Consider the following 144,179-nt stretch of genomic DNA (forward strand, 5'->3'; position numbering starts at 1 on the left):
TGTGGGCACAAGCAACACATCATCTCTCAATTATAGCTGTGTCCCAGAGTCCTCTAAGCCCTGAGTTTACAATCCGTATTGCAACACAGTGTCAGTGGGGGGAGCAGGAAGGAGAGAGCAGACTGTACACATCACGTCTCAGGGACACCTTTCAGCTGAGTCACTCTGTGTGTGTGTGTGTGTGTGTGTGGGGGGGGGGGTGATTTTTGTGTGTGTGCATGCGTAATCACTTAAAAGGGAGAGATAAAGAGCTGGGCTCAGTTTCCTCTCTCCCTCTTTAACAGCATGCAAGACTCAAATCTCTGTCATGGTCATGGATGATTAAAAAGTTATTGATTTTTACTTCACTTCCAGTGTTTTGCTAATATTTACTAAATATCTTTCCGGTCACTATTTTTTTCGATGTTTTTTAAAATCTGAATTTAAGTGAGAAGGAGAGGGGGATAGGGAGAGGGGGAGAGAGGCAGACTTGCTAATAAAGACTGACGCAGAAAGAGACAAAACCCCATTAGATGCCACGCCAATGGAGGGGAGACAGTCAACCCACCAATCAAAAAGGAGAGGAGATGTCCTTTAGAGGAGACCGGGCTAGTGCCACGTGTTTGTGAGAGGTGAAACACCTGCTGGCACAGAGGATGTGTCACAGAGTATGTGTCACAGAGTGGGGACAGGGAGGGTAGGAGGGCGAGAGAAGAGAGAGAATAAAGAAAACTGAGTTGAGAAAAAGAGTCATTGGGAGGCAGAGATAGATAGAAAATAAAAAGAGAGCAAAGGAGAGAGAGATTTAGAAATAGAGACAGAGTGAAGCAGAGCAATAAAACTACAGAGAGAGAAAGAGACCCCGTTTCAGTCTGTTAGCCCTGCTCATACAGAAGCCAGCAGCACCCCCTCCCTCCCTCCCCCCCCTCCCCCTCCCCCTCCCTCCCTCCCTCACAGAAGCACCATCACAACAAACTCTGTCTGCATACCAGAGTACAGGAAACCCCTGGTGGCAATGTTACTGGTACTCTAACGCTTTGCCTCGAGACTCACACCTTATCGTTCTCACTCAATGTCTCACTGCAGTTCTTCTTCGGAGCCTTAGAACCACGGACCATCACCTTATTACCTCATTTCTCTTCTGCGACACACCGACAAACAACCACCGTCACGTCTCTCCGACCCAACATGAGGAAGGGGCTCCAGGGAAGCCAGGCTGCTCACACAGGGCAGTGGGAAGAAAAGGAGAGGAAAGAGGAGAGGCATCACGAGCAGCAGCAGCTGGGGGGGGCAGAGAAAAAGTTAGTAGCGTTCTGGTTGTCCTTGTCCCAGAGGACGTGGACATTTTTCAGGCCCCGCAGTGGCGAACGCACTGGCTGCTTCCAGCGGAGCCCCTCCGCAGCTCGCCTGCTGAAGAGCGAGGCGTGAGGAGTGCGAGAGGCCAAAGGCAGTCCGTGCCATTCTTTAGCTTCATCCACCATTAGCAAAAAAAATAATGTTTTTGTTATATTAGTAACGTTGGCTAAAGACAGAAGCACAAGAGAGAGCGACAGGTGAAGGACAAGAGGAGGGAGGGAGGTTCGTCAAATGCCCTCTTCTTCTTTTCTGGGCTTCCTCCGGATTCTTTACCTTGGGGAAAAGCGTTAGGCAGCAGCTGAACTGTTACTTTTTGAACATTACGACAACAGACTGTCATTACATTTACTTCACGTTCAGAACATTAAGGCAAGAAACTGTGACTCAAAAGGCATCGTGCTGCTGTCGACTGGAAGAACTTCCTGCCCTCCTCTTGTTGTCGTCAAAGCCAGGCCTCCCTCCTTTGAAGAAACTTCCACTCGCAAAACTAAACTATAAAGTTACCATAGAGGAGATATTAGTGGTGGAGATTGCTGGAGGTTAGTGTGACAAGGGGCAGGTGTCGCTCCCTAAACCCCTACTCGTCTTCACAGGAAGAGATGGGGTAACTGGGACCTGCTGAGACCATGGTGGTCACCCATCTGGAGCTGGAACTGTGCTACCAAGGGAAGAAGCTGAGAGGCTTCACCTGTAAGCTGACCCGCTCCCCCTATGGCTACCTGCCTGAGAGTGCCTGGCTCATCGCAGCCCAGATCCTACTGCCCTTCCTGGTGGCCGGCCTGGGCATGGTGGCAGCGGGCATAGTCATGGACGTGGTGCAAGTATGGGCTAACTTTGTGTTTGTGTGTCTTGTAAAGTACATTTGTGTGCATGTGTGTGTATGTAATATCTATGAACAATATCCATGTATGCATGTCTTTTCTTGACCTATTGTTAGGCTTTGAAACAGTATATTTGTGTGTATCAGGGCATGACGTAATGTGTTGTAAATCCCCTTGCATTTAAGCAAAACAACAGGTGAGAGAGGTGCAGCCCCACAGATGTTTGGGCACCTACATTGTTACATTGCTTTGTATCAGCAATAGCCCACCAGTGGTGGGAACTGGTGGGGTTAGAAAAGGGACACACTGGCTACATCCCAAATGGCACACTGATCCCTTTAAATCTCAGACACACCAGTTTGTCTGCCACAGTACTTAGCACTTCTGAACAGTGTCGGCAGTCAATCTCTTATGTTTACACAGCAAAGACCTTGAAGTCGTCAGCCACCCAGCCTTGTTAAGATACCCCAAACCAGAAGGTGGCAGTAGTGTTGTTTGGCAATGCACGTGTATGTGTGTTGCTATATGGTCTAGTCAATGTTAGTTAGCTACCTAGCTAGCTGCACACAGTTTGCCGTTGTTGATAATAGCCAGATGGCAAGATCACAAATAAACAATTGAATTCACTCTCCATAATCACATATAGGCCTCAGATAAATGTTTAGCTATCTGGCTAATGTTAGCATGATACGCTAACTAGCTGTTGTGCTAGCTAGGTAAAGTAAAGATACTGCATTGACTCTCGGCAGCCAGCTACAAGTAGCTGCTACATCGAAACTAATCCATTGTGATTTAATTACAATGTTGCTAGCTACAGTGGCCAGATAGCTAGCTTGGTAAAGCATTAAGTGCTGTGTGCATTGTTCTTCACTTAACACCCCATTTGTTTAATATGAAGTGTGTGCGACTGCATTGCTCAGTTAGCTAGCAAGCTAACTAATAAGCTAGTGCACATTATCAAACCTTACAAAAAAAATCCTTCTTCAAGCACGAAACTCCTTAGACCTAGATGTAATTTAAGTAAAGACTTCCTCTAGAAAGAAAATATATTATGCAGGTTTATTGTTTTAGTTAGAACAATTCTCATGAAAAGGGGGTGCATTAGACCTAAAAAAGTGACATCTTTTTTTCCCCTTTTTCTTGTCACTCATATCGGTTCCTCACGTGGAGGTTCAAATCAAATCAAACTTTATTTGTCACATGCGCCAAATACAAAAAGTGTAGACCTTACCGTGAAATACTTACTTACAAGCCCTTAACCAACAGTGCAGTTCAATAAAAAAACAACATATAAACTAAAGTAAAAAAATACAAATAAAAGTAACACAATAACATAACAATAGCGAGGCTATATACAGGGGGTACCGGTACCGCGTCAGTGTGCGGGGGTACAGGTTAGTTGAGGTAATTTGTTCATGTAGGTAGGGGTGAAGTGTCTCTGCATAGATTTTTTTAAACAGTGAGTATCAGCAGTGTACAAAACAAATGGCCTCCCCCCAGGTGGTAAGGGTAGGTAACAACACATCCACCATGCTGATCCTCAACACAGGCGCTCCTCAGGGGTGCGTGCTCAGTCCCCTCCTGTACTCCCTGTTCACCCACAACTGCATGGCCAGGCACGACTCCAACCCCATCATTAAGTTTGCAGACGACACAACAGTGGTAGGCCTGATCAACGACGAGACAGCCTATACGGAGGAAGTCAGAGTCCTGGCCTGGTGGTGGCAGAATAACAAGCTATCCCTCAACGTAACCAAGACTAAGGAGATTATTGTGGACTAAAGGAAAAGGAGGACCAAGCACACCCCCATTCTCATCGACGGGGCTGTAGTGGAGCAGGTTGAGAGCTTCAAGTTCCTTCGTGTCCACATCACCAACAAACTAGAATGGTCCAAACACACCAAGACAGTCGTGAAGAGGGCACGACAAAGCCTATTCACCCTCAGGAAACTAAAGATTTGGCATGGTTCCTGAGATCCTCAAAAGGTTCTACAGCTGCAACTGGTTGATTCATTGCCTAGTACGGCAACTGCTCGGCCTCTGACTGCAAGGCACTACAGAGGGTAGTGCGTACGGCCCAGTACATCACTGGGGCTAAGCTGCCTGCCATCCAGGACCTCTACACCAGGCGGTGCCCTAAAAATTGTCAAAGACCCCAGCCATAGACTGTTCTCTCAACTACCGCATGGCAAGCGGTACCTGAGTGCCAAGTCTAGGACAAAAAGGCTTCACAACAATTTTTACCCCCAAGCCATAAGACTCCTGAACAGGTAATCAAATGGCTACCCGGACTATTTGCATTGTGTGCCACCCCCCACCCCAACCCCTCTTTTTACACTGCTGCTACTCTCTGTTTATCATATATGCATAGTCACTTTAACTATACATTCATGTACATACTACCTCAAATAGCCCAACCAACCAGTGCTCCCGCACAGTGGCTAACCGGGCTATCTGCATTGTGTCCCACCCACCACCCGCCAGCCCCTCTTTTACGCTACTGCTACTCTCTGTTCCTCATATATGCATAGTCACTTTAACAACATCTACATGTACATACTACCTCAATCAGCCTGACTAACCGGTGTCTGTATGTAGCCTCGCTACTGTATATAGCCTGTCTTTTTACTGTTGGTTTATTTCTTTACCTAACTATTGTTCACCTAATACCTTTTTTCACTATTAGTTAGAGCCTGTAAGTAAGCATTTCACTGTTAGGTCTACACCTGTTGTATTCAGCGCATGTGACAAATAAACTTTGATTTGATGTCAGTTAGCCTATCAGAAGCGTCTAAAGGCATGACATCATTTTCTTGAATTTCCCAAGCTGTTTAAAGGCACAGACAATTTATTGTATGTAAAACTTCTGACCCACTGGAATTGTGATACAGTGAATTATAAGTGAAATAATCTGTCTGTAAACAATAGTTGGAAAGATTGGTTTCATCTGGTCTGATGAAACCAAGATTGAACTCTTTGACCTCCAGAATGCGTCTGGAGGAAAGCTGGCACCATCTCTACGGTGAAGCATGGTGGTGGCAGCACCATGCTGTGGGGATGCTTTTCAACAGCAGGGATTGGGAGACTAGTCAGGATCGAGGGAATGATGAACAGAGCAAAGTACAAAGAGATCCTTGATGAAAACCTGCTCCAGAGCACTCAGGACCTCAGACGAGGGTGAAGGTTCACCTTCCAACAGGACAACGACCCTAAGCACACAGCCAAGACAATGCAGGAGTGGCTTCGGGACAAGTCTCTAAATGTTCTTGAGTGGCTCAGCCAAAGCCCAGACTTGAACCCAATCAAACATTTCTGGAGAGACCTGAAAATAGCTGTGCAGTGACGCGCCCCATTCAACCTGACAGAGCTTGAGAGGATCTGCAGAGAAGAATGGGAGAAACTCCCCAAATACAGTACAGGTGTGCCAAGCTTGTAGCATCATACCCAAGAAGACTCAAGGCTGTAATCGCTGCCAATGGTGCTTCAACAAAGTACTGAGTAAAGGGTCTGAAAACGTATGTAAATGTCATATTTCAGTTTTTAATTTGTAATAAATTTAAAAGAAAAATAATAATAAAAATAAAAATAAACGTTTTTGCTTTATTACTATGGAGTATTGTGTGCAGATTGATGAGGGAAAAATATTTAATAGATTTTAGAATATGGCTGTAACGTAACAACATTTGGAAAAAGTCAAGGGGTCTGAATACTTTTAGAATGCACTGTATTGTCCTTTTGCTTGTTTGATGGCTCTGCGGACGTCGTAGCTCGACTCCTTGTACTATAAACAAAGGACGCCTATTTAAATATAGGTGTTTCAAGATGGATCGTATAATAAAAAATGCTGTCTTGCCAATTCACATGTTATTTTCAATAAGAGTTGGCAAGACAGCACAATAAGATCTGGGACTCAGGGTACTTGTGGCTATACCTCATGGAACATTTTGGAGAGGACAACACTTTTTTGTATTTTTTTTCCTAAGTATACTCTGTAAGACATGTAGATAGGCATAGTGCGTGTAGCTAGTAGTATAGCAAAAGGACATAGAGGCAGCACAATAGCTCTTTCCCTGGTTAACCTTTTGGAAAGATCCCAGCAGTTGCATGGCATGACTAACTCCCTGAATAATGGAATAGGTTGGTGGGTTGGGAGTCACTTTGACTGAAGTTAGCCTTGAAAGCTACCCCCCCCCCCCATTTTAATTGGAAATGACAAAAATATGTGTGTGTGGAGGGGGAAAATACATTCATTCAAACATTCACCTGTAACTCATAATAGTTACTTTATATCAAGGCAAAATAGCAAAACATACTGAGTATTTTAGTTTCATTTTAACCTTAATCTTCAGATTATAGTTATTAGATTATTATGAAATGACAACAGTGTCGTGAGGTGACTTGCATTAATCTGATCACTGTATTTATTTTATAAACTAACTATGTTTAATTGTTACCCAATTAAATTAATAATGTAACAATGAACTCATTAGGAATTTGGGGCAACACGGAATAAGTTTTTCATAAGTTACCATCTCCTAAAGATATATATACAGTGGGGCAAAAAGTATTTAGTCAGCCACCAATTGTGCAAGTTCTCCCACTTAAAAAGATGAGAGAGGCCTGTAATTTTCATCATAGGTACACTTCAACTATGACAGACAAAATGAGAAAAAAAATCCAGAAAAATCACTGTAGGATTTTTTATGAATTTATTTGCAAATTATGGTGAAAAATAAGTATTTGGTCAATAATAAAAGTTTATCTCAATACTTTGTTATATACCCTTTGTTGGCAATAAGGTCAAACGTTTTCTGTAAGTCTTCACAAGGTATTCACACACTGTTGCTGGTATTTTGGCCCATTCCTCCATGCAGATCTCCTCGAGAGCAGTGATGTTTTGGGGCTGTTGCTGGGCAACACGGACTTTCAACTCCCTCCAAAGATTTTCTATGGGGTTGAGATCTGGAGACTGGCTCGGCCACTCCAGGACCTTGAAATGCTTCTTATGAAGCCACTCCTTCGTTGCCTGGGCGGTGTGTTTGGGATCATTGTCATGCTGAAAGACCCAGCCATGTTTCATCTTTAATGCCCTTGCTGATGGAAGGAGGTCTTGCGTGGAGCCCCAGATCGAGGGAGAATATCAGTGGTCTTGTACTGTATGTCTTCCATTTCCTAATAATTGCTCCCACAGTTGATTTCTTCAAACCAAGCTGCTTACCTATTGCAGATTCAGTCTTCCCAGCCTGGTGCAGGTCTACAATTTTGTTTCTGGTGTCCTTTGACAGCCCTTTGGTCTTGGCCATAGTGGAGTGTGACTGTTTGAGGCTGTGGACAGGTGTCTTTTATACTGATAACAAGTTCAAACAGGTGCCATTAATACAGGTAACGAGTGGAGGACAGAGTAACCTCTTAAAGAAGAAGTTACAGGTCTGTGAGAGCCAGAAATCTTGCTTGTTTGTAGGTGACCAAATATTTATTTTTCACCATAATTTGCAAATAAATTCATTAAAAATCCTACAATGTGATTTTATGGATTTTTTTTCTTCTCATTTTGTCTGTCATAGTCGAAGTGTACCTATGATGAAAATTACAGGCCTCTCTCATCTTTTTAAGTGGGAGAACTTGCAGAATTGGTGGCTGACTAAATACTTTTTTGCCCCACTGTATGTATCGATAACAGTCACTTATTAACCATAACCTCATATCATTCTCATTCTGAATGTTGCAGACTAATTGAATCTGCAAGAATAACAGTATTTTCTGATTATTCAATACTACACAAATTAATTGTATTATTTATTTACTAACTAACTAAATAATAACACAGAATACACATACACTATCATGAGACAAAAGTCCCTAGTGGACTGACAAGATATATGGAGAGGGGGTGGGGGAATATGGAGAGGGGGAGGGGGAAGAGAGAGATAGAGAAATAGACATTTATTGTGGATACATTCTGTAATTCTCCTCAAAGTAATATTAATACTTTGCTCATAAACCACTGCCCATTCGGATAAGAAATGTAATGTATATATTTACGCATAGATGTCTTTGTTCGTTGTCTATCTCTGGTGAACCAATCAACCCTTCTATGGGGACTGGTGTTGTTCACAGTTCGGCGATCGTCTCGGCGTCGGTGTAAGGCTCGGCTTGTCCACCAGAGGTTACAATGTCCTTCTTAGTTGTAGAGCTTCTCTGGTAGTGGTGTTTAAATAGAACCGCTGCTCAGATGCAACAGTGATTGTCTGAGATGGGATTTCTTCCTTTCCACCTTGTGTCTTTAGTCATTTCTAGGACCACTTTTACATGCACAGCTGCAGACTGTGAATGTTTTTAGTCTCGTCGTGGAGGTTATCTTCTCATCTCGTGTTGGTTTTCAGAGTTTCCAAACATTTCAATGTGTGGACCATGGTTTCACATCTTCTGTCATGGTATGTTAATTCTTGACGAGTCCATTTAAGCACTCTGGTCGGAAAGGCGGTTCCATCACACTGACACACTATTCTGACTTCATTAGGGGCATGGCTTAGTATTAATGTGCCAGGAACACGAAAAACCATTTACGACAGGGTGTGAAGGTGTCATAAAACTGGCCCAGCCCCCTACCTCTGAGGCCTTGGATCCTTGACCAGGAGAGTCATGACAACAGCAACAGAGAATGATTTTAATCTGAATAAAGAAATTATATAATACCAATATTAATCATGTCCTGTTACAGTGAATTATTCTGCTTGCCAGATCTGTTTGTGCTTGAGCCAACTCCTTTCTGTTTTGGCATGACAACGACCAAACAGTTGGCTAAAGCAGTACTGTACATCTGACAATCAGTCTAGCAGAAAATATGTTGGGAGGGATTGGGATGTTTCATCATTGAGAGGTGTTTAAGGAGATCATTGTGAATGTTTCAGCACTGGCAAGTTCTTATGGATATTATTCAGAGTGGTATGTTTCAGTACTAGCTAGTGTTTAATTGTGTATTATTCAGCACTGGGAGGTGTTTAAGGAGATCACAGAGGTGTTTATCTTGGTGCCAGCCCTGGTGGGACTGAAAGGCAACATAGAGATGACACTGGCATCCAGACTGTCTACAGCAGTGAGTGGACACACATTGCCACACACACACTCATAGGCACGCATGCACACACACAGTCACTGACGCACACACACTCAATGCTGGCACGACATGTTTAACGCTCAAACTAAAACATGTGATTTTACACACACACACAACCATTTAGAGGCTGTTGCCATATATACAAAGACTTGGAATCACTGGCCACTTTAATAATGGAACACTAGTCCCTTTAATAAAATTTAAATCATGTTTACGTGCTGCTTTACTCCTCTCATATATACTGTATGCTATTCTACTGTAATCTACTGTATGCCGACATAGCTCTATCTAATATTTATATCTTAATTCCATTCTTTTTGTTTCAGATGTGTGTATCGTTGTGAATCGTTTTTAGATAATACTACACTGCTAGATACTACTGCACTGTTGGAGCTAGGAACACAAGCATTTCGCTACACTCACAATGACATCTGCTAAATATGTGTGTGTGACCAATAAAATTGTATTTAATTTAATTGAAATGTTATATCTCACCACTTTTCCTCTCCAACTCTCCCTCCCTCCTCCCTATCAGGCAAACACTGGGCAGATGGATGACCCGAAGCAGCAGTGGAGGATGGTGTGTAGCAACTTGGCTCTTATTCAGGTGACACCGACGTCTCCGTCCAGCAAACACAGCCAATGAGATTTTATCAAACCAGTGCTGTCACTTTGGCTAGCATGTACAGTCAACCACACAAGCTATTATGGAGTGAGTTTATCTGTGAATCCAACAGAGGGCACAAGAGGGTGTCATTGTATCAAGGCAATGACATGTCTCAGTACCATGCTTCAATCTCTCTCTCTCTCTCTCTCTCCTCTTCCCTCCCTTACTCTAACCTTTCCCCCTCGATCTCCCTCCTTCCTTTCCTGCCTCCCATACCCTTCCCTTGCTGACTCACCTGTTCCCTCGCTCTCCCTTTCCCTCTCCCTCTCCCTGCCTATCTCTCTCTCTCCCCCTTCTCTCACTGCCAGTTTCTTATTCCCCCTCTCTCTTCCTCCATAGGTCCAGGCAACAGTGGTGGGTTTCCTGGCTGCGGTAGCCGCAGTGGGGTTGGGTGCGTTGACCAGGGGTCGTGTAGACTTTCTACAGGCTGCTGTCCTATGTGGCAGTAGTGTCACGACAGCCTTTGTAGCTGCCCTGTCCTTGGGTAGGTCAACGTAACAAAAGCACAACAGTATACTTGCCACTAGCTGATGTACAAGCTCAGACTGACACCAGTAATTCTAGGTAGAATTGTAGGGAATGGAAAAGTGAACCCAGGTTGCTAGCGTGAAAGGCAAGCACCTTACCCATTGCACCAGCGTAATCCTACATACCACCCATGGTTAAGCCACTTTGTGAGAATTGTATCAGGGCTCATTAGTGAAGATTGCTACACCATGTCATCACTTCGATTGTTCCGATGTTTAGCAGCTGTATATTTACTAGGTATACCGGAAATTGAGAGTGATCTTTTCTATCTTTTGGCAATAGATGATAGTCAGGAACCCTACAAACCTTAAGAGTTGTCCTGCTGAAATGGTTGAATAAATAAATTAAACTAAATATGCACTTTGATATGGATGATTCCATTTTAGATTGACAGTAGGCCATAGTATGTGTGTCCACTCTCTGTATCGGTAGGACTAGTGATGGTGGGAGTGATCATCGGCTCCAGGAAGGTGGGCATCAACCCTGACAATGTGGCAACACCCATCGCCGCCAGCCTGGGTGACCTCATCACCCTCTCTCTGCTGGCCGGGGTCAGCAGCTTCCTCTTCAGGTTCAAAGGTCAGATCAATCGCCATAGAATAACTGGAATATGCTGGAATCTGGTCGAGCTGTAACTCTCTCAACAGCCGGACCACTTATGCTTATGTTCCAGCCTCGGCTCGGTCGCTGTCTGTGTCCTTCCTACCTGTCATTCCTCCTTCATTGTCTGTCCCCCTCACTTCATACTGTCCTGTCGGGAAAAAAACCCTGTTAAAGTACAAAAGGACGTTTTAATCTCTGATTTCCTTTAAAAAAAATAAGCCCACATTTTATCTGAACCTTCACACCTACCACTGACTAGACCCATCTTGAAGATTGCCAGGACTGGATGCAATATTAAGCTAAGCCTAGGTAGAGCCAGAGCCAATATTATATTAAATATATGGCTTTGGGTAGAGCTATTTTCATATGCCTAGGTTCCGATTCCCTACACTTCTTCCCAAAACGGGCACTTGTTCCCCCCTCATGGATTTAAAAGTATTGGATTAATGTATGCATGGACTAGACCATAGCCACGGGAAGTAGGGGTGTTTTTAAATGTCCCTACTAAATTAGAACTTTTATTACCTTTATTACTCCTGTATGAAAAGAGAAAAATACTTGTCAGCAGAGCGGAGAAAAATACTCCTCAGCAACCCCCTCTGTGGACTGCCCCTCCGTCAACAGCACCCCACGGGCATGGGCTAGACTAGATGGAGTTTCCACAATATGCTTTACACCAGTCCACAAAGGGGAATTAATGACTGCACACTTTGAGGAGAAGGGTAAAGAATCAGACAGAAGCCCAGTTCTTTCAGATTTTCTAGGAAAGTGCTTGGTAGAAAAGAGTTGATTCAAAACTGATCTCTCATTGTTTCCAGCTGGAATAGACTATGATCATAAAGTAGATATTTTACATTACTTCATTGCTATTTCAGTTTACATTTAATTTCCTTACCAGGCAATAAAAAATCTTGTTAACCTTTGCAGTGAATAAAAAATCTTACGCCTGACAAGGCCAATAAAATCTGCATCTCGCTGGAAGCCCCGCCTTCCACAGGTGACAAGCCCAAGGCTCGGATTCATTCCTTTAATTCTTCTGCTCTTCACTTCGACGTGAGCAGCAACGATTCACACGACTAAAAACAAACACTTTTGGAACACTTTGTGGTAGTGCGTGCTCACCCCCTGGGCTTTGTGGGCTGGAGTTTTTGTATTTGTTCTCCTAGTTTCCTAACCACAAACCAATAACTTTTTCTTCGTACTGTTTGGCCTGGCTGTAGCAAAGAGTAAGATCGCTGACGTGACCGAAAAGACAGGATAACAAGCCAGGTTTGGGTTCACGACCATGCCCAAATGAATATAAAGATACTCACATTTGTTGCCTTGTATGTCTCAATGCATGCTCTGGCTGCCCTCGCTTGAATCCGTTTGTGTGCGGGACTAGGGGATGAGGTCAGTAACAGTGGCTTGCCCATGGCTGGAACTATTCCTTTAGTTCAAGGCGCAGGTTCTCCTGACAATCGTGTAGCATTCTTGAGGTGGCTTGGTGTTTCCGATAGTGACTTCCTCTTCCTGGTGCCCGTACCTCGGCTGAGTCTGAGTTGCGGGACGCAGAGATGGATTGGGTCTGGTTGGAGCAAATACCTTGTCTGCCTGGGCGTGGTGTACGCGGTTGTTGTCGCCAGTTACGGGAGGCTACTCGAAGAGAGAGGGTGGCAAGGTTCGGTGGGTACCCCTTGCTGCCTGTGTCTGCCTCGGTCAAGCGATGCTTGCCTCTCTTCCCAGACTTGTCAATGATGGGTCCGGTCCTACCTCAGTGATCCGGTCCTATGCAGAGAACAGCCTAGCTAATCAAGTGCTGCATAGCATGCTAGCCAGGTTAGCTAACTCGCCAAGCTATTCCTGCCACCCCACGTGGAGTTGATAGGATAGCTCTCTTGTTTTAATATATGTAGCATTAAGTCGTTTGGTTATTCTAAACAGACCGTGTTGCAGTCAAAGAGGCTAACTAGCCTAGCTTAGACTAAAACATCTCCTGGCTAAAGTCAGCTAGCATGCATAACTTCTAGTGAATGAAACTTCCTAGCTTTCCCCCAGGATTATGGCAACTCGTTCCTATTTCCTGGAGTGGAGGAAGCGGGGCTTGCATGCACCTCCGATAAGGAAGAAGCCCCCGAGCACTTGGCTTGGTTAACCCACGGAGCAGGGGGCCTTAGCACGGGTCTGAGGGACCAGTGCTCCCCTCCACAAAAACATGACCGCGACAACAGTACCTCCACATTTGGTTACAGCCCAAACGGGGTACTTTATTTATTTATCCGTTATTTTACCAGGTAACTTGACTGAGAACACGTTCTCATTTGCAGCAACGACCCTGGGGAATAGTTACAGGGGAGAGGGATGAATGAGCCAATTGTAAACTGGGGATTATTAGGTGACCGTGATAATTTGAGGGCCAGATTGGGAATTTAGCCAGGACACCAGGGTTAACACCCCTACTCTTATGATAAGTGCCATGGGATCTTTAATGACCTCTGAGAGTCAGGACACCCGTTTAACGTCCCATCCGAAAGACGACACCCTACACAGGACAGTGTCCCCAATCACTGCCATTGGGACATTTTTTTAGACCAGAGGAAAGAGTGCCTCCTACTGGCCCTCCAGCAGCATCTGGTCTCCCATCCGGGGACTGACCAGGACCAACCCTGCTTAGCTTCAGAAGCAAGCAGTGGTATACAGGGTGGTATGCTGCTGGCTTGGTCCTATTGACTTAACTACAAATTTCCGTAGGATCTTCATTTGATCACTCTTTTGTTGTTGAGAATTAGTGTAGTGTATTGAGGTTTAAAAAGGCATCTGCAGCTTATAATTTCTACTTTAAAATGTCCAACTTGATTTGCCTTGACAAAATTAGTATCAACCCCTACAAAAAAAATCCATTAATTATAATCCACATAATAATTCATTTTTTGTTGCTGACTGAACAGGACCAACCCTGCTTAGCTTCAGAAGCAAGCCAGCAGTGGTATGCAGGGTGGTATGCTGCTGGCATCAGCCATCGCCAGAGCCCGGGCTTTGTGCAGGCTATACAGTCTCAAGGAAGCACAACATATTTATTTATTTAAATAGGCAAGTCAGTTAATTAAGAACAAATTCGTATTCACAATGACGGCCTAGGAACAGTGGGTTAACTGCCTTGTTCAGGGGCAGAACGACAGATGTTTGTCTTGCCAGCTCGGGATTTAATCCAGCAACCTTTCGGTTACTGGCCCAATGCTCTAACCACTAGGCTACCTGCCGCCCCTAGGCTACCTGCCTAGGGGCGGAAGGTACCCAGGGTGAGAGTAATAGGTTTGCTCTTTGTCCACAAGGAGGCACCCCTCCCCATAGGTGGCTCATTTCTGGGATTCATTGCTGATTCCTGCCTGTAGCTCACTAGTCCCTATGAGGCATAGCCGCCGGAAGTAGGGGTGCTGAAAGGCAGCAGCACACCCTGGAAAATCCACAATAAATGAATAATAAGAATTTTTGCACAAAAGTAGTGCACTGGGCCTTTAATAGCGCTGTATAAATGTCATGGGCCATTTAACTTGGTGCCATTGGGGCCGGCTTCTGCGGGATTTCCTTTCCCGATAGTTGTGTTGTACCATAAGTACCGACTGAAAAGGAATGTAAAGTTATGACTATAACTACTGTTTCCTGAAGGAGGGAAACGAGGTACAACACAACTATGGGGAAATTAATTAAAGGAGCGAATCCGAGCCTCGGCTTATCACCTGTGGAAGGCTGGGCACCCAGCCAGGCGCGGATTTCATTACCCTTGTCAGGTGTAAGTACGACTCCCCATAGTTGTGTTGTACCTAGTTTCCCTGCTTCAGGGAACAGTAGTTATAGTCATAACATTCCGTTTTGCTGTCTATTGCAGGTCTGCTTGATAAATGTCTAACACAGTGCATTGGGTGTGTTCCAGATACACATTTTCTTATTTTATACCTGTGTATGTGGAATGTGCTCACTTTCTCACACACACTCGCTACCTGTCCTGTCTTCCAGAGATGTGGTACCTGCCTGTGCTGGTGTGTGGCTTCTTCCTGGTTCTCATCCCGCTGTGGGTGGTCATTGCCCGGCGCTCTCCTCCAATTAGAGAGGTCCTGAGGTCTGGGTGGCAGCCCGTCATCGTAGCCATGTTCATCAGCAGGTAAAGGCCTGGGGCTTTCAACAATCTATTTTTATTCAATCAACATTCTATCAATATTCAATCAATGTTCTATTAATGATCTACAAAAGACTCAGGAGTTTCCAACTAGTTTCCTTCAAGGAGACAACCGTGCAGTATACACACTTAAAGTGCATCTTGAAGGACTTAATCGCTTCCTCTTCCCTCACCTTTATCTAAACTGATTTGATATAACTGGACAAGTAAAATATACTTCTCAGTAGGCTTCCATGCACCGTATCGCTTTCATCTATCCTCTCCTTTCAGATCAGTGCAGATAATTAAAAAAATACTTTATCATGACACCTTTCGGCTTTAGACATGTTAAGTGACGTTTGTGTCCCATTGTGTCCTTTTAAACCACAGTATCGGAGGCCTTATTCTGGACAAGACCGTGAGCGACCCGAACTTTGAGGGCATGGCAGTGTTCACCCCAGTAATCAACGGTGAGTGGACCGAACCTTAATCCTCAAACAAATGAAAGGGCGCGACCTGTGTGTAATTCACTGTTGAATAGTTCCTACTTCCTCCTAACTAACAAATATCCTCAAGAAACTACCCGAGAAACAGCTGTCCCACTGGGAAAATACTGGTTGAATCAACATGGAAAACTGATTGGATTTGCAAAAAGTCATCAACATAAGGGCATTTAGTCTTTTTTTTAACACAACTTTTAACCTAAATCCAACGATATGGTGACATTGTTGTTGATTTCACAATGAATTCATGTTTGTTGACTCCTGCTCCACCAAATGTAAATCAAAACTAGAAGTTGAACTTACGTCTGTGCCCAGTGGGGTATGGGAAAAACTAGAAACAGGTTTAACCTTTTTGCAATGCTGTTTACCATTACTAAATATGTCTCTCGTAAAGCCACCATTAAATCTCATTTGTGCTCATGTTGGGAAATGGGTTCGAGTCGAGAAGCCATAGCTTAATTGGTCTCAAATTGTTATAAACACAGCATTACTTTACATATGTTTGTTATCCTTAGTCTGTCCACTACTGTAAGATATTATGTAAGCTTAAATGTAAAATCTGGTAGTCTTTTCCCTCAAAGACAACATCTGGTTTTCTTGGTAGAGAGATATATGACGTATGACAAAATAGATGGGCGTGGGATCTTGTCCTATTTAAACAGTCTTTGAAGTATGACAGTAAATTACTATAATTTGTGTGATAGTTTACAAAAGCACAACGGCTTAATGCAAAGCATCTAAATGGCATCAACATTTATTTCATTAGTCATAAGTTGGTCTCACACAAGTTGCAGAGTGCCATGTCACTAAAGGCCTAGTCTGTGATATTTACAGACATTTTTGACCATTTAAATTAGTGATATATGCCCATTAATTGTGAAGAATATCACTTATAAATGCATTATGAGTCTTGAAAGCCATGACTACGAGGCCTCCCGAGATGTTCATTACTTATACGGAATAAAAGGACTCTAATTTAAACCACTCAGCAGCCTAGTCAGAACATCAGAGGGGAAGGAGGAAAGTATTGAAGTTCCCACATCTTCTGTAAATAAGACTCTTAGTATGGCGATGTTTGTTACCCATGGCTAGCCACCATCGCTGGAGAGGAATAACAATAGGGTTTACATAAACCTCAGCCTGTTTAGAATGACAACTATGCAATATCTGCTTCGGATTTCCTCTATACTGCATATTTTCCAACCTCAGCTAGCGATACCAAAGGTTTTCGCTTTTATCTGCATTTCAAGACAGGAAGTACATTTGCATTGCCATTCAGTGATTCTTTCTCTCTCTCTCTCTCTCTCTCCCTCCATCACTGTTTATGTCTCTCTCACCGCTCTCCCTCTGCCTCCCTCACAATCTCTCTCTTCCTCTCTTTCTCCTGCCTCTCCAATCACTCTCTCCCTCTCCTCCTCTCTCCCTCTCCTCCTCTTTCCTCCTCTCTCCCTCTCCTCCTCTCTGCCTCTCCAACTGTCATGTCTTGTTATGTCTGTTCCTGTCCTTTCTCTTCACTCTGTCTCTCTCTGCTGGTCTTTTTAGGTTACCTTCTCTGTCTCTCATTCTTCAGCTGTTCTACATCTCCCCTAACTAGCTCATTCACTCTTTCCCACCTGTTCTCCCTTCCCCTCTGATTAGGTCTCTATTTCTCTCTCTGTTCCTGCTACTTTCAGTGTCTGATTCTTGTTTGTGTTTTTGATGCCAGAAGCAAGCTGTCGTCGCGTTTGCTTCCACCTTGTCCTATCCTGTCGGAGTCTGCCTGGCAATCCTGCATTATACTAACGTTCTTTTTGTTCCATTGACTACGTTGGAAGAGGATTTATGCCATTCCTGTTTTTCATTAAAGAACTCTGTTTTCTGTTAAAACCGCTTTTGGGTCTTCACTCAAGTACATAACAGAAGAATCAGACCAAGAATGGACCCAGCGGCTCCGGACCCTTTTCACTCCGCCGTCGAGATCCAGGGAGCGATGCTAGGCAGACACGAGGAGGAATTGTCTGCTGCTCGACATGCAGTTGAAACCCTGGCCGTCCAAGTCTCCGACCTCACAACACAGGTTCACCAACTCCACCTCGATCCACCGCCCACTTCCAGGGTTTCCGAGTCTCCGGAGCCCAGGATCAACAACCCGCCGTGTTACTCTGGGGAGCCCACTGAGTGCCGCTCATTCCTCACTCAGTGTGATGTGGTGTTCTCTCTCCAGCCCAACACTTACTCCAGGAGCGCAGCCCGCACGCCTACGTCATTTCTCTCCTTACCGGACGGGCGCGTGAGTGGGGCACGGCAATCTGGGAGGCGAGGGCGGAGTGTTATCAGGACTTTAAGGAGGAGATGATACGGGTTTTTGACCGTTCTGTTTTTGGGGAGGAGGCTTCCAGGGCCCTGTCTTCCCTATGTCAGGGGAATCGATCCATAACGGATTATTCTATTGAGTTTCGCACTCTCGCTGCCTCTAGTGACTGGAACGATTTGCTCGCTCGTTTTCTGGAGGGTCTCCTCGTTTTAAGGATGAGATCCTCTCCCGGGAGGTTCCTTCCAGTCTGGACTCCTTAATAGCTCTCGCTATTCGCATAGAGCGACGGTTTGATCTTCGTCGCCGAGCTCGTGGAAAGGAGCTCGCGTTCTCCGTTGCTCCCTCTCCACATCACTGCCACCTGCCGCATCACTGCCACCCTCCTCCGCCGGCTCGGATGCTGAGCCTATGCAGCTGGGGGTATCCGCATCTCGGCCAAGGAGAAGGAACGGAGAATCACCAATCGCCTCTGTCTCTACTGCGGCTCCGCTGGTCATTTTGTCACCTCATGTCCAGTAAAAGCCAGAGCTCATCAGTAAGAGGAGGGCTACTGGTGAGCGCAACTACTCAGGCCTCTCCTTCTGGATCACGCACTACCTTTCCGGTCCATCTCCGCTGGCCCGGTTCATCTGCTTCCTGCAGTGCCTTGATAGACTCTGGGGCGGAGGGCTGTTTTAACGAGACCTGGGCTCGGGAACATGACATTCCTCTCAGACAGTTAGGGAGCCCACGGCCTTGTTCGCTTTAGATGGTAGTTCTCTCCCAAGATTCAGCGTGAGACGCTGCCTTTAACCCTCACTGTCTCTGGTAATCATAGCGAAACCATTTCTTTTCTAATTTTTCGTTCACCTTTTACACCTGTTGTTTTGGGTCATCCCTGGCTAGTGCGCCATAACCCTTCTATTAATTGGTCTAGTAATACTATCCTATCCTGGAATGTTTCTTGTCATGTGACCTGTTTAATGTCTGCTATCCCTCCTGTTTCCTCTGTCTCTTCTTCACAGGAGGAGCCTGGCGATTTGACAGGGGTGCCGGAGGAGTATCACGATCTGCGCACGGTGTTCAGTCGTTCCAAGGCCACTTCTCCCTCCACACCGGTCGTATGACTGTAGTATTGATCTCCTTCCGGGAACTACTCCCCCGGGGTAGATTATACTCTCTGTCGGCTCCCGAACGTAAGGCTCTCGAGGATTATTTGTCGGTTTCGCTCGACGCCGGTACCATAGTCTCCTCCTCCTCTCCCGCCGGAGCGGGGTTTTTTTTTGTTCAGAAGAAGGACGGGTCCCTGCGCCCATGCGTGGATTATCGAGGGCTGAATGACATAACAGTTAAGAATCGTTATCCGCTTCCTCTTATGTCTTCAGCCTTCGAGATCCTGCAGGGAGCCAGGTTTTTCACCAAATTGGACCTTCGTAACGCCTACCATCTCGTGCGCATCAGGGAGGGGGACGAGTGGAAGACGGCGTTTAACACTCCGTTAGGGCACTTTGAATACCGGGTTCTTCCTTTCGGCCTCGTTAACGCTCCAGCTGTCTTTCAGGCACTTTAACGACGTCCTGAGAGACATGCTGAACATTTTTGTTTTCGTTTACATGGACGATATCCTGATTTTTTCACCGTCTCTCTCGATTCATGTTCAGCACGTGCGACGCGTCCTCCAGCGCCTTTTGGAGAACTGTCTTTATGTGAAGGCTGAGAAGTGCACTTTTCATGCCGCCTCTGTCCCTTTTCTCGGTTCCGTTATTTCCGCTGAGGGCATTAAGATGGATCCCGCTAAGGTCCAGGCTGTCATTGATTGGCCCGTTCCTAAGTCACGCGTCGAGCTGCAGCGCTTTCTGGGCTTCGCTAATTTCTATCGTCGTTTCATCCGTAATTTCGGTCAGGTGGCAGCTCCCCTCACAGCCCTTACTTCTGTTAAGACGTGCTTTAAGTGGTCCGTTTCCGCCCAGGGAGCTTTTGATCTTCTTAAGAATCGTTTTACATCCGCACCTATTCTTGTTACACCTGACATCTCTAGTCAGTTTGTTGTTGAGGTTGACGCGTCAGAGGTGGGCGTGGGAGCCATTCTTTCTCAGCGCTCTCTCTCTGACGGCAAGGTCCATCCTTGCGCGTTTTCTCTCATCGCTTATCGCCGTCAGAACGTAACTATGATGTTGGTAATCGCGGAACTGCTCGCCATCCGCTTAGCCCTAGGCGAATCGACAGTGGTTGGAGGGGGCGACTTCCTTTTGTCGTTTGGACTGACCATAGGAACCTTGAGTACATCCGTTCAGCCAAACGACTTAATGCGCGTCAGGCTCGTTGGGCTCTGTTTTTCGCTCGTTTCGAGTTTGTTATTTCTTATCGTCCGGGCTCAAAAACACCAAGCCTGATGCTTTATCTCGTCTCTTCAGTTCTTCTGAGGTCTCCACCGACCCCGAGGGGATTCTCCCTGAGGGGCGTGTTGTCGGGTTGACTGTCTGGGGAATTGAGAGGCAGGTAAAGCAAGCACTCGCTCACACTCCGTCGCCGCGAGCTTGTCCTAGGAACCTTCTGAGTGGGCCCACTCTGCCAAGTTAGCCGGCCACCCCGGCGTTCGGGGTACGCTCGCTTCCATTCGCCAGCGTTTCTGGTGGCCCACTCGAACGTGACGCGCGTCGATTTGTCGCCGCTTGTTCGGTCTGCGCAGACTAAATCTGGGAACTCTCCTCCTGCCGGCCGTCTCAGACCGCTTCCCATTCCCTCTCGACCGTGGTCTCACATCGCTTTAGATTTTATCACCGGACTGCCTTCATCAGCGGGGAAGACAGTTATTCTTACGGTTGTCGATAGATTCTCTAAGGCGGCTCATTTCATTCCTCTCGATAAGCTCCCTTCTGCTAAGGAGACGGCTCAGATCATTATCGAGAATGTTTTCCGAATTCATGGCCTTCCGTCTGACGTCGTTTCCGACAGAGGCCCGCAGTTCACGTCTCAATTTTGGAGGGAGTTTTGCCGTTTGATTGGGGCTTCCGTCAGTCTCTCGTCCGCTTTCATCCCCAGTCTAACGGTCAAGCCGAACGGGCCAATCAGACTGTTGGTCATTTACGCAGTCTTTCTTTTCGTAACCCTGCGTCTTGGTCAGAACAGCTCCCCTGGGCAGAGTACGCCCACAACTCGCTTCCCTCGTCTGCTACCGGTCTATCCCCTTTTCAGAGTAGCCTTACCAGCCTCCGCTGTTCTCATCTCAGCTCGCCGAGTCCTGCGTCCCCTCCGCTCAGGCTTTTGTCCAGCGTTGCGAGCGCACCTGGAAGGGGGTCAGGTCGGCACTTTGCCGTAATAGGGCGCAGACTGTGAGGGCCGCTACTCGTAGGACCAAGAGTCCTAGATATTGTTGCGGTCAGAGAGTATGGCTCTCCACTCAGAACCTTCCCCTTAAGACAGCTTCTCGCAAGTTGGCCCCGCGGTTCATTGGTCCGTTCCGTATTTCTCAGGTCATTAATCCTGTCGCAGTGCGACTTCTTCTCCCGCGCTATCTTCGTCGCGTTCACCCGGTCTTCCATGTCTCCTGTGTTAAGCCCGTTCTTCGCGCCCCCGCTCGTCCCTCCCCCCCCATCCTTGTCGAGGGCGCACCCATCTACAGGGTTCGTAAGATTTTGGACATGCGCCCTTGGGTCATCAGTACCTAGTGGATTGGGAGGGGTGGTCCTGAGGAGAGGAGTTGGGTTCCCTCTCGGGACGTGCTGGACCGTTCGCTGATCGATGATTTCCTCCGTTGCCGCCAGGTTTCCTCCTCGAGTGCGCCAGGAGGCGCTCGGTGAGTGGGGGGGTACTGTCATGTCTTGTTATGTCTGTTCCTGTCCTTTCTCTTCACTCTGTCTCTCTCTGCTGGTCTTTTTAGGTTACCTTCTCTGTCTCTCATTCTTCAGCTGTTCTACATCTCCCCTAACTAGCTCATTCACTCTTTCCCACCTGTTCTCCCTTCCCCCTCTGATTAGGTCTCTATTTCTCTCTCTGTTCCTGCTACTTTCAGTGTCTGATTCTTGTTTGTGTTTTTGATGCCAGAAGCAAGCTGTCGTCGCGTTTGCTTCCACCTTGTCCTATCCTGTCGGAGTCTGCCTGGCAGGTGCATCCTGCATTATACTAACGTTCTTTTTGTTCCATTGACTACGTTGGAAGAGGATTTATGCCATTCCTGTTTTTCATTAAAGAACTCTGTTTTCTGTTAAAACCGCTTTTGGGTCTTCACTCAAGTACATAACACCAACTCTCTCCGTTCCTCTCAACCCCATCCAATAATATGCAAGACTTAGCTGTTGGCTGTGGAAGCATGGCTGTTGAGAATGTAATTTTAAGAGCTATTGCAGGGAACTACAGCGAGACACGCTCAAAGCTATTAGACATGTTTGTATACCTCTCGGAGAGATGCGCCCAAGGCAATAAGATATGCATTCATCATCCCATCACATGTTTCTGAGTGAGGATGTTGTTAATATTATAAAGGACCATATTGAGTTTTTCATGACTGGATGATACAGTCTTCAACAACACCTGTAGCGTTGTGCTTGCTACCACGCTTTTAATACTTCTCTGATTTGAAAAGATGCAGTATAATCTCATGGATACAAGATCATGCTCTCTCTTTGCACAAACTCACTTTAAAGATATGCCAATACAGTTACAGCCGAACAAACCCTACTTGAGGAACTATAAAAAGTTGCAGAAAACCAAAACTACCTACAATTACCATAAAGATGCTTCATAACCTTGAAAATACCTATAATTTATTAAACCCAGAGCTCAAGCCTAAATATGTAACAGACCATTTCGACAAATGATCCTTGAAAAAAAACTCTAATTCCAATGATTGTTCTGTTCCATCCCTTCACGCAGGTGTGGGAGGTAACTTGGTGGCCATCCAGGCCAGCCGCATCTCCACCTACCTCCACTACTGGAGCATGCTTGGGACCCTGCCCTCCAAGATGGCACAACACTGGCCTGGCCCCTGCCTGACCTTCTGCTCCTCAGGTCAGCAGTCAAAACACACTTCAACTTCAAACACACACATACAGTTGAAATCGGAAGTTTACATACACTTAGGTTGGAGTCATTAAAACTTGTTTCAAACTTGTCCAGGTGCACTTTTGAAAACTTTACACGTGCAGCACATTTTTTTTGGACAGCAGTGGCTTCTTCTGTGGTGTCCTCCCATGAACACCATTCTTGTTTAGTGTTTTACGTATCGTGTATCGTAGACTCGTCAACAGAGATGTTAGTATGCTCCAGAGATTTCTGTAAGTCTTTAGCTGACACTCTAGGAATCTTCTTAACCTCATTGAGCATTCTGCACTGTGCTCTTGCAGTCATCTTTGCAGGACGGCCACTCCTAGGGAGAGTAGCAACAGTGCTGAACTTTCTCCATTTATAGACAATTTGTCTTATCGTGGACTGATGAACATCAAGACTTTTAGAGATACTTCTGTAACCCTTTCCAGCTTTATGCAAGTCAACAATTCTTAATCTTAGGTCTTCTGATATCTATTTTGTTCAAGGCATGGTTCACATCAGGCAATGCTTCTTGTGAATAGCAACCTCAAATTTTGTGCGTGTTTTTTTATAGGGCAAGGACGATCTAACCAACATCTCCAATTTGGTCTCATTGGCATCAACTTATTTTTGCTTGTGCAAGTATTCATCCCCATTTTCAAAGGGCCTCTCTTGTCGGACATCTACAGTTGAAGTTGGAAGTTTACATACACTTGGGTTGGAGTCATTAAAACTTGTTTTTTCAACCACTCCACAAACTTCTTGTTAACAAACTATAGTTTTGGCAAGTCAGTTAGGACATCCACTTTGTGCATGACACAAGTAATTTTTTCAACAATTGTTTACAGACAGATCACTTCACTTATACGACCCAGTGGGTCAGACGTTTACATACACTAAGTTGACTGTGCCTTTAAACAGCTTGGAAAATTCAAGAAAATGATGTCATGGCTTTAGAATCTTCTGATAGGCTAATTGACCTCATTTGAGTCAATTTGAGGTGTACCTGTGGATGTATTTCAAGGCCTACCTTCAAACTCAGCCTCTTTGCTTGACATCATGGGAAAATTAAAAGAAATCAGCCAAGACCTCAGAAAAAAATAGTAGACCTCCACAAGTATGGTTCATCCTTGGGAGCAATTTCCAAACGTCTGAAGGTACCACGTTCATCTGTACAAACAATAGTATGCAAGTATAAACACCCTGGGACCACGCAGCTGTCATACCGCTCAGGAAGGAAGCAGACCACTGCTCCAAAACCACCATAAAAAAGCCAGACTATGGTTTGCAACTGCACATGGGGACAAAGATCGTACTTTTTGGAGAAATGTCCTCTGGTCTGATGAAACAAACAAAAAACTGTTTGGCCATAATGACCATCTTTATGTTTGGAGGCAAAGCCCTGACCTCATTCCTATAGAAAATGTGTGGGCAGAACTGAAAATGTGTGTGCGAGCAAGGAGGCCTACAAACCTGACTCAGTTACACAAGATCTGTCAGGAGGAATGGGCCAAAATTCACCCAACTTACGGTGGGAAGCTTGTGGAAGGCAACCCAAAACATTTGACCCAAGTTAAACAATTTAAATGCAATGCTACCAAATACCAATTGAGTGTATGTAAACTTCGGACCCACTGGGAATGTGATGAAAGAAATAAAAGCTGAAATAAATAATTCTCTCTACTATTATTCTGACATTTCATATTCTTAAAATAAAGTGGTGATCCTACCTGACCTAAGACCGGTAATGTTTACTAGGATTAAATGTCAGGAATTGTGAAAAACTGAGTTTAAATGTATTTGGCTAAGGTGTATGTAAACTTCCGACTTCAACTGTAAATAGAGATTGTTAAATACCCACACGAACACACAACATGACACAACACTGCCCTGACCCTTGCCTGACCTTCAGCTCCTCAGCTAACCAGTCAAAACAAACTTCAAACGTAGCACAAACAGTACAAAATCCCAATTTGACGACTGTACACATCCACACACAATCTATAGCAGTTGTCTTGCACACTTCCTCTGACCTAGACAGTAATAAGATAGTTAACTTTCTAAAGTTTTAGATGACTTTTTATTAATTTACCAAGAGTGCTGTCATTTAATCCAAACCGTTTTTAAGTCCTCAAATTTTCCTGTTTACATCCACAGGGGTCAACTCCAAGTCAGCCAGAGTTCTGGTCTTCCTGGTGGTTCCGGGTCACCTGCTCTTCCTCTACACCATCCACTTACTGAAGGGCGGCCACGGCGCCCTCACGTCTGTCTTCGTCTGCCTATACCTGTGTGCAGCCCTGCTACAGGTCAGATGTCAAATATATATGTACCACAGACATTAAACTAGCTAAACCATAGACTGTATACAACTCTTACTGTAACAGCTGACATACTGTACATTGAAAAATCTATAGCTGACATATGGACATAATAATAATTAATTAGAGTGCAATTATTTATTTAGGTTTTTGGGGTTTATAAACTTCAATGATAGAAACCAAATAGGAATTGTTTAGAAATGATAATGGTGCATTTTCAGTGCGGCCTCTGGGGAAAAATGAGTTTCACACCCGTGTTAGTTATAGTATTTTATTCTATGTAATTTCATTGAACCTAGTTATTCCATAGTGATACGCTGCAAAAAGAAAGTAGGACACCTTTATTGCCATAAACCTGTGAACTTTGTGAAAAAGTTAGGTCAGTTTCATGGAGGAATGCTTATTTTCTCGACACCTCTTTTTTTGTTCGGATCTCACACATTAAGGAGGGTTTGAGTCCAGGGAATCATAGGTGTACACTAAGAAAATCATTTGGATGACTTTATCACGTCAAGACAAACAATGGCCTTAGTAGAAATGTTTCATAAAAAAGATTTACAGTTTTTCAGCCCTCTTGCTTGGCCAAACTCCAGCGCTGCAATTCAAACCACATGTTGCTGAAACAGGTCGACCAACAGACTGACACGTCTGTATAGAACACAACAGTGTTTTAGTCCTGCTGTTTATCACATCAAATGGTCTTTTTCAGTACAGTTGAAATGACCAGTGTTGTCATTTGCAACTTTTCAGTGTAAACCTGATAGCCACTTATCAGTAGGGGAATATAAATATAATTATACACTGTACACAGAAACAGACAGATGTGGCTTACAAAAACCATATGTGATATAAATGTGCAGACTTGTACAAGAGCATATGTGTAATAGTAACTATCTAAACCTAGACCGTATAAAAACAAGATCTTAACCAAGAGGCAATGGAATGGTTACTGCTCAATAAAGATTGGGTTTGACTAAAGTCCGGAATACACAGTGGGTTGTCAGGCCCAGTGTTGCCAAATTACTGTATCAGTTCTTCTTCTCAGCATTTCTCCATGAACATAACCAAAGTTTAATCGTTCAGTTCCAACCAGTATGAACATAACAGTGGCATAAAATGGAACAGAGGAGCGCTTGTTTGGTAATACAGTTGAAGTCGGAAGTTTACATACACCTTAGCCAAATACATTTCAAATCCATTTTTTTCACAATTAATGACATTTAATCCTAGTAAACATTACCGGTCTTAGGTCAGGCAGGATCACCACTTTATTTGAAGAATGTGAAATGTCAGAATAATAGTAGAGAGAATGATTTACTTCAGCTTTTATTTATTTCATCACATTCCCAGTGGGTCAGAAGTTTACATAAACTCAATTAGTATTTGGTAGCACTGCCTTTAAATTGTTTAACTTGGGTCAAACGTTTTGGGTAGCCTTCCACAAGCTTTCCACAATAAGTTGGGTGAATTTTGGCCCATTCCTCCTGACAGAGCTGGTGTAACTGAGTCAGGTTTGTAGGCATCCTTGCTTGCATATGCTTTTTCAGTTCTGCCCACACACTTTCTATAGGATTGAGGTCAGGGCTTTGTGATGGCCACTCCAATACCTTTACTTTGTTGTCCTTAAGCCATTTTGCCACAACTTTGGAAGTATGCTTGGGGTCAACGTCTATTTGGGAGATCCATTTGCGACCGAGCTTTAACTTCCTGACAGATGTCTTGAGATGTTGCTTCAATATATCCACATAATTTTCCAACCTCATGATGCCATCTATTTTGTGAAGTGCCCCAGTCCCTCCTGCAGCAAAGCACCTCCACAACATGATGCTGCCACCCCAGTGCTTCACGGTTGGGATGATGTTCTTCGGCTTGCAAGCCTCCCCCTTTTTCCTCCAAATATAACGATGGTCAATATGGCCAAACAGTTCTCTGGTCTGATGAAACAGAAATAGGACATTTCTCCAAAAAGTACAATCTTTGTCCCCATGTTGTCACACCCTGACCATAGTTTGCTTTGTATGTTTCTATGTTTTGTTTGGTCAGGGTGTGATATGAGTGGGCATTCTATGTTGGATGTCTTGTTTGTCTATTTCTATGTCTGGCCTGATATGGTTCTTAATCAGAGGCAGGTGTTAGTCATTGTCTCTGATTGGGAACAATATTTAGGTAGCCTGTTTGGTGTTGGGTTTTGTGGGTGATTGTTCCTGTTCCTTTGTTAGTTTGCACCAGTTTAGGCTGTTTCGGTTTTAACATTACGTTTAATGTTTTTTTTATTGATCGTGGTTCATCTTCATTAAAGATGTATCTAAATAACCACGCCACATTTTGGTCCGACTCTCCTTCGACTAAAGAAAGTCATTACACATGTGCAGTTGCAAACCGTAGTCTGGCTTTTTTATGGTTGTTTTGCAGCAGTGGCTTCTTCCTTGCTGAGCGGCCTTTCAGGTTATGTCAATATAGGACTCATTTTACTGTGGATGTAGATACTTTTGTACCTGTTTCCTCCAGCATCTTCACAAGGTCCTTTGATGTTGTTCTGGGATTGATTTACACTTTTTGCACCAAAGTATGTTCATCTCTAGGAGACAGAACATGTCTCCTTCCTGAGTGGTATGACAGCTGTGAGTTCACATGGTGTTTATACTTGCGTACTATTGTTTGTACTGATGAACGTGGTATTTTCAGGCATTTGGAAATTGCTCCCAAGGATGAACCATACTTGTGGAGGTCTACAATTTTTTTCTGAGGTCTTGGCTGATTTCTTTTGATTTTCCCATAATGTCAAGCAAAGAGGCACTGAGTTTGAAGGTAGGCCTTGAAATACATCCACAGGTACACCTCCAATTGACTCAAATTATTTATAATTAGCCTATCAGAAGCTTCTAAAGCCATTGACATCTTTTTCTTGAATTTTCCGAGCTGTTTAAAGGCACACTCAACTTAGTGTATGTAAACTTCTGACCCATTGAAATTAAGATACAGTGTATTATAAGGGAAATAATCTGTAAACAATTGTTGGAAAAATTACTTGTGTCATGAACAAACTAGATGTCCTAACTGACTTGCCAAAACTATAGTTTGTTAAAAAGAAATTTGTGGAGTGGTTGAAAAAACAAGTTTTAATGACTACAACCTAAGTGTATGTAAACTCCCGACTTCAACTGTAGATGTCCGACAAGAGAGGCCCTTTGAAAATGGGGATGAATACTTGCACAAGCAAAAATAAGTTGATGCTGGTAGTGTGAAGAATACATATGTTTTTGTACGTGAACCCTTTGGAATTCCTGAATTTATGGAAAAATTGGTCATCAAATTTGATCTTATCTACTCCACAACAATAGACACACATTATTGTATTTTCTTGTCTATATTGAATACATCATTTAAACATTCACAGTGTAGGTTGGAAAAAGTATGTGAACCCCTAGGCTAAAGATATTTGGAGTCAGGAGTCAGCTAACCTGGAGTCCAATCAATGAGACAAAATTGGAGATGTTGGTTAGATCGGCCTTGCCCTATAAAAAACACGCACAAATGTTGAGGTTGCTTTTCACAAGCATTGCCTGATGTGAACCATGCCTTGAACAAAATAGATCTCAGAAGACCTAAGATTAAGAATTGTTGACTTGCATAAAGCTGGAAAGGGTTACAGAAGTATCTCTAAAAGCCTTGATGTTCATCAGTCCACGATAAGACAAATTGTCTATAAATGGAGAAACTTCAGCACTGTTGCTACTCTCCCTAGGAGTGGCCGTCCTGCAAAGATGACTGCAAGCGCAGAATGCTCAATGAGGTTAAGAAGATTCCTAGAGTGTCAGCTAAAGACTTACAGAAATCTCTGGAGCATACTAACATCTCTGTTGACGAGTTTACGATACACGATATGTAAAACACTAAACAAGAATGGTGTTCATGGGAGGACACCACGGAAGAAGCCACTGCTGTCCAAAAAAACATTGCTGCACATCTAATGTTTTCAAAAGTGCACCTGGATGTTCCACAGCGCTACTGGCAAAATATTCTGTGGACAGATGAAACTACAGTTGAGTTGTTTGGAAGGGACACACAACAATATGTATGGAGAAAAAAAAGGCACAGCATACCAACATGAAAAGCTCATCCCAACTGTAAAGTATGGTGGAGGGAGCATCATGGTTTGGGGCTGCTTTGCTGACTCAGGGCCTTGAGAGCTTGCCATCATCGACGGGAAAATGAATTCCTAAGTTTATCAAGACATTTTTCAGGAGAATGTTAGGCTATCTGTCCGCCAAAAAGTTGGGTGATGCAACAGGACAACGACCCAAAACACAGAAGTAAATCAACAACAGAATGGCTTCAACAGAAGATAATATGCCTTCTGGAATGGCTCAGTCAGAGTCCTGACCTCAACCCATTAGAGATGCTGTGGCTCGGCCTCAAGAGAGCAGTTCACACCAGACATCAAAAGAATATTGCTGAACTGAAACAGTTTTGTCAAGAGGAATGGTCCATAATTTCTCCTGCCCGCTGGGCAGGTCTGATCCGCTACAGAAAATGTTTGGTTGAGGTTATTGCTGCCAAAGGAGGGTCAACGAGTTATTAAATCCAAGGGTTCACATCATTTTTACACCCTACACTGTGAATGTTTACATGGTGTGTTCAATAAAGACATGAAAACGTATAATTGTTTGTGTGCTATTAGTGTAAGCAGACTGTGTTTGTCTATTGTTGTGACCTAGATGATCAGATCAAATTTTATGAGAAATCCAGGTATTTATGCAGAAATCCAGGTATTTCCAAAGAGTTCACATACTTTGTCTTGCCACTGTAATATGTTTATTGTTATTCACAGGTGGTGATTCTGCTGTACACGGCTGACCTGATGATGCGCTGGATGTGGCGGCGGGGGCTGGACCCGGACAACTACTCTATCCCGTACCTCACGGCTCTGGGGGACCTGTTGGGGACCGGCTTCCTGGCCCTGACATTCAGAGCCGTTCTATTGGGCATTTCCTCTGGGATGAAGGGGGTTTGAGAGAAGGGGCTAATCCATCAGCCTATTTCTGTCCAACATGGTCTTATTGAATATATTCAAATAGAGACATTTAGCCATTGTAGTTATATGTCAGTTATGCTGACATATTATATGTTGTTCTGTTCATCCATAAGCAACTCTGTTCAGGTCATATTTAATTGATAATGCCCGAGAAGCCAATGTTCAGAGGCTATATTGGCAGGGTTGTTGTTAGGCCCGAGACGAAATGCCAATATATCCTCCATCGGTTCGATTGCCAGAGACGCGACCCAGTCGTTCGTTCTAAATGTTCCACTGCCATACTGACTGGCAACGTTCTTATTCCTTGCTTGCTAGCTAGCCAATTAGTGCTAACTTACAGTCAAGTCAAAAGGTGCAGCCAGAATAACAGCAAAGTATTTGCATTTGTTTAAGCTGTTTTCAAAAGACATTTATTTGGATACATCCATAACAATGAGCTAATGAGGTACGATTTCACCTGGCGTAGAAATGTGGTCACTCGTCAGGCCACTGTTGTTCAGAAGAGCTAGTCAACAACACAGCTAACACAATCACTTCAAACTGAAGCTGGAAAGCCTGAAAACTAGCTGCACTTGGTTTCGTTTGACCTTGTTTCAATTTACATTTATTTGTGTATAACCATAAAAATGATGCCAGCTGATTCATTATTTCGACTGGCTAAGACACGCTTCCCGTCTCGTCCCGTTCATTACTAAATCAAATCAAATTGTATTGGTCAGATACACATGGTTAGTAGATGTTAATGTGAGTATAGCGAAATGCTTGTGCTTCTAGTTCCGACAATGCAGTAATAACCAACGAGTAATCTAACCTAACAATTACAAAACTACTACCTTATACACACAAGTGTAAAGGGATAAAGAATATGTACATAAAGATATATGAATGAGTGATGGTACAGAACGGCATAGGCAAGATGCAGTAGATGGTATCGAGTACAGTATATACATATGAGATGAGTAATGTAGGGTATGTAAACAAAGTGGCATAGTTTAAAGTGGCTAGTGATACATGTATTACATAAAGATGCAGTAGATGATATAGAGTACCGTATATAGATATACATGAGTAATGTAGGGTATGTAAACATTATATTAAGTAGCTTTGTTTAAAGTGCCTAGTGATATTTTTCCATCAAATTCCATTATTAAAGTGGCTGGACTCAATGTTAGTGGTGGCTGTTTAACAGTCTGATGGGCTTGAGATTAGAAGCTGTTTTTCAGTCTCTCGGTCCCTGCTTTGATGGACCTGTACTGACCTCGCCTTCTGGATGATAGCGGGGTGAACAGGCAGTGGCTCGGGTGGTTGTTGTCCTTGATGATCTTTATGGCCTTCCTGTGACATCGGGTGGTGTAGGTGTCCTGGAGGGCAGGTAGTTTGTCCCCGGTGATGCGTTGTGCAGACCTCACTACCCTCTGGAGAGCCTTACGGTTGTGGGTGGAGCAGTTGCCGTATCAGGTGGTGATGCAGCCCGACAGGATGCTCTCGATTGTGCATCTGTAGAAGTTTGAGTGTTTTTGGTGACAAGCCGGATTTCTTCAGCCTCCTGAAGTTGAAGAGGCACTGCTGCGCCTTCTTCACGACGCTGTCTGTGTGGGTGGATAAATTCAGTTTGTCCGTGATGTGTACGCCGAGGAACTTAAAACTTACTACCCTCTCCACTACTGTCCAGTCGATGTGGATAGGGGGGTGCTCCATCTGATGTTTCCTGAAGTCCACAATCATCTCCTTTGTTTTGTTGAGGTTATTTCCCTGACACCACACTCCGAGGGCCCTCACCTCCTCCCTGTAGGCCGTCTCGTCGTTGTTGGTAATCAAGCCTACCACTGTAGTGTCATCCGCAAACTTGATGATTGAGTTGGAGGTGTGCATGGCCATGCAGTCGTGGGTGAACCGGGATTACAGGAGAGGGCTCAGAACGCACCCTTGTGGGGCCACAGTGTTGAGGATCAGCGGGGTGGAGATGTTGTTATCTACCCTCACCACCTGGGGGTGGGCCGTCAGGAAGTCCAATACCCAGTTGCACAGGGCGGGGTCGAGACCCAGGGTCTCGAGCTTGATGACGAGTTTGGAGGGTACTATGGTGTTAAATGCTGAGCGGTAGTTGATGAACAGCATTCTCACATAGGTATTCCTCTTGTCCAGATGGGTTAGGGCAGGGTGCAGTGTGGTTGCGATTGCGTCGTCTGTGGACCTATTTGGGCAGTAAGCAAATTGGAGTGGGTCTAGGGTATCAGGTAGGGTGGAGGTGATATGGTCCTTGACTAGTCTTTCAAAGCACTTCATGATAACGGAAGTGAGTGCTACGTTCATTACTATGGGACAGCTGAAGATCAAATTTGAATATTGAAACAATGTTGCAAATGTCGAAGAGACAGACAGGAAGGTTTATACAAATCTCCGCTGTTGAAAACGAAATGTTAGTCTAAAAGAAACATGAGAATGTCTAGATGCTTTTTATAGTGGAGATCAAGTTTATAAATTGCTTGGCAGGGGTTGATGAGACAATGGATTGCGCAGTCAGATGGAACAGAGTAAATAGACATTTGAACTTTTTATAGATTTAGCCGGTGGTAACTTGTGGAATAGACACCGGCTGGAATGCTGTTTTAACCAATCAGCATTCAGAATTAGACCCACCCGTTGTATAAACAACTGTATGCAAGTGGCTGGATTTAAGTGAGGGAGAAAAGATTCAACAACATAGCTTACCGACAACCACCAAGCTTGACTTCACATAGTCTTTAGTCTCCGATAACGAATGAATGCTGCTGAACCTCCCAAGTGTCTAGCGATCTAAGACAGTGCATCACTACAGATCCTGGTTCAATCCCAGGCTGTGTCACAGCCGGCCACGACCGGGTTAGGGGATGGTTTGGCCGGCCGAGTTGTCCTTGTCCCATTACGCTCTAGCTCTGGCGCAATGCATGCTGACACGTTCTCCAGGTGTTTCCTCCGACACATTGGTGTGGTTGGCTTCTGGGTTAAGCAAGCATTGTGTCAAGAAGCAGTGCGGCTTGGAGGGTTCGTGTTTCGGAGGACGCACGGATCTCGACCTTCACCTCTCCCGAGTCTGTACGGCAGTTGCAGCAATGGGAAAAGACGATGGAGAAAAATGGGTAAAAAAAAGACGTGTATGCTGCTAAGGGAGTACCTGTATACTGTAGCTAAAATGTGCTTTGAGCACCCAATAACCATATAGAACTGTTGAGAAGTGCTCTAATGTCTGTAAATGCTTCATAGTAAACTGGCAAATGCACTGTACTGAAGCAATAATGTTGTCTGTACTTGTTTTGTTGACTGTCTATACATTTATACTCATGCTCAAAAATGGTCACATCTGCACTCTCTGGATGTGCACAATATTAATCAATAGATGGCATAGGGTGTATCCAGTGTCACAATTTCAATGATCAAGCACTGCTATTTTCATGTGTGCCTTCAACCCATTACTGTACAAGCTAGAGGAGTCATGTATTTTTTATGATATCAGCAATGTTGCTTATTAGTCAGTTAGTCTGCCACATTTAATTGGTTTAAAAGTTCATGTTTGTATCAATGTATATAATACCACTGCTTGACATTGTTCACATTTCCCAATGATAATTTCTTTTGTGCATAAAAGTGTTATGATTTCTCTTCAAATAAATCATCCCTTTTAAATAAATGAATACGCACTTTTAAAAACAGGCTTAAATCATATTAGCTGCTCTGCATTGAACATGACAATATGACTTCTATAAATTGTATAGAATCGTATTTTAAATTGTACAGGACCCATGTTGACTTAGTATGTCTGCTAATGACTCATCTGACTCGATCATACCTAGAGCAGGTTATTTTAGTTACACAATTACTTTGTTTCAATGTGTTCCTTTGTTGGAATAAAACCATTCACATACAATGCTTGTCTTCCATTTTATGACCCCACTTATATTACAGGACAATCAATACGTCATGTGATTTTACAAAACAGATTTTAGAAAACATGACATCACCACTAACACTCAAATGCGCGTCTTTGTGGCAGCCCTGTATTTCAACACCACGGCACACAGTGCATGTTGGGAAATAACTACTAACTATCTCCATGTTTGAGTGGTGCGCAAAATCACTGATCTTCAAATCACCTTGCGTTCCAAACAATTACATCCTAAGTGATGTAGATGAGCAAATCGGTGCAAAAAGAGCATTGCTCAGGCCCATCCTCTGCAACACGGGGCGGAGCTCGTCAGTCTCCACCTCCAGCCCAGACTCTACCCAGGGGATATACTGTAAATACCTGTGCTGAACACAGTTATCCCAATAGTTATTTCACACCATACGGTAAAATGCCAGTTACAACGGTGCAGATTTCCTAAAGCAATGCCTGTGCCTTTGCTGTAGGTATAGAACCGTGTCGGGATCAAGGTTCGTGGCTCTCAGCTGTGTGTGGAGCACATACAGTACACATACCGTAGAAGAATACACAAACAGCACTCTTAAAAACAATTGTTATTCAGCTGTCCCCATATGAGAAACCCTTTGGGTTCCATGGAATTGATTCTACATGGAACAACAAAAGTGTTCTACCTGGAACTAAAAAGGGTTATTCAAAGGTTCTCCTATGGGGACAACTGAAGAACCCTTTTAGGTTGTAGATAGCACCTTTTTTTCTGGGAGTGTAGAGGAGCCTTGTTGACCTTGTGTCAGAGAACATGACATGTATCCAGATTGAGTGAAGCCTTTGACAAATGGCGAGACCTTTGCTTAAAGTATAACTGACAGCATTTTAGCAACATGAAATCTCATTCAAATCTGTTCATACACACCCCCAGGAAGAATATGACCCTTTAAAAAATATATATATAATCTGACAAGCGAGCACTTAGATATGGTTTTCATAAGTTCTTAGAATGGAATTACATATACATATATACATACATATGAGCTCAAATTTAAAGAATGAACACTAGATAAACCCTCAAACTTGTTTAGCTAGTTGCCTGTCAAAATTGCACTAATAAATAATGGGGAATTGTAGCCTACTTGTCCTTCTGCAGCAGCTTGCCTACCAATGCATTAATTATTGTCCCAACCAAGCACCCAAGCTAACTGGCTAAAGTTGGCTCGCTTGCTAGCTAACTACTTCCAGACACAAATGAATGCCTCACTCTGACCATTTTACTCGCCGTAGCACAGCTGGTTAAGCTGTTAACATGTTATCTAGCGTGTTCATGACTGACAATTATATGTTTTGCTTAAGTTTACTGACACCTGTCATATCGAGCGAGTGTTGAGCATTCGTAAATTCAGCAGTTATTCTGCACTCTGGCACACAGACGAGAGTGCTCTGAAATCGGAGTAGATAGCCAGAGTGAATTTGCGAATGCATGAGGTATGCTAACTGGATAACAGTATTTCAAGTTCTTGCTAGCTAACCAAATGACACTTGCATCCCTAACTGTATATAGCCACCGAAAAACGACATGAGGGGAAAAGGTCAGTCACTCACCTACTCCTTCAATTACATTACGTAACATCCTCCTAGCAGCTATATAGCTTATGTTAGGCTCCGTGTTTTTAGCTTGGTACATAAATAGAAATCAGTCAATTTAAATAAATTCATTAGGTCCTAATCTATGGATTTCACATGACTGGGAATACAGATACATCTATTGGTCACAGATACCTCAAAAAAAGGTAGGTCTGTGGATCAGAAAACCAGTCAGTATCTGGTGTGACCAACATTTGCCACAGGCAGCGCGACATATCTCCTTCACATAGAGTTGATCAGGATGTTGATTGTGGCATATGGAATGTTGTCCCACTCCTCTTCAATGGCTGTGCAAAGTTGCTGGATGTTGGCGGGAACTGGAACACGCTGTCGTACACGTCGATCCAGAGCATGCCAAACCTGCTCAATGGGTGACATGTCTGGTGAGTATGCAGACCATGGAAGAACTGGGACATTTTCAGCTTCCAAGAATTGTGTATAGATCCTTGTGACATGGGGCCATGCATTACCATACTGAAACATGAGGTGATGGCGGCGGCTGAATGGCACGACAATGGTCCTCAGTATCTCGTCACGGTATTTTGGAGGATTCAAATTTCCATAGATGAAATGCAATTGTGTTCGTTGTCCGTAGCTTATGCCTACCCATCCCATAACCCCACCACCACCATGGGGCAGGCACTATGTTCACAACGTTGACATTAGCAAACTGCTCGCCCACACGATGACCGGGATTCATCCGTGAAGAGCACACTCCTCCAGCATGCCAGTGGCCATCGAAGGTGACCATTTGCCGACTGAAGTCAGTTGCGACGTTGAACTACAGTCAGGTCAAGACCCTGGTGAGGATGACGAGCAAGCCGATGAGCTTCCCCGAGTTTGTGCAGAAATTCTTTGGTTGTGCAAACCCACAGTTTCATCAGCTGTCTGGGTGGCTGGTCTCAGACGATCCTGCAGGTGAAGAAGCCGGATGTGGAGGTCCTGGGCTGGCGTGGTTACACGTGGTCTGCAGTTGTGAGGCCGATTGGACATACTGCCAAATTCTCTAAAACGACGTTAGAGGCGGCTTATGGTAGAGAAATGAATATTCAATTATCTGGCAACAGCTCTGGTGGACATTCCTGCAGTCAGCATGTCAATTGCACACTCCCTCAAAACTTGAGACATCTGTGGCATTGTGTTGTGTGACAAAACTGCACAGTTTAGTGGCCTTTTATTGTCCCCATCACAAGGTGCAGCTGTGTAATGATCATGCTATTTAATCAGCTTCTTGATATGCCACACCTGTCAGATGGATGGCTTATCTTGGCAAAGAAGAAATGCTCACTTACAGGGATGTAAACAAATGTGTGTGCACAAAATTTGAGAGAAATAATATTTTTGTGTTTCTAAAACTTCTGGGATCTTTTATTTCAGCTCATGAAACATGGGACCAACACTTTACAAGTTGCGTTGATATTTTTGTTCAATGGACATGAAACAATTCAACAACTTAAAGTCTATTGCTATCAAATTGACTGGGGCTGTTGTTGGACTGACAAGAGATTTGCTGAACCCAGTCAATTTGACAACAAAAGCCAGTCTGTCTTTTGTTGACCAATAAGAGGGCTGCACCATTAGAATGCAATTTTATGTGGGCCGAATAAAACATTTGGTGGAAAAAAATATTGTGAAACACTATCATTCCACTATTACTGTTGTAGATACAGTATATAAAGGCCATTTTCTGAAATTACAATGCAAAAATATTACATATATCGCCTTTAAAATGACATATTTATTACATATTTATATATATGTTTCTTTACCTTGAAAGCAGTTTATAGACAAGGAGTCCACACCTTGGGTTTGTTAAACTACCCACTGCCAACAAATGTAATTTCTATGTACTATCCCTTGTCTTAAGGCCTTCCCACACCGTACTTTGGATTCAGTCTTTTACGATTATTACATGTCACACTGTGCGATGTGACCAAATTAAAATATTGATACCAACCTGGCCAGATTATAGATTTGCTTCAGTACTGTCATCACATTTTGTGACTGCCTTGCGAGGCTACGTCAACTGCGATGTAGGCTACATCAACTGGGCGTGTCAAGCATGGTGTCTAAAGAACAACAACAAGCTGTTGCTGTGATGTTGGCTGTATTTTGTCTCGAGAAACCCAAGAAAAGAAAAGAAAAAAGGGTATGGACCCGTTTATGGCTGGGAACGAGGGCAGTATGGGCACGCCAGCATGGCGTCATTGGCCGTGTTCCTATTGGTCAGTCACCGAGATCGGCTCGTAACACCAGCCACACTATACGATGAAGGCATAACAAAAATTGGACACTGACAGAACTTGACAAAGCCTACAACCGCACGTAGTGGTACTTAATTGGCAGACCTAGGCCTTGTCATACTGAACGAGCCAAGACCTCCGACAATCATCTACGACCTAAGAATTTGCCTACGACGTGGACATTTTGTCTGGGACGGCAAATTCATGGCATAAGATGGCTAAAATCGTACAGTCGGGGCGGGCCTTTAGGTATACTTTTTCAGACAGGGCTCCAAGCCTCCAGGGGAGTCACTGTTGATGCTAGCACAATGTTAAGAGTGTAGACATGAAGACTGGTAATAATAATGACTATCGTGACAGCTCATCTTTCAGAACATTGGACACAAATCGGCTTTCCATACATTCTTTCAAAACAACTACAAAACAGCTTGATTTTACCTCAATATTTCAAACATTCACACAGTAAATTCCACATATTGCACAGCTGGATTCTTATCCTTGATGTTGACCGGTCCACCAGCATTCCAGAGAGGGACACACAAAAATAGCAGTGTTTATGTGTTCATTTGAATATGTCTGAAGTTATGGTAGATATTCCAAATGTCTCCGTGTGATCTAACCTCAGTATATCACAATGATAGTCAATGCCATGCTCTGTACACACCAGAGACACTCTCTACAGTACAAAGAAGACGCTGACGTCAGTCACATTCCCAGAGGATGTCATACACTTTTGAGTCACAAGGCCGACACTCAAAGGCACTAATATGAAGACTTTCAGCACCCCTGTGAGATAAATATTACTTTCAGACAGCTTGTGTTCCTCTTAGTCTGACTGTAGAATGGAACATTGTTGGTGACGATAGAAACTTTGAAAGAAAAAAACAAGGTTTGTTGGTGGTGTCATAGAGTTTGGTCATTTTGAGATAATGTGCACGATACTGTAGGTGCATTTTACACATACAAAGGCAGCAGTTCAATCTCCAGTGGCTCATTGTTCCAGTACAACATAATTTGCCTAGTTTAGTCAACTTCTCCATCTTGAGAAAGTGTCCATTGCCGGTTGTGAGGACATCTCATCTTAAAGCCACTCTTAACTTTGATATGAAAGATATCTTTAGTTAGTTGCTTAGAGTTCACCAGGTTAGGTCTCTCAGTAACAAGTGTTATTGTGCTTTGGAGAGTCCCGGGATCCATGTTAAAATTGTCTGTCACAATTATCCTGAGCCCTCTGTCATAGGTTATACAAATGCTGTTTATAAAGCAACAGCTGCTAAAAGTCATACAAACAGCTGATATCAGCCGTCTGATATTTGACTACTTCAAGCTGCCACGACACAATCAATAAGCTCGTGGGGACTGGGCACGACTTCATGCTTACAACTGCATTACCTCATCCTTATGACAGACGGTTCAAACAAAGCCTACTCCTAAGAAAAGTTACTTCATCGAAACTTCAGGTACTCCGGCGTGGAGTAGTTGAACAGCAGGAAGTCCATGTGGTATAGGTTGTACAGCTTCTTCTGGTAGAAGGGGCTGATGCTGTGGAAGAACTGGGCGGCCATGTCTCCCGTAGTCCTGGTGCTCTTGGCTGAGGTGGGGAAGGTCACCTGGCCCTTCACCCCGGCCAGCTGCAGCACGTAGCGAGAGTCCTGCTCCAGCGTCTCATACTTGCCCACCACATCATAGTGGATGAGGCAGGGGTGGCACAGCGTGTGCACCCGCTCCCAGTGCTCGTTGAAGGGCTCCTCACGCTGCGTGGCTGGATCCACCAGGTAGTACACAAATTCCTCAAAGGAGACGTCGTCGCCCCGCTCCAGCGCCTCGGCCTGCGGGTCAGGCCGATGCTGGCGGATGATCTTGGTGCCATAGCGCTTGTGGAAAGCTGTGTTGTAGCTCCGTGTGAACTTGTTGCGGTAGGCCGAGACGAGCCGCTCAAAAGGCTCGCGCACAAACACAAACTTCAGGTAGGAGCGCAGTCGCTGGTTGATCTGGGAGGTGGAGTACTCAGAGAGGGTGCGTAGGTTGCCCGGCACGTGGGCCTCATTGGCGGGAATGGCGAGGGGGTCGCGGTGGGGGCCAGCGGCGCCTGTCAGGACCATGAGAACTCGTTTCCAGTTGGTGCAGGCCACCTTGGGCACGTAGCAGTAGAGCAGGCCATGCTGGTCGTCCACAATGATGTGCTTGAGGTCCTCGGGGATGAGGACGCGGCGCTTGCGCGTGTACGAGCGGCAGGCGTCTTCCAGCAGCTCCCGCCGACCCTGGTGGGTCACCTGCACTGCCGACTGCTCCAGCTGCAGGAGAAGAGAGGAGAGGATTCAGTGAGTATTCCAGGTAGTGGCATATAAAAAAACAGCTTGAATTTGTCTGAAGTTCTGGTAGATGTCTCATGTTGTTTGATCACAGTTTGTTTTCTTGAGGTGATTAGAAAGTGAGATGGCCAATGGTTATGGCTGGGGGATACTTTGTATCCATGTTACTGAACACATTGGCATATTTCAACAGGTTAACACAGGAAGTTTCAACACTCATCAGATTGCAGAATGGGAGACAAGAAACTGGTCTACACAATACGAAAAAATATATATTTAATGAGGCTGAACACAAGGCTGGACAACCTACGAAGGGTTCTGGCCCCACAACAACCCCTAGCCCAAACACACTTCAAGTACATCCAAAATAATTGGATAGGTATAAGCAATGTTGTTGTAGCGCCACCCTGCCCGTATCTTGATTAATCAACAAAAGTATTTTCTTAGTAGCACTGGCTTTGCAGATAGTTTATTGAGGAGAAATGTACGTACTATGTGGTCGTCTCACCTACATATCTAAAGATAAATGCACTAACTGCAAGTCACTCTGGATAAGAGTGTCTGCTCACTGACTAAAATGTCAAATGTAAAAATGAAGGGGAAACGGGAGACCTAGTCAGTTGCACAACTGAATGCATTCAATCAAAATGTGTCTTCTGCATTTAACCCAACCCCTCTGAATCAGAGAGGCTAGATGGATGGAATTTTGTTTACATGTTGCTTATACCCATCCAATTCTTTCAGATTTACACAAGTGCCTTATTAGGGGCTAGGGGTTGTTTCTGTATGGGGCCATTTTCAACCCGAATATGAGGGGGAAAAAAACACCCTTTCAAAAGTAAGGCTTGGACCTTCTCAGTCTATTGACATCAGGAAGTTACTTGCAGGGGTAGAAACACTCCTCTCATTCCAACGTCACTTCATAGAATTCATTCTACAACTTGTCCTTGCCCGCACAGATTATTCATTCGGAAAAGGAGTTCGCTACGTGCTTATGTAATAGTATAAATGTCTGGGAGATTAACCGTAATAGGCATAATCTGTCCAAGAATGGAGCTAATCTCCAGAAAATTGAGAGTGTGCGGAGAGGTAGACAATAAGATGAAAATGTGTGCATTAGGGAATCTGCAACTGAGATGAGTTTTTTATTTATTTATTTAACCAGGCAAGTCAGTTAAGAACAAATTCTTATTTTCAATGACGCCTGGGAACAGTGGGTTAACTGCCTGTTCAGGGACAGAATGACAGATTTGTACCTTGTCTGCTCGGGGGTTTGAACTCGCAACCTTCCGGTTTCTAGTCCAGCACTCTAACCACAAGGCTACCCTGCCGCCCCATGTGCTGAATGACTCTGAATGACATCTTCTCTAAATGATCTTATTGTTTTGTCAAACTTAAGACTTGATAGTTGAGTTTTGATAGTTGAGTTTTAATGACCCATTTCTCTCTCATGTACACACACACTGTAGCTGGATGTCATAATCATATTTACTGTAAATCTCTCCCATGGACACACCGTCAATACCAACACTACTGGTCAACCAGTTCAACTTGGCTTCCTTCCTGTACAAAACCTGTATTTACTCCTTCCATTTACTCAGCCAAATGCAGAGGCTCTCAGTTTGTGTCTGTGTCTGGTGGCATATGTGAGCTGGTTTGAGAAGACACTGTTTACACTGAAAGCTCAAGGACACACTCAAGCAGGCTACAACGATGCCAACTCTGAGCCTTCACTCATTGTGTAGCTGGGAAGTTATATCTCTCTATAAAACACAATTTTGTCAAGCAGAAGTTATCAAGTAAAACATCAAGTAAAAGCACCAGGTAAGCAATTACTTATCAAAGTCAATCATTAGCCAATCAGCATAAAACCCCACATGGATGAACGATTAATCATAGATAACTCAGAGATCATAATTTGGAGGTCATGTGAATTAAAGATTTTAATTGGCTATTTCAAAGTCATGCCCCCCCTCCCCATCTTTGAATATTCCTAAATAAGTATATTCAACACACTGTCATTGTTCAAATTTCGATATCACAAACAGAGTTTGTGTTAAAAACAGTTTTAGGAGGACATGTCATTGCCCTGTATTTTTTTTGATACCTTAAGTGGTCTTAAAATTAGAGAGGGCTTAGACTAGGTTTAGACTCTAGAGGGTTTAATAATCGGAGTAGAGAAACACATGATTGACACCGATGAAGTGTGTGTCAGTCATGCTGGTGTCGGCAGTAGAGAGTAGAGAGAGTTACGCCGCTGCGTAATTCGAAGATATAATTGTTCATTAGGGGATATGTTTTCTTGGTCTAGGATACACAGAGTGATGGCAATACAGAACCTTCCCTTTATTCTATGGTTCTTCCCTTCTCTTCTCTTTCTGGGAAACATGTTCTGGTTTAGAGATTGGCACTGGCAGCTCTTTCATCTCGATGTGAACAGACGGATCATTCACCTTTCTGTTCTCTCCCGATCTCACGGGCTCCTCCTCTATTCGAGGTGAACATTATGAATCAGACACTGAGTTTTTTAACACATTTTTTTCTAATCTTTATCGATAGCAACAGCTCATGGTCCTCCTGGAATCAGAAGTTTTTTTTGACTCAATGGAGAAACGCAGTCAGAAAAGTGCTGATGAATGTCTTGCTCGAGCTGTGTATGCAACTGGTTCACCTCTGATGCTCACAGGCAATGTGTATTGGAAGAGATTTCTGAATGTTCTTCACCCAGCATACACCCTCCAACCAGACATGCATTATCTACTCATTTGCTGGATGCAGAGTTCAACAGAGTTCAAGTGAAGGTCAAGCAAATCATAGAGAAACAGACTGTATTGCAATCATCTCTGATGGGTTGTCGAATGTTCATGGGCAAGGAATAATCAACTACATCATCTCCACTAGAGGTCGACCGATTATGATTTTTCGACGCCGATACCTTTACCAATTATTGGAGGACCAAAAAAAGCAAATACCGATTAATCAGCCGATTTTTATATATATATATTTGTAATGATGACAATTACAACAATACTGAATGAACAATGAACACTTTTATTTTAATTTAATATAAAACATCAATAAAATCAATTTAGTCTCAAATAAATAATGAAACATGTTCAATTTGGTTTAAATAATGCAAAAACAAAGTGTTGGAGAAGAAAGTAAAAGTGCAATATGTGCCATGTAAAAAAGCTAACGTTTAAGTTCCTTGCTCAGAACATGAGAACATATGAAAGCTGGTGGTTCTTTTAAAATGAGTCTTCAATATTCCCAGGTAAGAAGTTTTAGGTTGTAGTTATTATAGGACTATTTCTCTCTATACCATTTGTATTTCATATACCTTTGACTATTGGATGTTCTAACAGGTACTTTAGTATTGCCAGCCTAATCTCGGGAGTTGACAGGCTTGAAGTCATAAACAGCGCAATGCTTGAAGCATTGCGAAGAGCTGCTGGCAATACAGCCTGCTGCTGCCTACCACCTCTCAGTCAGACTGCTCTATCAAATCGTAGACTTAATTATAATAACACACAGAAATACGAGCCTTAGGTCATTAACTTGGTCCAGAAATTCTTTCAGTGAAATACGGAACCGTTCCGTATTTTATCTAACGGGTGGCATCCAAGTCTAAATATTGCTGTTACATTGTACAACCTTCAATGTTGTCATAATTACGTAAAATTCTGGCAAATTAGTTCGTAACGAGCCTGGCGACCCAAACTGTTGCATATACTCTGACTCTGTGTGCAATGAACTCAAGAGTAGTGACACAATTTCCTTAGTTTAATATTGCCTGCTAACATTAATTTCTTTTCACTAAATATGCAGGTTTAAAAAAATATACTTCTGTGTAATGACTTTAAGAAAGGCATTGATGTTTATGGCTAGGTACATTTGTGCAACGATTGTGTTTTTTTTGCAAATTCGTAAATTATCCCCCGTTTGGCAAAGTTGGCTGTCTATGTTAGGAGGAAATTGTCTTCACACAGTTTGCAATGAGCCAGGCAGCCCAAATGGCTGCATATACCCCGAATCTGTTGCACAGAATGCAAGAGAGTGACACAATTTCCCTAGTTAAAAGAAATTCATGTTAGCAGGCAATATTAACTAAATATGCATGTTTAAAAATATATACTTGTGTATTGATTTTAAGAAAGGCGTTGATGTTTATGGTTAGGTACACATTGGTGCAACGACAGTGCTTTTTTTGGCGAAGTAGGCTGTGATCCAATGATAAATTAACAGGCACCGCATCAATTATATGCAATGCAAGACAAGCTAGATAAACTAGTAATATCATCAACCATGTGTAGTTAACTAGTGATTATGTTAAGATTGATTGTTTTTTATAAGATAGGTTTAATGCTAGCTAGCACCTTACAGTGGCTCCTTGCTGCACTCGCATAACAGGTAGTCAGCCTGCCACGCAGTCTCCTCGTGGAGTGCAATGATTGGTGTCCAAAAATGCCGATTACCAATTTAATTAATCGGCCATTCCGATTAATCGGTAGACCTCTAATCTCCACCCCTCAACCAGTATTCTACAAGAGCATAGACACAAGGGACAACAGACACACCGGTCTCTACATTGCAGATGAGCTGAAGGCAGTCATCAATGACCTTGGACCACAGAAGGTATTTGCACTGGTGACAGACAATGCTGCGAACATGAAGGCTACTTGGTCTAAAGTGGATGAGTTCTACCCTCACATCACACCCATTGGCTGTGCTGCTCATGCATTGAATCTGCTCCTCAAGGACATCATGCCACTGAAAACTATAGATAGACTCTACAAGAGAATCAAGGAAATGGTTAGGTATGTGAAGGGTCATCAAGTTATAGCAGCAACTTACCTCACCAAGCAAACTGAGCAGAATAAGAGCACCACTTTGAAGCGGGCCAGCAACACCCGTTGGGGTGGTGTTGTCATCATATTTCATGTCTCCTGGAGGGGAAGGAGTCTCTCCAAGAAATGGCCATATCACAGTCTGCCGATATGGACAGCCCCATCAAGAGGATCCTCAAGGATGATGTATTTTGGGAGAGAGTAGTAAGCAGCCTGAAACCTATAGCAGTGGCCATTGCACGGATTGAGAGAGACAATGCCGTCCTGTCTGATGTTCAGACTCTGCTTGCAGATGTAAGAGAATAAATCTGTACTGCCCTGCCCACTACACTATTGCTCCATGCAGAGGAAACTATAGTTCTGAAATACATCAAAAAGCGTGAAGACTTCTGCCTGAAGCCCATACATGCTGCAGCGTACATGTTGGACCCCAAGTATGCTGGCAAGAGCATCCTGTCTGGTGCAGAGATCAACAAGGCCTATTGTGTCATCACTACCGTGTCTCGCCACCTTGGTCTGGATGAGGGAAAGGTTCTTGGCATTCTGGTGAAGTACACTTCCAAGCAAGGCCTTTGGGATGGAGATGCAATATGGCAGTCGTGCCAACATATCTCATCAGCCACCTGGTGGAAGGGACTTTGTGGATCTGAGGCTCTTCAACCCTGTTGCCTTCATCATCCTTCAAATCCCACCAACATCAGCCGCCTCAGAGCGCAACTGTTCCTTGTTTGGGAACACACACACCAAAGCATGCAACAGGCTGACCAGTACAAGGGTTGAAAAATTGGTGGCCATCCGGGCAAATTTGAGGCTTTTTGAGCCTGACAACAAGCAATCCTCAACAAGGTTGTAAAGTGACAGTGAAGATGAGGCCTCAGAGTCTGATGTTCAAAAGGTGGACATTGAGGAGGTCCAGGGAGAAGACATGGAAGCCTGAGAGGAAGACAACCAAAGCTTTAGTTACTAGACTATCATTTTACAGATGTATGTTGAAAACGTTTTTGGGAGATGCGATGGATCATTGGTAATCATTCAATATTCCCTTTCTTTTGTTGTTCAGTGAAATCATCCCATGTGAAGAGTCAACTCATTTAATTAAAGTTTAATTCGTAACAATTTGTTTTTATTTTGTTTCTATTGGAAGGATTGAATCATTTGCAATTTGGTCAACTTATGATAAGGTAAAAGGTTTATGTTTCTGTCTCTATATGATGTTGGTAAATATATCCAATGCCAAAAACATCTACATTTAAATGGTATTAATATTAATTTGCATATATTTCCATTAATTCCCGTTAATTCCCATGGAAAGTGTCCAATCCCTAGTCAGGAGTTTGTTTTTCAGTTGAGCCGTGGCAAGTAAGCTTCACGTTATCTCCAACATGAGCAGATTTTACATTGGGGACCAAAACGACTAATTCCACATCCTGTAAAATGTTGTTATTGCAGATACACTCATAGTAGCCCAGCTGAGGTAATGGTGAGAGAGAGGTCTCCATTCTGGAGTTTAACCCTATTTTCAAAGCCCTCGACCTGGGGTGAAAATCCTGTTGATCAACTAGCCACCATCTTCTGGTGCATTGGTAAAATAACAACTCAATATTTATCTCCCAGGACAAATAAATTAGCAATAGAGGCTAGATAAATGTCCATGAATATTTCATGTGTGTTTGACATGACCCGCAATTAATATAGTTGGTTCACAGTTGGTTTAAATATTTTTACCTGTGAGTCATGATCGCGTCTGGTATGGATGAACAAAATCTAAATCCTTGCGATGGCGCATGCGGACGTATGTGCATGGCCAGTGTAGTCAGCATATAAGGGTAGTCAGCATATAAGGGTAACTTAAGCATGCAAGGTTAACTCTCCATGCATTGTAAAACCTTTGCCTAAATTACATTTCCAGTATAAAGTAATTACACCCTTTCGTGTTCCAAAACTAAAGTTAGACAAATCAGAATAATATTTGTTAAAATCTTCCACCAGTTTTGCTTGCTGCCTGCATAAACTCAAACACATTTCCTCAAAGTATAGCAAGAGCACAGAGTTCCACTTTGGACAAGCTAAGTGCAAAATAGCAAAAAGAAAACTGCAAGCGATTATAAGTAAATAATGTCTCAAGCAGTTCTGTCATTTGGCATGAGCCTCAGACTACCCTCCCTGTATGATTTAATTGGCAACAGCCAAGCTAATTTCTCTCACATTCTCTCCAAGTCTTAGTTCTGGAACAGTCCCTACGTAATGTCATACTGTATAATATACCACAACCTGTACATACAAACACATCCCTGGAACTATGTATGTTTTCTACATTACAATTACCCTGGAGTAATGCCCATGTAATGTAAAATGTTGCCATAAGGTTTTAGCGAACCTTGTCTTGATGAAAAGTAATTGCAGAGAGTTCCAGGCCACAGGTTAGCTTTTTGCCTCTGCTGACACCAGAATGTCAAACCGTCATAGTGACACACTGTATAGATGTTTGTTTAGAAGAAGAACGCCATGAGGTATTTAAGTAGCCTATAAAGTACAACTCTATAGGCTACTTATTAGGATTCATATTTTCCAATTTAAATACTGGAGTTTAAATACCGGGAATAATTCCTACTAACAGAGAGAGTCCGGGGAAATACCGCAAAAATACCCACTTAAAGAATTACCCACTTAAAGTGTTTAAAACCAAGATATGGTCACTATGCCAGGGTTAAGAGGGGCGCTGCACCGGCTTGGTTGTGCCACTATGTAAAGATTTCAGAGCAAATTAAACAGATATTTTAGTAATGTTATAGTAACTATCTTTGATCGCCAATGCCATTGTTGTGAATTGCAAAACAGGCCATTCATAAATTCTGAGCGTTATCATGTTCCTCAATTAATTCATCGCATTTCAGCGGTAGGCTATCTCGACACAGAGGCTCCCAGGACACACCCCGAATAAAGCGTTGTAGAATCAAACAAAGTTTGCAATGGCAGTCAAACAAAAGTCAAACGACCAAAGTTGCTACGCTTGCTAGATAACCTCCTTCAACAAATGTCAGAATATCTCCTCTATTTGGCAAAATCAAGTTGATGATTATACAGCTAGCAGATCAGCTCATGAATAACCGGGAGCTGAAGAGTGGAAAAAGTTTAAATGTCAAGATAAAAATATCCATATCTACTCTCATACCGTTTGTTGATCACACATTCTCTACCGAAGCTCTCATATGGGCAGCAAGTACGAGACAGCGCAGAGAAGCGGGGAAAATGTTATAACGGTATTTTGACAGCCATAGGCGATTACAGAATAAAGTTAGGAATTTTCATGAGGGACAGGACTCAGGATTTTGGGTTTCAGTGGGATTGGGACTGGATAGGAAAATAGCTTAGGCTGTAGGACAGGAGAAGTTAGAATTTCCCCTCATGAATTGTTAACAGACAGAGATGCCTATGTAGTGAATTGTGCAGATTCAATTTGTGACTGTCTGAAGAGTCCCAATGACAGCTCAAAGAGGCACACGTTATTTTATAGGCCATACTGTAGGGGTTTATTGTAGGGCTTATAAACTGCATTCTGGTGTGTGTGCAGTACTGCAGTACTGCAGTATCAATTATGCGTGTGTGTCACGCCCTGACCTTAGAGAGCCTTTTTATTCTCTATTTTGGTTAGGTCAGGGTGTGACTAGGGTGGGTACTCTAGTTTGTATATTTCTATGTTGGCCTGGTATGGTTCCCAATTAGAGGCAGCTGTCTTTCGTTGTCTCTGATTGGGGATCATATTTAGCTGGACGTTTCGTTACTCTTTATTTTGTTTTGTTGCTGGCTCACTTTAATAAATATGATGAGCGCTTTCCACGCTGCACCTTGGTCCAATCCTTCAAACAACGAACGTAACAGTGTGCTTTGAATTTATGGTGACTTTGTGTGAAGTAAATACACTAGGTTTAAGGCTTCCATGCGACAACCTGTTTGGATAAGGTGTCATTTTATTTTTTGCTAATCTGCCGCTGCGCATGTCGTGTATTTTGTAGTATTGCAGAAGTGCAACATTGGAGACATTTTTTGTAATTTCCCAGATCTTGTCATTCAATGTTTTCAGGAAATGTGAAGAGTGTTCCTGGGACAGTCCCGGGATCCCAGTTACCCATGTTAATCCCTAACTATTTATAGGGAACTTTATACTGCACCCTATCACTGTCTGGACTTTTTTTCAACAGTGGTATGACAAGTCAAAAGAAGGAGGGAGAGAGAGAGGGGTAGATTGTAATTTTGCTAGCATCTATGTCAGTTATTTTATTTTGAACAAGATGGTTTTATGCCCACCACACCTGAGAAGCAGGCAAAAATAACTTTGTGAATTCCCTTTGCATTATAACTAATCTTTTGTCTTCCTAAGCATCTAAAATAATTGTATTTTGCAAACCAATGTCTGACTGCAGTCTGGAATCGCCAAGTCAGGGCTAGGAATGAATCATCTTCAAATAGTCTTCTGTGGCGAAATTTTACGCAGACGTTTGCACTTTTGTCTGATGAGTAACTTCAAAAGAGCTGTACTAGACAGTAAACAAACCTCAAAAAAGGTCAAGGGTCGCACCTGTGTCAATCACTGACTGTCACTGGTAACTACAGCAGACAATTTCAAAGATGTACAGATTTCAAGACACCCGACCCTTGTAGCTAAAGGTACATCTGTAGTGCAATGTGGGCTTAATAGTTATGATTTAATCTAAATCTGCTTTTACAGACAAACCATTCACATCAGAGATGAAATGAAACATGAAACAGATCACGCATATATTAATTTGAGATTTCGGCTGTCCGCGCACACAAAATGAGGTAAGTTGAAGTTCGGAAGCCGAAGTTCGGTAGCCGAAGTCTATAACCCTTCCCGGTGATACAGTAGGTCAACAGTAGGGGTGGGAAATATGGACGGCATTCTTCAATTAAGTGTTTGCTGTCATTCAACGAGAGAGCGCAGCAGCAGCAGAATTAAATGTCATCTTTCCTCAACCAATAAGGTTAACACTCTCACATTATACAGAACTTTCAGCAAGTAAACAGCAAAGGCTCCGAATATTTAAAAAAAAAACTTGAAAAACTCACAAAACATGAGCAAAACAAGTTCAGTGGTCATCAACATTCATGTAGCTATAAATTCATCAGCCAATGATGTGAAGGCTACCTGGTGGTGGGCGGGACTTACCTGGTCAATGTCATAGAGCATCTGGAGTGGACTTCTCCCTGACTTTCCCTGGCCGCTGCTCCTCCCACTGCCCTGCGCTGAGGCTGAGAAAACACACACAGGTACACATATCTAGGTCAGTACAGGCAGATTACCTATAGTACACACTCAAGACCACTAGCCATCTCTGCTACATTCTAAATTGGTATCCACACACTCCATGTTATGCCATTGTGGCAAATCATCAGGTATGGCAAGTTATTACTGAACTTTCAATCTGAATGCAAATTTCATGTTTGTTTAATGTTGAGCCCAATGCTTGATAAGCGACCACTCTGACACAGCCTAGTTGAAACTAGGGCAAAATGTATTTTACGTCCGTGCCATAGTTTAGTTAGTGTTAGTGAAAATGTGCAACTTCCTAAAAAAGGGCAAGAGAGATAATCATTGAATCATGTTAAATGTAAAGGTATGAATGTAACCACAATCAGAGACTTTAATATAGCCTAATAGAAAGTCGCAAATACAGTTGAGTCAGAGGGAGACCAGAAAGAGAAACTCACCAACTTGTAATTTCTTACATACTGTACACACTACTACACACCTGAGGGTCATTAAACACTAACAAAGAGGTGCGCACACCCAAACTACATTCCATACAACACTTACCTACAGGTTGTCATAGAAGCACACAGAGAAAAGAGAGGATATTTTATGTAAAACCAGGCCTCAAAAAGGACTGTGCATCCATTCAGACTACTGTATCTTTTACTGTAGCTCTCTCCTAAACATACAAGGCAGCAACACTACTGAAAACAGCACTCCTTTATGGGAGCAGAGGAGGAGGTGGAAGGAAGTATGAAGCGAAAAAGGGTGAAAATTTGCTTGCAATCATAGAAAACCAAGAGAGCAGATGGAGGATAAACAGCAGTAGGAAGCCTCTGGGACTACTTTAAAGTTACTTTAAGAAACATGACGTGGCATGTAGATTGTTGTTGTATAGGCTGTTGTTGTCGTAGCCTCTGTTTCGTATGCTGTGGCCCATGTGATGTTCTATAAAAACAAAATGGTTGGCGGTGCAAGCATGCAATTTACTGTGTTTGGTAAAACAAATGTCACATTTGTCAGACAGTGTGGGTTGACAAGAAACCTTCACATCGGAATTGAGAGAGACAGAGTCACAGACATGGTCTCTCGAGACAGGGGAGGGTTGGTGAGGGTGCAGCCAGACAGGGCATGGCTGAGATAATTGTCTGTGTTTCAGTACCATCAAGCACGTCTTCAGAAATCCGACATCATAAATGGCACCAATTTATTCCTTAATGTTACTGTACAAGAATGGAGCATTCACCGACTGAGAATAATTTGTTTAAAACTTAAATTAATTAGCAAGACTTCCAGTAGCTAATTAAAAACTAAATATGACTGGGATTGAACATAAAAGTATGAAAAGGATAAAACAAACTGATGTGTCACTCTGACCAAATGAGTGGAACACACAAACACACACTGCAACCCACACTAAGGAGGTCAACAGGACCAACTTAGCCACCATACAGTACACCAGTCTGGTGGAAAGATTTAGACTGGAGAGACTACAACTGGTGGCATACAGTCTTCCTATGCACCCAACTACTGTAGTTTGGTCTAAAATTGTCACGTCTACTCCCGCTACGGCACTCAACGTCACCAGTCTACTAACCGCCGGTCCTGGCAACCCATCATTACGCTCACCTGGCAACCATCATTACTCACACCTGCGCCCCATCATGAGGCACACCTGGACATTATTACTACCTGATTACTTCCCTTTTATCTAGCACTCCGTTGTATCACCCATTAGGTAGTATTGGTTCCTGTTTTCATGTTTAGACGCTCCTCCTGTTTTTGTATTCAGTCCATGTTCGTTCCTATTAAACTCACAGGCTGCACCTGCTTTCTGACTCCCTGCGTCTCCTCCACAAAAATGTAAGATTCTCGTACTAGTCACTACTGTTGGGTTCTGAGAATATGAAATACACTTATTCATGTCACTGAGGAAGAGAGGGTAATGTATAATGGTTTACATTATGTCAGGATATGTTATTGTTAGACATCGGGGATCCTATGGGAGGGATCCTCTGGGAGAAGAGACACAGTCTGGTACCAATCACCATGACAGCCTTGAGTTGGGGAGGAGTGAGGAATTTGGGGTAGAGGTCAATGGAAGTGAGGAGGAACAGATATCACAAAGGTTCTGTCTAGCAACAGAGATGCGTTGTCTGTTCAGATTGTGCAGGAGGAGACTCAGCCTAGGAGGAAGGGTTAAATATCAGTGCTTGTTCAGATGTGTAGGAGGAGACTCAGCCGAGGAGGAAGGGTTAAATATCAGTGCTTGTTCAGATGTGTAGGAGACTCAGCCGAGGAGGAAGGGTTAAATATCAGTGCTTGTTCAGATGTGTAGGAGACTCAGCCGAGGAGGAAGGGTTAAATATCAGTGCTTGTTCAGATGTGTAGGAGACTCAGCCGAGGAGGAAGGGTTAAATATCAGTGCTTGTTCAGATGTGTAGGAGACTCAGCCGAGGAGGAAGGGTTAAATATCAGTGCTTGTGTGAAAATGTCTTTGTCTAATGCAGCTGTATTGATCCTCTGGGAAGAATAAACTTGGGTTAAGCTTTCATAGTGTCTGTTGAGTTTGACCCACCGGGCACAGGCATCATTTCAACGTCTAGTTTTGTTTTACATTCGGTTTAGTTGTCAACTAATGTGAATTCAACAACAAATTACCACGCGATTGGATTTAGGTTAAATGTTGTGTGAAATAAAGATGAAATTCCCTTACATTGATGACTTTTTTCAAACCCAATCAGTTCCACATTAATTCAACATCACATACATTTTTGTTGATGTTCAAATGACCTGGAAACAATGTTTATTAAACCAGTTTTTACCCAGCGGGTAGTGCTTGATTCAACCAGTTTGTGCAATCTACTTGTAGTAGGATGGCCCTTGGGGGCATCCGTACCTATGTAGGACATGCAAGGGTTAGGTTAATAAACAGACTGGAGCTAGAACCTCGTGGTCGCACGTCTTTATTTTAGATCATATTACATGGTGTCAGAAGTGATTTTAAAATTCACATAAACGTGAAGGAGGTACCAAGTAAATCATATATTCAGGCTGTTTCAAAGCAGGGAGGGCAGTGTTGGAGATAAAACAGCGCATATCATTATTTTGCTAGCTAACGAGCAAGGACTAAGCTACTGCTAAGCAACATGTTGCAAGAGGAAGAAGCTGGCGGGATTTCAGGGTTTGCGACTCCAAGGCGCAAACACGGACAGGCCAGTGGCTAGTGCTGACGGATTTCGCATTAGTCCCCCGGAGAATTTTGTTTGTATGGACATTCAAAACTGGCCGAAATGGATCAGGCGCTTTGAAAGGTACAGGGTAGCATCAGGCTTAAATGTGAAAAATGAGGCATTTCAAGTTAATATACTGATCTACTCTATGGGCGATGAAGCCGAGGATATATTAAATGCTTCAATGTTGACCGACGAAGAGAAACTTAACTACAGTGCCGTTAAAGACTGTTTTGAAACGCATTTTGTAGGGAGACACAACATTATTTTTGAGAGGGCTAGGTTTAATATGCGCAAACAGGAGCAGGGTGAAACCACCAACAGTTTTATCACAGCTGTTCACAAACTAGCAGAACATTGTCAGTTTGGCGCGCTCAGGGAAGAGCTGATCCGGATCGGATTGTAGTCGGAATAAGGAATATATCACTTTCTGAAAAGTTACAGTTGGATTCCCAGCTTACCTTGTCCAAAGCTGTAAACCAGGTTAAGCAGAGTGAGACAGTAAAAAGACAGCAGACGATACTGCGCGACAGCAGCTCCTTGCAGAACGAAGAGAGTGAGGAAATACATGCATTTTCATACAGAGCTAAAAAATGGAGGGGAACACAGAACAGAGACAGACGTGGAGAAAACAATCACAGACAGCACCAGTAGCTAGGTCAAATGTTTGTCGCAAATGTGGGAAATCCCCTTTCAACAGATGGAAAGATTGCCCAGCAAAGGATGCTGAATGCAGGAAATGTCACAGGAGAGGACACTTTTCAGCTGTCTGTCGATTAAAGCAAATACATGAGGTTTCAGAGGAGGTGCAGCAGGACAGCATCTTGCTGGGAGAAGTAAAGGGAAACAATACTGGCTGGCATTCAGACATTAAACTCAATGGGGAGGTTGTGTCATTTAAACTAGACACTGGGGCAGCAGTGACAGCTATCCCAACTAGGCTGTATAGCTATAGCAGAGATGGCCCTTTGCTCTCTACAAACAGAAAACTGTATGGGCCCAGTAATAACATGTTACCAGTGGCAGGGCATTTGGTGATTAAACTGGAGAGTAAAGACAAAAGTGCCATCCAGCCTGTCTTCGTCATTGACTCTCTAGCCAGACCGTTGCTGGGGCTGCCAGCAATTGAAGCATTGCAACTCATTGAGAGAGTGAGCGAACTGGAGGACCCAAGTGAGGTTTTCAAAAAGAAATTCCCAAAAGTGTTTTCTGGTCTAGGAAGGATAAAAGGTGACTAGAAAATCCGCCTGAAAGAGGATGCTGTCCCCTATGCCCTTACCACCCCCCGCCGGGTGCCTATCCCTTTATTGGCCAGAGTAAAGGAAGAGTTGGGGAGGATGGAAGAAATTGGGGCGGTGTCTAAAATAGAGAGTCCCACAGACTAGTGTGCAGGGATGGTAGTGGTCCCAAAAGCCAATGGGGAAATAAGGATCTGTGTGGACATGACTAAATTGAATGAGGCACTCTGCAGAGAGAGACACATCTTACCATCAGTGGAGCAGTCACTGGCTCAGTTGGACGGCTCACAAGTCTTTACAAAGCTGGATGCCCGCTCAGGTTTCTGGCAGATACCTCTGTCATCACAGAGTAGGGCACACACAACGTTTATATCACCGTTTGGCCGTTACTGTTTTAATGTTTTGCCATTTGGAATCGCTTCCGGTCCTGAGCATTTCCAAAGACGCATGTCCCAGCTGTTGGATGGACTGAGTGGCGTCATAGTCCACGCGGACAATGTGCTCGTGTGCGGGAGGGACAGAGCAGAACATGATGTAAGGCTTACAGCAGTTCTGACCCGACTCCAGGAGACTGGCCTGACACTCAATGAAAAATGCACTTTTGCACAATCAGAGGTCTTGTTCTTGGGACACAAAATCAGTGCAGCTGGAATAGAGCCGGACCCAGAGAAGATCAGCGCCATCACAGATATGCGCAGACCCCAGAATGTGGCTGAAGTCAGGGCCTTCTTAGGCATGGCCACATATGTGGGTAAGTTCCTCCCACAGTTCTCAGATACAACCAAACCTCTGAGAGACTTACTAGCCAAAGAGAATGACTGGTCATGGGGTCACATGCAACAGGTAGCGTTTGACAAAATCAAAGGAGATCTGGCCTCACAGAGAGTGCTGGCCCAGTACCGTCCCCACGCTAAGACAAAAGTATCAGCAGATGCAGGACAACATGGAGTGGCGTCCAATAGCATACATCTCCCGAAGCTTATCCGATACAGAGCAAAGATATGCTCAAGTGGAGAAGGAGGCGTTGGCTATCACATGGGCATGTGAAAGGCTCAGCCAATACCTTATTGGCCTGCAGTTTACAGCAGAGACTGACCACAAACCACTGTTGGCTCTGTTAGGGACAAAAGCATTGGACGACTTGCCTCCAAGAGTTCTGCGCTTCCGCCTCAGATTACTGAGGTTCACCTACAAGATGGTATATGTGCCAGAGAAGGCACTGATCACAGCAGATGCACTCTCCAGGGCCCCAATTAAACGTCCATTATCAGAGGAGGAGAAATGTCTAGAGGGTGAGGTACAGGTGTCCATTAATACAATAAGGGACAGTCTACCTGCATCTCAGACCAAACTGCAGCAGATTGCAGAGGAGCAACAATGAGACCACATCTGCCAACAGATAGTGCAGCAGTGCAAAAAGGGATGGAGGAACTGCCTCAGCTGCTGAAGCCCTATTGGGTTCACCAAAGTGACTTCCGCTGTAATGGAGACCTTCTCATGAAAGGACAACGGATAGTTATCCCAGAGACTCTACAACCAGAAATGCTAGACAGAGTCCATGATTGACACATGGGGATAACCAAATGCTGACTGAGGGTTCAACAGTCAGTGTGGTGTCTTGGTCTGAGTACTCAGATTGCCAAGCTAGTGGCCCAGTGTGAGGTCTGTACAAAATGTCAACCTTGTCATCCGGAGCCAATGATGGCAACGGAGCTGCCAAAACGGCCATGGCAAAAGGTAGGGGCGGATATGTTCTATTGGAAAAATGACACTTATCTGCTAGTGGTAGATTACTACTCAAGATACATTGAAATAGCAAAGACACCCGTAACCACATCAGCTGGTGTTATCAATGGATTAAAGTCTATTTTTTCCAGGCAAGGGGTCGCTGAGGTCCTGGTTACAGATAACGCTCCCCAGTTCTCTGCCAGCTCCTTTTCTGCTTTTGCCGCAGAATATGACTTCATACATGTGACCAGTAGCCCCTACCATGCACAGACTAATGGTGAGGCAGAGAGAGAGCTGTGAAAACAGTCAAGGGACTGCTGAAAAAGAACAAGGATCCATACAGGGCTCTGTTAGCTTACAGAGTTACACCACTGCATCATGGGTCGTCGCCTGCCGAGCTCCTGATGGGTAGGAGGCTGCGTTCCCCATTGCCTGTCTCGCCGGCTCAGCTTAAACCCCGATGGCCTAACAGGAAGGCCTTCGCTGAGAGGGACAAACGTCTGAAACAAACGCAAACTGGAGACTTTAATCGGAGACACTGTGCTAAGGAGAGGCCAGAGCTGACCGAAGGTCAACGCGTGTGGATTACAAACTCAAAGACACCAGCAATAGTGCTGAGGAAAGCGGATGCCCCACGCTCCATGTGGTGGACACAGGCTCAGAAGAGGTACGAAGGAACAAAACACACCTCAGAGTTCTTCCAGATCTACCAGCCACACAGACCGAGGCCACAGAAAATGCACAAAAAGAGGGCGAAGGAGAGAGAATGCTCACAGAGCCACAAGCGCGCCCAAAAAGGGATGTGAAGCCACCAGAGTGGCTGAAAGACTATGTTACGTGAAGAGAAAACATACTGCTGGGGAACATACCCAGCAAAAAGAGACTGTACCTAAGTTAATGTTCATACTGTGTGATTTAATGCTTTCATACTGTTTCAGGATGGGAAGTAGCATGTTAGAGAATAATAATGGTTTCCAAATTGCATTTCAGTTATGCTTCAGTGGTTATGCATGTTGAGTTCTTGTTCATGGGAGAGGGGAAGATGTAGTAGGATGTCCCTTGGGGGTATCCGTACCTATGTAGGACATGCAAGGGTTAGGTTAATAAACAGGCTGGAGCTAGAACCTCATGGTCGCACGTCTTTATTTTAGATCATACTACACTACTCACTATACACCAGAGATCCATCAGCACATGACTTCAAGAGGACATCAACATTCAGAAAAGATGTTTATACAGTCATCCCATATGTTTCTATATGTTTAGCTCTTTTGGCAAACGCAAGACAGTGTTTATGTTAAGTTTAAGGACATTGCAAACAGCTGAAGCACATACTGTAACCATGCCATAACATTTTCAGGAAACACTTCTCTTCTAGCAGTGTAAAGGTCATCTGGTGTGTTCTTAGTCCTTGCATCAAGACATTGAAAAAAAGGTATGGGGCTACATATACACAGATTACATTTTACACAGTCATTCCCAGCTCGTAAGACCTGTCCACTTGCTTTCAGTATACCCGATTTGAATACATTATCCCCTGCTTTAACGACCTCCGCTGTTCAAGTCAACATGACTGGTACTAACTCAGCCCTGTTAAGGCCGTAAAAGCAGTCAGTCTCTGTCCAGTTCAAAGAGAAAGAGAGGGCCTCTTCTTCTGACAGTGGTCCGACATGTTTCAACTCTCGAGTAAAGCTATACGGAGGCACTTCTCAAACCTGATTAAAGGAATTGAGGAGACTTTTCTACCAACGTAGGATGACAAACTTTCTCACTCAAGTAGAATTTCTGTTAAGTAAATGGACATATACATTGTGTACAAAACATTAGGAACATCTTTCTAATATTGAGTTGCACCCCCTTTTGACCTCAGAACAGCCTCAATTCGTCGGGGACTCCATAAGGTGTTGAAAGCATTCCACAGAGATGCTGGCCCATGTTGACTACAATGCTTCCCACAGTTATGTAAAGTTGTTTGGATGGCCTTTGGATGGTGGACCATTCTTGATACACACGGTAAACTGTTTGCTTGAAAAACCCAGCAGCATTGCCGTTCTTAACACACTCAAACCGGTGTGCCTGGAACCTAATACAATACCCCTTTCGAAGTACTTCAATATTTTGTCTTGCCCATTCACCCTCTGAATGGCACGCATACACAATCCATGTCTCAATTGTCTCAAGGCTTAAAAATCCTTATTTAACCTGTCTCCTCCCCTTCGTCTACACTGATTGAAGTGGATTTAACAAGTGAAATGACATTTACGCAATTTAGGAGAAGAGCAACTTACAGTAGTGTGAGTGCATGCATTTTTGTACTGGTCCCCTGTGGGAATCAAACCCACAACCCTGACGTTGCACCATGCTCCACCAACTGAGCCACATGGGACCAACATCAATAAAGGATTATTGTTGTTGGTCAGTCTATGTCATGGAAATAGGTGTTCCTAATGTTTTGTACACTGTGCACACCTCTATCGAGCCTTTTAAACCCATTATAATGAAAAGTGTGAATAAGTGCTGGCATGGAAGGCTGCAGGCTACTTGGCTATTATTCATGGTAGGGATATGACATGCCCCTGTCATCTATTCACACTGTATTAGAACGCAGGAGACATTATAATATTATTCATTGTCTAAATACAATGGATTTTTTTTTACTCCTAAAAAATGCAATTTAAGAGTTTTAACCTCTTGAAACTCTGGGGGCGCTATTTCATTTTTGGATGAAAAACGTTCCCGTTTTAAACAAGATATTTTGTCACAAAAAGATGCTCGACTATGCATATAATTGATAGCTTTGGAAAGAAAACACTCTGAATTTTCCAGAACTGCAAAGATATTGTCTGTGAGTGCCCTAGAACGGGAGCTACAGGCAAAACCAAGATGAAACGGCAACCAGGAAACCAGCAGGATTTTTGAGGCTCCGTTTTCCATTGTCTCCTTATATGGCTGTGAATGCGAGAGGAATGAGCCTGCCCTTTCTGTCGTTTCCCCAAGGTGTCTGCAGCATTGTGACGTATTTGTAGGCATATCATTGGAAGATTGACCATAAGAGACTACATTTTCCAGGTGTCCGCCCGGTGTCCTCCGTCGAAATTGGTGCGTCTTTTTCAGCTGCTGGTATTTTTCCATGCGATTCTGAGGGGAAAGCAGGCTTCCACGAACTGCATATCAATGAAGAGATATGTGAAAAAACATCTTGAGGATTGATTCTAAACAACGTGTGCCATGTTTCGGTCGATATTATGGAGTTAATTCGGAAAAAGTTTGACGTTTTGGTGACTGAATTTTCGGTTAGTTTCGGTAGCCAAATGTGATGTACAAAACGGAGCGATTTCTCCTACACAAAGATTCTTTCAGGAAAAACTGAACATTTGCTATGTAACTGAGAGTCTCCTCATTGAAAACATCCGAAGCTCTTCAAAGGTAAATGATTTTATTTATTTGGTTATCTGGTTTTTGTGAAAATGTTGCGTGCTAAATGCTACTCAAAATGCTAAGCTAGCTTTGCATACTCTTACACAAATTAGTGAATTGCTATGGTTCAAAAGCATATTTTGAAAATCTGAGATGACAGTGTTGTTAAGAAAAGGCTAAGCTTGAGAGCAGGCTCATTATTTTCATTTTATTTGCGATTTTCAGAAATCATTAACGTTGCGTTATGCTAATGAGCCTGAGGCTTTATTCACGATCCCGGATCCGGGATGGGGAGTATCAAGAGAGATGAGTTCAAAAATCAATTTGTATGCAAAACACATGGGAAAACATGCATATTCCATTCAATGTACTGAAATGTGACAAATTCATGAATATAATAAAAGGCTTGTACAGGATATTTGACTCACCTGGTTTCGGGTTGCTGTGAAAATAGAATATAACCATTATAAAACACCACAAGCACATTGCAAGAACCATCCGATTAACTTTGGGTTTTCTCATCCTGAATCTTTAGGAACGACAAAGCCGACCAAGTCCTTCTGTGGTTCATGCGAAAAAGGACCGTTAAACGCTCAAGTAAGGTTAGGGATTTGGAGATTCGAGTACATTGCTCGGGTACAGATAGAACCGTCTTTTCTTCAAGTCAAATTGCTGGTTGTTACTTGTGCGATTCATCATTTTGATGTACATCCAGATATGCGCCGGTGAAAAGTTACAACAGTCCAACCGCAAAAGGAGCGACAGTTACGTGAAGTCAGCAAATAATTAGTTGCAGGCACAACTTGCCATGTCAGTCGCTCGAGTTCTGAACAAATTTACTGGCCAGGGTAGAAGGTATTTTATTCGAAATAAAAACGGCAATCGATTTCTCTTACGACGAAGGGGTTTATAATGCCCTTCAGCAACCCTTCAGAGCTTAAGATCTTTCCAAATGTGAGCTTTGCTGTTAACTCTTCACTTTCCAGAAACATGTATGGAACAGGTGACGCTTTGGCTACATACACCCCCAAGCATTGGAACATTTGGGAAATAAATATGATACGGTATTCAATTAACCGTTCTGGTATCAATGCAATGACATTGATAACGATATGATTACAGTGATATTTAGGCTATAATGCCTTTTAGAAATCAATTAATATTTGGCATGGGTTTATTGACCCTGGTAAGGCCGTAAAAGCAGTCCGTCTCTGTCCAGTTCAAAGAGAAAGAGAGGGCCTCTTCTGACAGTGGTCCGACATGTTTCAACTCTCGAGGAAAGCTATACGGAGGCACTTCTCAAACCTGTCTAAAGGAATTGAGGAGACTTTCTACCTGCGAAGTTACGACCGTCATAAATTTGTATCACTGTATACGTTTGTATCGCCTGAATTTTCTTATTCCACTTTACAATTGACTGCAACACTTGAGATGTGATTTTACGGCATAAAAGACCAGCTGAGACATGCAGTGTTTGACACTTGGCAAACTAGCATTTTTGATATTTTGTCAGTTTTTCTTTACTGGGAGAATTCACAATTCATATTCTTTAATGGAAGAGAACTGGTTTAAGACTTGGCATCACAATTTTAAGTGGCATCTGTGTGCTGACCCAACGTTAGCCTCGATTTCAGGAGTATGGGAGTATGGTAAAGTGAGACTAACCCGAAGCAAATGACTATGCATTTAATCCGTTTTAAGAGGTAACTTTAAGATAGAAATTGTCCTATAACAGTTAGGATCAGCTTGAGCTCTCTCTTTAAATAAAGGACGCAACGTGGCTGCATTCTAAGCACTGGGAACCTCCCCAGAGTGGAGAGACATCACACAGAAAAAATATAAATATACATTGTGGTATGTTTATTTATTTTATTTGTATTTAACCTTTATTTAACTAGGCAAGTCAATTAAGATAACATTACATCATGTACAATGATGGCCTACCAAGGCAAAAGGCCTCCTGTGGGGAAGAGGGCTGGGATAAAACAATTTTTAAAAGTAGGACAAAACACACATCACGACAAAAGAGGCACCACAACATTACATAAAGAGAGACGTAAGACAACACAACAATGGTAGAAACAAAACAATTGTAGCAACACATGACAACACAACATGGCAGCAACACAACATGGCAGCAATACAAACATTGTTAGGCACTGACGAGAGCATGAAGGGCAAGAAGGTAGAGACATTCTTCTTCCCCAACCCCATGACCGTTGCTTTGGAGGTGTTCAGAACAAGGTTAAGAGCAGAGAAAGCTTTGGCCATGTTAATAAATATAGCAGCAATATTGCTTAGAGTCAAGTGCATTGGTGACATAATTTAGGACCTTTAAGGTTGCAGTGACACATCCATAACCTGAGTGGAAAGCAGATTACATACCAGAGAGAATACTATAGACATCAAGAAAGCAAGTCAGTTGATTATTGACAAGTTTTTCAAATACTTTTGACAAACAGGGCAAAATAGAAATAGGCCTATAACAGTTAGGATCAGCTTGATCTCCCTTTTAAATAAGGAACGCAACGTTGCTGCCTTCCAAGCACTGGGAACCTCCCCAGAGAGGAGAGGCAGGTTAAAAAGGTCAGCGATAGGCTCGGCGATGATAGGGGCAGCAAACTTAAAGAAGAAAGGATCTAAACCATCAGACCCAGAAGTTCTTTTGGGGGGTCAACTTTTAAGGAGCTCCTTTAGCACATCAGACTCAGAGACCGCCTGAAGGGAGAAGCTGTTTAGGGGGTCAGGGGAAAAAGAGGGAGGAGCATCAGGGTTAGTCGCATTAGAAGGGCTGGGAGATGAGGAAGTGTTGGACGGGCAAGGAGACGTGGCTGAGTCAAATAGGAATCCTAACTTAATGAAGTGTTGATAAATGAGCTCAGCCACAGTAACTACCAGATTATCAACATTAAGTGACATGGGCAGCTGTGAGGAGGAGGGTTTATTCTCAAGGTATTTCACCATCTTCCAGAACTTCTTGGGGTTAGACCCACAGAGAGAACTGCTCCTTTAAGTGGAGCGGTTCGAGAACTTCGAGATCCTCGGTCTCCAAATCACCAAGGACATAAAATGGTCCACTTACACACGTACAGTCATGAAGAAGGCGTGACAGCGCCTCTTCCCCCTCAGGAGTTGGAAAAGGTTTGGAATGGGCCCTCAAATCCTCAAAAAGTTATATAGCTGCACAATTGAGAGCATTGTGACTGATTGCATCACTGCTTGGTATGGCAACTGCACCGCCCTCGATCACATGGCGCTACAGAGGGCGGTGTATACAGCCCAGTACATCACTGGGGCCGAGCTCCCTGCCATCCAGGACCTCTATATCAGGCGATGTGAAAGGAAATTCCGGAAAATCGTTAAAGACTCTGCTTCCGCACGGCAAGCAGTACCAGTGCATCAAGTCTGACACCAACAGGCTCCTGAACAGCTTCTATTCCCAAGTCATATGACTGCTAAATAGATAACAGAATGGCTCAACAGGCTATCTGACTTGACCCTTGTGTTAAATTTGTATTTTGGACTGTCTCTGTAGACACTCACAGGACTCTACACACTGACGCACACTGGCACTCCAACACACACATAACATGCACACACATTTATACTAACTACACTCACATGCAATCATAATTTACGCTGCTGCTACTCTGTTTATCATATATTCTGATGCCTTACTCCTATACATACAGTATCTACAGTACCTCTATCACTCCAGTATCCCTGCACAATGTAAATATGGTATTGAAAGTGACCCTGTATATAGCTTCTTACTCTCTCGTGTTCTTATTTCTTATTTTGATTTATTTTGTTCTACCTTTTGTTATTTTTAGTGATATATTAATAATGATTTCCCGCAATGTTGGGTTTAGAGCTTGCAACAAAGGCAAATCACTAAAATTGTGCACATGACATTAAAACTTGAAAACAGGTGCCCCATGTCTGTAAACAACACAACTCAACGTGCTGTGGCTGGATTAACCCAAAAGGCATTTGTTCTAAAAGAGGGAGGAAAGTGACACCTAACTGCAGTGTGGATTAACTTCAACACACACACACTGACAGAAGAGGAAAGGCTGGGTGCATCAGGAATCCAGCAGAGCAAGACTGCCACACAATCAAACCTTCACCTGCAACAAGGAAGAGGGAGAGTTAAGAATACGTGCCTTGTGCGTGTGCACGGTATATACTCCAGGAGTCCTGATGTAATATGCTAAATAAGATATAGTGTAAATAATGGCTAAGGGAAAATGTTTTGTTTCTTAGCATTCATGCTATCATATTGAATGGACTGGCTCTGATAGCTTAATCTTGTCCGATCCCAATCCAATCAACCAATAGCATGCTATCGCAATATTTATAAGGCTGTTGAGCTTCAAGCTCTATATATACCCATTAGGCTAAGCAGCATTAGATCCAATTTGATGATGCTGTTGTGACATGAGTCAGGAGTGAGTGACTTTATAGAGATACACCGTATAAGCAGGAAGCAACGTGTGCGGCAGGCTCAAGGAGGGGAAATGCTATATGCACACTCCTGACCTGCAAACCAATATTTAATTTAAGAATTGGTTAAAAATAGGTTAAGGTTAGGGTCATGGTTAAGGGTTTAGTTAAGGTTAGGGTTAATTTAAAGGTCAGGGACAGCCACTGTGGTCTACAATGCTGTTTCTGCATTACATGGTAGTTCCACCAAGGATAAAGGCAATTGAATACTACTTTTGTAAGATGAAGAGTATAGTGGGAAATGTATGTATGTGTGGCAAGGAAAAAGGTAAACGGACGATGTGTGTGTCTCTCTCTCCATGCCCGTGTGAGACACGGCAAGTCTGAATGTCAAGCCACTTGTGAACAATGAACACACTCACACTCTCCATGCCAGAGCAAGGCATGCGGGAAATACATACTGTAGACCACTGTAGCTGGGGATAACCTATAAACCCAACAGCTACTAAGTTGGCAAGCTAGATCTGAATAACTGCATGTCAAAATATAAGATTTTTTGAAAACTTGCTAATGTCTTGCTAACGGATGTCTTGCTAATAGAAATTACATGTTATTTGTGTGGAGAAACAACCATCTCCACGCTGAACAATTGACCTTGTATATACAGTAACTTCTTACTTTCTCGTGTTCTTCTTTTTCTTTTTTCTCGTGTGTTTTTGTTCTACCTTATGTTATTTTTAGCACTACATTGATATTGATCATTGCATTGTTGGGTTTACAGCTTGCAAGAAAGGCATTTCACTGTACTTGCACACATGACTGTGGTACTTGAAATTATACTGACCAAAAATATAATCGATCCCGCAGGTGAAGAAGACGGATGTGGAGGTCCTGGGCTGGAGTGGACGTACTACCAAATTCTCTAAAACGATGTTGGAGGCGGCTTATGGTAGAGAAATTAACATGAAATTATCTAGCAACAGCTCTGGTTGGCATTCCTGCAGTCAGCATGTCAATTGCATGCTCCCTCAAAACTTGAAATATCTGTGGTATTGTGTTGTGTGACAAAATTGCACTTTTTAGTGGCCTTTTATTGTCCCCAGCACAAGGTGCACCCGTGCAATGATCCGGCTGTTTGATCAGCTTCTTGATATGCCGCACCTGTCAGGTGGATGGATTATCTTGAAAAAGGAGAAATGCTCACTAACAGGGATGTAACCAAATTTGTGCACAAAATTTAGAGAAATACGTTTTTTTTGTGCATATGGAACATTTCTGGGATATTTTATTTCAGCTCATGAAACATGGGAGCAACACTTACATTGGGTTTATATTTTTGTTCAGTATTGAAGACCATTTAAAGCTTACTTTCTCTACAGACATAGCTTTACCATTTGTGGGTCAATCACAATGACAAAAATTATGTTGATGCTTAAATAATGTTGATGATAAAAAAGGTGTTGTCAGTGCCACTGTTGTCAATGGAGCCAACTTGTACAGTAATAGAGAGAGAACGGGTCTCCAAAGGGTAATGCTGTCACTTTGGCCTGGCCCTTGCCTAGCGTGTGCCAAGGTGTGGGGGCATTTTGTGGTGAACAGTGATACAGTACATTGATGTATTTCAAACTGTTTTATAAACACATTACAACTTCCTTATGGAAATTGCCACTGTCAGTCAAGGCAGCACACATTTTAAATATGACCCCTCCCAAACCTTTTCATTTTTTCCCTAATTAAATGCCAGGAGTACAGGTAACGTCAGTACTATTTTTGAATATGCGAAGCAGGACCTGGCAGAATGTGATGACTATAGCTACTGTATTCCAGGAACGAGCAGAGATGACACATTGAATCATTGCGCTCTTAGTACCTTAACTTCCTGTTGTTATTATTAGGGCCGGGACGATACCAGTATCTCTATACTTATTAGTATCGTGGCAAGGAAATAAAACATGAAGTGAATGTAACTTATTTAGGAAAACAGTCATAATGTTGGAAACAGACATCGTTATGTTGTCTTCTAGTCATTTTAATTTATTTTCCAAGCTACAGCACACAATATTTTACAAACAGCAGGTTTTTAAAGGACCAAATTGGTCTGCTTCGTGTTTTCATTTTTGCCATGAAAAAAAAACAAATGCGATACTGGTATTGTCACAGCACTAGTTATTATCATTCTACAACCATGGAAAGTTACACAAAAAATCTACAAATCACTCTATTTGCTATTCCTCTGATGAATTAAAATTTATTCGGATGAAAACTAATGAGCAATACGTTCAGGAGTTTCCCATCCAATTGCGGAAGATAAATTGTTGCATTTGCAAGCATTACCAGCCAGCGGCTGAAGATCTAGGCCTAAGTAAACCCCAGAAATTGCTCATTGTATATGTTGACTGAGTATTGCTCAGAAAAAGATTGTTTCCTGCTGGCTTCTAAAGCTAAGCAGGGTTGGTCCTGGTCAGTTCCTGGATGGGAGACCTGCTGCTGGAAGTGGTGTTGGATGGCCAGTAGGAGGCACTCTTTCCACTGGTCTAATTTTTTTTTTTATCCCCAGGGCACTGCCCTGTGTAGGGTGCCGTCTTTCGGATGGGACGTTAAACGGGTGTCCTGACTCTCTGAGGTCATTAAAGATCCCATGGCACTTATCGTAAGAGTAGGGGTGTTAACCTGTTGGAACTCTAGGGGCGCAATTTCATTTTTGGATAAAAAACGTTCCCGTTTTAAACAAGATATTTTGTCACAAAAAGATGCTTGACTATGCATATAATTGCTACTGTTCGAAAGAAAACACTCTGACGTGTCCAGAAATACAAAGATCTTCTCTGTGCGTGCCCTTTAACGTGAGCTTCAGGCAAAACCAAGATGAGATGGCATCCAGGAAATGACAAGGATTTTTGAGGCTCTGTTTGTCATGATCTCCTTATATGGCTGTGAACGCAAGAAGAATGAGTCTGCCCTTTCTGTCGTTTCCCCAAGGTGTCTGCAGCATTGTGACGTATTTGTAGGCAGATCATTGGAAGATTGACCATAAGAGACCACATTTACCACGTGTCCGCCCGGTGTCCTGCGCCGAAATTGGTGCGCAAAAGTCACCTGCCAGTATTTTTCCAAACAATACAGAGAGTAAAGCAAGCTTCCACGAACTGCATGTCAATGAAGAGATATGTGAAAAAACACCTTGAGGACTGATTCCAAACAACGTTTGCCATGTTTCGGTCGATATTATGTAGTTAATCCGGAAAAAGTTTTACGTTGTAGGTGACTGCATTTTCGGTTCGTTTCAGTAGCCAGGCGCAATGTAGAAAACGGAACGATTTCTCCTACACACAGACGCTTTCAGGAAACACTGCGCATTTGGTGTGTAACTGAGAGTCTCCTCATTGAAAACATCAGAAGCTCTTCAAAGGTAAATGATTTTATTTATTTGGTTATCTGGTTTTTGTGAAAATGTTGCGTGCTACATGTTATTCAAAATGCATTGCTAGCTTTGCATACTCTTACACAAATTAGTCAATTTCTATGGTTCAAAAGCATATTTTGAAAATCTGAGATGACAGTGTTGTTAAGAAAAGGCTAAGCTTGAGAGCAGATGCATTATTTTCATTTTATTTGCGATTTTCAGAAATCGTTAACGTTACATTATGCTAATGAGCTTCAGGCTATAACTGTATACAGGGTTTTTTCATAGCCAAACGTGAACAAAACGGAGCGATTTGTCCTACACAAATAATATTTTTTGAAAAACTGCACATTTGCTATGTAACTGAGAGTCTCCTCATTGAAAACATCCGAAGCTCTTCAAAGTTAATGATTTTATTTATTTGGTTATCTGGCTTTTGTGAAAATGTTGCGTGCTACATGCTACACAAAATGCTATGCTAGCTTTGCATACTCTTACACAAATTAGTCAATTTCTATGGTTCAAAAGCATATTTGAAAATCTGAGATGACAGTGTTGTTAAGAAAAGGCTAAGCTTGAGAGCAAACACATTATTTTAATTTTATTTGCGATTTTCAGAAATCGTTAACGTTGCGTTATGCTAATGAGCCTGAGGCTTTAGTCACGATCCCGGATCCGGGATGGGGAGTTTCATGAGGTTAACCCCGGTATCCTGGCTAAATTCCCAATCTGGCCCTCAAACCATCACGGTCACCTAATAATCCCCAGTTTACAATTGGCTCATTCATCCTCCTCCTCTCCCCTGTAACTATTCCCCAGGTCATTGCTGCAAATGAGAACGTGTTCTCAGTCAACTTACCTGGTAAAATAACGGATAAATAAAAAGATCTGCTGGCTAAGTGGCAAAAAATTTAACCCAAGTACAGACTTGTCTACCTAATAGAGCCCCACAGTGGATGTGTCATAATACCCATAAAACCTAGCGGTCAAACAGGGAAATGGTTCCAATCATTTTTCCACGATTCATTTTTTCCCATAGGGAATTTTAGAAACACTTAAAATAAGGGCTGTGTTTCATGTCGGCTTACGTTTGCGTGACATTTTGATAACCAGTTAAATCTCAATCAGACAAGATGAGTTTTATCAATATATTTGTCTCTATTTACTCTCAGATTCGAAAATGCTAATTAGCATCAAAGTAGACATTGTGCAAGACCACAAATCCTTGAAAGCTCCTGCACGCCATCTCTAGCTGACACCTTTGCTAACAGGTATTTAGTCAATTTAAAACTTCAAATTTTAAACAGTTTTAAACAGTTTACAGAATTGTCAATTTAAAAAATGTAGCCAATGTATTAATTACTAAATTTAGCTAACATTAGATAGTTAATCCAGAGATTCTTACCATTGCTTCTATTCGGCAGTCTCATCCATATCATCATGGCATTTGTAGTTCTATATGATAGCAACATTAGCAGCTAATTAGCATTTCATTTTGGGGGAGTAAATACAGCCGCATACTGTATATTGATAAGTCACCTTGTCCTGAAAAGATTTACACGGTTATTAAAACATCATGCCAGGCTAAGCCTACATGAAACACAGCCCTTATTTTAAGTGTTTATAATATCCCTATGGGAAAAATGATTGTTGGTAAAACGATTGGAATCATTTCTTTGTTTGACCACATGGTTTTATGGGTATTATGACTCATACCGTGGTACTCTATAAAGGTGTTCATTGCACTCAACCAAAAACCCATTTAATGTGAGTTGACCAAGTCCTATTAGCTAACACTGTGAAGTTAGAACCCATGCTGATCCTCTCTCTTTCCAACTCTCCCTTTCTGGTACAGTAGCAAGATCTTAGGAGATACAGAATGTAGAAAGGCCAATGTGTGTTTCTCCTGTCCCTGCCATGAACGCTGCTCTGTGTGGAAATCCCTCGGGGAGCAGGGGCCCCATCCCCCTCCACTGGCTCTCCAGGTCTGCCAAAGAGAGGCGCTTTACTGAGAGAGACACTGCTGTGTGGAGGCCGATCCCCGCTGCTTCTGCAATGTATGTGAAGTAGAGGTCGACCGATTATGATTTTTTCAACGCCGATACTGATTATTGGAGGAGCAAACAAGCCGATACCGATTAATCGGCCGATTTAAAAAAAATGTATTTGTAATAATGACAATTACAACAATACTGAATGAACACTTATTTTAACTTAATATAATACATCAATAAAATGTATTTAGCCTCAAGTAGATAATGAAACATGTTCAATTTGGTTTAAATAATGCAAAAACAAAGTGTTGCAGAAGAACGTAAAAGTGCAATATGTGCTATGTAAGAAAGCTAACGTTTCAGTTTCTTGCTCAGAACATGAGAACATATGAAAGCTGGTGGTTCCTTTCAACATGAGTCTTCAATATTCCCAGGTAAGAAGTTTTAGGTTGTAGTTATTATAGGACTATTTCCCTCTATACCATTTGTATTTCATTAACCTTTGACTATTGGATGTTCTTATAGGCACTTTAGTATTGCCAGTGTAACAGTATAGCTTCCGTCCCTCTCCTCGCTCCTCCCTGGGCTCGAACCAGCAACACAACGACAACAGCCACCACATCGAAGCAGCGTTACCCATGCAGAGCAAGGGAAACAACCACCCCAAGGCTCAGAGCGAGTGATGTTTGAAACGCTATTAGCGCGCCCTAACTAGCTATCCATTTCACTTCGGTTACACCAGCCTCATCTTGGGAGTTGATAGGTTTGAAGTCATAAACAGCGCAATGCTTGACGCACAACAAAGAGCTGCTGGCAAAACGCACGAAAGTGCTGTTTGAATGAATGTTTAAATGCCTGCTTCTGCCTACTACCACTCAGTTAGATACTTAGACACTTGTATGCTCAGTCAGATTATATGCAACGCAGGACACGCTAGATAATATCTAGTAATATCATCAACCATGTGTAGTTAACTAGTGACTAGGATTGATTGTTTTTTATAAGATACATTTAACGCCAGCTAGCAACTTATCTTGTCTTACTGCATTCGCGTAACAGGCATTCTCCTTGTGGAGTGCAACGAGCGAGAGGCAGGTTGTTATTGCATTGGACTAGTTAACTGTAAGGTTTCAAGATTGGATCCCCCGAGCTGACAAGGTGAAAATCTGTCTTTCTGCCCCTGAACGAGGCAGTTAACCCACCGTTCCTAAACCGTCATTGAAAATAAGAATGTGTTCCTAACTGACTTGCCCAGTTAAATAAAGATTAAATAAAGGTGTAAAAAAAAACACACAAAAATAACAATTGGCGCCCAAAAATACCGATTTCGGATGGTTATGAAAACTTGAAATCGGCCATTTCGATTAATCGGTGGACCTCTAATGTGAAGGGTGTTAGTGCACATCCACGGGTGCGTGGGTGGTGGGGGTTATCTTTTTTAACGAGAGTGAGAGTCTTAGGAGAGTGCAAGCAGATGTAGGGCAGATATCGTCTTGGTCTTTCCCCAAGACACATAGTATGGATTACAGAACAGGTGGGGGCTTATATTGTGTATAGGCACATTTGTGGGGGTAAAAAGAGTAGCAAGGCTGCCTATAGCAGCAAAGCAGACTATGGTGTTCCACAAGGAGGGCCGTCTTCCAGACGGTTCATTGGATCGTCACCAAGGTTGAAGTCTTTAATTGGGTGGCAGGTTGATGACATGGGAACACCTTACATGCTACGCCCGTTATGTGCCGGTCAGAAGACAAGTGCTTTGCCTAGTGAGGAGAACAAGCCTCTCAAAGCGCTTCACGGGGATCTGCGAAATTGCTGAGTCAGCATGGGCAATCTAGGGGGGATAAAGTGACCTTCAGCAAGCACAGATCTAGGAACAGTTTTAACTTCAAAGCTAACATTTAGGTGACAGTGCCAAACTGGGGACAAAACAAGAACACAGGGTTGACAGAGTACATCAAAATTCCACAAAACAAAATGATGGAGAGAATTCCCATTGCTATTCCCAGTAGTGCTCTGTGTGAGAAGATAATCCAATCCTAGATAGGGATTTGTGCCATGGTGAGAGCAGCTGGAAGTAATAGAGGCCAATTATGAACAAAACCAGAGTGAGCAAAGAAATCCGTGTTCCCACATCACACAAACTAATCTAATCCTGGAGCGATTGATCTACATCATTGGAGGATGCTGAGCAGGAGGACGGCTCATAATAATGGCTGGAACGGCACAAATGGAATGGCATCAAACACATGGAAACCATGTGTTTGATACCATTCCACCCATTCCGCTCCAGCCATTACCCCGAGCCTGTCCTCCCCAATTAAGGTACCACCAACCTCCTGTGTTCTATATGAATATGCAACTGGCAGGGGGAAAAGAACAGGTTGGAACAGCAGGGCTGAACTGAACTGTCATCAATATCCCAAGATGGCTACAGATCTGACGGCAATCTCAGGCAGAACTAATTTCACTTGGCAACCTGAGAGTACCATCGAGATCTGCATGACAGACAGTCAGTCGGTGTCTCTTCTGGGACACATAGTACTAGACTGAAGTCAAACAACAATGACAAACATATGAGAGACTGAAACATTCCCCAGAACAAAGTTCAAGACACTTTGTGCTCCTACTCTTCTAAAAGGTAAGACAATGTACAGATTTGTGGCTAAGGATATTTGCATAGGTCTGGGGCACTGCAATTGTTTTTGACACTCGCGTGTTGAGCAGATAAGTATTTTATGACCCCAATGCTCTTGAGTCAAGCCCAGGCAAGGCAGGTATGAGGTGGGGACTACCTTCACAGTGTAAGCTGATAGTTGCCCCAAGCACTTATCTACAGCCAGGTTTCCTTAATTAGCCATAATGATTATGGTTGGGACCAAGATAGGGCAATCAGGCCTCAGAACAGAACTAAATGAGTGAAATCATTGGTTGGAGCCTTTGTGTGTCTTCTTTCACCCGTCCACTTGTAAAACATATTTCTGACTTGTACACCACAGAAGCAGGGCATATAGAGAGGTTAGTGGTGGAAGGATCCTGACAGTGTGTCTGCGTTATAGACATAACATTCCATTGAGGTTTAGTGCCACACATGCTGTCTCACAACTTTTCAAAAGTCGTGTTGTTCCACCAAGGCTTTTTTTGTCGGACCCTCACGATCCACTGGCTTTCGCTGCAAACCACAAAGGGTATATTGGGTTGAATACACGTTGATTTTAGCGTGGCCACCACAAACATTTTATTTGTGTCTCCTGGGTCAGGGGATCAGAGGCTGAAGCAAGCATCTGGTGCAGTCTATGTAATTATCTTTCTTGAAGTTGAGTGAGGACTGTGCACACAGAAATCCAATTCAGCAAGTGGGAGAAAATGACACTGCCATTTTTGTAAGTTAAACAATGCTGTCCAGTGTGATATGATACTCTCCCTTTGTTGACATAGTAAGACATCTACGTCAGACTGGGGTCTGACAAAACAGACTTAGAAATGGAAATGTTCCCAAAGTCTCATCTGCACGCCCGACTGCAACATTTAGAAGCCTATCCAAATTCATTTGGCAAAGGATGCAGATTTTGTTACCCAGACCTGTGCATCGGTATGAAAGTGTGCTCTTTCACATAGATCTATTGACATCTGAATGCTCAGAGGCATTTCCTGTTACAGACCTCCATGCATACATTTGTGCTTATGTCATGCTGAAGACCTACAATAAGATGCACCCGTAAAATGCCTTTTGGTTAGACATGTAGTAGTGACAAACCCATATTGATTGACCTTAGCTTGAGCAAAACCTTTCATGGCATTAGGCTAGATAGAAAGGGGGTAATTTCAACAACATTTTAAATTTAGGACTTTGATTTGATAAACAGAATAGAGTAGAGCAACACGCACCTACAGAGCTCCACAAAAGGTGACCATTCTGTTCAAAGGTTTTAGAAAAAGCCCAAAATGTTACCTTGTGGGACCACATGGACTGAGTATGGTTGGACATGTCTGAATGAGGCCATTGTGTGGGCAAAGAAGGACCAGTGTGGGGCTAGAGGAGAAGGCCGGGTCTCACAGTGAACGGATACACCGACAGCAGCAAACTCTCACCACGTTATTCCACATGGCAGAGGAAACACTGAACCAATCAGGCTGGTAATTCAAGTTTTCCTCCATTCTGCTCTACGTCCCAACGGGAAACGGAGACAGAGGGTGGGACATGAGGTAAAACAGTTGTGAAAGCTGTTGAGAGAGTGGGGTGGAGACAACGTACACCAATAACACACACTTTAAACATATCATCTCTGTGGCTTACTCACTGACCGCAAGGAAAAGGAGATGTGTTTCTATAGTAGTATAGCGTGTGGTCTAGGTCTAGTCAGGCCAACTTGGCCAAGTCTGCACAATGACAAACTTTCTCACTCAAGTAGAATTTCTGTTAAGTAAATGGACATATACATTGTGTACAAAACATTAGGAACATCTTTCTAATATTGAGTTGCACCCCCTTTTGACCTCAGAACAGCCTCAATTCGTCGGGGACTCCATAAGGTGTTGAAAGCATTCCACAGAGATGCTGGCCCATGTTGACTCCAATGCTTCCCACAGTTATGTAAAGTTGTTTGGATGGCCTTTGGATGGTGGACCATTCTTGATACACACGGTAAACTGTTTGCTTGAAAAACCCAGCAGAATTGCCATTCTTAACACACTCAAACCGGTGTGCCTGGAACCTAATACAATACCCCTTTCGAAGTACTTAAATATTTTGTCTTGCCCATTCACCCTCTGAATGGCACGCATACACAATCCATGTCTCAATTGTCTCAAGGCTTAAAAATCCTTATTTAACCTGTCTCCTCCCCTTCGTCTACACTGATTGAAGTGGATTTAACAAGTGAAATGACATTTATGCAATTTAGGAGAAGAGCAACTTACAGTAGTGTGAGTGCATGCATTTATGTACTGGTCCCCTGTGGGAATCAAACCCACAACCCTGACGTTGCACCATGCTCCACCAACTGAGCCACATGGGACCAACATCAATAACGGATTATTGCTGTTGGTCAGTCTATGTTTTGTACACTGTGCACACCTCTATTGAGCCTTTTAAACCCATTATAATGAAAAGTGTGAATAAGTGCTGGCATGGAAGGCTGCAGGCTACTTGGCTATCATCCATGGTAGGGATATGACATGCCCCTGTCATCTATTCACACTGTATTAGAACGCAGGAGACATTATAATATTATTCATTGTCTAAATACAATGGATTTTTTTTTTACTCCTAAAAAATGCAATTTAAGAGTTTTAATAGAGATGAGTTCAAAAATCAATTTGTATGCAAAACACATGGGAAAACATGCATATTCCATTCAATGTACTGAAATGTGTCAAATTCATGAATACAATAAAAGGCTTGTACAGGATATTTGACTCACCTGGTTTCGGGTTGCTGTGAAAATAGAATATAACCATTATAAAACACCACAAGCACATTGCAAGAACCATCCGATTAACTTTGGGTTTTCTCATCCTGAATCTTTAGGAACGACAAAGCCGACCAAGTCCTTCTGTGGTTCATGCGAAAAAGGACCGTTCAACGCTCAAGTAAGGTTAGGGATTTGGAGATTCGAGTACATTGCTCGGGTACAGATAGAACCGTCTTTTCTTCAAGTCAAATTGCTGGTTGTTACTTGTGCGATTCATCATTTTGATGTACATCCACGCATATCCTGCGCCGGTGAAAAGTTACAACAGTCCAACCGCAAAAGGAGCGACAGTTACGTGAAGTCAGCAAATAATTAGTTGCAGGCACAACTTGCCATGCCAGTCGCTCGAGTTCTGAACAAATTTACTGGCCAGGGTAGAAGGTATTTTATTCGAAATAAAAACGGCAATCGATTTCTCTTACGACGAAGGGGTTTATAATGCCCTTCAGCAACCCTTCAGAGCTTAAGATCTTTCCAAATGTGAGCTTTGCTGTTAACTCTTCACTTTCCAGAAACATGTATGGAACAGGTGACGCTTTGGCTACATACACCCCCAAGCGTTGGAACATTTGGGAAATAAATATGATACGGTATTCAATTAACCGTTCTGGTATCAATGCAATTATATTGATAACGATATGATTCCAGTGATATTTAGGCTATAATGCCTTTTAGAAATCAATTAATATTTGGCATGGGTTTATTGACCCTGCATCTACCAGTAGTGGCTAACTAAACATTATCAGTAATAAAGTAAGATAATGATGCATTCTAGTATTTAGTATTACATGATACGCTGTTATAGTGTAATTACAGTCGAGGTACAAATAGTTGCATAGCAGCCTACTTATAAATCTCTTATACCTTCGGCATGTGTATATGTAACCTCTCACCAAAGGCGTGTATATTCAACAATCTACTCATAGTTACAGCAGACCTGTACATGTATCAGGGACACATTCTTAAGTGGATATGCGGATGTTAAGAGGGACTGAATAATCTGTTTGCTGATCATATAGTAGCGACCTCAATATCTAGCAACCTCGTCAAGAGGTGTAACAAGAGGCGTAACAATTAACTTGCTGGCATGACAGTTGTTGGACTGGTTCGGGTCAGGGCATGTACTTCTAATTAAGTAGCCTTTGCCTCTTGACCCCCCCCCAGACATTTGGCACCTCCGCTTCCAACTAGGTCTCAGAGCAGAAGATCCTGCTCAGAACCAGTGTGGATTAGGAGCCATGCAAGTGATCAAGTGAGCTCTTGTTGGGAGACGGTGTGAAGCTTGCCAGTTTATTAGGGAGATAATGGTGAGGGTTCATTGTCAGCTCTGAGGCCAATTAGTCTGTTGTGTTTAACTAGACCCCCCCTCCAAAAAAAGTATTTTTAAATAAATAAAACCTTCCTCGTCTTTTCCTACTAGCACTACCTTTGTTGATAACTTCTTTACTGAGGAAAAATGTACTTACTACGACTGAGATATGTGGTTGTCTCACCTAGCTATCTTAAGATGAACACACTAACTGTAAGTCCCTCTGGATAAGAGCATCTGCTAAATGACTAAAATGTAAAGCAGATGGACCTGTTTGAAAATAGAAAAAAAATGGGCCGATCCCTAAGGCACTGCACCTCAGTGCTAGAGGCGTCACTACAGACACCCTGGTTCAAATCCAGGCTGTATCACAACTGCCTGTGATTGGGAGTCCCATAGGGTGGTGCACAATTGGCCCGGTGTTGCCTGGGTTTGGCTGGAGTAGGCCGTCATTGTAAATAAGAATTTGTTCTTGAGTTGCCCAGCTAAAAAAAAACAATCTGCTGTGGTAACTGTTTTAGTATTAGTAGGGGAAAGGAGAAGGTGACAGCAGAGTGCAAGTGAGCGAGAGCCTGGCATGGTCTCTTGCTCTGAGCTTGACACAGGTCCAAGGCTGAGCTCCCTTCTGACAGTGTTGAGGTATATGAGCTCACTCCCTCACTTCTTACCTCCCCCCGTTACCACCTCTTCCTCCTTGAAAACCCTACACTGGCTCCAGGGTTTCATTGGAAACACATTTTCTCCAGAGGAGAAGGGTACATTTGTTTATTGTGAATATCATGTTCCCAGACTGTGCAGCCATTCCAAGATAATTCTGGGGGAAAAGTTCAAGGCATTAGCTGATAATGGTGCTTCTTGAATAGTCCCAAACACATACAATGGGTAAAAAAAAAATCAATAGTAGTCAAAATATGCAGACTGTATTGGTCTTTATGCAAATAAATGTTTTGCTCTCACTTGAGCTAGACAAGTTGCAAACTCTTATCTGTTGGGCTAAAAACCTTTACCTTCTCATGCTGATGAACAACAATGACTTTTCATGCTTAATTGATCACTGGCTGTCAATTTGGACCACCCTCAATTTAGGGGCCAGGAGGCTGGTATTGGAAGGGTGTAGGAATAACAGTAATGCTCTCTGAAATCACTTTACTCCGTAGCAGTTGATTGATGTTTTGGAATGAGAACACACTAACCCTTCATGGACTAGGAGGTAGTGGTTGGAGAGGAATATGAGACTGTGCTGTCCCCTACTGGACATCATTGATAAAAGTGAAACATGTTGAGACAAGGAGAAACAAAATGATTCTCCTTATTCGTAACTCAGTCTAACTGAAAATGTTACTTATTTTACATCTCTACTTATTTTGAATCAAAGTTATCTACTGCTCACATTCATACGACTGTGTTTGGTAGAATGGTCACACTTTAAACTAGTCTAAATACATCCTATAAAGGCTCATGGAAGACTTCATAGGCTTCACTCTATATAGCACCTAGGCTTTTCATCAGAGAATTTAATCCTCCAAAGCATCAGTAGGGGGCAATGTTGAGTCCATGTCCTGCACTCTGCCACTGTGTGAACAACACAGTAGATCATAGGAGGAAGACGTGGGAAAATAAACCCCAAATACAAACGCTACATTACCTCAGTAATAAAGAATGATCAATCTATTCTTACTAAATGATAGGATCAGTGAGTCACTGATGCAAGTCAGTTACAGCTCAAGGAAGTTTGAAAAACACTGAGTTGTAATACAGCAAACTACATTACCTGTTCAGGTTGCAACCCAAGCTACTTCACATATTTCCATTGAATGTAATTAAGTTAACTACCACTGATTGATGAAAAGAATAATGGCACGTAAAACCAGAATACCTTCTATTAGACAAGGACATTTCAACAAAAGACTCCTTCATTACAACATATGATGTGGTTAGGGCATGTTGATAAGGAGGGCCAGCCATAACTGGTCATGGCTTGCAGTGGGACAGGACTAATGTCTCGTCATTGATAGCATATCGCAAATCAACACAGGAACTGCCAGCCTTAGGTCCTGTAACAAAAGTACACTGTGGCTTTGGGGCTTTGCATATTTGCAATCCTTGACAACTTCCTCATTGAGAGACAACTGTATGGAGAACAAGCCTCGTTCTTGAAACAATGTTAGTCAAAACAGCAGTATTTTCCTACCTGGGTCTGTATTCATAACGTGTCTCAGAGTAGGAGTGTTTATACTCATTTCCACAAAGACCGAGTAGGAGTGCTGATCTAGGGTCAGTTTGGCCTTTTAGAGCATCATGAATAAGATTGTACGGACAGATCCTAGATCAGCACTACTACTCTGAGACACTTTGTAGATACATAACAAAACCGGAAGAGAGTGTACTTCCCACTTTATTCAACCTCTGGATTGTTCGTTGTCACACCTTTCTAATAACTTGTCTTATGCCTTGAATTACACAGGTATCACCCTGAACACACCCAGGGAAAAGGTTGACAGAGGGCTAGAGCTCCGGACATTAGTGGGAAAAAGTACCCAATTGTCATACTTGAGTAAAAGTAAAAAGATACCTTAATAGAAAATGACTCAAGTGAGCCACCCAGGTAAATACTATGAGTAAAAGGATAAAAGGATTTGGTTTTAAATACACTTAAGTATCAAAAGTAAATGTAATTTCTCAAATGTACTTAAGTACCAAAATTAAGTATAAATCATTTAAATTTCCTTATATTAAGCAAACCAGACGGCACAATTTTTTTTTTTTTTCATTTACAGATAGCCAAGTGCACACGCCAACACTCACATCATTTACGAACAAACAAGTGTTTAGTGGGTCCGCAACATCAGAAGCAGTAGGGATGACCAGATGTTATCTTGATAAGTGTGTAGAATTGGACCATTTTCCTGTCCTGCTAAACATACAAAATGTAAAAGAGTACTTTTGGGTGTCAGGGAAAATGTATGGAGTGAAAAATATATTATAAATATATTTTCTTTAGGAATATATTGAAGTAAAAGTTGTCCAAAATATATAAACTAGTAAAGTACAGATAGCCCAAAAAACTACTTATGTTTACAAATCTCATCTGAATGACAGATTTATTTAATTATATTGCTGGTAGATTTGAGTTTCAATTAACCTGTAGGACTACAAGTAAATTAAAATTCACAAAGGCCAGTTGTCATGGCAGCGTGTGCAGGTGACAACGTTCATACAGCTAAGCGTAGGACGGAACCACTAAACCCAACAAGCGCGTCACACCAGTCTAGGTTCTTTTGATCATAACCGCCACTTGGCTGGCTGAATAGACCCATAGAAATAAAAATACACAAAATGAAAAGGAAACACCCCATTTTAAAAATGTTTCAAAACGTCCCTTTTCGGATGTTGGGTGGCCACTTCAACAGACTAGCCTGATCCACTGTACCGATGTGGGCGATGAAGATAAATAAAATAATCCAATAATGATCATCACTATTAAACAGCACGCCCACTGGTATGGAAAGAGGGATCTCAGCAAACAATGTGAAATCGAGTTGTTTTTTTCCTTAAATCCTCCCTCAGTCATAATTAAACTTTAGAAACTTACAGGTTCAATAATATAGGTTGAAGAACAATTGCCTTGACAAAAAGCCAACATATCTTTCCCTTTACCAATACACTTGTACTAATAATCATTTTTGATATGCAAGTAATGTCCCAGCTCCAATGCCAGTCACACTTGGCAAGATGACACAAGAGGATCACAGTGTAGGCTACATTGCTGGCCCTTTCCAGTAAGAAGGAAACTACAACACAGACTGAAGACTATACACCCGACTGCATATCTTTGCAGGTTGCTAAGGAAACCTAATCACCCCACGTCCTTCAGTACTTTCCTGTAAACCTGACATTCTTGCATGCACAAGATTTCACCATCAACCACTAACCCCACGTAGGCAACCACACGGAACAGGCCGCTTCATGATAGAAGCAAAAAAACAAAAACAGATATCTTCAATTTCACTTTGAGACAGCAAAGGAACAGCCAAGATGGAAGCTTGCATGTTGACATAACTTTTATTTGTCTACAAAAGATAAATCTACAAAGGTGATACCAGTGAAGCAGTAATTTATACAATTTGTCCGGTGTCACTGCTGAACAACAGTGGTCAGATAGGACAGTATTTTAAGAGTAAATAAATTCCTCTACCAGATTACATCTTAAATACACAAATAACGCAGAGGCAAACGAAACAGCAAACTGATACAAAGAAGCATTTGTTTAATTCTCCACTGTAAACTTGAGATGTATTTATTTTTAACATTCAGTACAATTCGAGGTGTATGTATTCATTCCTTGGAAGTCCTAACAGAAAGTGTTTCCTGAAGCAGCAGAGCTTTGAATGTCGGAGGCTTTCTCTTGACTTCTGTCACTTTTTTGGGTAACACTTTGGTAAAAATTGGAACTGGGAGGCATCTTTAATCTAAGGCTAACGACCTTGATGTGGAGAAAGGTCGATACCATGAGAAAAGCAGCTTAAAAACAAACATATACTTTGCCCCCCCCCCACATTAATTAACCTCAATGATTTTTTTCTTCGTCATACAAGATATTTGATAGTACACTTCTGCCAAGAATGTTGATGGCTTGACAGAAGAGACGTGATGACAAAAGTAACAATATCTTATGTGAGTGTATGCATGCGTGTGTAAAATGGGTTTAAGTTGGGGAGTTGGACGAAGGGTTCGGTTCACCCCATGTGCCTTTGGACACAGAGGGACATCGGTCCTAGCCCACCGCAGCGACTGGGTTAAGGGCCAGGACGTCAAACAGCACTCACACATCCCTAGAGGGGTGGTGCACCTCTGAGCAAAACACACAAGTGGCACCTTGTAAAAGCAGCAGAGTAACCCCGCTGTCTAGTAGGCTATCCCATAGATCGTAACTCACCTCCTCTCATTATCTCACCTTGTATGTCCACGCTACAGGCCACCTCCGTGCATCTTTTGGCTCAATCTTTCAGACAGTGAGACATATTTCCCCATCCACCTCTATTCCCAAAATGAGTGGTTTTATTCATTCAGACACTGTTACCCTGGTTTCTAATCACCTCATTGTTTTTTCCTGAGAAGAGATTGGTCTTGGATGTAGAATTTGAGTGGCGGCCAGGTTGGCACAGAGATACAAGGTGAGAGGGAGGGCGAGATGGAGATATCTAAGATGAAGAACGGGACAGCCTGCTAAACGAGCAGGGTTTAACCTCAGCAGCCCGCCTGAGTGATGTCACCGCCCGAGCTCTTGGTCACCTCCATGGTGGTGAAGATCTGGAAGAGAAGAAGCAGAACGACCGTTGTTCTCTGTGGTGTGGTGCTGCGGCTCGTTCACAAATGTAAAAACTGGGCAAAAGCAACCGATTAAAGCTACAACCATAGAGATAGTATTTTGTAGCAAGTGTATCTGTGATAACATTAGCCTTGAACGTAATGGCAATAGTAACCTGTGGCACTAACTGTCAGCTGTTGCATTAGTTAGTTTTCCAGCCTTTAGCTAACAATTACATTCTTGATTTGATAGGTTCTAAGGTCGAATAACCTGTTGTGGCTCACTGCCAGATCGACTCAGGCAAATCAGAAAACACTCGGCAAATTACTTTTTTTGCACCGTGGAGGGACTTACATGTTAGACATAAAAAACAACAACATGTGAAGTATATCAAAAGCAGTCATAGAAGTGATTCATGGGAAAGATGGAGATGGATAGAGGGCGCACATCCTATATCTACACCCGATCCAAGGAGGAAAGAAAACGGGGGCAAAAATGGGCGAACAAGTCGAATGAAAACGCGGCCTGCTGCTGGTGTGCGATCAGTCTTACCTCAGCGCAGGTGGGGTGGATGCCGATGGTGTTGTCCAGCTGCTCTTTAGTCAGGCCGCACTTCATGGCCGCGCCATAGCCCTGCGTCACCTCGCCTGCGTTGGGCCCCAGGTAGTGGAACCCGATTACACGGTCCTGCAGAGAGAGTGATGGTACTGATAGATCAAGTGTATAGGTAATCTACTAGTTTGTTATGTTAGCCAGACCCTGCATATCGGAACTTGCATTCTTCTTCAATATGGCTATTGAATTCGACATGCGTGTCCACTGTTATTCTAGAACAGCTTTCAGAAACATGGTGTCAAAAGTGACAAATTGTTCACATAGCTTCTTGACCAGAGACAAGGGTGGAAGATTTTTGTTCCTCCAACAAAATCATTTTTCGGGTTTCCTGTAAGTTTTCAATGTGAGAATATTTTAACTCTACACAGCAAGTGACACTTGCAGTGTCCATGAATCAAACAGGTAGTCAGGTGAGTTAGGAGAGGGTTCCTACATTGTCCAGTTTATTGCAGATGATCTTGGAGTAGCACTTGTTGTTGTCTCTGTTGGGGACAGTGAACTCCAGAGGCCAGAAGAGACTGTGGTACACCTACACAGTTAAGGACACACATTAAATACACACACGTACAGAAAGGGAAGAATAACTTGCATTAAAAGTGTCATGCATGTATGTTTCTAGAGTGTGGTGTTATAACTAGGCCCTGTGTTCTGTTCAAGCGTGTGACATGTTTATTTTATTGAACCATTATTTTTTTTTAAATGTAATTCAAACTGTCACCTTTTCTTTTTATGCCAGATGGTCCAGCACCATCCTCAGACAATACCTTTCATTTAATGGGCAATTCTCATGTCTGGATAAGGCTTAAAATACAGGATCAAATCCTGCTAGGTCACATGATTGCACAAAACACAGGGCCCCATTTATAACAGTATTACCGGTATTGAACTTGACCTTTGTTTTTTTTGTCATTCTAACAGCATGTTACAGTACGGTGTCAGCAGTGGGATCCATTTCAACACAAAATGTAAAAAGTTCTTTATTGCAGAAACACTACAACATTGACCTGTGATACGTTAGCCGCATAATTAATATATATATAAATATATATGATAGTATTATACAGTCAGTGGACATTTTATAAGGTACCCCCATTGCTTCCAGAACAGGAATTTCAGGACATGGAAATGTTGCTCAATTGGTATCAAGGGACCTGTGCCAGGAAAACATTCCCCACAACATGACACCACAGCCACAATACATTTGACGCCAGGCAGGATGGGGCTATGGACTCATGCTGCTTATGCCAAATCGTGACTCAGCCATTAGTATGACGGAACCAGGATTCGTCGGACCAGGTAAAGTTTGTCCACATCTCAATTGTCCAGTGTTGGTGATGGCATGACCACTGGAGCCACTTCTTGGTTTTAGCTGACAGCGGTGGAACCCGGTGTGGGTGTCTGCCGCCAATAGACCATTCGTGACAAGGATCGACGGAGTTGTGTGGTCCGAGATTCCGTTCTGCACACCACTACTGCTCCATTACTTGCCTGTTTGTGGCCCACCCGTTAGCTTGCACAATTCTTGCCGTTCTCCTTCGACCTCTTATCAATGTGTTGTTTTCTCCCACAGGATGTTGTTGTTTGTCACGCTCCTGTGCGTGAAAAGCCCAGGACACGCCTGTTTCTGAGATACTGTAACCGGTGCGCGTGACAACGCTCCAAGTCGCTTAGGTCACTAGTTTTGCCCATTCTAACATTCAATCGAACAGTAACTGAATGAGTCACTCTGTAGGAGCGAACCATTTGTGAACGGGGTGGTGTACCTAATAAACTGACCACTGAGTGTATATGATCGGTATCACCGTTTAATAGCTGGCAAGTCAATATCCACATTTAAATTGGTATGCTACAATGCATATTGGAGATTGGGAGCAGAGCCTAAATGTCAGTCGATTTTGGTCTATAATATTCAGTGCAAGGAAGTGTGTGATGTGGCTGTGGTACCACTAGGCTGGAAGTGGGCTCTGTGTGAGTGTGTGTTGCGTCAGCAGCTACCTCCAAGTTGTCTTGGCCGTACAGCTCAATAGCTTTCTCCTCAGAATGCCCACAGGCGCCATACTCCAGAGGGGTGAACACAGTGGTGGGAACGTTTACGTAGTCACACTGCACACAACAACATTCAACCGCAGTTAATAATAAACAACAAGACATGACAATTTACAGTCTTTACCAGGTGGAGTCACATTGGAGGTTCACCAGACAGAATATACTACAGTGTGACGAAGCTAGGGAACATTTTTACATGGTTTCTTCTCGTTTTTACATTTTAGGTGGAGAGCAAAGGCCCCACCATATAACATCAACGAGGGCCAACATTAAGATTTGAACTTGAAAGCAACACAAGCCAATCTTATTAAAAGCAGAGGGACAACAGAGAGAAGAGTCACTCACTGACAAACTGCCATGGTCTATCAATAGAAAAGCATGTTAACTCCCAAGGGGTGAATCGAGGCCCGCTGTCCAATAATTACCTTGAGCGAGGCTCCCGCGTACAGCCGGCGTGCCAGCAGCTTTCCGGCCTGGATGGCAACGGGTGTCAGCTCCCACTTGCCCTCCAGGATGTCCCCGATGGCGTAGATGTGCGGCACGTTGGTCTGTTCCTCGTCGTTCACCGGAACCTTACCGTTCCTGGGGGAGGAAGAGTGGAAGCTTAGCTAGGGTAAAATGACTGGTGACTCCCATTTGACTATTATAGATCCCCACAGAGCCACAAGTTGCAGATCCCTGGTCAAGACTTATTACACATACATGTATAAGAACAGTTTGCAGAACACATACGCACCAATCTATTTGAACTTTGTTATCCAGTGGACGGATTGAAAAATGTTTAGGGCATCATAGGAACTCATTGGAGAACAGAGTAAAGTGAAAGGTCCAATAAGTACAGAATTTGGTCAATAAATCCCACTTGACAATTAAGTGGAATACAAACAAAGTAAATATTTTATCATTCCCAACGTGCATTCTACATTAAGCTAAGACTATTCGGTGAAAATGTTCGCAAATGAAAGAATCAGATCTTGCGACAGACATTCTCAGTGTGATGTGAAAGAATTATGTAATGAGACCATAGGATGTTGACAAAAGAGTGGTTGTGTGTTTCCCGGTTGAGAAATATCTATGTAAAGAACACCACTGTTCCGCTGTTCCGTGATTGAGGGTAAACCAATAAGAGGGTGTTCGGGTCACACTTTTTAATGGTGCATTATTTAAGTAAAGAAAATACCATATACAGTGCATTCGGAAAGAATTCAGACCTTGACTTTTTCCACATTATGTTACGTTACAGCCTTATTCTAAAATTGATTACATTTACTCCCCCCCCCCCCCCCAATCTACACACAATACCCCATAATGACAAAGCAAAAATAAGTTTAGAAATGTGTGCAACTGTATAAAAATAAAATATCACATTTAGATAACTAGTCAGACCCTTTACTCAGTACTTTGTTGAAGCACCTTTGGCAGCGATTACAGCCTTGTGTATTCTTGGGTATGAGTTTACAAGCTTGGCACACCTAAACTCAGCAAAAAAAAAAAAAGAGAAACCTCACACGGTCAACGGTGTTAATTTTCAGCAAACTTAAAGTATTTAAATATTTGCATGAACAGAACAAGATTCAACAACTGAGACAAACTGAATAAGTTCCACTGACATGTGACTAACAGAAATGGAATACTGTGTCCCTGAACAAAGGGGGGGGGGGGATTAAAATCAAAAGTCACAGTATCTGGTGTGGCCACCAGCTGCATTAACCTCTAGCGACGAGCAATCCCGTATCCGGGAGCGTAATCACAACCTCAAGCTCATTCCCATAATGCAACATTTCCTATTCATGAAAATCGCAAATGAAAATAAATAAATATATTCAAACACAAGCTTAGCCTTTTGTTAACAACACTCATCTCAGATTTTCAAAATATGCTTTTCAACCAAAGCTACACAAGCATGTGTGTAAGTGTATTGATAGCCTAGCATAGCATTAAGCAGGCAACATTTTCACAAAAACAACAAAAGCATTCAAATAAAATCATTTACCTTTGAAGAACTTCGGATGTTTTCAATGACGAGACTCTTAGTTAGATAGCAAATGTTCATTTTTTCCAAAAAGATTATTTGTGTAGACGAAATAGCTCTGTTTTGTTCATCACATTTGGCTAAGAAAAAGACCGGAAAATGCCATCACAACGCCAAACTTTTTTCCAAATTAGCTCCATAATATCGACAGAAACATGGCAAACGTTGTTTAGAATCAATCCTCAAGGTGTTTTTCACATATCTTCTCGATAATCTATCAGTGGTGGCAGTTGGCTTCTCATCAGAAGCAAACGGAAAAATACTGCAGCTTGAGATTACGCAATAATTGCAACGGAGGACACCAAGCGACCACCTGGTAGATGTAGTCTCTTATGGTCAATCTTCCGATGATATTCCTACAAATACATCACAATGCTGTAGACACCTTGGGGAAAACGTAAGCTGACTCCTAGCTCCTTCACAGCCATATAAGGAGTCATTGGCATGAGGCGGTTTCAAAATGTGGCACTTCCTGGTGGATTTTTATCTGGGTTTCGCCTGTAACATTCTGTTCTGTTGCACTCACAGACAATATTTTTGCAGTTTTGGAGTCAGAGTGTTTTCTTTCCGAAGCTGTCAATTATATGCATAGTCGAGCATCTTTTCGTGACAAAATATCTAGTTTAAAACAGGAACGTTTTTCATCCAAAAATTAAAATAGCGACCCCTATATCCAACTGGTTAATTGAATGATTAGAATATTCCGCCCTGAAACAATTGTATGGAATTGATTAGAATGTATAAAATCATAATTTCACAGGTGCATGTTCATTAATTTTTTTGTTTTTTTGTGGTTGAGAAATTAACATTCAATTCCTGCAGTCAGCCAAGTCATGCCAATTGCACGCTCTTTCAACTTGAGGTGGCATTGTGTTGAGGTGGCATGGCATCTGTGGTATTGTGTTGTGTGACAAAACGGCCTTTTAATGGCCTTTTATTGTCCCCAGCAAAAGGTGCACCTGTGTAATTGATCATGCTGTTGAATTAGATTATCTTGGCAAAGGGCAAATGCTCAGTAACCGCTATGTAAAAATACACATGTAAACTACTAGTCTGGTTGATACCAAACGCAAAGTCCACCTGACTTGGGTCGCTTTAGCCAGCCTGGTAAGCTACACTCATGTAGTGTAACCGAGAGGCCGAACCTGGTGCACCTTAAGCTGTGTGTCAGTCAGCCCCATGTTAAAGAGATTCTCCGTTACGTTTGTATAATTGTTTTGCCAGTAGTTCTGAAAGGAGCACTCACGAGCCAAAAGTGGTCACCGAAATCTGTGTGCTACGTCACATATGTGCATCTTGTCATTGCTCTCTCTCGCTCTGCTGTGTGTACGCATCGGTCTAGTTCTCACTCAAATGGTGAGGTGCTGAACCTCATTGGCTGGAACATGAATTGCTAGGGGGCTGGCCCACGTGGGGGAAAATGTAAGGAAAATGGCACTGCACAGCTTCCAGTAAACAGTCACTTTCAAACTACGGATTTCTTAGCTAATTGAGGTAAAACAGTCATTCTTCTCATAGATTATGCATGTATGAACTACACATTCATGTCCTTAAATGCTGCTCGGGACCAGGTCATATGACTGAGGCATATGACTGACTAAGGCACACTCACTCCAAAGCCTGGCTCATGCGCTTGCTTAATCCCGTTGGCTGAGAGAGCACTCTGTAGGGCTGACCCATTCATAACCAAACTGCATGTTAGAAACCCCATGAAAACACTTCTTCCTCAATCAATCCGGTTAACAATATTTTCAAAGCTTGAGATTTTTTAGATACCGTTACGTCCCAATGTAACAGCACAAGGGGGTTTCTCTCCTTATAAAGCACAAACACAAAAACTCTTATCCCCACAAAACCCCTCCCGTTCAGTTCTCTCATACACACACGCATCTGGTGAGGCAATAGTGCTGAATCACCATGACTGTAGAGAGCCTTAAAGGTACAGGCGTGTGCACACACACCCTTGTCTGCGTCTCATTGGTGACAGTCGCGAGGGTGCATGAATGAAATGAGAGAATAGAAGAAAAATAAAAGGAAAGTTAACTTGTATTTTTTGCCTAAAATGACATACCCAAATCTAACTGCCTGTAGCTCAGCCCCTGAATCATATGTATATTCTTGGTACCATTTGAAAGGAAACACTGAAATTTGTGGAAATGTGAAAGGAATGTAGGAGAATATAACAATAGATCTGGTAGAAGAAAATACAGACAAAAAACAACCAGTTGTTTTTTACCACCATCTTTGAAATGCAACAGAAAGGTCCCTACATCTAGCCATCACTCTGGTTGTAATTGCGATGTTGTCCACAAGATGGCAGTGTATGTGCAAAGTTTCAGACGGATAATTTGAAGTATGAGCAAACTACATGACATTTAGTGTGAAGTCACCCAGGTACATTTGGGCAAATTGTGAAGGAGACATTTACATTCAAATTACATTTGTCTGCAAGAATATCGACTAATCTGTATACCTGGGCTTTGATTTAGCTTTTCCAGTATTAGTAGCCATATTATAAGTTAAACATTTGCAAAACACCCAGTTTTCATAACTCTCCATACTCTTAAATATTTGTCCAAAAGGAAAGGCTTGACGTCGCATAAGGTTAGCAGCAACATTTTGCGACAGATACTGGGTTTCCGCATACTCCCGTAAAGCCACGCTCATTGGCTATCTAGCTAGCTTTGTTTGACCCCGATTGGTGCTTATTTTCCAAAGTTAAAGTCAATCATGTGAAGACCGCCCGCGTCATCGGCGTGCCATGAAGGTGTTGCTCTCTGAACAAATTTGGTGTCCTATAGGATATGCTACACTCCTAATAATATAGTGAAGTCTGGTTACGTTCTAGGATCTCTGAGGAATACATCGAAATGTGATTTGACTGGTTGAAACAAAGTTTAGGGTTAGATTTTCACCGATTCCTTTCTTCGCAAATTTAATGAATTGAAATACAAAATTGATCGTGCATGCTTATATGGACATTTGTAGGAAATGAAAAATACATTAACAAAACACTTGTTATCTCTGGGACCCTACGGATAAATTCTCTTCCCCATACTGTTTATATTTATATACTTTTATGCTCTTTTGCACACCAATATCTCTACCTGTACATGACCATCTGATCATTTATCACTCCAGTGTTAATCTGCAAAATTGTAATTATTCAACTACCTCCTCATGCCTTTTGCAGACAATGTATATAGACTATTTTTCCTACTGTGTTATTGACTTGTTAATTGTTTACTCCATGTGTAACTCCGTGTTGTCTGTTCACACTGCTATGCTTTATATCTTGGCCAGGTCGCAGTTGCAAATGAGAACTTGTTCTCAACTAGCCTACCTGGTTAAATAAAGGTGAAATAAAAAAAACATTATTGAAATCTTGTTCTGATTTAAGTACACATTTCACCTTCAGAGGTGAATTGATCAAACCTAACGTGGTGAAAAAAGTTTTTGTTGGGAGCTCAACTAATAGCATGGCATTTTTTTCCAGTAATAGTTACTGTAAATTGGACAGTGCAGTTGATCCCGGATCCGGGATCGTGAATAAAGCCTCAGGCTCATTAGCATAACGCAACGTTAACGATTTCTGAAAATCGCAAATAAAATGAAAATAATGCACCTACTCTCAAGCTTAGCCTTTTCTTAACAACACTGTCATCTCAGATTTTCAAAATATGCTTTTGAACCATAGCAATTCACTAATTTGTGTAAGAGTATGCTAAGCTAGCTTAGCATTTTGAGTAGCATTTAGCACGCAACATTTTCACAAAAACCAGATAACCAAATAAATAAAATCATTTACCTTTGAAGAGCTTCGGATGTTTTCAATGAGGAGACTCTCAGTTACATAGCAAATGTGCAGTTTTTCCTGAAAGCGTCTTTGTGTAGGAGAAATCGCTCCGTTTTGTACATGACATTTGGCTACCGAAACGAACCGAAAATTCAGTCACCAACAACGTCAAACATTTTCCGAATTAACTCCATAATATCGACCGAAACATGGCAAACGTTGTTTGGAATCAATCCTCAAGGTGTTTTTTCACATATCTCTTGATTGATATATCGTTCGTGGAAGCCTGCTTTCTTCTCTGAATTCCATGGAAAAATACTTGCAGCTGAGTTTTGCGCACCAATTTCGGCGCAGGACACCGGGCGGACACCTGGTAAATGTGGTCTCTTATGGTCAATCTTCCAATGATATGCCTACAAATACGTCACAATGCTGCAGACACCTTGGGGAAACGACAGAAAGGGCAGACTCACTCCTCTCGCATTCACAGCCATATAAGGAGACAATGAAAAACGGAGCTTCAAATCCTGCTCATTTCCTGGATGCCGTTTCATCTTGGTTTTGCCTGTAGCTCACGTTCTAGGGCACGCACAGAAAATATCTTTGCAGTTCTGGAAACGTCAGAGTGTTTTCTTTCCAAAGCTACCAATTATATGCATAGTCGAGCATCTTTTTGTGACAAAATATTGCGCTTAAAACGGGAACGTCTTTTTATCCAAAAACGATATAGCGCCCCTAGAGTTTCAAGAGGTTAACATGAATTTAAACTTTCTGCGATCGTGACACACGACGCTGGATGATTTACAACTGTTCTGTCTGAAGGGACACCTATCCCTAAGTTAAACTTACTTGGGGTTGACTTTGACTCCGGCTTGATCCAGGCCGATCTTGCCTGTACACGCGTCACGCCCCACGGCTATCAACACCTGAGGGAGGACAAGGAAGTCACCGGGTTAAAGGGACCATTCACCCAAAAAATAAAGCCCGTCATCCCTACAGAGCAAGAATGACTCAATTTTGCTGGATTATAGTGAAGGCTCAAAGACTGACAATCATGCAGAGTTTGATAATGCCTAATGCAATATGTTAAAGTACTTTGTTTGCAGATTTAAGTAACAGTATTGGTTTCATTTCACAGATTTACTTTGGCTATTGGGGGTTAAGGGGACTTTAATGCGTACGTACAGTGTTGTATTCTCCCTCGATGGTCTCGTCACTCTCCGTGCTCTTGGCTGTCACCTTCAGCCTCCCAGGAGTGCCTGCCTCCAGCTCCTCCACCTGACATATAAAATTCATTGTATGGGGGGAAAAAATGTATCTAGCTACAAAATTCTCTATAATACTATAATTGCCAAGGCCGGGTGAACTGAAGGCATCTTTCACTCTGAAAGATCGTGGTTTTTAATTTAGTTCACCTACAGAGACTGACATCCATGAACTTTAGACTTAATCTGATGACAGGACTCTTCCGATAAATAGCAAAATATTACACAACTTCCTTGATGACAGAACAATTTAGCCCAGGAATTTCCGAACCATAAAAAGGCCATAAAGAAAGCTCTGAACAGCTGAGTAAAGATACAAAGGGTGTAGTAGTAGTACCTGAGTTCACATACTATTGAAATAATTTCAAATACTAGCCGTGCATGATTCAGCTTAACTGTTGCAATGGGAACCAATAGAAAGTCCCATGAGTGCAAACTTGACCCAGGCTAAGGCAACATTCATAGTATTTGAAAGACTTCAAACACTATTTCAACCCAGGTCTAGTAGTAGATAACTCACATTGGCTCACCTTGACTGGGACGTACTTCCGGAGGAACTTGACACCATGCTCTTCCATGTGTTCCCCGGCGCGGTTGGCCATGTCCTGGTCGAAGCCCCTCAGCAAGATGGAGCGTACCATGACCGTCACGTCCAGGCCCAGGCCCGCAAGGAAACCCCCGCACTCCAGTGCCACGTAGGATGCCCCGATCACCAGGGTCTTGCCGGGGCAGTGGGGGAGCGAGAACAGGTCATCGCTGCAGCATAGACACCCACAGAAAGGGGAAGATCAGCCATAGTAGGGTGCACTTCCGTTCTTAAACCCATAATGCACTTAATGTATAAAAACGCCACAATTCACCCAGTCTTTCTGCGATTAGTATGCGAAATAACTGGAATGTCAGATTCATTCACTAGACCAGTGATCACCAACCAGTCAATCTCGATTGCCTGGTTGATCTTCAAGGCATTCCTAGTCGATTGCCAAACATTTCTGTAGAAATTCCAACGATAAAGCCTTGTGCTCCGATTTGTTTAAAATTTGTCTCACGCAGTTTGTGGTAGGTTCACTTGATTCAGCTGCCCTCCGTGCCAGGTAAGCGAATTGTTCCCATTTAGAACCATTTCATTTGTCTCAAGGTATAAAACCTGGCCGACCCGGAGGGCTAAATCAAGTGCACCTATTGCTGGCCAAATCGGATTAGGACATCTCAAAAATCACTGTGCCTGCAGCTTCTACGGCAAAGTTTGATACTAAGTGACATGTTAGAACCTTTAAAACTATGATCAGAGAGAGAGAGAGACTGTCAAGGAAGGCAGAAAAGAGCTGCTGTTTTTATGAGTGATTTCATGTTTTAAAAAGTTAATAAAACACTGTACAAACCATAAAACGTGCTTCTCCCGATTTACATTCTCCCAACCAACCAACCAGCACTGCAGCTGGAATGAATATGTAGCCAATCGATAGGCTTGCATTTTTATTTTTAGGGGCTCGTTGTTTCCGTTTTAATATCAAGGAATATTTAACTTTCTCTGGCCATAGAAACAACATGAATTTGTGCAGGAGGTAGAAATAATACAGATGGAAGACTGACCACTCTCTAATCAGTCTCACCGGAGGAAGGGAGAGAGCAGGGACTACGAGAGGCAGACCCTCCGCTGCCCTCTCCTTCCATTCGTTGAGACTAACAATCAGAAAAATCCAGTAACCTTTTTCAAGAATGCTCAGCTTACAACTGATCTATTTAGCTCAAGTTTTGAAATATAATATGGTCTGAGAAGAACAATATTGGCAGACCAAGCATGGCCAATATGACTTGATAATATATTAGGCCGACTGCACAAACCTCACTCTTACAGAGCAGTTTATATTCGGTTAATGTTGCATAGGCTTACATTTTATGAGTCATGCATAAAAAATAAATAAAAAACATTGAGTGGTGGAGTGGTAGACCTTGGCTTGGATTTTGACCCCGAAAGTGACCTTGAATCAGAAAAGGTTGGTGACCACTGCATTAGACATAATAACTTACTTTAACCATTAAACTCCCAAACCATAAACGGAAAAAAGTCAGGCTAAAGACTGGTTATGTAGTCTGAAATGGGTCGGTGTGAACTTTGACACCAGTAGACAAGAATGTCCTCTGAAAATGTATTCAGTCACAAAACAACTAGGCATACAAGTTGCTTTAAAGGGTACAGAGATGGATACCAGGGTCTGTCCCTATGACATGTAGGTTAGCAAAAGACCACCAACACAAAGAGGTTCAGCTTCTAGACAACCTGTGTTTAGACAGGTGGGAGATTATAGCCTTATTAAATGAATGACCTGAGATACAAGACCTCCTGTGGTGAGAATTAGATATTTTAGCTCACCTGGGGAAGGTGTGTGTGTGTGTGTGTGTTCCAGTGCACAAGCTTAGTGGCAATGTTCCAGATCCCTTATGTCCATCCACATTTCTCTATGCTTTTTCTGACTGAAGGGGGGGGGGGATTACCAGAACTTGTCCAATGAGAAACTTCAGTTTCTAATGCCGATGGAAATAGTTCTACTACAGTGTACACTAATGAAACCACCTGCAGTGTGTTTATACAGTGCATTCAGAAAGTAGTCAGACCCTTTGGCTTATTCCACATTTTGTTACGTTACAGCCTTATTCTAAAACTGATTAAATTATTTCCCCCCTCAATCTACACACAATACCCCATAATGGCAAAGCAAAAACAGGTTTAGAAATGTTTGCAAATTTACCAAAAAACGTAAAACAGAAATACCTTATTTACATAAGTCTTCAGACCTTTTGCTATGAGACCTGAAATTGAGGTCAGGTGCATCTACATAAGGTCCCACAGTTGACAGTGCACGTCCGAGCAAAAACCAAGCCATGAGGTCAAAGGAATTGTCCGTAGCGCACCGTGTAAGGATTGTGTCGAGGCACAGATCTAGGGAAGTTCCCAAGAACACTGTGGCCTCCACCAATCTTAAAATGGAAGAAGTTTGGAACCACCAAGACTCCAAACTGAGCAATCGGGGGAGTAGGGCCTTGGTCAGGGAGGTGACCAAGAACCCAATGGTCACTGACAGAGCTCCAGAGTTCCTCTGTGGAAAGTACAGACATCCTTGATGAGAACCTCCTCCAGAGCTCTCAGGACCTAAGACCGGGGTGATGGTTCACCTTCCAACAGGACAATGACCCTAAACACACAGCCAAGACAACTCAGGATTGGCTTCAGGACAAGTCTCTGAATGTCCTTGAGCGGCCCAGCCAGAGCCTGGACTTCAACCAGATCGAATATCTCTGGAGAGACCTGAAAAAAAGCTGTGCAGCGACACTCCCCATCCAACCTGACAGAGCTTGAGAGAATATGCAGAGAGGAATGGGAGAAACTCCCCAAATACAGGTGTGCCAAGCTTGTAGCGTCATACCCAAGATGACTCGAGGCTGTAATCTCTGCCTAAGGTGCGTCAACAAAGTACTGAGTAAAAGGGTCTGAATACTTTTGCAAAATATATATATTTTTTTATGTTTTTGCTTTGTCATTATGGGGTATTGTGTGTAGATTGATGGGGGGGGGGGGTGGAATAGAATAAGGCAAACTGGAGAGTGTCAAGGGGTCTGCATACTTTCTGAATACACTATCTTGTTGTGTTGATTGAATAATGAGGGCTTTCCACTGGCTGGACAGCAGTCAAATTGGATTGTGAGTTAAATAATGGGCACATTACTCTGTCCAGGTGTTGCTGATGCATGCCAGATCTGGATAGGTATTTTACATATCAGCAACCCACATCATATGTTATAGCAATCTGGTGCCCGACGGCACAGTCAATGACATGGTACACAACCATTGGTTGATGCATGCAACGTCTGAGCAATTGGGGAGGGGGTGGTCTCACCTGGTGATGCAGTACTCTTTGTCTCCGGGGATGCCCAGGTAACGCGGTCTCTCGCCCGTCGCCAGGATAAACTTAGCTGCTGTGTGGAAGGTCTCCTTTCCTCGCTTGTTGGTCGCCTGAGGGGAAGTAGGGTGTCAAACGCTCTCTTACACACTGAAAGAATAGTCGTTTTAAGTCATCCAGTGTATCCCAGTCTGTTGCGTCAATACTACAGTATGGTTTAAATTAATCGATGCATCAATTCAAGGGTGTGGTTTGAAAGCGTCCACAAGGGGAACATTAGCTGCTGAACTAAGTGTTGTGAGTTTGTATGGAGTCATTACATATCTTTGGGGTTTGTTTACGATAAGCCAAGGAACTAACACAGTTTCTATCCAGTTTCAGAATACATTGTGCTGAGCATCTAAAAAAAAAAATTAATCAATTTCAACCTTTAGAAGACAATCAATTCAGTATGAAAATGTAAGGCAGTAAATTAAGTATGAAAATGTAAGGCAAGTCAATTCAAAATTAAAACGCATCAGAAAATAACCATGGTTAGACATTTGCTTATAAATTTATAGGGTGCCAACCTTGATTTTGTGTGGCTCGATGAACTCTGCGTAGGAGTTGACGTAGTTGACGTTTTTGTCGCGCAGTGCCACCCGGTAGCCCCAGTTCAACGAGCCAATGTAGTTGTTCACTGCAGTCTTCATCGTCTCCCAGTTGTGCTTCACTGGAAACCAGACCAGAATGACAAAGTCAACAAGTGTCTTTAAAAAATAGTGTATTTAGTAATTTATTACCCTTACTGAAAAAGTACTCAGCTGGAAGTATTACATTTTGACCTCTTCATTATATGTTGAATGTTTTCAAAGAAAACAAAGTGTACTCTTACACCTCATGTTTCAAATATCCTTAGAAGCATACAACTTTGGATGAGGTGGCTAATACAGACACTGCAACCTAACTAGACACAGTAACCTAACAGACGCTACCTGTCTCCTCAGGCACCTCCCAGCCAAACTTGCGGGCGTCCTGCACGGACGTCCCGAGCAGGGCTGTCTGGTGCATCAGCTTCTTGGGGATGCAGCCCACGTTCACGCACGTGCCACCCAGGCCTGTTCAGGGACACGTACAGAATCACACATTTGGAGATTTCATTTAGATCCCATTGAAACACGCAGACATGTTGCAACTGAAAACAGCGGTATTCTGCTAGCTATTTTGACTTATGCGTCGGTGGCCCTGCAGCAGTTTCTGTAAGATTGTATGTCTGAAACAACAACAAAAACAACTGCAAGTTAGGTTGGACACAAACACACTCGTAATATAGTAAAACTATCTTCAATGTAATGACTTGAGACGTTGGGTATAAGATGAAAGCTTATAGTTCTTGTTCACGCTGCATTTCACAACTTTAGACAGTTCAAAACAATAAAGAAAGTTGTTAGTGCAAGCCAGGCTAATCACTTGTCACTTGTTTATAACTGGAGCATTCTCATCACTTCCTGTCGCAAATCCATTCTGGTACTTGCAGTCAATAGCGTAATCCAAAACAGATAGTTCTCAATCTCCATCACATGAAATGTAATACAATTACTCTTGTACATATGTAAATAACTGTAAATAATCAATTAATTAACTGTAAAACTTAACTCCGTAACCCATTCAAGTTACCACAATCCCCCAATAAATAACTGTTCACCTAAATCGACTGAATAGGTCTCAACAATGTCCCCGAGGTAGCACAAACTGAACATGACCTAACTCGGCCATCTCTGCCTGGAAAAGGTTACTTGATCTTCCCTAGTTTCCAGGTCTGTCTGGGTGTAATCTTCTCCGATGAGTGCAAAGGTCACCCACTTGTAGTGTGGTGGGCTGTGTGCTGACTAAGTCCAGCAAGTAGTCTCTTCGTCAGCTGTTCCAGAAGCTGGTCACAAGTCTCTGCCTGTACTTACATCTGCATGTCTTTTCCTACCTTGTTGAGCATCATTCGGAAATAGCTTGGGCGCCAGGAAGTGGGCTGGTGTCAGGAGTTGTGGTTCAATCACTTCATTGTACTTGGAAGGTCAGAGGCCTAGAGATTAGGATTGCTTCAACCCGTCAGGACTATGCACATTACATTTACATTTTTGTAATTTAGCAGGCGCTCTTGTCCAGAGCAATTTATAGTAGTGAGTGCATTTTCATATTTTGTGTGTACATTTCGAGAGTGAAGCTCTCGAGCACTTCAGGCATGTTTTGACTGATCTGACGAGTCTCACAGAATCTGCCCCACCAGGCTGCTCACTTGCCGATAATGATGCTCCAGGCAATGCCTCTTTCTGAGAAGAACTCCAAGAGTTGGGAGATATTTATTGATTTCTACAGATCTTTCAAGTCCTGACCACCTCCCTTGAACGTTTCTGCATTGTCAGAATGAGTTACTCTGCATAACCTAACATGAAATGTCTTTTGACTGACCTGAGATCAGATCCAAATCTATTGCTCTGGGAACAGCACAAGTGAACAGCGCAATGTAGGACTTCACAGAACCATTTGCTTTCACATAAAACGATCCAGCAAGATCCACATCTGTGGTGAGGATTCAGTTATTCTGTCTTTTGGTAAAAGCACAGTGTCCTGCTGTCCGGCCTTTGCTTTGAATCTCTTGCAGATTATGCATCTAGCCATGGTGCTCTTGACTAGCAGGCAAGATCCAGTATCTTTGACTTGCACTAGAGTGACTGATATTCCAGAATGCATCACCTTCTCATGATAGTACTACATCAGCATTTTTGAGTATCTGGGTTTGCTGGGCAGAACCCATGGGTGCTGCTCTCTGAATGGCATGTTGGACTGTTGCATTCATCCTCCTACATTGAGTAGTTCTTCCTTGTCCAGGAACAGTTTGTTGTTTGATTTCAGTCATTGTTTAGGTTTTTTCCTGCATTCAGCAGTTTGATCTCCTGACTGAAACGCGTGTTAATTTGAGCCAGTACTTTTCTGCTTCAAACAGTTTGCCAGCAGTCAGTTCACCTTGTGTCTGTATGAACATTGCCTGTGAATTGCTATATCCAGGTAGTCACTGAACACTCCTTTCAGTTTGCTGTACCCATCGAGCTCCAACAATGGCTCAGTGATGTCTGTGTTGTTTACAGTGACCTAGTGACTGGACTTAAGTTCTGTGATCACCTCTTCCGGGACCTTATTAGCTTCCTCTGACTGATCACTAGGTCCGTTCCACCACAGCTGGTTCTAATGTTTTGAACAGTTTGCCCTCCTTAGGGAGATCGGCTGGATTTGTTTTCCCTTCATTGTGTGACCAGGACTCTCGGTTGGTCAAGGACTGGATCTCAGTCACTGTTTGCGACAAACGGTTTCCATTTTTGAGCTGAACTGCAAAGCCAATGCAGCACAATCATCGAGTCAATCCACACTCTGATCTGTGTTTGTACCATTTTTCAGTGTGGTCAGATTGGAGCGAGACTAGCAAAAAAAATCACAGCTCCAGCGTCATTTTCTGGAGAGGGGCCATCCTGGACTTGTTTCGCTGTTTTGTGTTACACCTTACAGGTAAGATACTGCACTGTAAGCCTTTTCTCTTGTCACAGAACATGTCTAGTTTCAGGGTGTGGTTTTTCCTGAGGCTGCATGTCTATTCTGTACCACCTTGGTATGGCAAGATGGTGTAGTTCTGAACACATTCTAGTGTCAAATCCGGTGGTCACTCATTTGACCCATGTCAGTCCCACATTTCCTGTAACACACACTTGACCCTGGTAAAGGGGGTCGGGAAGCCAATAGGGTCGAAGATGCATGCAAAACCCTTCTCTTTGCGTTCTCCTTTTGCTTTAGAATGTACAGTAGTGGTCTGAGGTCAAACAAAGTAATCGGTTTCTTGTTTCTACACTAAGCCTAACATTTTCAGCACTGCTCCGTGTCCCTGCCACCAACGTGTGGTCAGTTGTTGTACTCTCCTCCCATTTTGTTTTGAGCTCAGTAGAGTCATCCACTTGCAGAGGTCCATGCCTGCAGTCGATACAACTGCAAAGCAAATGCTCACAGAGTAAGCCTCTAACATTGCGTGAACTTGATATTAAGTAATCTACATCGAGTCACTCTTTGTCCCTCTACAACTCCTGGTTGTTCTGTTTTGTTTCAGGTGCTTCCTGATTGTAGCTGCAAGCAAGAATGGACTTGGGGAAGCTCCAAATACCACTCATCATCAGCACACAGCTCCTCTTAATTTTCTCCATTTGGTGACCCACAGGACTTTCACGGAGTCGCTGTCTCTCAGCTAGGGATATCTGCAGAAAGGCTTTCTTGATGTCTGCCATGCGATCTGCGATCTCGTGCAGTCTGAACTGTAGTCGTCTCAGGTTCTAGTCATTTGTTTTCATGGTAACTCCACATGGTATCGTCCATCACTGGTGCCTACACCTACCAAAAGTAAAGCAACTAGCATCTCTGTTAGTCTCTCCACTTTGCTGGATACTATCTGCCAGTATTAGTCTGCTCCTATCAGGACAGAGTTCAGGATCATCACCTCATGTAAAGTCTGCGAGCAGCAGTCCTTTCCTCTTGAGCTCATGTTGAATCTGCTCACCAAACTTTCCTCAAGGCTGTGCATCTTTTATTAATAATACTTGTTCACGTAAAAGTGTAACACATTAGATCATACCAAACAATAAAATAACATTGCTAGCACAAGCCAGGCTAATCACTTGGCAGTAATTGGTATTCTCATTCTTTCATTTCCAGTCAATAGCGTAATCCAATACTAACCAACGATACAGAAAAAAATGCACACATATATTTAAGTCGGAAGTTTACATACACATTAAACTGATTTTAAATGTATTTGGCTTTCATAATTCCCGACATTTAATCATAGTAAAAATTCCCTGCCTTGGGTCTTTAAGAATGTGAAATGTCAGAATAATATTAGAGAGAATGATTTCATTCAGCTTTATTTTTTTCATCACATTCCCAGTGGGTCAGAAGTTCACATACACTCAATTAGTATTTGGTAGCATTGCCATTAAATTGTTCAACTTGGGTCAAACGTTCTGGGTAGCCTTCCACAAGCTTCCCACAATAAGTTGGGTGAAGCTTGGCCCAATCCTCCTGACAGAGCTGGTGTTTATACTTGCATACTATTGTCTGTACAGATGAATGTTGGACTTTCAGGCATATGGAAATTGCTCCCAAAGATGAACCAGACTTGTGGAGGTCTACAAAAATGTTTTCAGAGGTCTTGGCTGATTTCTTTAGATTTTTCCCATGATGTCAAGCAAAAAAGCACTGAGTTTGAAGGTAGACCTTGAAATACATAGACAGGTACACCTCCAATTGACTCAAATGATGTCAATTAGCCTATCAGAAGCTTCTAAAGCCATGGCATCATTTTCTTGAATTTTCCAAGCCATTTACAGGCAGTCAACTTAGTCTATGCACACTTCTGACCCACTGGAATTGTGATAGATTATTTCATTTATAATTCACTGTCTAAACAATTGTTGGAAAAATTACATGTGTCATGCACAAAGTAGATGTCGTAACAGACTTGCCAAAACTATAGTTTGCTTAACAAGAAATTTGTGGAGTGGTTGAAAAACTAGTTTTAATGACTCCAACCTAAATGTATGTAAACTTCCGACTTCAACTGTACATGCATACCAGTATGTGGACACCCCTTTAAATGAGTGGATTCGGGCTAATTCAGCATTTAGTTCCAGTGAAGGGAAATCTTAACCCTAAAGCCTACAATGACATTGGGTCTTCAACTTTGTGGCAACAGTAAGGGGAAGGTCCTTTCCTTTTTCAGCATGACAATGTCCCCAATGCACAAAGTGAGGTCCCTACAGAAATGGTTTGTCGAAATCGGTGAGGAATAACTTGAGCCTTGACCTCAATCCCATCGAACAGCTATGGGATGAATTGGAAAGCCGATTGAGAACCAGGCCTAACCACCCAACTCTCTAATGCTCATGGCTGACTGGAAGCAAGTCCTTGCAGCAATGTTCCAACATCTAGTAGAAAGCCTTCCCAGAAGAGTGGAGGCTGTTATAGCAGCAAAAGGGGGAACCAACCTCATTAAACGCCTATGACTTTGGAATGAGATGTTCGACGAGCAGGTGTCCACATACTTAGTCATGTCGTGTAGTTCTCAATCACATAAAAGTAATAAAATTCCCATTGCACATCAATAAACTCTTTAAACAATCTGAATGAATTCACTGTAAACATGAACTCGGTAACCCCTTAAAGTTCATACAAGGTTAGCTGAAGAATGACACGTAAAGGAGTACGCCAGGGAAGCCCGACTCACCCCAGGAGTTCCCTTTCGGCGTGGGCACCACATAGTCCAACACCATCACCTTCTTGCCCAGAGTGGCTGCCTCCTATCCCATGAGAAGCACAAGAGGGCAGATGTCCATTTAGACAACTTGATTAAAAGGTACTCAGCAATACTCAGAAAATAAACAGCATAGAGGGTAAATTTCTGCAACGAAGAGCGTTGAAGCTCGAGGCTCAACTTCAACTGTTTTGGTGCCCTGGCTACCATTCAGATGAACAGGGCGAAGCGAACACGTGCAGATACTGTGTGAGAGCGAGGTCTTGCATCTCGCTCATCTCAATATCTGCGGTGCTGCTCGTGGCAACTTCATTTCGCAGAGTCTGAAAACATTACTAGAAGTCAAAGCTCATTAGAGAAGAAGGTTTGAGGGAAACCTTGGATCCTCTCCTCCAATACGTTTTGAGAGGAATTTAGGAAACAAGGACAGAGGAAGCAAGGATTGGACAGCTAGTAATGCTTTCAGACACAGCCCATGATAGACTAGAGCCTTCCTTCAAGGGCCGCAACACTTAAAGTGTAGTTATGCTTGGTATGAGATGCACTCTCTGGGAGGCTCTCACCTTTGAGCAGGCCAGGCCTCCCGATCCGCCTCCGATGACGATGAGGTCGTACTCGTAGACCTCATTCTCCCCGCACAGTAGCTTTTGCAAGATGCCATCTTTGTGGGCCTGAAGAGGATGACAGGTGGTCAGCTACCATTGCAAGAACAACATTAACCCAACAAAATCTTAAAAAGGGGAAAAAAACTAATGTAATGCAGTAAGGACACCCAACATGCTGATTTATGATCCAGAAAAAAAAGGTGTTATTCAAAAAATGTGCATTGCTGTGAGGTTATTCTACATTCAATAGCGATGCCATTCATGCCGGAGAGGGCGTTCTTCGTGCCACATAAAATGCCTTTGACAGAACTAAACCAGCATTTCCAAGATAAGGGCAGGAGACAGAACACATGTACATTTTAAGGATAAAAATACATTATACACTGAAGGAGAATGTGTTGGTGGCTTCAAGTAAAACATAAGCTATTGTGTCATGCTGGTAAAGTGCCACCTTATGCTACGCATGAAAAGACAAAAACAGAGTTTCATAAGCTAATTGCAGCTCAGTGTAGAGTGAAGAGGATACTAGAGTTGGGTGTTCTTAAGTAGCCATTTTCATGTAAATAGAAGTTTGGCAGTGGCATCAGGCTTTTATAACCCCACTTGACCCAAATAGATCCACTCAACCCTTGTTTCTGGCAAATGGACAAAAGACACTCGTCAGTAATATTACAATGCAATTAAAGCCTGCAGGTGGGCATAATTTACCACATGCTAAAATGCAAGGGGAACCTATGACATCAAATGTAAATGTCATTTTTTTTCTCCTCCAAAACCTAACATTTTAGCAGAAGTTTGAGTTATGGGTCCTGTGTGGCACAGTTGGTACAGCATGGCGCTTGCAACGCCAGGGTTGTGGGTTAAATTCCCAATGGGAACAAATATGGGGGGGGATGAAAATTCATACATTCACTACTTTAAGGTCACTCTAGACAAGAGCATCTGCTAAATGACTAAAATGTAAATCAAAAGAGGATAATTCCAAAAGTTGGTGGCATTTGCAAAAACACCAGTGAAATGACAATGAAGTTGTTCTTGAAATCTTACGCTACAACGATCCATACCTGCATTGTTTTGTCACAGCCGCCAATGTGGGTTTTGTTGACGAAGACATTGGGGACAGTTTTCTGCCTGGTCATCTCAAGCAGAAGTTCTTGATAGTTTGATCCATCATCTAGACAACAGTTAAGAGATGTTAGCAGAGTAGCAGCTAAATGTATATGAAATTAACCATTCATATCTCTGACATGTACACTAGGGTCATTATAAGTCAGATTCATACAAACTAGAGGTCGACCGACTATGATTTTTCAACTACCGATACCGATTATTGGAGGACCAACAAAGCCGATAACGATTAATCTGACATTTTTTTATTTTTTATTTATTTGTAATAAATGACAATTACACCAATACTGAATTAACACTTATTTTAACTTAACATTAAACATCAATAAAATCAATTTAGCCTCAAATAAATAATGAAACATGTTCAATTTGGTTTAAATAATGCAAAAAGAAAGTGTTGGAGAAGAAAGTAATATGTGCCAATATGTGCCATGTAAAAAAGCTAACGTTTAAGTTCCTTGCTCAGAACAAGGGACTTCAATATTCCAAGGTAAGAGGTTTTAGGTTGTAGTTAATATAGTATTTATAGGACTATTTCTCTCTATACCATTTGTATTTCATTAACCTTTGACTATTGGATGTTCTTATAGGCACTATAGTATTTCCAGTGTAACAGTACAGCTTCCGTCCCCCTCCTTGCCCCTACCTGGGCTCGAACCAGGAACACATCGACAACAGCCACACTTGAAGCATCATTACCCATCGCTCCACAAAAGCCGTGGCCCTTGCAGCGCAAGGGGAATAACTACTCCAAATCTAAAAGCGAGTGACGTTTGAAACAGTATTAGCGCACACACAGCTAACTAGCTAGCCATTTCACATTGGTTACACCAGCCATTAGGCTGATAGGCTTGAAGTCATAAACAGCTCTGTTTTTGCGAAGAGCTGCTGGCAAAACGCACAAAAGTGCTGTTTGAATGAATGATTACGGGCCTGCTGCTGCTCAGTCAGACTGCCCTATCAAATCAGACTTAATTACAACATAATAACACACAGAAATACGAGCCTTTGGTCATTAATATGGTCGAATCCGGAAACTGTCATTTCAAAAACAAAACATAATTTTTTCAGTGAAATACAGAACCGTTCGGTATGTTATCTAACGGATGGCATCCCTAAGTCTAAATATTATTGTTACATTGCACAACCTTCAATGTTATGTCACAATTACGTTAAATTCTTGCAAATTAGTTCGCAATGAGCCAGGCAGCCCAAACGGTTGCATATACCCTGACTCTGCGTGCAATGAACACAAGACAAATGACACAAGTTCACCTGGCTAACATTGCCTGCTAAACTGGATTAGTAGTTATAACTAGTGATTATGATTGATTGTTTTTTTATAAGATAAGTTTAATGCTAGCTAGCAATTTACCTTGACTTCTACTGCATTTGCGTAACAGGCAGGCTACTCGTGGAGTGCAATGGTTAGAGCGTTGGTCTAGTTAACTGTACGGGTGCAAGATTGGATCCCCTGAGCTGACAAGGTGAAAATCTGTCGTTCTGCCCCTGAACAAGGTAGTTAACCCACCGTTCCCAGGCCGTCATTGAAAATAAGAATGTGTTCTTAACTGACTTGCCTAGTTAAATAAAAGGTATTAAATATATATTTTTTAAATCGGAAATTGGAGTCCAAAAATACAGATTTCCGATTGTTATGAAAACTTGAAATCGGCCCCAATTAAAAATCGGCCATTCCGGTTAAATCAGTCGACCTCTAATACAAACAGTACATGTATACACATTACAGGTGTCCCTGACAAAAAAAACTACTTGCAACACTGTATCAACTATGAACTTGCAACATTTAAAAAAATATTCTGGGTCCTCAGTTTCCTGTGCCAGTGAGCTCAGGACAGACCCAGCTGTAAGCTATTTGCGCAAGGGATAAAAAGAAAACAGGTAGGCCTATTTTATGACATTTCCAATGGATCAGAATGACATTTTTCCTTTTCACACCGAGTGGTTAACGAAAGGGAGAGAGCTGATAAGATTTGTCAAATACATTGCGGATGTGTTGTCTGTTTTTACATCATTGAGCATGACAACGTTTGCTTGCTGTTTGAGGTGAAGACAATATTACTTTGAGAAGCTCTATGGAGGATTAGTGGCGATGCGTTAATTCAATCGGAAATACTATCAAATACCCAAATGGGCACATTTATATGCCTATATTTGTGCGCAGGCCAGGTAGCCTATTGGCCTAATCAGGTGCGCGTCCTAACGCAACATTGACAGGAGCACTCCAAACAAGAGACAATTAATAAATTGACAAAATTCACAAATGGGCGCTCTGCAAACAACATTCCACTCAATGAGAGTGGTACAAGACTGGAATAATAATATATTGAATGCATTAACAGAAATTAGCAAAACAAACATTGTAGATTAGAAATAATAGGAATTAACAGTAAATGTACTAATGGTGAAATGTAATGGAGAACTGTTTGAGACTGACTGTCAAATGCAAACAATTCACACAAATGAACTTATGAAACAATGAATGTGCACAAATTGGCAGGAGAGAGTGCATTCTGGAGAGGGGTGCATTGGGCATCTTAGCCACTCCCCCCTTCTTGGACTTCGCCATCCCCGTGGTCTACGCAATCGATTAGTACACAGATCGTCGTCGAATAAGACTGGTGCCCCGTGTGGTATGAAAAATATATACACATTTGCTTCTGCTCGATTAAAACAAATCTAGCTCGACCAACAGCCTATCGAACAAACAATCGGCCAGTCGACTAATTGGGGTCAGCAGTAAACGTAAAACATACAACTTGAATTCTAAGCGCTGACAGTGGGTTCTGTCTGATGCAAATGTACTTTGGGTCTGTTCTGCAAACAAAACCGTTTAAATACACTGCATAATTCAGTACTGGCAATCTTTTCTAAGTGCATTTTCCAGAGCAATTTATGTAGTGCCCAGTGTGTATTTACCAGAACAGCTGTGACCGGTGAGAGATAAAATGGCCAAGCATCCAGAGGAGAGAAAGAGATTGAGGGAGTGACTCAGCACATTTTGTGGTGGCCCTAACAAACATTGACAGTGTGTTCTGTGGTAAAACATTAACATATTGACTATGCAAGTAAAAACAATGTTAATTTTATTAAAGGGCACCCATTAGCCTTTTTTTTTAAAACCTTCTGATCAACCATTAACAAGTGAGAAATATGAGATAAAGCAATAAGGAACAGCTTTAAGGTGAGTTTGAGGAAACAACCCATTAATAGAATAACAGGTCCTGTACATATTTTTGTGTTTCACCATTCAAAAGACATATTGCAAATGTGTGTATGGTCCATCAACATTTCCCAAGTTAATTTAATTTACTAATTTAGCACTTGATAGTCCACATTGACTGAATGACGAGGCAACTGGTCTAGAGGCATGGATCCTTAGTAGAGTACTACTTAATAGGTGTTGAACTTCCATTGCCAATTCAATGATATCCTAAAACGTATAGCCAACTTTACTGGGTCTAGAAGAATACTGGTCATATAACAAAGATAACTTCATGTCAGACTTTTAAATGCTGTACACCGGCCTTCCAAAAAAGAACCTTGCCACCACTTCCTGTGAACAATTCCTTACCAATTAGATCCAGCTCCACCACATTGCAATTCACGTTCAGTTCCTTGAACAGATCCTTCACCTGAAAGAAAAACAAATATGCTGCTTGAATCCCGTTTTATCTTCGCTGGATTAACTACCCATCTATATATCTATCTATCTATCCTGCGTGTTACTGTAGTCATTTAACGTTACTTAATTCTGTCAGAAGCTAGCAAGTAACCGGCAACTACTAACTAGCTAGCAAGGTAGGTAGATACAAAGTAAAAACAAATATGTTGGACTTACTTTCACACAAAATGGACAGTGGCTTTTACTGAATACCAACACTTGGTTTGAATCAATAAGCTCCTGTATCCGAGTTTTTAGTTGATTCCTCCCAGTGTCATTGTCGATGGGAGGCATTGTTGGACTATTTTCGCCTGGCTTGCCTCCTGGCAAGCTTGAACGTATGCGAAAAATGGGAAAGAGCGAAACTCCCTCCAACACGCAACACAGCTGTTAAACGGTGACCCAGCAAGTCCGATATCTCAAGTAGTTGTCCTTGCGAATCACAGATCGATAGAAACTACCTTGCTAGCTAGATATAATTCCAACAGGTCAACTGTTGCCCTCATGTCGTTTCAGCACCAGCCCGGTATATCAACCCCGCGAAATGTCTTGCGTAAATTTTGTTAAGGGTCAGAGAGGAAGAGGCGAAGCGAGAGGGTTTACCCCGCCCAAAATCTGTCCACGATAAGCAGATCATTCATTATTAAGCAAGTGATTAGTTTTTGTATGGGGGGAGGGCGACAATGAGAATGTTTTAGTCAATATAAACATGTATAGCTATATTCGCAATGGTTAGGTTGTTACGAGTGTACTGTTTATATCGGAGTTTATATCGGAGTTTGACAGCCCACCGTTTCCGCTCCATGGACAACGAATCATTGTGTTAAAGCGGCGACACAAAAGCATCTCGTCATTATATACAGTATCTCTGGTAAAGTCTCTGGTTTAGGGGGAGTGAGTATGTCTGTTTGCATGCCTGAATGTATACTAACAATTGTTTCAAATTCTACCCTAAATAAATATATTTATATATGATCAATCCACATTATACGATTAAATTGATGAAGCAGTGAAATTGATATTGATAATCCACGTGATATTAATCAGAATGTATAACATTGCTGGATGACGCGGACCAACAGGCAATATTTTCAGACAGCTACAACGTTACTTTTGGCAGGGTCCGTGCTATCTTGAATCGTTAAGACATTATATTTTTTTTATTCGAACTTTACTTAACTAGGCAAGTCAGTAAAAAAAAATCTTATTTATAATGACGTCCCTAGCCCATTGAAATTTAAATGTAAAATGGTTGAATGAAGGGTTAGGTAAGGATTATAGTTAAGGTTTTAGAGCAGGGTCCCGAGAACCGAGTTTGGGAAAAGCGGGGTTAGGATCTAGTGTAGGGACGTCCCAAGGATCCCGCATAGCACTGAACCTTTTGACAGCGTTCCTTCTGAGTCAGAGATGGAAGAGGAAACGAAAAGTCCCACTCCCTCATTTGTTCTCTTTCAATTGAAGGCAATGAACTAAGTACACCAGACCCAGCTGCATTGGTAACTATGGGAAAGCCACCCCTTAAAATAGACAGGAACTGACCATTTGTTTCAATGGAAAACGGCCAGAGTGAACTATCTTAATTTATCCACCTTTTTTGTCTGAGTCGCTCCAATGAAAAGTCCGGTGATTGCCTCAAGCAACATTCTTGAGGGGGAAAGCACATAAAAAAGACATACATGTATCTATTTGGATCTATCCATCTACATATATTTCCACATTTAAAAAGTATTAGCTACTTAGTATAAAAATTACATTTTTTTCTCAAAGACTATAATAAACTTGACTTCTGGATTTGTGCTTTTATTAGGCTACATTAATTATTTGATATAATGGTTGTTGCATCTAATGTTATTGTTCAAAGTCATAATCCATTACAAATAAGAAATGCATTATTCAGTCCCAATGTTTTGGCTCATAGCACCATCTGTTGGAAAACAAGTGTACATTTAGATTTTATTGGGATCCCCATTAGCCAATGCCAATGTCAACAACTACTCTTCCTGGGGTCCGACCAGGGCCGGGTTACCGAATGGGCAAGTTCAGGGGCCCCCCAACCCAAAAATAAGTATACAATTTTATTTTCCTAAGCATGCCTTCTAGACATGGCTGTAGCTAGATACTGTCTGCCTCCCTACCTAGGTACATTTGTATGGCCTGGTCAAAGGTTGAGGGTTATGCCATATTTCTTTCTATTAGGCTAGATATTGTTCTAAATCTAACCTCTGTGCCTATGACCTAGAAATGCCTCGGACATGATGAAAACAAGCCCATATTCCCCCATGGTGAAATTCCCCTTTAAAATATAAATAAATAACATACACAATGCATGAAGTGACACAAAAGAAAGCCAATTTGCAATTTAATTGTATGAGAGACAGTGTCGGAAAATACATAGAGTATTTTTTGTGTTTACTTTTACCTTTTACATACACTGAAACCCCAAAACGTGTCTTAAACATCAATATTCAGACTGAAGAAAACTTGTTTCACTGTTTTAAAATGCATTCTGTGTATCATAACACTTATATTGGGTTTACAGCCACCAAACACCAGATCTCAGCTTAGGTGCATTACCTTTCATGGTTTCATTATACAGTGATGGTGGATTGCACTGCATTGGATTGGGTTCCTTTAACTAATGGTAGGATTGTATCTGGCACAGAAACTGGATTATTTGCGTTCAACCATTGGCGGGGCTGTTTCTGGAACTGCATATATATTGCAATAGAAATAGAATAAGTTCTGACACTTAACTATTGTTAGACTCTTTCAACATGACACTGAAATAAGCTATCAATAAGCAAAAATATGAGCTTGTTTTACTCCAATGTTTTGTGTGACACACACAAAGTGGTCACAGTTTGTGTGATGAGAAACAATATTTGTTACTTGTGAGCATTCCACTGTGGGTTATTATTGTGGTCCTCCATGTTTTACATCGACTTACATGTTCAGACCCGTTGACTTTTTCCACATTTTGTTAAATTACAGCAATATTCTAAAAAAAGATCCTCAGCAATCTACACACAATACCACATAATGACAAAGTGAAAACAGGCTTTTAGAAATGTTTGCACATTTATAAAAATACAAAAACAGAAAAAACTAATTTAGGTACATTTAATTGATTGGACATGATTTGGAAAGGTACACACCTGTCTATATAAGGTCCCACAGTTGACAGTGTACGTCCAAGCCATGAGGTCGAGGAATTGTCCGTAGCGCTCCGAGACAGGATTGTGTCGAGGAACAGATCTGGGGAAGGGTACCAAAACATTTCTGCAGCATTGAAGGTCCCCAAGAACACAGTGGCCTCCATCATTCTTAATTGGAAGAAGTTTGGAACCACCAAGACTCTTCCTAGAGCTGACCTCCCAGCCAAACTGAGCAATCGGGGGAGAAGTGCCTTGGTCAGGGGGGTGACCAAGATCCCGATGGTCACTCTGACAGAGCTCCAGAGTTCATCTGTGGAGATGGAAGAACCTTCCAGAAGGAAAAACATCTCTGCAGCACTCCACCAATCAGGCCTTTATGGTAGAGTGGCCAGACGGAAGCCACTCCTCAGTAAAAGGCACATGACAGCCCGCTTGAAGTTTGCCAAAAGGCACCTAAAGACTCTCAAACCATGAGAAACAAGATTCTCTAGTCTGATGAAACCAAGACTGAACTCTTTGGCTTGAATGTCAAGCGTCATGTCTGGAGGAAACTGGGCACCATCTCGGTGAAGCATGGTGGTGGCAGCATCATCATGCTGTTGGGATGTTTTTCAGTGGCATGGACTGGGAGACCAGTCAGGATCGAGGCAAAGATGTACAGAACAAAGTACAGAGAGATCCTTGATGAAAACCTGCTCCAGAGCGCTCAGATTGTAATGGCGCCGACAGAGAGGGCTGCCTCGCATCTCGCTCTTTGGAAACTTTGCAGTATTTTGTTTTTTTTGTATTATTTCTTACATTGTTAGCCCAGAAATGTTTTTGTGTTATTACATACAGCCGGGAAGAGCTATTGGATATCAGAGCGACAGTAACTCACCAGCACTACGACCAGGAATACGACTGTCCCGAAGTGGATCCTTTGTTCGCACCCCGATTGAACTGATTCCAGAAGCTGACCTAAAACAATGACGGCAAAGGTACTCAGGGCGGTCTTCTAGTCCGACTTAGGAGGCGCGCACACCACCCACAACTTCCGAGTATATTACTCGCAAACGTTCAGTCACTGGATAATAAAGTTGACGAGCTCAGGGCGAGGGCTTCTTTCCATTGAGACATCAGGGATTGTAACATACTCTGTTTCATGGAAACATGGATCTTTCGGAATATACTGTCTGAGTCGGTCCAGCCAATTGGGTTGGGAAGAAGAAGGGCGGGGGTGTATGTTTCATGATTAACGGCTCATGGTGTAATTGTGATAACGTACAGGAACTCAAGTCCCTTTGTTCACCCGACCAAGAATACGTCACAATTAAATGCCGACCCTATTATCTCCCAAGAGATTTTCCTTCGTTTATACTCACGGCCGTATATATCCCCCTCAAGCCGATACCACGACAGCCCTCAAAGAACTTCACTGGACTTCATGCAAACTGGAAACCACATATCCTAAGGCTGTATTTATTGTAGCTGGGGATTTTAACAAAGCAAATTTGAGGAAAAGTCTGCCAAAGTTCTATCAATATATCGACTGTAGTACTTGCGCTGCTAAAACAGTCGACCACTGTTACTCCAATTTCCGGGATGCATACAAGGTCCTCCCCCACCCGCGCTTCTAGATTGTTTTGATCACGAGGACTGGGATAAGTTCTGGGTAGCTTCAGAGAATAACATCGATGTATATACTGACACTCACTTCTGTCATCATGAAGTGCTTTGAGACTAGCCAGTCAAGGATCCTATCACCGGGGCCTCCAGAGTGGTGCAGTGGTCTAATACACTACATCACAGTGCTAGCTGTGCCACTAGAGATCCTGGTTTGAGTCCAGGCTCTGTCACAGCCGGCCGCGACCGGGAGACCCGTGGGGCGGCACACAATTGGCCCAGCGTCGTCTGGGTTAGGGGATAGTTTGTCCTTGTCCCATCGCGCTCTAGCGACTCCTGTGGCGGGCTGGGCGCATGGACGCTGACACAGTCGCCAGGTGTACAATGTTTCCTCCGACACATTGGTGTAGGTGGAGGACACACGACTCTCGAACTTCACCTCTCCCGAGTCCGTACGGGAGTTGCAGCGATGAGACAGGACTTTAACTACCAATTGGATACCATGAAATTGGGGGAGAAAAATGTAAAATAAAATTAATACCTGTCACCCTAGACCCACTTCAATTTGCTTACCGCCATAACATAACAATTTGTAGATGTCAGCCCTCATGAAGACACTGTCATGGAAGAGTCATGTGAAAGCTATGCAAGTGGGATGGAGGACGGCAGCTGGAGGAAAGAGATGTTAGCCCTCATGAAGACCCTGTCGTGGAAGACTATGGAAGTGGGGTGGATTCACCCACTGCCTGGAATGGCAGGGGCATCAGCAATGAATAATGAATCAGACCTTGACAGAATCCCTGAGGGCACATCATTGGCCGTAGACCTGGCTGCTTTGACCAGTGAGTTCAAGCTGAAGCACAATTGTGGGTAAGCTACTGAAACTATTGCAAGACAATGGCCATCTACAAGTGACATCCACTGCCCATACTCTCGTCAAAACTCCTCGAGAAGTGGCCTGTCCTCTGAGCAGTCATGCTTAGTCCAGTGACCATTTTCCCAACAGTACTGACCTGTGGACTGAAAAGGCAGACTAACTTTGTGTTCCTAGAGGACACGTGGCTGACCTAGATGAGATCTTGACGAATGGCTTGGACTACAGAGGGAGGAACATCAAAGTAACAGTCCAATGCTTTGTGTGTGATACTCCAGCAAGATCCATGGTCAAGAACCCCAAATGTTACACGGGGGGACTGGTACAAACCGATTGACATACCAGGGGACAACTAACCTAACCTTGCGCACAAATGCATAACTCCACGCTCAAACACAGCCAGAGAACCATCATGACAACACACCACTGTCTGACCTCCCGGTTGACAAGGTGCTGTTTCCCCATCAATTACATACACCAGGCCTGCCTAGGGGTCACCAAAAAACTCCAGGTGACCTGGTGTAGAGGGGAGAAAGGGATGAGAATCTCTGCCGGTCAGGTGCGAGAGGTGAGCAGCTGGTTCTTACAGTTGAGGTCGTTGATCCCCTCAATCTTTGCCCGCACCCCCCGAGGCCTCAATGAGTTTGAGAAATGGAAGGAAAGAGTTCTGCCAGTTTCTCTTGTACACAGGGAAACTGGTGCCTAAGGCTGTCCTCAGAGAAGGACCTTCCTACCAGCCTTTCTTGACCTTCAGTGTTGCAGTTGGGTTGCAACACAAGTACCAACACTGGTACAGCAGCATCACCACTATGCTCACAACCTGCTGCAGTACTTTGTTGAAAAAGGACGTGAACTTCACGGGGCCACCATTCTTGTCTACAAAACGCACATCATGCTGCACAGCAGATGGTGTCAGGTTTGGTGGCCTGGACAATTGCAGTGCTTTCATGTTTGATAACCACCTGCAGACAATCAAGAAGATTGTGCGATCAGGAAAAAGTCAGATGGCTCAAATAGCCAACAGACTGGAGGAGAGTCTGACCAGGCCAATTGAACAGCCAAAATAATGAACCACAAAAAAGAGCAAGGACCAGGCCGACCTGTTGGAAGATGGAGAGAGCTGTGAGCTTGTGGAGCTAGTTGAGAAAGAGGGAAAGGTGCTGTTCCACCATCCAGAACCTCTGCTATTGGACCCATGCAGCTCATCCAAGATTGGTGTGTACAAATACCACAGGAGAAACACAATTGTAAAATGGATACCGACCACGGAGATCCACGGAGATCTGGCAGAGGGCCATACGAGTGGAGAGAGGACAGAAGAACACTTTTGTGTCAGTACTACAGCAGGTCTGAAGATGCCTGCTGTGGAGACTAACAGACACAAACACAGTGGCTGACTTAGCTGAGATCTTGACGGATGGAAGGTGTTCCAATGCCACTAGTGGCACAAAAGTGGGCCTGACAGAGCTGACTGCTGAAGATGCAAAGTTGGAACTCTCTGGAGAGGAGATGCCACTCTTAGACACACAGGAAGACGTGCCACTGCCCAGTGACTCTCAGAACTTACCACATTTTTGAGATGCCTGCTGTAGAGACTTACACAAACACGGTGGCTGGCCAAGCTGAGATCTTGACGAATAGAAGATTTTCCACTGTTGGAGGTAGGTACTGTTGGACCAATTTATTGTCATTTTGGCCTCCATTGAATTCATTAACAGTGCCCCACAAACAGTCCTAGTCAGGCTTGTGAAATTGCTAATGTTTTCCACTTTTCAGATAGGTACTAGTTGTCCTTCCCTTAATGTTCTTCTATCTTTTTAGATGACTTTTCAAAATCTGTGAAGTGGTCTAAGGTTCCGGAAGGGAAGTCAGCAGTTGAACGCGTGGATGAAACGTTACCTGACAAAAGGCCAGTGAAAAGACAGACGGAATACAGAGACAGCAGCTGTGATGAGGTTATGACACAAACTGACCTGGTAACAGATCAATACACCCACTGAATCTGATCTGGTCTCTGTAACCCTTAACCCTGACTGCATTTAGTCGAGGGCTCTGAACTAAAGACACAGGTAATGAACACAATGGAAACCTCCTGCCAAAAGACAACAAAAACTAGAGGTATGATTGTAAAAATGTATCTTCAACATTTCCAAAGTATAAGAAAATAATATACACACGCATGAAATATTGATTAGTCAGTTCATGAAATGGACAAAGATGTATATGTGCCCGTGAAGAACTACTGATTCATCAGAGTATCTTGTTCGTGTAAAAAGGTGATTCTCCACAGTATGTTGACAATTCACACTACTACGAGGCCTACTTGAAAAATCATCCATATTTATCTTCAATAACATTTATCCGAAACCTAATGAGAAATAGACAAGCACAGAAGAACTGAAACTGGGTGGCCCACTTGATTGCAGTGTATTGAACATGTATTTTCTTTAGATAAGTGTTCGGAACACCTTCCCACCAGAATTCCTCTAGTGAAGCCGAAGCTACCCACCACCCCCTCCTGCACCCTTCCTTTGAAGAAACACAACACCAAATGTAAGATAACATTGTTGCAGGAGCATTATAAATATCAGATGTCAACCTTATCAACAAGGAATTATCAAGAGACCATTGACACAATGGTTGTGTTGCAATTCTGCTCTTTTGACATCACTTACAACAATGGCAAGTTGTTACTAATACTTGCAACTTTGCACACAGCCATTGATGGAACCTCAACATCTTGCTACCTGGCAGCAGACAATATCTTAGATACAGACTACTCCCAGATGTCAGGATTTGGCCAGGGTTGTTCCGGGTTTTGGTCACTAGATGCCCCCATTGTGCTTTTTGACCTTATGTTTTTTCCCTTGTTCCCCATTATTATTTGCACCTGTGTTTTCCCTGATTGTATTTAAACCCTTAGTTTCCCTCAGTTCTGTGCTCTGTGTTTGTATGTTAGCACCCAGCCCAAGTGTTCTGTGTATTCTTGTCGATTCCGGTGGATGCTCTTGTGGAATTCTGTTTTGTTTTTGAGTATCTCTTGAGGCTTTTTTGTGCTATTCCTACCACCTTTTGGATTTGCCATTTTTTTGTATTGAAGGACTTCTCCTTTTTACTTTATTAAATACACCGTCTTAAGTACTGCTGTGTCTGCCTCATCTTCTGGGTTCTGCTGACTATTCGTGGCTCAGGTGGTTAAGTGACTGTTTCTCACTCCGGAGACCCAGGTTCGTAACCGGGTCCTGACACCAGACAGAAATGTTGCATGGTATTACTATTTTGCTATACTGTGCCATTATTTTCAGTGTCTGGAAGTGTCTGTCATCAACACAGGAAAAGTAGCCTATTGGCCTAGTGATTATTACAGTTGGAATTCTGCCATCATCTAGCTGTCACAGTGGATAATGACATGATTTCAAACTTTTAAAGCTGCAATATGTACATTTTTGGATGCGACCTTACCAAATTCACATAGAAATGTGTGTTAGAGATCTGTCATTCTCATTTAAAGCAAGTCTAAGAAACGGTAGGGCTGTTCAATGTGCGCTATTTCTATACTAACTTTCCTTACATTTTGTTGTTGCATCTTTTACTTTCGGTTATGTACACAAGCTTCAAACAACTGAAAGTACAATATTTTTGGTTATGGAAAATAAATCTGACAGCAGTCAGATATTCAAATTTTAGCAACCAGGAAATGGAGGAGCAATTTCTGCATAGTGAAACAGAGACCCTAAACATCATTCTGAGATGGCAAGTACACAGCCACCCAGCAAACAGCTCCTTCTCTGGCACCAGAGATTAAATTAATTAATGGTATTTTAACCTTTTATTTGAGTTTTATTTTAACCTGGAACTTAGATACTAGTAAGAGTGACAATGACTGTGAAATTGTTAATCTACTTTGAAGACCCAAATTGTCCAAAACATCTGCTCGTTAAACATCTCATTTGAAAATCATGCAAAAGGGTCCCCCTTTTGCTGCTATAACAGCCTCTACTCTTCTGGGAAAACTTTCCACTAAATGTTGGAACATTGCTGCAGGGACTTTCTTCCATTCAGCCACAAGAGCGTTCGTGAGGTCGGGCAGTCGGCGTTCCAATTCCATTCCAAAGGTGTAAGATGGCGTTGAGGTCAGGGCTCTGTGCAGGCCAGTCAAATTCTTACACACCAATTTCAACAAACCATTTCTGTATGGACCTCGCTTTATGCACGGGGACATTGTCATGCTGAAACGGGAAAGGGCCTTCCCCAAACTCAGTCCTTCTCAAATAGTGGGGCGCGCCCCCCTGGGGGGGCTCGGAGCGATGCCGGGGGGGGGCGCGTGTGACCCCGGGGAACATGCTTTTTTTGCCACAGGGAGTAGGGTTTTTTTGCACCGAACAAGAGCATACAGCACAGAGCAGGAGATATGAAGTGCAGATAACAAACCCTTAAGAGACACCATGGAAAAATATTTAACAGGGAAGAAAAGAAAGGCGGAGAGAGACGGAGATCATGAGACAAACGTAAGTCTCCCGAAAGCTAAGACGAAGAAATATGACGAAGTGTATGTAGCGCTTGGCTTCACTGTCACTACGGTGGGAGACGAGGAAAGACCGGTATGTTTACTGTGTCTAAAAATGTTGGCAGCGGACAGCTTGAAGCCAAATAAATTAAGGCGTCACATAAAGACATTACACCCCAATCACGCTGATAAGCCGCTTGAGTTTTTTCAGTGAAAACGTGCCGAATATTGACAACAATCGTCCCGCTTTGTGAATGCTACTTCAGTAAACCAGCGAGCACTGTTAACATCATATAAGGTGGCGTACCAAATTGCTCAGTGCAAAAAAAAACACTCCATTGCAGAGGAGCTGATACTGCCTGCAGCATTCGACATGGTCGCTGTCATGCTGGATGTCGCAAGTGCTGCAAAAATAAAAACTATCCCTCTGTCCAATGACACTGTTGCCAGACGTATAAATTACATTGCTAACGGCCTTAAAGAACAGCTGGTAGATAAACTCAAAGACAAACGTTTTGCCTTACAGTTCGATGAAGCAACTGACAGCAACAAAGATGGTTTGTTTATCGCTTATGTACGTTTTGACATGACAAACTCCCTGTGTGAGGATCTACTTTTTTGTAAATATTTCAGAGACAGAGCCACAGCTGAAGAGCTATTCAAAATGCTGGACTGCTTCCTGACTGAGAATGGGCTAAAGTGGGAGAACTGCATTGGTGTTTGCAGTGATGGTGCGCAGATCATGGCAGGGATGAGAAAAGGACTTTGGGCACTCATCAAGAAGGCCTCACCTAATGCTGAGTGGAAACACTGTGTTATACACAGAGAAGCACTGGCATCAATGCACCTTTCCTCTGAATTAAGTGAGGTTATGACTGACATTGTAGGTGTAGTCAATTTTATAAAGACCAGACCATCAAAAACAAGAGTCTTCTCTGCTAACTGTGAGGAGATGGGAGCTGAACATCAAGCTGTGCTGTTTCACAGTGAAGCAAGGTGGCTGTCACGAAGAAAAGTCTTGTCCTGAGTTTTTGAGCTCAGAGAGCAGGTAAGAATGTTTTCGGAGCAGGAGCACAAGTATGAACTCGCAGAAACATTTTGTGATGAGAACTTCCTGGCAAAATTGACCTACCTGTGTGACATATTTGGAAAGCTAAGTGAACTAAATCTACAGTGTCAAGGGAAAGATAAACACCTCCCTCAGGTCACAAACAAGATCAGCTCTTTCACTCGAAAGCTTGCAATGTAGGGCAGGCGACTTGATGAAGGAAATACTGATTCATTCGAGAACCTGATTCATTCGAGAACCTGCATGAATTTGATGACACTACTGACTATGATGCCACCTCAGTGATTCCATATATTAAGGAGCACATTTCATCACTGATGGGATTCTTTAAAAAGTACTTCCCTGAAAACAGTTCCCAAAATGACTGGGTGAGAGATCCTTTCAATGCACCAGCTCCAACTGGTTTCAGCTCTGCAGAGGAGGACCAGTTCATTGATATGACGTCTGACTACACATTGAGACTGAGTTTCACATCACAGACACTGAGTGAATTCTGGCTGAGTGTAGAGAGGCAGTATCCACTCTTAGGGCAGAGGACCATGGGCATTCTTCTTCCTTTTGCAACATCTTATCTTTGTGAGACTGGCCTCTCTGCTGTTTCTGCAATGAAGACCAAGTACAGGTCCCAGCTAAACATTGAGCAGGAGCTGAGAGTTGCAGTATCATGCTTCAAACCCCGCTTCGAAAAGCTGTGCTCTGCAAAACGTGCCATTAATCCGGACTTCCTCATTTTGATTTTTTTTAAATCAGCACAAATTGTTTTATTCATTTTTGTTTTATAGGTCAAAGTGTTTCATATATTGTGCTCCTGAGTTAATGTTGCTGATCAATTCAATTTGAATTTATTATTATTTATTGATTATATTTCATTTTATTTTTCAGTATCAAATGGTCAAAAAATGTTTACAGTTTAAATAAGGGTTGAATTTTTAATTTCAGGCAAATTGACGTTAACAATGTTAATAAAGTTATTCTTTGTTGTAAGTTGATCTATATTTCTTTCTTTTTTCTTTTTAAAAATGTCTTTAATGTTAATAAGGATACAATGTTAAGCAGAGGTGTACTTATAACAATTTTAAAGACAAATTGTACTATTTACAGTCACGGTGGAGAGTTGGGGGGCGCAAAATGTTTACTTCCTCCTAGGGGGGGGGGGGTAACAGAAAATAATTGAGAAGCACTGCCCAAACTGTTGCCACAAAGTTGAAAACAGAATCGTCTAATGCCATTATATGCTGTAGCGTTAAGATTTCCCTGAAACTAAGGGGTCTAGCCAGAACCATGAAAAACAGCCCCAGACCATTATTCCTCCTCCACCAAACTTTAAAGTTGGCAGTGTGGATTGGGGCAGGCAATCTATACTGAGCCGTTGTTGCTCCTAAATGTTTCCACTTCACAATAACCGCACTTACAGTTGCCCGGGACAGCTCTAGCAGGGCAGAAATTTTACAAACTGACTTGTTGGAAAGGTGGCATCTTATGACCGTGCCACATTGAAAGTCACTGAGCTATTCAGTAAGGCCATTCTGTTTCCAATGTTTGTCTATGGAGATTGCTTGACTGTGTGCTCGATGTTATAGCCCAGTGTCCCTGCTCATCTGCGTGAACATGCCTTAGGCATGCTGGAAGGAGGCATGAGGACTGCAGATGTGGCCAGGGCAATAAATTGCAATGTCTGTACTGTGAGACACCTAAGACAGCGCTGCAGGGAGACAGGACGGACAGCTGATCGTCCTCGCAGTGGCAGACCACGTGTAATAACACCTGCACAGGATCGGTGCATCCAAACATCACACCAGCGGGACAGGTACAGAATGGCAACAACTGCCCACGTTACACCAGGAAAGCACAAACCCGCCATCAGTGCTCAGACTGTCCTCAATAGGCTGAGAGAGGCTGGACTGAGGGCTTGTAGGCCTGTTGTAAGGCAGGTCCTCACTTGACATGACCGGCAACAACATCGCCTATGGGCACAAACCCACCGTCGCTAGACCAGATAGGACTGGCAAAAAGTGCTCTTCAATGACGAGTTACGGTTTTGTCTCACCAGTGGTGATGGTCGGATTTGCGTTCATCGTCGGAGGAATGAGCGTTACACCGATGTCTGTACTCTGGAGCGGAATCGATTTGGAGGTGGAGGGTCCGTCATGGTCTTGGGTGGTGTGTCACAGCATCATCGGACTGATCTTGTTGTCATTGCAGGCAATCTCAACGCTGTGGGTTACAGGGAAGACATCCTCCTCCCTCATCTGGTGCCCTTCCTGCAAGCTCATCCTGACATGACCCTCCAGCATGACAATGCCACTAGCCATACTGCTCGTTCTGTGCGTGATTTCATGCAAGACAGAAATGTCAGTGTTCTGCCATGGCCAGCGAAGAACCTGGATCTCAATCCCATTGATCACGTCTGGGACCTGTTGGATCGGAGGGTGAGAACTAGGGACAATCCCCCCAGAAATATCTGGGAACTTGGTGGAAGAGTGGGGTAACATCTCACAGCAAGAACTGGAAAATCTGGTGCAGTCCATGAGGAGGAGATGCAGCGCAGTACTTAATGCAGCTGGTGGCCACACCAGATACGGACTGTTACTTTGATTTTGACACTCCCCGTTGTTCATGGACACATTATTAATTTTCTGTTAGTCACATCTCTGTGGAACTTGTTCAGTTTGTGTCTCAGTTTTTGAATCTTATGTTCATACAAATATTGACACATGTTAAGTTTGCTGAAAGTGAATGTAGTTGACAGTGGGAGGATGTTTCTTTTTTTGCTGAGTTTATATTACATGGATTTATTATACTTTTTAAAATGGAGATGTTTCAAAGGTCTGCATCAGTGGCTTGTAGGCCATGGGTGGAAGCCAGGAGATGCTAAATGTGTTTATGTAAATATTTACTAAATAAATACAAATATTTTACAAAGTTACACAACAAAATAACAATAATGAAGCTACAGTATATACGGGGTTTTTGGTACTGATTCAATGTGCGAGTCAATGTGCGGGGGTACAGGTTAGTCAAGGTAATTGAGGTAATATGTACATGTAGGTAGGGGTAAATTGACTATGCATAGATAATAAACAGTGAGTAGCAGCAGCGGGAGGGGGTCAATGCAAATACTCTGGGTGGCCATTTGATTAATTGTTTGGCAGGCTTATAATAATAATAATATATCCCATTTAGCAGACGCTTTTGTCCAAAGCGACTTACAAGTCGGCTGGGGCCACTACTGCATATGGGTGGCCCCAGTGGGAATCGAACCCACGACGCTTGGCGTTGCAAGCGCCATGCTCTACCGACTGAGCCACACAGGACCCTGATGGCTTGGGGGTAGAAGCTGTTAAGGAGCCTTTCGGACCTAGACTTGATGCTCCGGTACCGCTTGCTGTGCGGTTGCAGAGAGAACAGTCTGCGACTTGGGTGGCTGGAGTCTTTGGCATTTTTTTTGGTCCGTTCTCTGACACCACCTATTATAAAGGTCCTGAATGGCAAGAAGCTTTGCCCCAGTGATGTACTGGGCCGTATGCACTAACCTCTGTTGCGCCTTACGATCGGATGCTGAGCAGTTGCCATACCAGGCGGTGATGCAACCAGTCAGGATGCTCTCCATGGTGCAGCTGTAGAACTTTTTGAGGCTCTGGGGACCCATGCCAAATCTTTTCAGTCTCCTGAGGGGGAATAGGCGTTGTTGGGCCCTTTTCATGACTGTCTTGGTGTGTTTGGACCATGATAGTTTGTTGGTGATGTGGACAACAGGGACCTTGAAGCTCTTGACCCACTCCACTGCACCCCGTCGAAGTGAATGTGGGCTGATTTATCGGCCCGTCAGGAAGTCCAGGATCCGGTTGCAGAGGGAGGTGTTTAATCCCATGGTCTTTAGCTTAGTGATGTGCTTTGTGGGTACTATGGTGTTGAATGCTGAGCTGTAGTCAATGAACAGCATTCTCACATAGGTGTTCCTTTTGTCCAGGTTGGAAAGGGCAGTGTGGAGTGCGATTGAGATTGTGTCATCTCTGAATCTGTTGGAGTGGTATGTGAATTGGAGTGGGTCCAGGGTTTCCGGGATGATGGTGTTGATGTGAGCCATGACCAGCCTTTTAAAGCACTTCTTGGCTGCAGACATGGTACAGGGCGATAGTGATTTAGGCAGGTTACCTTGCCATTCTTGCGCACAGAGACTATGGTGGTCTGATTGAAACATGTAGGTATTACAGACTCGGTCAGGGAGAAGTTGAAAATGTAAGTGAAGATACTTGCCTTTTTGTCTGTGCATGCTCTGAGTACACGTCCTGATAATCCATCTGGCCCAGCGGCCTTGTGAATGTTGACCTGTTTAAAGTTCTCACTCACATTGGCTACGGAACAGCTCTCATGCATGCTTCAGTGTTAGAAGGCATTGACTCGAAGGCATTGACTCGTCTGTTAGGCTCGCGTCACTGGGCAGCTCGCGGCTGGGTTTCCCTTTGTAATCCGTAATAGTCTTAGTCCTGAATTGACGCTTTGCCTTTGATTGTTTGTCTGAGAGTATATCGGGATTTTTTATAAGCGTCCGGATTAGTTTCCTGCTCCTTGAAAGCGGCAGCTCTAGCCTTTAACTCAGTGCGAATGTTGCCTGTAATCCATGGATTCTGTTTGGGATATGTACGTACAGTACTGTGGGGACAACATCATCGATGCACTTATTCATGAAGCCGGTAACTGAGGTGATATACTCCTCAATGCCATGGGATGAATCCTGGAACATATTCCAGTCTGTGCTAGCAAAACAGTTCTGTAGTTTAGCATCTGCGACATCTGACCACCTCCGTATTGAGTGAGTCACTGTTCAAATCAAAATCAAATCAAATTTTATTTGTCACATACACATGGTTAGCAGATGTTAATGCGAGTGTAGCGAAATGCTTGTGCTTCCAGTTCCGACAATGCAGTAATAACCAACAAGTAATCTAACTAACAATTCCAAAACTAATTTCTTATACACAGTGTAAGGGGATAAAGAATATGTACATAAAGATATGAATGAGTGATGGTGCAGAGCAGCATAGGCAAGATACAGTAGATGGTATCGAGTACAGTATATACATATGAGATGAGTATGTAAACAAAGTGGCATAGTTAAAGTGGCTAGTGATACATGTATTACATAAGGATGCAGTAGATGATAGAGTACAGTATATACCAATACATATGAGATGAATAATGTAGGGTATGTAAACATTATATTAAGTAGCATTGTTTAAAGTGGCTAGTGATATATTTTACATCCTTTCCCATCAATTCCCATTATTGAAGTGGCTGGAGTTGAGTCAGTGTGTTGGCAGCAGCCACTCAATGTTAGTGGTTGCTGTTTAACAGTCTGATGGCCTTGGGATAGAAGCTGTTTTTCAGTCTCTCGGTCCCAGCTTTGATGCACCTGTACTGACCCCGCCTTCTGGATGATAGCGGGGTGAACATGCAGTGGCTCGGGTGGGTGTTGTCCTTAATGATCTTTGTGGCCTTCCTGTAGTTTTCCCCCGGTGATACGTTGTGCAGACCTCACTACCCTCTGGAGAGCCTTACGGTTGTGGGCGGAGCAGTTGCCGTACCAGGCGGTGATACAGCCCGCCAGGATGCTCTCGATTGTGCATCTGTAGAAGTTTGTGAGTGCTTTTGGTGACAAGCCGAATTTCTTCAGCCTCCTGAGGATGAAGAGGCGCTGCTGCGCCTTCTTCACGATGCTGTCTGTGTGAGTGGTCCAATTCAGTTTGTCTGTGATGTGTATGCCGAGGAACTTAAAACTTACTACCCTCTCCACTACTGTTCCATCGATGTGGATAGGGGGGTGTTCCCTCTGCTGTTTCCTGAAGTCCACAATCATCTCCTTAGTTTTGTTGACGTTGAGTGTGAGGTTATTGTCCTGAAACCACACTCCGAGGGCCCTCACCTCCTCCCTGTAGGCTGTCTCGTCGTTGTTGGTAATCAAGCCTACAACTGTTGTGTCGTCCGCAAACTTGATGATTGAGTTGGAGGCGTGCGTTGCCGCGCAGTCGTGGGTGAACAGGGAGTACAGGAGAGGGCTCAGAACGCACCCTTGTGGGGCCCCAGTGTTGAGGATCAGCGGGGTGGAGATGTTGTTGCCTCCCCTCACCACCTGGGGGCGGCCCGTCCGGAAGTCCAGTACCCAGTTGCACAGGGCGGGGTCGAGACCCAGGGTCTCGAGCTTGATGACGAGCTTGGAGGGTACTATGGTGTTAAATGCCAAGCTGTAGTCGATGAACAGCATTCTCACATAGGTATTCCTCTTGTCCAGATGGGTTAGGGCACTCTGCAGTGTGGTTGAGATTGCGTCGTCTGTGGACCTATTTGGGCGGTAAACAAATTGGAGTGGGTCTAGGGTGTCAGGTAGGGTGGAGGTGATATGGTCCTTGACTAGTCTCTCAACGCACTTCATGATGACGGAAGTGAGTGCTGCGGGGCGGTAGTCGTTTAGCTCAGTTACCTTAGCTTTCTTGGGAACAGGAACAATGGTGGCCCTCTTGAAGCATGTGGGAACAGCAGACTGGTATAGGGATTGATTGAATATGTCCGTAAACACACCAGCCAGCTGATCTGCGCATGCTCTGAGGGCGCGGCTGGGGATGCCGTCTGGGCCTGCAGCCTTGCGAGGGTTAACACGTTTAAATGTTTTACTCACCTCGGCTGCAGTGAAGGAGAGACCGCATGTTTCCGTTGCAGGCCGTGTCAGTGGCACTGTATTGTCCTCAAAGCGGGCAAAAGTTATTTAGTCTGCCTGGGAGCAAGACATCCTGGTCCGTGACTGAGCTGGATTTATTCTTATAGTCCGTGATTGACTGTAGACCCTGCCACATACCTCTTGTGTCTGAGCCGTTGAATTGAGATTCTACTTTGTCTCTATGCTGACGCTTAGCTTGTTTGATAGCCTTACGGAGGGAATAGCTGCACTGTTTGTATTCAGTCATATTACCAGTCACCTTGCCCTGATTAAAAGCAGTGGTTCGCGCTTTCAGTTTCACGCGAATGCTGCCATCAATCCACGGTTTCTGGTTAGGGAATGTTTTAATCGTTGCTATGGGAACAACATCTTCAACGCACGTTCTAATGAACTCGCACACCGAATCAGCGTATTCGTCAATGTTGTTGCCTGACGCAATACAAAACATGTCCCAGTCCACGTGATGGAAGCAGTCTTGGAGTGTGGAATCAGCTTGGTCGGACCAGCATTGGACAGACCTCAGCGTGGGAGCTTCTTGTTTCAGTTTCTGTCTGTAGGCAGGGATCAGCAAAATGGAGTCGTGGTCAGCTTTTCCCGAAAGGGGGGCGGGGCAGGGCCTTATATGCATCGCGGAAGTTAGAATAACAGTGATCCAAGGTTTTGCCAGCCCTGGTGGCGCAATAGATATGCTGATACATTTTAGGGAGTCTTGTTTTCAGATTAGCCTTGTTAAAATCCCCAGCTACAATGAATGCAGCCTCAGGATGTATGGATTCCAGTTTGCAAAGAGTCAAATAAAGTTCGTTCAGAGCCATCGACGTGTCTGCTTGGGGGGGAATATATACGGCTGTGATTATAATCGAAGAGAATTCTCTTGGTAGATAATGCGTTCTGCATTTGATTGTGAGGAATTCTAAATCAGGTGAACAGAAGGATTTGAGTTCCTGTATGTTTCTGTGATCACACCACGTCTCGTTAGCCATAAGGCATACGCCCCCGCACCTCTTCTTGCCAGAAAGGTGTTTGTTTCTGTCGGCGTAATGCGTGGAGAAACCCGCTGGCTGCACCGCCACCGAGAGCGTCTCTCCAGTGAGCCATGTTTCCGTGAAGCAAAGAACGTTACAGTCTCTGATGTCCCTCTGGAATGCTACCCTTGCTCGGATTTCATCAACCTTGTTGTCAAGAGACTGGACATTGGCGAGAAGAATGCTAGGAAGTGGGGCACGATGTGCCCGTCTACATAGTCTGACCAGAAGACCGTCTCGTTTCCCTCTTTTACGAAGTCGTTTTTTTGGTTCGCCGGCTGGGATCCATTCCGTTGTCCTGGTTGAAAGGCAGAACACAGGATCCGCTTCGCGAAAGTCATATTCTTGGTCGTACTGATGGTGAGTTGACGCTGCTCTTATATTCAGTAGTTCTTCTCGACTGTATGTAATGAAACCTAAGATGACCTGGGGTACTAATGTAAGAAATGTAAGAAGTAACACGTAAAAAAAGAAAAAACTGCATAGTTTCCTAGGAACGCAAGGCGAGGCGAGGCGGCCATCTCTGTCGGCTGTCGGCGCCGGAAGTTTTTGCTTGTAATTAGAAGGATAGAATTATGGTCAGATTTGCCAAATGGAGGAAAAGGCAGAACTTTGTACACGTCTCTGTGTGTGGAGTAAAGGTAGTCGAGAGTTGAGAATTGCTCTTCCTCTGGTTGCACATGTGACATGTGACATGTGACATGCTGGTAGAAATGAGGTAAAACAGATTTAAGTTTTCCTGCAATAAAGTACTGCATTTTGTAGTTATTGAGGCAATCATTTACTATTCAATATATATTTTAAACCTTTGTGTACAGTATCTCAAACAGACACACTACAGGTTTTCATTCAAAAAGTGAAGGTCATTAAAGAAACACAACAAGAGATCCTCCTTCATTTGTGAAGGATGTGGGCTGCTAAACAAGGAGACTTGGCCTGGCCATGTAACAGTTAGTTCTGACTGAGTTTCAATATCCCCATATCACGAGCCAAGTTTGGAGGCACTATACTGTAGCCTGAAAGGGAAACGGAGGGAAACACTTACTGTAAAAACATGAGTGTGTGCAATGCTATCAAACGTGAGTTCAATTACAAAACAGTTACTTCACAGCAAGCCATGGAAATAGATTCTTCCCAAACACAGATTACGCCTTGCTCCTTTATGCTGGACTAGGGCTGTTACGGTGAACGAATTGCCGCCACACTGGCAGTCACGAGTCATGACCTCAGTCAAAAACCACATGATAATTTAGTTATGGTAACTAGGCTTCTCCAAAACTGCGCTCTGATGCCGCCAATGGCCATTAGTAGCCTACCAAACTTGCTAACTGCCAGTTGCTAATGGTCTGGTACTCAGTGCTCTATTTTCCCCACAATCACTCGGACATCAATGGAAATGAAATCTAAAATCTAATCAAACACTTCACAAGAGCCCATAAGCCCATGTTGTGCAACATTCCTATAGGCTATGCAATAGTTTTGATGGCATCTATTAAAAAGAGGATCCCATCAGCTTTCTATAGGAGAGGCCTACTATATTTATTTCTTAACTTCCCTAAAACTGTCATGTCTTGTTATGTCTGTTCCTGTCCTTTCTCTTCATTCTCTCTCTCTGCTGGTCTTTTTAGGTTACCTTCTCTGTCTCTCATTCCTCAGCTGTTCTACATCTGCCCTAACTAGCTCTTTCACTCTTCCCCACCTGTTCTCTCTTCCCCCTCTGATTAGGTCTCTATTTCTCTCTCTGTTCCTGCTACTTTCAGTGTCTGATTCTTGTTTGTGTTTTTTGATGCCAGAAGCAAGCTGTCGTCTCGTTTGCTTCCACCTTGTCCTGTCCTGTCGGAGTCTGCCTGGCAGGAGCATCCTGCACTATACTAACGTTCTTTTTGTTCCGCTGACAACGTTGGAAGAGGATTTATGCCATTCCTGTATTTTCATTAAAGAACTCTGTTTTCTGTTAAAACCGCTTTTGGGTCTTCACTCAAGTTCTTAACAGAAGAATCAGACCAAGAATGGACCCAGCGGCTCCGGACCCTTTTCACTCCGCCGTCGAGATCCAGGGACGATGCTAGGCAGACACAAGGAGGAATTGTCTGCTGCTCAACATGCCGTTGAGACCCTGGCCGTCCAAGTCTCCGACCTCACAAGACGGGTTCACCAACTCCACCTCGATCCACCGCCCACTTCCAGGGTTTCCGAGTCTCCGGAGCCCAGGATCAACAACCCGCCGTGTTACTCTGGGGAGCCCACTGAGTGCCGCTCATTCCTCACTCAGTGTGATGTGGTGTTCTCTCTCCAGCCCAACACTTACTCCAGGAGCGCAGCCCGCATCGCCTACGTCATTTCTCTCCTTACCGGACGGGCGCGTGAGTGGGGCACGGCAGTCTGGGAGGCGAGGGCTGAGTGTATTAACCAGTATCAGGACTTTAAGGAGGAGATGATACGGGTTTTTGACCGTTCTGTTTTTTGGCGAGGAGGCTTCCAGGGCCCTGTCTTCCCTATGTCAGGGGAATAGATCCATAACGGATTATTCTATTGAGTTTCGCACTCTCGCTGCCTCTAGTGACTGGAACGAGCCGGCTTTGCTCGCTCGTTTTCTGGAGGGTCTCCACGTCGAGGTTAAGGATGAGATCCTCTCCCGGGAGGTTCCTTCCAGTCTGGACTCCTTAATAGCTCTCGCTATTCGCATAGAGCGACGGTTTGATCTTCGTCGCCGAGCTCGTGGAAAGGAGCTCACGTTCTCCGTTGCTCCCCTCTCCACATCACTGCCACCTGCCGCATCACTGCCACCCTCCTCCGCCGGCTCGGATGCTGAGCCTATGCAGCTGGGGGTATTCGCATCTCGGCCAAGGAGAGGGAACGGAGAATCACCAATCGCCTCTGTCTCTACTGCGGCTCCGCTGGTCATTTTGTCACCTCATGTCCAGTAAAAGCCAGAGCTCATCAGTAAGAGGAGGGCTACTGGTGAGCGCAACTACTCAGGCCTCTCCTTCTGGATCACGCACTACCTTTCCGGTCCATCTCCGCTGGCCCGGTTCATCTGCTTCCTGCAGTGCCTTGATAGACTCTGGGGCGGAGGGCTGTTTTATGGACGAGACCTGGGCTGGGAACATGACATTCCTCTCAGACAGTTAGGGGAGCCCAGGGCCTTGTTCGCTTTAGATGGTAGTTCTCTCCCCAAGATTCAGCGTGAGACGCTGCCTTTAACCCTCACTGTCTCTGGTAATCATAGCGAAACCATTTCTTTTTTAATTTTTCGTTCACCTTTACACCTGTTGTTTTGGGTCATCCCTGGCTAGTGCGCCATAACCCTTCTATTAATTGGTCTAGTAATACTATCCTATCCTGGAATGTTTCTTGTCATGTAACCTGTTTAATGTCTGCCATCCCTCCTGTTTCCTCTGTCTCTTCTTCACAGGAGGAGCCTGGCGATTTGACAGGGGTGCCGGAGGAGTATCACGATCTGCGCACGGTGTTCAGTCGTTCCAGGGCCACTTCTCTCTCTCCACACCGGTAAAACTGTAGTATTGATCTCCTTCCGGGAACTACTCCCCCGGGGTAGATTATACTCTCTGTCGGCTCCCGAACGTAAGGCTCTCGAGGATTATTTGTCGGTTTCGTATGACGCCGGTACCATAGTCTCCTCCTCCTCCCCCGCCGGAGCGGGGTTTTTTTTTGTTCAGAAGAAGGACGGGTCCCTGCGCCCATGCGTGGATTATCGAGGGCTGAATGACATAACAGTTAAGAATCGTTATCCGCTTCCTCTTATGTCTTCAGCCTTCGAGATCCTGCAGGGAGCCAGGTTTTTCACCAAATTGGACCTTCGTAACGCCTACCATCTCGTGCGCATCAGGGAGGGGGACGAGTGGAAGACGGCGTTTAACACTCCGTTAGGGCACTTTGAATACCGGGTTCTTCCTTTCGGCCTCGTTAACGCTCCAGCTGTCTTTCAGGCACTAGTTAACGACGTCCTGAGAGACATGCTGAACATTTTTGTTTTCGTTTACATGGACGATATCCTGATTTTTTCACCGTCTCTCTCGATTCATGTTCAGCACGTGCGACGCGTCCTCCAGCGCTTTTTGGAGAACTGTCTTTATGTGAAGGCTGAGAAGTGCACTTTTCATGCCGCCTCTGTCCCTTTTCTCGGTTCCGTTATTTCCGCTGAGGGCATTAAGATGGATCCCGCTAAGGTCCAGGCTGTCATTGATTGGCCCGTTCCTAAGTCACGCGTCGAGCTGCAGCGCTTTCTGGGCTTCGCTAATTTCTACCGTCGTTTCATCCGTAATTTCGGTCAGGTGGCAGCTCCTCTCACAGCCCTTACTTCTGTTAAGACGTGCTTTAAGTGGTCCGTTTCCGCCCAGGGAGCTTTTGATCTTCTTAAGAATCGTTTTACATCCGCACCTATTCTTGTTACACCTGACATCTCTAGACAGTTTGTTGTTGAGGTTGACGCGTCAGAGGTGGGCGTGGGAGCCATTCTTTCTCAGCGCTCTCTCTCTGACGGCAAGGTCCATCCTTGCGCGTTTTTCTCTCATCGCTTATCGCCGTCAAACGTAACTATGATGTTGGTAATCAGCGAACTGCTCGCCATCCGCTTAGCCCTAGGCGAATGGCGACAGTGGTTGGAGGGGCGACCGTTCCTTTTGTCGTTTGGACTGACCATAGGAACCTTGAGTACATCCGTTCAGCCAAACGACTTAATGCGCGTCAGGCTCGTTGGGCTCTGTTTTTCGCTCGTTTCGAGTTTGTTATTTCTTATCGTCCGGGCTCAAAAACACCAAACCTGATGCTTTATCTCGTCTCTTCAGTTCTTCTGAGGTCTCCACCGACCCCGATGGGATTCTCCCTGAGGGGCGTGTTGTCGGGTTGACTGTCTGGGGAATTGAGAGGCAGGTAAAGCAAGCACTCGCTCACACTCCGTCGCCGCGAGCTTGTCCTAGGAACCTTCTGTTCGTTCCCGTTCCTACTCGTCCGGCCGTTCTTCAGTGGGCCTACTCTGCCAAGTTAGCCGGCCACCCCGGCGTTCGGGGTACGCTCGCTTCCATTCGCCAGCGTTTCTGGTGGCCCACTCGGGAACGTGACGCGCGTCGATTTGTCGCCGCTTGTTCGGTCTGCGCGCAGACTAAATCTGGGAACTCTCCTCCTGCCGGCCGTCTCAGACCGCTTCCCATTCCCTCTCGACCGTGGTCTCACATCGCTTTAGATTTTATCACCGGACTGCCTTCATCAGCGGGGAGGACAGTTATTCTTACGGTTGTCGATAGATTCTCTAAGGCGGCTCATTTCATTCCTCTCGATAAGCTCCCTTCTGCTAAGGAGACGGCTCAGATCATTATCGAGAATGTTTTCCCGAATTCATGGCCTTCCGTCTGACGTCGTTTCCGACAGAGGTCCGCAGTTCACGTCTCAATTTTGGAGGGAGTTTTGCCGTTTGATTGGGGCTTCCGTCAGTCTCTCGTCCGGCTTTCATCCCCAGTCTAACGGTCAAGCCGAACGGGCCAATCAGACTGTTGGTCGCATTTTACGCAGTCTTTCTTTTCGTAACCCTGCGTCTTGGTCAGAACAGCTCCCCTGGGCAGAGTACGCCCACAACTCGCTTCCCTCGTCTGCTACCGGTCTATCCCCTTTTCAGTGTAGCCTCGGGTACCAGCCTCCGCTGTTCTCATCTCAGCTCGCCGAGTCCTGCGTCCCCTCCGCTCAGGCTTTTGTCCAGCGTTGCGAGCGCACCTGGAAGGGGGTCAGGTCGGCACTTTGCCGTAATAGGGCGCAGACTGTGAGGGCCGCTAATAGCGTAGGACCAAGAGTCCTAGATATTGTTGCGGTCAGAGAGTATGGCTCTCCACTCAGAACCTTCCCCTTAAGACAGCTTCTCTGCAAGTTGGCCCCGCGGTTCATTGGTCCGTTCCGTATTTCCCAGGTCATTAATCCTGTCGCAGTGCGACTTCTTCTCCCGCGCTATCTTCGTAGCGTTCACCCGGTCTTCCATGTCTCCTGTGTTAAGCCCGTTCTTCGCGCCCCCGCTCGTCCCTCCCCCCATCCTTGTCGAGGGCGCACCCATCTACAGGGTTCGTAAGATTTTGGACATGCGCCCTCGGGCCGTGGTCATCAGTACCTAGTGGATTGGGAGGGGTACGGTCCTGAGGAGAGGAGTTGGGTTCCCTCTCGGGACGTGCTGGACCGTTCGCTGATCGATGATTTCCTCCGTTGCCGCCAGGTTTCCTCCTCGAGTGCGCCAGGAGGCGCTCGGTGAGTGGGGGGGTACTGTCATGTCTTGTTATGTCTGTTCCTGTCCTTTCTCTTCATTCTCTCTCTCTGCTGGTCTTTTTAGGTTACCTTCTCTGTCTCTCATTCCTCAGCTGTTCTACATCTGCCCTAACTAGCTCTTTCACTCTTCCCCACCTGTTCTCTCTTCCCCTCTGATTAGGTCTCTATTTCTCTCTCTGTTCCTGCTACTTTCAGTGTCTGATTCTTGTTTGTGTTTTTTGATGCCAGAAGCAAGCTGTCGTCTCGTTTGCTTCCACCTTGTCCTGTCCTGTCGGAGTCTGCCTGGCAGGAGCATCCTGCACTATACTAACGTTCTTTTTGTTCCGCTGACAACGTTGGAAGAGGATTTATGCCATTCCTGTATTTTCATTAAAGAACTCTGTTTTCTGTTAAAACCGCTTTTGGGTCTTCACTCAAGTTCTTAACAAAAACTAAGCACATTGCTTTGCTTTCCAACCAGCCATTCTGGCTGGCATGAAAATTAACTGCGAGAAAAGCGTCCTCCATTCGCTATTGAAGTGCATAGGATGACATATTTTTTTCACTGCCCCCCTTGCTGAAGGAGAGAGAGAGACACAGCTGAATGTGAGTTCTCACATTTTTCAAGATGTTTTTTTACTAAAAGATAGATTTGGAGTTAGATAAACTTAGATTTTTCGACAGGGACATGTATGGGATGCTATCCACCACAGCATAACCTTCACTCCAGATCAAAACACCAAACCTACAACCTAATTTTGGACAAAATTACCTGGAAGGATTAATACTGCCAAGGACACCATCCAACCTGGAACTGAGACAGACCAGACACAACTTCAATTAGTACAGATGTGTGAATGAGAGGTGTCAATTCAATTCATAAGAGATTGTATGACCCTTATTTGTATAAAATGGACAGAGCCCAGTCTTAAAGTCAACCAGCAGCTTTTATTCACGAGTACTGCCCATTACACATTTTACCACAGGTTATAAACTGAAAATGATGTCATTAGTTTCAGTACTAGCCCGTGTCATCTCCGCTCTAGTACAATGGCTGTATGGTTCTCACATGTCTCTCCCTATTAAGATAATATATGACCGAGCCAAGGTCAGCTTGTGTAGATAAGCCTTCTAGCCAGTCTGGCTATAAGTTAATTCATTTCTACCATGGTATAATTCTTGATAATATTTACACACATTATATTCAGTACTAGGATTAAAAAGAAAATTCATACATATACAGTAACATAATAGTATTCTGATTAGTTAGTCCTGATTGAAATGTATACATAATTAGTCATCAGTGTCAAAACCTTTAAACCCAAAAAATGGCAGGCTAGCCCACCCAAATCCAGAGTCATTGAAGCCCCCTCCTGCTGTTCAGAGACCATCCACTGGCATGTGACACCTACTCCTGTTGCCTGCTGCACTGCTGCTTGGATTCCACCTGGCGATCTGTTCACCGTCTGCCCTGGTTGTCTCCCCCTGTCTGGTACAGGTACCCCCACCACACTCCTCCCTGTTTCCCAAGCTTTCGCTCGCCTCCAGCACACAGGCACTGTTGAGTGACTCTGAACTTGGGTAGCCCTAAGTCGTTATATTTTTTTCTTATGCATTTTGCTATTTGCCTCATGTTGACTATGAACTTCCTTGTTTACCCAACCGTGGGACAGACTATGTTTGTTCCCACACTGGCGGACTCTGACTCTCTATTGGTTACACAGACTTTTGGCCTCCCATCCTATTCTAACCACCTCTTGCCAGCTTTGTATTCATGTTACCAGATGGAATTTGCTGTACAATATGATCTTGTTGCCATCTAATGCACATTCACATGTCATAAATCAACACGGCAGAGCTCTCCCTGTCCTCTGCCATGCCCTGATTGTATTACCGCTGATGATATCTGAAAATGTGCATGTACACCCTGGCCCATCTACTGTTGCTAGCCCAAATTTTGACTTGTGCTCTATCTGCTTCACTGATTTCTGCTGGGTTTTCTGCCTGGGTTTTCTGCACATTAACACTAGAAGCTTATTACCTAAAAATTGATCAATTGAAAGTGTGGGTTCACAGCTCCAATCCAGATGTGTTGGTCATTACTGAGGCGTGGTTAAGAAAGAGTGTTTTGAATACTGATGTTTACCTTTCTGGTTATAAACTTTTTCGGCAAGACAGATCTTCTAATGGTGGGGGAGTGGAAATCTTTACCAAGAATCACCTTCAGTGCTCGGTTGTGTCCGCAAAGTCTGTCCCCAAACAATTTGATTTGCTGGTTTTAAGCATTAAACTTTCAAATAGCTTTTTGTTGACTGTTGCTGGGTGCTATCGTCCTCCATCTGCACTGGCCTGTACCCTACCTGCCCTAAGCTCTCTCCTGGCCCCTTACACTAAGTCTGAATTTGTCCTGCTAGCTAACCTAAACTGGGACATACTTAAACCACCTGACTCATACCACAAGGTATGAGCCCAAACACCCAGAAAAGGCTACCCTCCTTAATGTTATACACACAAATAATCCTGATAGGTATTAGTCTAGTGTTTTATGTAATGACATTAGTAATCCCTGTTTAACAGCCTGCGTTCGTAATGGCTGCTAAGAGAATTAACCTGTCCTGATTTGTCATAAACGCTTGCTAAAAAACATTAATGAGCAAGCCTTCCTTCATGACCTGGCCTCTGTAAATTGGTATAGAATCAGCTTGATCCCCTCTATTGAAGACGATTGAAGACGCTTGGACCTTCTTTTTTGATATTTTCAGTGATATTGTTAACAAACACACCCCAGTAAAAAAGAAAGAATTAAAAACAGGTTCAGCCCCTGGTTCAACTGTGATCTGGCAGAGTTACTCCGCCTAAAGAATTGCATTTTGCTCAGTACACACATACTCAGGCTGACTGGCTCTCATTCTGGCAAATGAGAAATAAGTGCACTCAGGCTATCCGGAAGGCCAAAGTTAGTTACTTTAAGGAGCAGTTCTCTCTCTGTGGGTCTAACCCCAAGAAGTTCTGGAAAATGTTTAAAGACCTGGAGAAAAACCCCTCCTCCTAACAGCTGCCCATGTCCCTTAAAGTTGATGATGTGGTTGTTACTGGCAAGAAGCACATGGCTGAGCTTTTTAGTCAACACTTCATTGAGTCAGGATTCCTATTTGACTCAGCCATGCCTCCTTGCCCATCCAACATTTCCTCATCTCCCACCCCTTCTAATGCGACTAGCCCTGATGCTCCTCCCTCTTTTTCCCCTGTCCCATTACAAAGCTTCTCCCTGCAGGCGGTCAATGAGTCCGAGGTGCTAAAGGAGCTCCTTAAACTTGACCCCCAAAAAACATCTGAGTAAGATGGTTTAGACCCTTTCTTCTTTAAGGTTGCTGCCCCTATAATCGCCAAGCATATATCTGACCTTTTTAACCTGTCTCTCCTCTCCAGGGAGGTTCCCATTGCTTAGAAGGCAGCCACGGTTCGTCCTTTATTTAATGGGGGAGATCAAGCTGATCCTAACTGTTATAGGCCTATTTCTATTTTGCCCTGTTTATCAAAGGTGTTGGAAAAACGTGTCAATAATCAACTGACTGGCTTTCTTGATGTCTATATTATTGTCTCTGGTATGCACTCTGGTGTCCGCTCAGGTGATGATGTCACCATTGCCCTTGATTCTAAGCATACCTCTCTCAAAGAGTGCAGTGTATAAAGTCAGAACATCTGTTGTCTCAACCACTGCCTGTCAACAAGGGAGTACCCCAAGACTCGATCCTAGGCCCCACACTCTTCTCAATTTACATCAACAATGTAGCTCAGGCAGTAGGAAGCTCTCTCATCCATTTAAATGCAGATGATACAGTCTTACACTCAGCTGGCCCCTCCCCAGATTTTGTGTTAAATGCTATACAACAAAGTTTTCTTAATGTCCAACAAGCTTTTTATGCCCATAACCTTGTTCTGAACACCTCCAAAACAATGGTCATGTGGTTTAGTAAGAACAATGCCCCTCTCCCCTCAGGTGTGATTACTACCTCTGAGGGTTAGAGCTCGAGGTAATCACCTCATACAAGTACTTGGGAATATGGCTGGACGGTACATTGTCCTTATCTCAGCACATATCAAAGGTGCAGGCTAAAGTTAAATCTAGACTTGGTTTCCTCTATCGTAATCACTCCTCTTTCACCCCAGCTGCCAAAATAACCCTGATTCAGATGGCCATCCTACCCATGCTAGATTATGGAGACATAATTTATAGATCGGCAGGTAAGGGTGCTCTCGAACGGCTGTTCTTTACCATTCGGCCATCAGATTTTACACCAATGCTCCTTATAGGACACATCACTGTACTCTATACAGAGTACAGTATTGTGGATCGGTTCTCTAAGTCCTGCCGTCTCCTCCCGTTGCCTGGTATCCCTACAGCCCTACAGACTGCGGAGGCGTTATTCACCCATGTCTTTCGGCACTACGGGGTGCCGGAGGACATCGTTTCTGATCGGGGCCCCCAATTCACGTCTCGGGTATGGAGGGCTTTCATGGAACGTTTGGGGGTCTCTGTCAGCCTGACCTCCGGTTATCACCCCGAGAGTAATGGGCAGGTGGAGAGAGTGAACCAGGAGGTGGGTAGGTTTCTGCGGTCGTATTGCCAGAATCGGCCAGGGGAGTGGGCACGATACATTCCCTGGGCTGAAATGGTCCAGAACTCACTACGCCACTCCACTACTAACGTGTCCCCTTTTCAGTGTGTGTTGGGGTACCAGCCGGTCCTGGCACCATGGCATCCGAGCCGGACCAAGGCTCCTGCGGTGGAGGAATGGGTACAGCGCTCCAAGGAGACCTGGAGGGCCGTCCAGGAATCTCTACAACAAGCGAGTGGACAGCAGAAGAGGAGTGCTGACCGCCACCGCAGTGAGGCCCCTGTGTTTGTACTGGGGGACAGGGTCTGGCTCTCGACCCAAAACCTACCCCTCCGCTTGCCCTGCCGGAAGCTGAGTCCACAGTGTGTAGGGCCCTTTAAAGTCCTGAGGAGAATAAACAAGGTGTGTTATCAATTACAACTCCCTTCCTATTATAGTATTAACCCCTCGTTTCATGTGTCTCTCCTAAGGCCGGTGGTAGCTGGTCCCCTGCAGGACAGTGAGGTGCCGGAAGTCCCCCCCCCCCTCTGGACATCGAGGGGTCCCCGGCATATACGATCCAGGCCATTCTGGACTCAAGACACCGGGTGAAGGGCCTGCAGTACCTCGTGGACTGGGAGGGGTACGGTCTGGAGGAGAGGTGCTGGGTACCGGTGGGGGACATCTTGGATCCATCCATGTTGAGGGATTTCCATCACCTCGATCCGGATCACCCTGCACCTCGTCCTCCGGGGTGACCTTGAGGCCGGTGTCGGCGCGCTGCGGGAGCCGCGCGTCAGGGGGGAGGTAATGTCACGAGTCCGACCGAGGGTGGTTTCCCTTCCCGAACGGGTGGCGCTCGGCGGTCATCGTCACCGGCCTATTAGCTGCCACTGATTGTCTTTCCTACCCCTCCTTGTAGGTTTATTGGTAGCACCTGTTGGTGAATGATTAGTTTGTCTTTATTAGACAGCCGGCCCGCCTGGTTGTTGTGCGGGATTAATGATTGTAACCTTCGGCTCTAATGTAGAGGAACGTGTTTGTTCCTGGTCGTGAAATTTCAGTTGTACCTTTCTCATTCCCTATGTTTGGGGCCGTTATTATTGTGAGCACCCTGTGGTGCGTTGGTGCATTAAAAGAGCACAGCCTTGCACTCTCTGTCTCCTGCGTCTGACTCCACACCCACGACACCCGGAGCATTACGGACATTCTGTTAAAGGTCCCCAAAGCACAAACAATAATGTTTGTACACTGTTTTGTGCCTCTACCATGTTGTGCTGCTGCCATGTTGTGTTGCTACCATGTTGTTATCATGTTGTTGTCCTTAGGTCTCTTTATGTAGTGTTGTGTTGTCTCTCTTGTCGTGATGTGTGTTTTGTCCTATATTTTTATTTATCTTGCTAGGTTAGTTCTCATACCTGCTAGGTTAGTTCTCCTAACCTCCCAGGTTAATTATCCTAACCAGCCTCTCCAGCTTAGCTAAAATGAAATAGCAATTAAGCAGCCACGCAAAACGATCTTGGCAACCAATCTGCCCAATTAGCTATGTTTTCAGTTATGTTGATCCTCTTATTTTGATCCTCCCACTTACACTCTCCACGTATACAGTTACCAGGGGAGAATGATGACTGCCCCCTTTCATTGAAGCTACGGAACTTCAAGGTTGACCGCAGTACTGCAGGCATTGTTAGCAGAGAACATGATCCCCTATTACAGTGAATGGAAAAATTGCAATCTTCGTGGTCATTCTACCACAGCCACAATTTCAGGCTTTTTCTTTTGCTTTTTAGTCTCAATTTAAGGTTAGGGTTAGCAGTGTGGTTAAGGTTAGGGATAAGGTTAGGTTTAAAATCACATTTTAAGAAGATCATTTGTAGAAATAGTCAGGGTTTATGACTGTGGCTGTGGTAATTAGTGACAACTGGTCAATCTTCATGTAAATAAGAAAGTTTTGAAGACAATCAAGGTACCAATAATTGCTTCTAATACGCCAGACGTATGTCCTTGAACCGATTATTTAAAAATCACACAGAAGTTATAAGGATAATAAAGTTGCTAATGGCAGCCTGCAGTACCTCAGTCGGCCTTCAGCTTGAGTTACTCAATAAGAGGGGGCAGCACTGAGCTAGTCTGCAACGTCACTTCCTGGAGTAGCTCAAACTGCACATGTTATGTCTCCATGAGACGCCATCTTAACCGACTTCATTTGGCTACAATGTGCTATTGAGTCTTCACATGAATGAAAGGTGTCACTTGATTGATGGCTTTGTCCATTCATACTGTATATACAGTCATTGCTCTCTTCCCCGCCCTCCATTTGGCAAATCTGACCATAATTCTATCCTCCTGATTCCTGCTTACAAGCAAAACCTAAAGCAGGAAGTACCAGTGACTCACTCAATATGGAAGAGGTCAGACACTACGCTACAGGACTGTTTTGCATGCACAGACTGGATTATGTTCCGGGATTCATCTAATGGCATTGAGGAGTATAACACCTCAGTCATCGGTTTCATCAATAAGTCCATCAACGATGTCGTCCCCACAGTGACCGTACGTACATATCCCAACCAGAAGCCATTGATTACAGGCAACATCAGCATTGAGCTAAAGGCTAGAGCTGCCGCTTTCAAGGAGCGGAACACTAATCTGGACGCCAATAAGAAATCCCACTACGCCCTAGATGAACCATCAAGCAAGCAAAGCATCAATACAGGATTAAGATTGAATCCTACTACACCGGCTCGGACGCTCGTCGGATATGGCAGGGTTTGAAAACTATTACAGACTACAAAGGGAAACCCAGACACAAGCTTCCCAGTGACGCAAGCCTACCAGATTAGCAAAATGCCTTTTATGCTCGCTTCGAGGCAAGCAACACTGAAGCATGCACGAGAGCACCAGCTGTTCTGGATGACTGTGTGATAATGCTCTCGGTAGCCGATGTGAGCAAAACCTTTAAACAGGTCAACATTCACAAAGCCGCAGGGCCAGATGGATTACCAGGATGTGTACTCAAAGCATGCACAGACCAACTGGCAAGTGTCTTCATTGATATTTTCAACCCCTCCCTGACAGTCTGTAATACCTACATGTTTCAAGCAAACCACCATAGTCCCTGTGCCTAAGGAAGCCAAGGTAACCTGCCTAAATTATTATCGTTCCGTAACACTCACGTCGGTAGCCATGAAGTGCTTTGAAAGGCTGGTCATGGCTCACATCAAGAGCATCATCCCAGATACCCTAGATTCACTCCAATTCGCATACCGCCCCAACAGAGCCACAGATGACGCAATCTCAATCGCACTCCACACTGCCCTTTCCCACCTGGACAAAAGGAACACCTATATGAGAATGCTGTTCATTGACTACAGCTCAGCGTTCAACACCATATTTCCCACGAAGCTCATCACTAAGCTAAGGACCCTGGGACTAAACACCTCCCTCTGCAACTGGATCCTGGACTTCCTGACAGTCCACCCCCAGGTGTTAAGGGTAGGCAACAACACGTCTGCCCCTGATCCCCAACACTGGGGCCCAGTGAAGAGGGCATGACAAAACCTTTTCCCCCTCGAGAGACTGAAAAGATTTGGCATGAGTCCCTAGATCCCCAAAAAGTTCTACAGCTGCACCATCGAGAGCATCCTGACCGGTTGCATCACCGTCTGGTATGGCAACTGCTCGGCCTCTGACCGTAAGGCGCTACAGAGGGTAGTGCGTATGGCCCAGTACATCACTGGGGCCAAGCTTCCTGCAATCCAGGACACAGTGTCAGAGGAAAGCCCATAAAATTGTCAGAGACTCCAGTCACCCAAGTCATAGACTATTTTCTCAGCTAACGCATGACAATCGGTACCAGAGTGCCAAGTCTAGGACCAAAAGGCTCCGTAACAGCTTCTACCCCCAAGCCATAAGACTGCTGAACAATGAATCAAATGGCCACCAGACTATTACATTGCCCCCCCCCCTCCATTTGTTTGTACACTGCTGCTACTCGCTGTTTATTATCTATGCATTGTGGCACTGGCAACCCTTGTATATAGCCTCATTATTGTTATGTGATTGTGTTACTTTTTATCGTTTTTTTTAAAATGTAGTTTATTTGGTAAATATTTTCTTAACTCTTCTTGAACTGCACTGTTGGTTAAGGGCTTGTAAGTAAACATTTCACGGCAAGGTCTACACTTGTTGTATTCGGCGCATGTGACAAATAAAGTTTGATTTGATTGGCAAAAGATACCAAAGATGGTGTATAAATGAAGATGGAACACTTAGGCGGTTTACCATTGAAAAAAATGGTCAGTTCCAGTATACTTAATAACTGAGTATATCTCCCATAGACACCAATGCAATAGCAGTTAGGTCAGGTCTTAGATCATTGACTTTCATAGAACCAGGAAAAAAAAACAATTCAGAAAAAAACATTTGGCTATCCATCTATCTATCCACATCATTTGATGCTGCCTGCCGCTCTTTACAGCAAAATGTAACAAAAAATTAAGGTATCATATTTCTCAGGTGAGTATTCACAGACGAAGAGGCAAATGGCGAAGGTTGATTCTACCCATACAGATGTTAAGCAGAACAAGTAAGGAGGTTTTGTATGGGGGGCAATGAGTGTCGAATTTGTTCAAGATAAAAGTGAATTCCAACAGTATTTTGATAGGTGAGGAATATTTTATTAAATTTAAGTTTTATAACGGTAGGTTGTTACGAGTATATTGATGTTTTCTACAAAAGATAATTGGCCAGATTCGTCTGACAGGGTTTGGTCCTGGGGACCCCAAGTGGTGTGTCACGATCCTCGTAAGGAGTGGACCAAAATGCAGCGTGGTATGTGTTCATGATGATTTTTTAATTAAAGCACTGAATACAAACTATACAAAACAATAAACGAATCACAACCGTGCAGCTATAATGAGACCTGTACTGACACAAGCAACTAACATAGACAATCACCCACAACCCAAAATGACAAAACAGGCTACCTAAATATGGCTCCCAATCAGAGACAACGACTAACACCTGCCTCTGATTGAGAACCATATCAGGCCAAACACAGAAACAGACAAACTAGACATCCAACATAGAATGCCCACTCAGATCACACCCTGACCAAACAAAACATACAAACATACAAAGCAAACTATGGTCAGGGTGTGACATGGTGCACGTTTTTGGTTTTTGCCCTAGCACTACACAGCTGATCCAAATAATCAACTAATCATCGAGCTTTGATTATTTGAATCAGCTGTGTAGTGCTGGCCAAAAATATAAATGTGCACCCCTTGGGGTCCCAGCACAGACTGGGCTAGAATATTCCCTCCCACCTGTTTTTCGCCGATACGTATTTACATGGTTATAGCGGACAACCATCTTGTCAATATAATAAATAATCTTTTGTATTCATCCTGCAATCTACCTTGACGATGGTATGATTAACATGATGAGTTAAGTGTAGGCTTTATCCTGTGGAAGCGATTTCTTGAAAATTGTGCAAAATAAAATACTAATTTAAACACTCATTATAAAGACCGCCCCCAGGCCGCAGGGTAATTTACTGACTCGTTTACAAGTTTCAACAAGAGGGTGGAACGTGTTTCATGATGTCTATCGACTGATTTTGAGGAAAGCTAGTGTCCGTTTAACTGCAAGACAACCTTTTTTAACACGGCCGACACAAATGTTACATGGGTATAGCAAAGTCATGTGTGTGAGAGAGAGAGTCCTGTCTGACATTGGTACCGACTCTTCTGCTCTCCACCCCTAAGTACTTCAACAAAGATATAAGCACCAGAGCAGTGATTTCACAAGAGGAAGCAGTAGCAGACCAGAGTGAGAGAAGAAACTATGGCAGAGAACAAGATGGGGCAAAACATTGGGGCTGGGGCTGGAATTCTTGCCAAACGAGTACAAAAGTCATTGAATCGTGCTCAGGAAAAGGTAAGCAACAAGTTAGTGAACCGTGATATCTCTATGTTATCCTGAAATCAAGATTGCCACAATTCATTAGGCTACTCTACAACTACGAGCTTAGTCATTCGGGCTACTTGGAACTTGATGACGCTTAACTGTTGTTGGCCAGGGCCCGGTTTCCCAAAAAGCATCTTCAGGCTAAGTTCATTGTTAGAACCATAAGATGAACTTAGTTTTAAGATGCTTTGGGAAACCAGGCCCTGTTTATGTATTTTGGTCAGTGTGGAGGAACCTACTCTGAAAAGAGTTTACCAAGCTACCAATTAGTTCACACCAAAAGCAGTTAAGTTACACTAAAGCTACCACTACAAAAAAATTGTATCCAAACTACTTTGTGAAAAATGATCATATATAGATCAGAACTGTCAGACTATAAATTGCAAGAACAGATCAATTTGGGGTCATATGTTAACAGAATGTGTGATTTATCCTATTAAACACAATAATTATGTTTCAAGTGAGAATTAGGCAGGTTTGATGCTGAAAAATAAAGGAAATTATTGCCAACTTCACACTCATATTTTCTTTTCTTTTTGCAAAAAAGTTGTGTGTAGTTCCAGTTGGAAGAAAGTAATTAACTACTGAAAACACTACCTAGATTTGAATTTAGTTGAATTACCACCAAGCTACTGCAAAATGTAGTTAAATTATTAGTTGAACTACATGATATTGGTAACAGTAGGCCTACGTTGTCCAATACAGTAATACAATTTCTTCAGACAGTCTCTCTATTGAAGCTGACTGTTGGCGTGTTCTTTAACACCGACACTCACTGACCCAGGCAATTGATGACTTGTGTAAGGGCTTTAGACAGGTTTGAAGAATCTGTTTGAAGAATCATAATCTACTGAATGTAGTTGATGTTGATATCTCAATGACCCCAGGTTAATTCCTCAAAAGACAAAAAAAACCAACAGT

General features: G+C 43.4%; 4 protein-coding genes and 1 non-coding gene across 7 annotated transcripts in view; 2 read left to right on the forward strand and 3 right to left on the reverse strand.

Moving 5' to 3' along the window:
* Window positions 1-953: 953 nt before the first annotated feature.
* Window positions 954-34,254, forward strand: LOC135539599 (solute carrier family 41 member 1-like). The gene is made up of 10 exons (XM_064965573.1): window positions 954-2,156; window positions 9,145-9,252; window positions 9,809-9,880; window positions 10,280-10,424; window positions 10,901-11,047; window positions 15,065-15,209; window positions 15,594-15,673; window positions 22,851-22,985; window positions 25,161-25,309; window positions 30,153-34,254. Exons 1-10 carry the CDS (start codon window positions 1,962-1,964, stop codon window positions 30,333-30,335), a joined length of 1,359 nt encoding a protein of 452 aa, XP_064821645.1. The 5' UTR covers window positions 954-1,961; the 3' UTR covers window positions 30,336-34,254.
* A 2,814-nt stretch (window positions 34,255-37,068) lies between these two features.
* Window positions 37,069-60,875, reverse strand: LOC135539600 (carbohydrate sulfotransferase 11-like). Its single transcript, XM_064965575.1, has 3 exons — window positions 60,608-60,875; window positions 50,480-50,562; window positions 37,069-40,429 (listed from the first exon to the last, which is right to left on the reverse strand). Exons 1-3 carry the CDS (start codon window positions 60,699-60,701, stop codon window positions 39,581-39,583), a joined length of 1,026 nt encoding a protein of 341 aa, XP_064821647.1. The 5' UTR covers window positions 60,702-60,875; the 3' UTR covers window positions 37,069-39,580.
* Window positions 60,876-80,840: 19,965 nt separating this feature from the next.
* Window positions 80,841-108,060, reverse strand: LOC135539601 (thioredoxin reductase 1, cytoplasmic-like). Its single transcript, XM_064965576.1, has 16 exons — window positions 107,678-108,060; window positions 107,411-107,471; window positions 103,752-103,861; window positions 102,646-102,753; window positions 102,056-102,128; window positions 96,738-96,860; window positions 96,333-96,475; window positions 95,761-95,876; window positions 92,395-92,620; window positions 91,785-91,877; window positions 91,449-91,525; window positions 85,197-85,353; window positions 84,721-84,828; window positions 83,159-83,254; window positions 82,663-82,797; window positions 80,841-82,112 (listed from the first exon to the last, which is right to left on the reverse strand). Exons 1-16 carry the CDS (start codon window positions 107,792-107,794, stop codon window positions 82,050-82,052), a joined length of 1,806 nt encoding a protein of 601 aa, XP_064821648.1. The 5' UTR covers window positions 107,795-108,060; the 3' UTR covers window positions 80,841-82,049.
* Window positions 108,061-121,947: 13,887 nt separating this feature from the next.
* trnaa-ugc (transfer RNA alanine (anticodon UGC)) lies at window positions 121,948-122,023 on the reverse strand. The gene has a single exon. It is a non-coding gene; the product is annotated as a tRNA-Ala (tRNA).
* A 20,864-nt stretch (window positions 122,024-142,887) lies between these two features.
* The window catches only part of LOC135539602 (bridging integrator 2-like), a 22,636-nt gene continuing 21,344 nt past the window's right edge, over window positions 142,888-144,179 (forward strand). For 2 of the 3 annotated variants that reach the window (XM_064965577.1, XM_064965578.1), the window contains exon 1: window positions 142,888-143,228. In XM_064965577.1, the coding sequence (XP_064821649.1) occupies window positions 143,136-143,228 (93 nt within the window). In that variant the 5' untranslated portion in view covers window positions 142,888-143,135. The remainder of the gene's footprint in view (window positions 143,229-144,179) is intronic. The other variant, XM_064965579.1, reaches the window with a different exon arrangement.

This window comes from Oncorhynchus masou, chromosome 5 (genome assembly GCF_036934945.1).
Source record: "Oncorhynchus masou masou isolate Uvic2021 chromosome 5, UVic_Omas_1.1, whole genome shotgun sequence".
NCBI lineage: Eukaryota > Metazoa > Chordata > Actinopteri > Salmoniformes > Salmonidae > Oncorhynchus > Oncorhynchus masou.

Coding starts and splice junctions, on each gene's coding strand:
- LOC135539601 (XM_064965576.1), bottom strand. CDS start 107,794: ATGCCTCCCATCGACAATGACACTGGGAGGAATCAACTAAAAACTCGG. Junction 85,354..91,448: donor GGAGTCAAAGTCAACCCCAA/GTAAGTTTAACT, acceptor TTCCTCCCCCAG/GAACGGTAAGGTTCCGGTGA. Junction 84,829..85,196: donor ACGCGGGAGCCTCGCTCAAG/GTAATTATTGGA, acceptor TGTTGTGTGCAG/TGTGACTACGTAAACGTTCC.
- LOC135539600 (XM_064965575.1), bottom strand. CDS start 60,701: ATGAGAAAACCCAAAGTTAATCGGATGGTTCTTGCAATGTGCTTGTGG. Junction 50,563..60,607: donor TCACAGCAACCCGAAACCAG/GTGAGTCAAATA, acceptor GTGTTTTCTCAG/CCTCAGCGCAGGGCAGTGGG. Junction 40,430..50,479: donor TGCTCTATGACATTGACCAG/GTAAGTCCCGCC, acceptor CTTCTCCTGCAG/CTGGAGCAGTCGGCAGTGCA.
- LOC135539599 (XM_064965573.1), top strand. CDS start 1,962: ATGGTGGTCACCCATCTGGAGCTGGAACTGTGCTACCAAGGGAAGAAG. Junction 9,881..10,279: donor GCAACTTGGCTCTTATTCAG/GTGACACCGACG, acceptor CTTCCTCCATAG/GTCCAGGCAACAGTGGTGGG. Junction 22,986..25,160: donor CCTGACCTTCTGCTCCTCAG/GTCAGCAGTCAA, acceptor TTACATCCACAG/GGGTCAACTCCAAGTCAGCC.